The sequence below is a fragment of the Pipistrellus kuhlii genome, unplaced genomic scaffold (genome assembly GCF_014108245.1).
Source record: "Pipistrellus kuhlii isolate mPipKuh1 unplaced genomic scaffold, mPipKuh1.p scaffold_m20_p_12, whole genome shotgun sequence".
In the NCBI taxonomy this organism is placed as follows: Eukaryota; Metazoa; Chordata; class Mammalia; order Chiroptera; family Vespertilionidae; genus Pipistrellus; species Pipistrellus kuhlii.
Window position 1 is genome coordinate 16,966,816 of NW_023425427.1, and position 141,945 is coordinate 17,108,760.

Sequence of the window (141,945 nt, forward strand, 5' to 3'; positions counted from 1 at the left end):
TCTCTCATCGATGTTTCTAACTATCTCCCTTCCTCTCTGTACAAAATCAATAATATATATATATTTTTAAAAATCAATGTAAGACAGAGTGAATGCACCGGAAGAGGCACCAGTCAAGAATGATGACACACTGACTGTCACTGCATGTTCTCATTATTGTCCTTCGGTACCTAGTAAGTACAATAAGAATTGGTTCTGATCATCTCACCTTCCCTTATGGAGACGGACATACTAAGCTACTGGCCAGCTGGTGTCTGATATGTGGAGTCACTGTCCCTGCTAGCAGCACCGGGGGACCCTGTTCCTCAGGATGGCTGCCTGTTTGTGCCTCATAAACATCACAGGGTCTGAACCAAAAGAGCGTGTCTCAAGGACTGCGGTGAGGATCTCCCCCTGTGGCGCCTGCAGACCAGATTGCTCTGACCATCTTCGTTCTGCTGGGGATGGCAGGCTGCCTTCATGTAGGAGTGACCCGGCTAGCTTGTAGCACGGTAAAAGCCCTAGTGCCACCTCCAGGGACCTCCAGGGCTACGAATGGGATAAGTCAAAAGCTGAGCAAGGTCAGGGAGGCAGGTCTAGATAACTGGGCAGCCCCAGATGGTTTGCTGTTGCAGCCTAACCATGGTGGTGAGGGATTTGAAGGAAGTTGCCGTGTTAATCTTTCTGACAAGTCTCAGTTGGTTGAGAACACATCCAAGATCCTGCCTTTGGTGTGTTCCATCCCCAGGAACTGCTTTCAAGGCAGAAGCAGATACCGTCCAGCAGGATGAGACTTTTCATCTAAAACGAATCTCATAGCTGTGAGATGATAGAATAGCAGTGGGGAAATGTTAGGGGCAAAAAAATAGAATGCTAGGGAATTGCTATGGTTATGGGAGATATTAATCATGCTCTGTTAACCATGATTGCCTGTGTTGATTAAAGAAAGGACATTCTGACCTGGAGGGGAGTTGTATGCCCCAGGACCTGGAAGTCAATCTTGGGCGTGGGAGTCAACGTCGAACCTGGAAATTAAGAACTGCCTTTCAAGCCTTAGCTGGCTTGGCTCAGTGGATAGAACATTGGACTGCAGACTGAAAGGTCCAGAGTTTGATTCCAAGGTTATGGGCTTGATCCCCATTAGGGGGCGTACAGGAGGCAGCCAATCAATGAGTCTCTCTCATTGTTGTTTGTTTGTTTGTTTTTTCTCTCTCTCTCTCCCTGTCCCTTCCTCTTTGAATTCAATAACAATTTATTAAAAATAAAAAAGAACTGTCTATCATCGTGAAAGATTAACAACTTTGTTGCCCAAACAATGGAGTCCCAGCTCAAGCTCCTACTTCACCGTGCTTGTAATTCTTACTTCCCCATGTAATCCGCGTCTCACCTTATATAAGCAGCTGGCTTATGGGGGGCTGAATAACAGAATTTTGTGGGTGACCAACTGCTTTCTCATACTCCTGACAGTATTGGAATAAACGCTCACATATGATTTTTTTAAAAAAATTATGACACAAAATAGAAATATTGGGGGGGAAAGAATTATGACAGCACCCCAAACATTGCATTTTATTGCACTTGGTATCAACCTGTTATGCATGTACTAGAGGCCCAGTGCACAAAATTTATGCACTGATGGTGGGGCCAATCCCTCAGCCTACCCTGTGCCCTCTTGCAGTCCAGGAGCCCTTAGGGGATGTCCAACTGATGGCTTAGCCCTGCTTCCTGCAGAGAGTGGCCCTAAGCTGGCAGTTGGACACCCTTAGCACTGCCACAGAGGCGGGAGAGGCTCCTGCCACCACCGCTGCACTTGCCAGCCATGAGCCTGGTTTCTGGCTGAGCAGCACTCCCTCTGTCAGTCCACTCCCACAGGGGGAAGCTCTTCCCCTTGGTGGTCAGTATGTGTCATAGCAACTGGTCATTCCATAGTTTGGTCAATTTGCAGATTAGCCTTTTATTATATAGGATTAGCAAAACCATTTATCTTTCCTCATTACCTCTCTGTTCCTCAAGTTCTCCTTCGACATAGTCCTTTTAAAAACATATATATATCTTTTTATTGATTTCAGAGAGGAAGGGAGAGGGAGTGAGAGAGAGAAACATCAGTGATGAGAGAGAATCATTGATTGGCTGCCTCCTGCACACCCCCTACTGGGGATGGAGACTGCAACCCAAACATGTGCCCTGACAGCGAACTGAACCATCCTTTAATTCCTATATTGTCCATTACTGTGCTGGGTGACTTACATGTATTATCTCAAATCCTCAGAGAATCCTGGACACGGGTGCGATGTATTGTCCTAATTTTGCAGGTGAATAGAGGTACTATTAGAGTAAGTATGGCGACACCCATCCGTGCATCACGCCATATAAGAGGAACATTACAGTAATGATTCACGAGCCACGGTGGTTAAAAGGTCGCACCATAAATTCGGGTGTGCTATTCCATGAGGATGTTAGTGAAATGACAGCCCGCGAGATTACAGTCATAAACAAGAAAAACCGGGCCAACGCTTGGGCAGTCAGAAGGCTTCCTTAGGTCCCCGTTTGTTCAGGCCTCAGTTCACAGCCAGCCTCCCAGCACCCCCTCCCTTCCTGGGCACGAGAGAGGGCATTCAGTATTAAATTCGGTCCCCACCGCTGCCTGCCTTCCCACATCGGGACCTAACACCGGCTCTCAGAGGGGTGCAGGCTCCCGGTGGAGGCAGAGAGTGGGCCCCTCCACAGCATCTGAGGGTCACATTCCGACACCAAGGGCATGATGCCCAAAACTAAACGCTGGGTTGTAGTCTCCGCGATTCTTCCACTATGTTCCATGAGAATGAGTTTATTGTTAAGAAAAAGGAAATAACCGCCAAAACCGGTTTGGCTCAGCGGATAGAGCATCGGCCTGCGGACTGAAAGGTCCCGGGTTCGATTCCGGTCAAGAGCATGTACCTTGGTTGCGGGCACATCCCCCCAGTAGAGGGTGTGCAGGAGGCAGCTGGTCGATGTTTCTCTCTCATCGATGTTTCTAACTTGCTATCCCTCTCTTCCTCTCTGTAAAAAATCAATAAGACATAAAAAAAAAAGGAAAGAAAGGAAGGAAAGAAGAAGGAAGGAAGGAAGGAAAGAAGGAAGAAGGAAGGAAAGAAGGAAGAAGGAAGGAAAGAAGGAAGGAAGGAAGGAAGGAAGGAAGGAAGGAAGGAAGGAAGGAAGGAAGGAAGGAAGAGAAAGAAGGAAGGAAGAGAAAGAAGGAAGGAAGAGAAAGAAGGAAGGAAAGAAGGAAGGAAAGAGGAAAGAAGGAAGGAAAGGAAGAAGGAAGGAAATACCGCCTGGAGGCGAGAGGTTTACACGGCCGCTCTCTAAAGCAGAGAGAGAAGGCAGCCCAGGCAGTGCCAGATCCTCTCCCCCTGCCTCGCCTGGGGTCTCCCCCTGGCCCCGGGCTCCCACACCGGGCTCTTCCCGTCAGCGTCTGGCCTCCCCGGCCTCTTTGTGCCCCACCTGCCCGCACCTCCTCCACTGGGACGCCATCTCTAGGAAAACGCACAGCAGCCATGCAGATGCTGCACATTTTGGCTCTGCTGGCTCTGCCCTCGGCGGTCTCTTCGGGCCTCATTCCCCCTCTGGCTCTCTGGTCCTGGCCCCAGTGCTCACCCCATCCTGCCATCCTGTCTCCACCGCCTCCCTCCGTGTGCGTGCTTCATTTTACTGTTCAGACTCACAAACATGTTCCCCACGGAACACACACACACATGTACACCCGGCCCAGACCCGCCTGTTAGGGCTCTGCAACTTGTTAACCAACATCCATAGGTAAACGCAGAACCTGGGATTCCTGCCTCGCTCTGCGGGGTCCACATGCACCCACTCCACCTGAGAGCAGCGGCTGTGACTGACAGCCAGGCGGTGGCCCACCTGCTGCTCCCTCTCCCCTGCTGCCCCCTCTTCCCCTGCTGCTCCCTCTTCACCTGCTGCTCCTGCCCCCTCTTCCCCTCCTGCCCCCTCTCCCCTGCTGCTCCCTCAGCCCTCTCCTCGCCTGCTGTCCCCTCTTCGCCTGCTGCTCCCTCTTTCCCTGCTGCTCCCTCTCCCCCTGCTGCTCCCTCTTCGTCAGCTGCTTCCTCTGCTCCCTCTTCCCCTGCTGCCCCCTCTTCCCCTGCTGCTCCCTCTCCCCTGCTGCCCCCTCTTCCCCTGCTGCCCCCTCTTCCCCTTTTGCCCCCTCTCCCCTGCTGCTCCCTCTTCACCTGCTGCTCCCTCTCCTTTGCTGCCCCCTCTCCCCTGCTGCTCCCTCTTCCCCTGCTGCTCCCTCTGCCCCCTCCTCGCCTGCTGCCCCCTCTTCCCCTGCTGCCCCCTCTCCCCTGCTGCTCCCTCTTCACCTGCTGCTCCTGCTCCCTCTTCCCCTGCTGCCCCCTCTCTGCCTGCTGCTCCCTCTTCCCCTGCTGCCAGGTCCGCCTGAGTCACAGACCAGCAGCACCCCTCGCTCTCTCCTAGTGCCCCTGTTTTCGGAACCAGGGAGAGCTTCCTGCCGGCTGCAGTCAGACCCACTGGTGTTACTACAGGTTTGGTCTTGCCCCACGAGCAGGACCATCCGGAGGGCCCTCCAGCTCTGCCTGGAGCAGTTTCCGGGCTTTCATCTCCCTCCGCACTATCTGAGGAGCTTCCGTCACTCACCGTGCTTCAAGAGCCCTTCTTTGTTTGCTTTTCAGATTATAAAAGAAAGTCTCAGAGGCAGTAAAGCGAGCAGCTGGGAAACAAGGACAGAAGCAAAGGAAGCGCCTAGCGCTTCAGAGAGGGAGAGGCTTGGGTGAGGTGGTGGTGGTGTGGTGTGTGTGGTGTGTGTGGTGTGTGTGGTGTGTGGTGTGTGTGTGTGGTGTGTGTGGTGTGGTGTGTGTGTGTGTGTGTGTGTGTGGGGGGGGTGTTGTGTGTGTGTGTGTGGTGTGTGTGTGGTGTGTGTGTGTGGGGGTGTGAGTGTGTGTGGTGTGGGGGGTATGGTGTGGGGGGGAAGTGGGGGGGCTGTGTGTGTGTGTATGTGTGTGTGTGGTGTGTGTGTGTGGTGTGTGTGTGTGTGGTGTGTGTGAGCGTGTGAGTGTGTGTGTGTGGTGTGTGTGTGTGTGTGGTGTGTGTGTGTGTGTGTGGTGTGTGTGTGGTGTGTGTGAGCGTGTGAGTGTGTGTGTGTGGTGTGTGTGGTGTGGTGTGGTGTGGGTGTGTGTGTGGGGGGCTGAGTGTGTGTGTGTGTGTGTGTGTGTGTGTGGTGTGTGTGGTGTGGTGTGTGTGGTGTGGTGGTGTGTGTGGGTGTGTGTGTGTGTGTGGTGTGTGTGGTGTGTGTGTGTGGTGTGTGTGTGTGGTGTGTGTGTGTGGTGTGTGTGTGTGTGTGTGTGAGTGTGTGGTGTGGTGTGTGTGGATGTGTGTGTGTGTGTGTGTGTGTGTGTGTGGTGTGTGTGTGAGTGTGTGTGTGTGTGGTGTGTGTGTGTGTGTGTGGTGTGTGTGTGTGTGTGGTGTGTGTGGTGTGGTGTGTGTGTGGTGTGTGTGGGGGGGCTGAGTGTGTGTGTGTGTGTGTGTGTGTGTGTGTGTGGTGTGTGTGTGGTGTGTGTGTGTGGTGTGTGTGTGTGTGGTGTGTGTGTGTGTGAGTGTGTGTGTGGTGTGTGTGTGTGGTGTGTATAGGCTCGTGCACGCTCAAGAGCCGTCCCTTCTCCTTGCGTGCTCTGGGTGAGTGGTTTTACTTCGCTCTCACCTGACCCCCACGGCTCCCGCTTGTCTGTGAGTCTTGGACGCTAAGCTTGAGTGACATCTCTCTGAACCCAGGCCCTGACAGCTGACTGCCCGTACAGCAAGGCGCTGGCCTGTGCCTCACTGTGTGGCTCCTTGTTCTTTTACCGCCTGACGCCGGGGGATCACACTTCCTTTCTGACGCCCCAGCTGTTCCCACTGACCTTCCCGGAGGCCTGGTCATGAGGCCTCTGACGTTTCTGTCTTTAGTTTTAGGCTCCAAAGGAAACGAGAGGGGACCACGCCTGCACCTCGCCCTCTTGCAAAGGCTGAGGTGCCCTCTGTGGGAGGGCGGAAGGTGGCACAGAGGGGCTGCCCGGGACAGGACAGATGCAGGGAGAGAAGGAAAGAGGCCAGAAAGCAGCCCTCCGGGTGCCCTCGTTCTGGGGGGGAGACAGTGAGGCAGGAAAAGCATTGCCAGGAGCCACGGGAGGGTCCCTGCACCATAGGCTGTGAGGGTGTGTGAAGTTCATGGGAAGGTGCCTGCAGACTCAGGACAGCAGTTCCAGGAGGATGGGGGGGGGGAGGGGGGCCTGAAAGCAGAAGGAATGAGTGGGTGAAGACCATAAGCATAACCCATTCTCCCTGTATTATGGAACGAAAGGAAGAGATGGCATTGACACGGAAAGCATATACAGAGGAGGGGTCTGGTGTGGCTTGCCACGGAGGGACATGTCGGTACCCAGAGAGGAAGGCCCTTACCGAAGGGAAGAGACCAGAAAGGCCAAAGACAGAGGCGGTCACTGACAAGGCCACGTCCCCGTGAAGGCGGAGCCTTGGGGATTCACATGGAGGGCGGGAGCCCTCGTATTAATGGAAGCAGCACGCCGTGCCCCTGGTGCAAAGCATGACAACATCGGGAAAACGCGGGTGGGAGCCATCGGCTCAGCCTAAAGGTGGCATCGAAACTATCCCCACATCGGAACCTTGCCAGCTTGGCCTCCGGAGCCCAAAGCAGAGACTTTTTATGAGAAAAAGAAAGAGGATGTGTGTGGTTGGCCTGCCCAGGTGCCGTAGGGCCTGAGACAACTTACTTATAGAGCAGCCTGGCAAGAGGAAGTGAGGGGGGAGAACACACACACACACACACACACACACACACACACCCTGAGAGCAGGCCTTTTCTTTCAGTCACCTCCAAGGACGAATGAGACAGAAAGTAAGAACAGGATGCTTGGGCCTTACAGGTGCTCCCCTCCCCTTCCCCCCTCCCTCCCATCACACACAGGCCAATGCTCCTGCTCCCTCTTCACCTGCTGCTCCCGCTCCTTGACAAACATGTAACAAAGCTTCCTAGCCAGTGCGGCAGGTTATGGATCTCCTCAGCCCCAGGAATGAGTGGGGTCTGGGGTCGGAGCCTAGAACCGTGCCAGGCCACTGTAACGTAAAAAGGCGCTCTGCTGTGTGCTGAACGAACGCCTCCCTGAATGCATTCATTATTATGTACATCAGGACCTGGCCCCTTGGCCCAGGCGGTTAGAGCATCCTCCCGCTGTGCAAAGGTTGCAGTTTTGATCCCTGGTTAGGGCGCATGCAAGAATCCACCAGTGACTGCATAAATACCGTATTTTTTCTGTGTTTAAGACACCCCCCACTCTTCCAACCCAAAATTTAAAAAAAATCAATATTTTAAACATTTTGCTGGTTTTCCTCTTAAGGCCTTTATCTTTTTTGGCATCTTAAGGAGCTGTTCTTCCTGTTTTATATATTTATTTATTTATTTATTTATTTATTTATTTATTTATTTATTTTATAGAGAGGAAGGGAGAGGGAGAGAGAGATTGAAACATCAACGATGAGAGAGAATCATTGATCGGCTGCCTCCTGCACATCTCCTACTTGGGGATCAAGACCACAACCCAGACATGTGCCCTTGACCAGAATCGAACCCAGGACGCTTCAATCCATAGGCTGACGCTTTATCCACTGAGCCAAACCAGCCAGGGCTGTTCTTCCTGTTTCCTCCGCTGTCTGATCACACACTCAGTGGGAGCAGGTCCAAATTGTCTCTCTGCAGCTCTGTGTCCATGCTCTTTTGCATAGCTGATTACATTCAGTTTCAATTTTGCAGAGTAAGACAACTGCTTACAGTACTTATCTTTTTTTTTTTAATATGTTTTATTCATTTTTTACAGAGAGGAAGAGAGAGGGATAAAAAGTTAGAAACATCGATGAGAGAGAAACATTGATTAGCTGCCTCCTGCACACCCGCTACTGGGGATGTGCCTGCAACCAAGGTACATGCCCTTGACCGGAATCGAATCTGGGATCCTTCAGTCTGCAGGCCAATGCTCTATCCACTGAGCCAAACCGGTTTTGGCCTACTCTCTCTTTGCAAGAATTTTCTTGCCTCATCTCCTTGCTGTGGTAGCATTTGACCTTGTCCCTCCTCTGGGGTCACCGTGGGGACGCAGTGAGGGAAGGGAAGGGACAGTGAGTCTGGAGGTGTTGATAGTTTTATTTAATGTGTTGTTGCATTCCTCCTTTGGGAAATCTTGGTATCACACGTTGGCGCTGGCCAGGTGCTCCAGTTTGGGAGGTCGGTTGGGGTGGCAGCAGGTTCTCCCCATTTCCTGGAGGTGTCTCTGCAAGCTTCCTGGGCTTGCCTGGCGGCCTGAACCTGGGGCTGGGGCCGGACCCAGGCAGTGGGAGGGAGGAAGTAGCCAAAGTCCCAGGCCAGCTTCAGGGATACTGGTAACAGTCCATTTCTCTGGTCTGGGCAATGGTTCCTCGGGGTGTTTGCCTTGTAATGATTCATTCATCACCTGATGGTCTGTGCCCTTTTTTTTGTATGTGTGTTATTCTTAAGTAAAAGTAAACTTTAACATTTCCTTTTGTATATTGACAGCACTCCAACCTTAACTGGAAGTTAGTGTCTCAACCTAACAGAATTATATAGCACTTCCACACTCTAAATATTGTGATATTTTCTTTTATTATTTTTAACAGTGTCTGTTATTTTATTATAAAGCTATATGCAAATTATAGGAAATTTAGAAAAGCATAAATGAGAAAATAATAATCTGCAATTTTACTACCCAGACAACTACTATTATTTTTTATTTATTTCTTAGTGTTCCATAGGTATACATTATATATATATATATATATATATATAGCTTGCAATAGTAGAGTCATTTTAAATTTGAAGTCTACTTTTTCCACTTAATATCTTGTGACTATTTTTCCATAATTAACTACACTTTGAAAATAAAAATTTTAATGCCTACAAAACATTTTTATGTTGAGTCATATGGTATTCATCTGCTCATTCATCCAACCATTCTGCAAATATTTGTTGAGCACTCACCATACCCCAGGAACAAAACAGACATGCCTGGCCGTTGTGGCTCGTGAGCAAAGGATGGGCTCATGAACAAGGAGGACGGGGTTCCGTTCCCAGTCAGGCACATGTCCGGGGTGTGGGCTCCATCCACAGTCAGGGGCATGCAGGAGGCAACTGATTGATTTTTCTCTCTTACCAATGTTTCTCTCTCTCTATCCATTTCTCTTCCTCTCTCAGTTTGCAAACTGAGGCGAGCTGCCACTAGTGCCAGGCTTGGGGCTGCTGAGCATGAGATATGGGGCATGCTGAGGCCAGATTCTGCTTGCTTGGGATTTGTGAACCTTGAGAGATTCTAGGTAAGTCCACAGCATGAGCCAAGGCAGGCCATTCGTATAGAAAGGCAGTGGGAAGTGGCTTGGGTGGGTCCAAAAGTTGGGTGGAGCAGAGTCTCAGGGAATCACCAGGGAGAATCAAACGATGTTGGCCAGGTTATAGAGAATCACGCATGGCTCTGGCCTGTGCGTGCAGCTGGAGGGCTTAGCGAGGGAACAGAGGCTTCTGTTAGCACTCTGCCTGGGAGAAAGCTGCCCCTCCAGCCCTTGCCCTAAAGCCAGGCAATTCAGTTCCTTCCATGTGCCCCTGGCACCCTTTGAGCTGCTGCCCCAGCACTGACGCTCAGAGTGAATGGATCCATCAGGAAGTCCATGTGCCAGCCCTTCAAGAGGAGCCCCTGGAACTCCAGCAGCTCTCCTTCTCCCTCAGCCACCACCCTCCCTTCCCCCTGGTGTTAACAGCCAGAAGTTAGGGGACTTCTCTTCCAGGTACTGGGACCCTTGGCTGGGGATCCAGTATGGGGGCTGGGACCCCTTGCTCCTCATGGGGGAACCTTCATGCCGCTGAGATAGCCTCCCCCATTTTTCACTGCCACAGCTGGTGTGGGACCAGCCAGTTGTGTCTCCACCCCTCCCACCAGTCTTGACGTGGCTTCTTCTATACATCCTCAGCTATAGGACTTCTTAGTTTAGCTGGGCTGTAGGCAGTTCTCCATGATGGTTGTTCTGCAGTTTAGCTGCACTTTTGATATGGTGAGAGGAGGTGAGTCCAGTGTTTATCTATCTGCCATCCTGACCAAAAGCCACATTATCAGTTCTCAAAAACTACAGTATAAAGCATTCTCTTCTTAAAAATTGGTTTCTTTTAAAAAACGTATTTTTATTGATTTCAGAGAGGAAGGTGGAGGGAGAGAAAGATAGAATCAATGAGAGAGAATCATTGATCAGCCGCCTCCTGCTCACCCACACTGGGGATCAAACCTGCAACCCGGGAAATATGGCAAGGTCTGTGACTATTAAAGAAACTTGAATCCCTAGTTTCTGTGTCTTTATTTTACTTTTCGGCTCACGGTGGCATGTTAATAAATATTTCGAATGGGTCATGTGTGAAAACAACGCGAAAAGACTATTGAGACTTTGGATGCAGATTTTTGTTTCTCTCTTCATGAAACTCAGAAGAAACGAATTTTCCTAGTGGAAAATAAAATCATCAGGTAGAAATGTCAAAAACAGGGAAGTGCCACCCAGACACTCCATGTCCTCCTCCCCAGCAAGCCCCTGTCCAGGAAGACAGGAAGAATTCAGAGCCACATATTTTCCCTTCCTTTTCAGAGAGGCGGGGCCCAGGATGCAGTCAGAGAATCAGAGCTCTTATTAATGACTGCTCTGTGGCAGCTAAACCAACCGAACAATCAGCTGCGCTGCTTGCTCCTCGACTCAGACAACTCTGGGCACAGAGCGTGTGCGGCGGGATGGAAATCAGCGTGCGTTCTTACCAGGAGCTGTGCTTCCCGGGACCTCACGTGAGTAACTCAGCCGTTTGGGGGAACTTGATCCTGGAAACCGCCGTGGGAAACAAAGAGGGGCATTGCCAGGGAGAAGAGGAGCGCTTGGCTTCTGACCCGATCGCATCCATCATCACTGCTAACTCGGGCTGGTCACTTTATGGCTCCTGCGTGTTTCTGGGTTGCTGTGCTGTAACGCGCGGTCTCCTAGCATTTCTAAGCTGAGCTGAAACCGAACTCTCCTTTACAGTCCTCCTGCTGTCGTCCAAGGAAGTGGATCTGCTCTTACTTTTTGAGCCATCTGCCTCATAAATGTCGTTTATTTCCAAAAGTGAAAGTTTGCTGCGACTCTTTTTATTTGCTCCTTTGCTTTTGAAACGTGGTACGTGGTACGTGGTACGTGGAGCTGCCTGGTTTGTGCTTTTTCTCCCAGTCCTTCAGCTACTAACTAACCATGTTAGGGAGGGGATTGTACTCACTCTGCGCTATATGGCATCCAAATTTCCAAATAAAATGGAAATTACCGTGCTTATCAGTATGTCAGATAATGTGCTATATTATATGGTCATTTACTTAACCCAAATTTTGTTGAAATGTGGAAATTCAGATGTTTTGGGAAATCATCATCACATTTCAATTTAGTGGTTATATGTGTGTGTGTGTGTCTGTGTGTGTGTATTCTATTTAAAAATGATCTATAGTTAAGGAATGTCTTATAAGCAACTTTTCAATCAAATATCATTCTTGCAATTATTTTCAATATGGTCTGCTTCTAGCTATACTGTTAAGCCTAATTTCAATTTGCCTCCTTCAATAAGGATTTATTTTTATTTTTTAGTTGCATTTGAACATACATTTAAATTCAAGGTCTGAACTTTAGGTTGAACTTCTTGTGTTGTTTTTTTTCTCGTCACGTCTTCAATAAAATCTAAAAAAAAAAAAAATGGTTGTTTCTAGTTACAAGGGTAATAGTTGCTCTGACTTCCATTTTTCAAGTGGCTGACTTTTTAAAAATGTGCCTTGAAGTGACCATTTCACCCACCTGCTGATATCTGGTGGTTCGATGCCCACATCAAGTCTGGAATACTGTGCATCGCCTGTAAGCTCTGTTCCGAGGTACCCTGCCACTCAATATATTTCAATATTCCTCTGCAAAACTTTCTTCTTGTCAGGCTAGTCCTCCCCTTTTCAGGATATTCTCGCCCCCTTCTTGTTCTCTTCAATCACACCCTGTTCTCTTCTAGGAAAATGCTCATTTAAAATCTAAAGTTGATAGGATTTTATGACAGACTGATTTGGGAGATAAAGGTGGAAAGGCCAGAATTCCTCCTCTGAGGATGATAACACCATTCACTGAGACTTAGAATGGAAAAAGCCCAAGTTTATGGAGAAGAAAAAAAAACAACTTCATTTTAGCGAGCAGATTGGATCACATCCGCAGGACGCTGCCTGCAAAGGAGTTGGATGTTTGCGTTTGGACGGAGAAGACTGGGCTAGAGGTTCAGATTTAGAAACAAATTTCACTGGTTGTGTTAGGCCATGCAAGTGGATGGGACCACACTAGATGTTCACTAAAATGAGAGGAAAGAAAGGCTAACTAGGCAATCCTAGGAAACATTAATTTTTAAGGAGATGTTTGAGGAAGTATATAGAGATTTGAGGTAGCTGGAAAATCAGGAGGTGTCATGGAAATCCAGGAAAAAGGAAGTTTCAAGAATGAGACGGTGACCAGAAGTGCGAAGAAGGGGTTAAGAGAAGGGAAGCTGGAGCGTAGGAAAGACTGGACATTTGGAAAAAGTGAGCTGGCAAAGAGGGCACATGCCAGGAAAGCACCGCCAGGTGGTACACACAAAGCACCATAAACTGACGTGTGCGGCTTTCCCAGAACTTCTCATCCTGTAAAAGTAAGTTTAATCACGCCCGAGAGGCCAACTGTCTGAGACTGAGATAACCGCTTTGTGTAGAGGATGGTAAAAAGAGCCCTGAACTGGCCAAGAGTAAATGTGTAACAGGCTGGGGGTCAGGGGCCTCAGAAAAGCTGGTGAGACAGGTAGGACAAGGAATGCAGTTGGGTGCCTGGGGCTAGAAGTAGCAATGGGTTTCCAAATAGATAGACAGTTTGGGAGAGGAATTATGCCTGATCACATATCTTTCTCTAGGGCCTCAATCTTGTGAAAATGCCCTTTAGGAGCTGCAGATTCAGTATGTCCCCATCAGAGCTCGTCTTCTGGCTCCTCCAGCCATCCGCACCTGCTTCCCCTTGCTTTCCGTCGAGAGCATTGCCAGTCACCCAGTTTTTTGAAGTAGAAACATCAGTCATTCTCTTCCAGCACCATCCCTTCTGCCATCAAGTTCTGTCCATTCTCTCTTCACTTTCTCATCTTTTGATTCTGTCCTTTCACTCATTCTTCATTTCCATGCCCATCACCTTAATTCAGGTCCTGAAATATCATTCCTAACTGGCCTCCCTTCTTCTTGTCCTTCCTCCTCTTCCCAACTCACCTTCCACAATTCTAATGAATTTAAAAAAATTCATGATTTAAAAAAAAACCTCCCAAATCTAGTGAGGAGAAAGTCTGACCTCTTTAACATGACTTCACTCAGGGACCTCACTGACCTGGCCTTACCCCACATCTTAGCTGCATGACCAGCTGCTTTCTGCCTCCACACATCAGTCTTAAACATCACCAAATTTCTCTTTGTTCCTCAACTCACCACGCTCTCTTACACTTGATTCGCTATAAAGATAAGCAACCTTGTTGTGCTACTAAGATCATTAGCTTCGGTGCTGGAGGAGGGGAGACAGGGGAAGTTGAATGTTAGTGAAATGGACTAGCAAGAGGGAAAAGAATGGTGATGGAAATGATTCTTTGATAAGAGTTGTGATCTCCTCATTTGACTCAATGCTTATGAGACTGTATTTCTTAACTAAGTCATGATTCAAGGATAAGGATATATCAGGGAGACATGTATACCTAACAGAGCTAACTTCACAACAGACATGGGACTTGAAGTCTGAGTAGGGTGTAAACAGCTGGAGGAATCGCCTTCTGATTGTGGGGAATGGCATCAACAGAGGAGGACAGCAACCTATTCAGGGCAGAAGTTCCTGGGGAGGGGAATAATGTTGGTAAGGCCAGGAAGAGGTCAGGGCATGATTGTTGGAGATTTTCAATGCCAAGGTTGACCCCCTAAGCCCATGGTCGGCAAACTGCCACTCGTGAGCTACATGTGGCTCTTTGGCACTTTGAGTGTGGCTCTTCCTGGGTGAGTCTATTTTGAAGAAGTGGCATTAGAAGAAGTTTAAGTTTAAAAAATTTGGCTCTCAAAAGAAATTTCAATCATTGTACTATTGATATTTGGCTCTGTTGACTAAGGAGTTTGCCAACTGCTGACCTAAGTATAGTTTACCCAGCAGGGAATGGAGAGACACGGAAGTTTTTCTTAAGCAAAGCAATGACTTCGTGTAAGCAGGCTTTTAAGTAGATTAATCAGGCAGTAGTGTGCAGGACAGATTAGAAAAGCAGGGAACGCAGGCTGGAAGAGCAAGAAGTATAGTAATCTAGGTCTGAGATGCCATATTTGCTTAGTTAAAAGAAAAAACTCTACATTAAATGTGTCAATGATTAAAAATAAATCTTGAGTTTAGGTATGTAAAATCTCAAAAATATAGACCTCTCAGAATTAAAGAAACAAGAAGATGAAGATCTGAATGAACTAAGGTGGTGATGTTAGAAATGGGAGGGAAGAGTAGAGGCCAAAAACACTCCCACAAAACACATTTTGAAGAATTCGAGAGATTGAATGTTACAATTTAGAGAGAGAAAGAGAGACCAAGAGAGGGAGGAGAGAATATTACAATATGACTCCATGATTTTGAGTTTGAATGAAAGTGGCAAGGGATGCCATTAAGAGAAATGGGGAAGTCAAGAGGAAAAACACCAAACTAAATTTTATATATTGAGTCTGAGGTGAGGAAATGTCTAGCAGGCAATGGAAATGATGGACCCAGAACTAGAATGCGTATACAACCAAGGAAGTATCTACACAGACGTCAAAATGGAAGACTTGAAAGTGAAAGACATTCCAAACGGGTGTATATAGAGGACGAGAGGCAGAGGTGTAATCCTAAGGGACTGGCCACATTTAGGGACAGGAAGCAGGGTAGGGAAGAACAACAGGAGTGATTTGAAAGGCTGAATTAGATTCACTCCAGAGGAGGGAATGAAAGACATGAGAAGAGAGAGGTGGCCCCCTTTTGTTCGTGCTTTGGACGTACGGACATTAATTATGTATCGTTGGCTGTGTCTTGAGCATTCAGAGGTATCAAGAAGCCCGCATCAGCACTCCAAAGGAATGGCATGAGGGACCCCATCTTCACTGTTCGCTGGAGGCCGAATACTAACTGACTGGACCAGCGCCTTGGCTGGCTCCTGGCCTGTGTGAGAAAGCACGAACTTTCCCAAAGGCTACGGCTGGTACTGAATGCTGCGGACCTCAGCCGGATCCTTTGAAGCCCGAAAGAGCATAGTACTTCCTACATAACTCCGCCGCCGCCCCACTTTGTCCTTTCCTCCCCACGTAACTCTTTAATGAGCAGTTATTTTAGAACACAATTTAGTTGACCCAACATTTTATAACAAGAGCCAAAGTTAAAGGCAAACTCGTTTTTAACACTTTTCCTGTTCTGCTGGATTTGCTGGGCCAATTAAACTTTCTGAACTCCTATTAGTCAGGGATGACTGGACACTCTGGCTTACCTCATTTCCTTAGCAGGTAGATAGGTAATACAAGTATTTACCGGTTTAAAATATAATGCTTGCATAACCCATAAAATACACTTAAAAATCCCAACACAGCCATTGCATTTATTTGTACTTTTGTTCTATGACTGGGAAAGCTAGCACAGGGACAGCTCACCACCACAGGTGCTCTGAAAAGCTGATCGGCTGATTTGATAAACTGATTAATAATTGGGGATATGAACAGTGTTGAAATACAAATTTCAAAAAAGGCTTCTCTTCTTGTTATGAGTATCTGTCTGTCTATTTATTTAGCCTCACCAGAGGATACTTTCCTCATCCATCTTTAGAGAGTAGAAAGGAAAGAGGAGGAAGGGGAGAAGGAGATAGATAGAGATAGAGATAGAGATAGAGATAGAGATAGAGATAGAGATAGAGATAGAGATAGATAGAGATCCACCATTTGCCTCCTGCACCCACCCTGATGGGGGGCCAGGATTGAACTTTCAACCCGTTGGTTCATCCGCCGACACTCTAACCCCTGAGAAAACCTGCCAGGGCAGTTTTTATTGTTTTTTAGAGAGAGAGGAAGGAGGAGAGAGAGAAACATTGCTGTAAACGAGAAACATTCATTGTTGCCTTCTCTGCAAGCCCCTACTGAGGATGGAACTGGAAACCTGGATATGTGCCCTGACCAGGAATTGAACCTGCAACCTTTTGATATAAGGACGATGCTCCACATACTGAGCCACCTGGCCAGGGTTGTTTACCTATTATCAAAAGTATTTATAGCCAAAACCGGTTTGGCTCAGTGGTAGAGCGTCGGTCTGCGGACTGACAGGTCCCAGGTTCAATTCCGGTCAAGGGCAAGTACATTGGTTGTGGGCGCATCCCCGGTAGGGGGTGTGCAAGAGGCAGCTGGTCGATGTTTCTCTCTCATTGACGTTTCTAGCTCTCTATCTCTCTCCCTTCCTCTTTGTAAAAAATCAATAAAATATATATTTTTTAAAAAGTATTTATAGCTCTAACCGGTTTGGCTCAGTGGATAGAGCGTCGGTCTGCGGACTCAAAGGTCCCAGGTTTGATTCCGGTCAAGGGCATGTACCTTGGTTGCGGGCCCATCCCCAGTAGGGAATGTGCAGGAGGCAGCTGATCGATGTTTCTAACTCTCTATCCCTCTCCCTTTCTCGCTGTAAAAAATCAATACAATATATATATATATTTAAAAAGTATTTATATTCCTAGTTATAATCTGAAATGTTTTAAAAAATTTGTACTTGTGATATGCCTACAAAAACATACACAGCTTAAATGTACAATTAACATTTTTATAAACCAAACACATTCATTTTATAAACATCCAGATTAAAAAAAAAATACCTGGATATCAACACTGTTTTTGAAATTAATTTTTCTTAACTTCAAGAGAAAAAAAGTGGCATTCTGTTCTGGGTATTTGCTGGTACGGCATGTAACTTTAAAAGTAATGTGCCCAGCCCTGGCCGTTGTGACTCAGTGCCTGAGCATTGTTCCACGAACAGAGAGGTCACCAGCTCCATTTCTGGCCAGGTCACACGCCCGGGCTCAGGCTCCACCCTGAGGGGGCATGAGGAGACAGCAGATCCATGTTTCTCTCCCTCTCTCACTCTTCCTCTCTCTAAAATCAATAAGACATTTTAAAAAATTATATTCCCTCTTGAACATCTCCTGGGAACTTTTAATACCACTTGTGGTAGGCAAAATAATACCTCCCCAAAGATGCCTACATCCTAATCCTCAGAACCTGTGAATATGTTTCCTTATGTAGCAGAAGAGACTTTCCAGATGTGATTAAATTAGGATTTTGAGGGAAGATTATTCTGAACTACCTGAGTGGACCCATTGTAATCATAAGGGTCCTTTTTTGTGTGAACAAGGGAAGCAGGGGTGTCAGAGATGTGGCAAGGGAAGCAGGTCAGAGGGGCCACAAGTCAAGGAATGTGGGCAGCCCCTAAAAACTGCAAAAGATAAGAAAACAGATTCTCCCCCTGCAGCCTAGAAAGGCAGACCTACTGATTCCCTTTTTCTTTTTTAATATATTTTATTGATTTTTTACAGAGAGGAAGGGAGAGGGATAGAGAATTAGAAACATTGATGTGAGAGAGACATCGATCAGCTGCCTCCTGCACATCCCCCACTGGGGATGTGCCTGCAACCAAGGTACATGTCCCTGACTGGAATGCAACCTGGGACTCTTCAGTTCGCAGACCAAAGCTCTATCCACTGAGCCAAACCGGTTTTGGCAGATTCCTTTTTTCTAAAAAAAATAAAATAAAAGAGAGAGAGAGAGAGAGAGAGAGAGAGAGAGAGAGAGAGAGGATTGATTTGGCATACGTTACATCTATTTCTGGTGTACAACATAATAACTCAATATATGTATACAGGCTGGGGCAAAGGTAGGTTTACAAAACAGTTGTGAGTACATGAAACAGTTTATTCCTGTCTTCATTATTTATTGTTTATTGCATTATTTCCCACACATACAACTATAAACCTACTTTTGCCCCACCCTGTATATTGCTAAAGGATCACCACAATAAGTCTAGTTCATCTCCATCACCACACATAGTTACAATTTTTGTGTATGTGATGCCTACACTGCTACCTTGATTTTAGCCCCGTGAAACCCATTTCAGACTCCTAAGTCCCAGAACCATAAGATAAACAATTGTGTTGTTTCAAGCCACTAAGTTTGTTAAACAACAATAGAAAATTTATACATCATCTATGGTCTGGTGAATGGATTCGTATATCTTATTGCTTGTTTGGTAGCTTCCTGTGGCCATCTCATAGGTATCTCCCAAATTAAAACGGCTGTTACCTCCCCACACCTGGCCACACCCCCGGCTTTTTGCATCTTTGTAAATGTCACCAACCACTCAAATACTGACGCCAAACACCTGGGTCGTTCTTGTTTTCTTTTTCTGCCATCCCTCACATCTAACCCCATAATTTTCATCTATTCCACTTCCAAACGCAATCTGATATCCATCCACTTCAATTGAGTTTCTCTGCCACCGTTACTTTTCAGTTAATTTTATTACCTTTCATTCGGATCTGTGCATAGACTACAAAAATACAAAGGATACTATCAATAGGAATTGAGTGAAAAGTCCGACTCCTTCCAGCCCTGTCAGATGCAGCCAGCCCTGTCAGATGCAGCCAGTGATACCACGTTAGTTACGCCTTCTTCCAAAGTGGTATTTCAAAGTGACATTTGAAAAAGAAAGCCAATGGCACTTTCTTGCACAATATCCCTTGTTTGTCCTTTTGTGCCTGATGTGACCTTTTTGTGGCTCCAAGCCAGCTGCCGGAAGCTTCGACATTAATAGGACAATCAAGATGCGAAAGTTTGAACTTTCATTGGTTTGTTAAGACTGTTTAGTTTCACTTGTGGTAAATTGTTGAATTGTTGGAAAGGGGAGTTTTGTAAGCTGTTGTTATCACCACCTCGAAGCTTGTCAGTGGTGAGTCGCGATCATTACAAATGCATCATCAGGAGCTGTGTGAGCCTCTGCCACCAATGTGTCTGCCACAGCTTTGTTCTGCTCGGGATGTGGCTGCAGGCGAGGCGCAGGCGGAGCTTGCTGTGCCCATCGGCTAGTATTTGTCATCAGAGCCTCCAGGCAGGCAGGGTTCCGGACCCGCTGCACGACAGCATTGTGAAGTGACTGAGGGCATGGAAGGCCAAAACAACTACCCGAGCGAGGACTCTGACGCTCAGACGACCGGTGGCCGGCGGGGGGGAGAACAGGGGCTGGCGGCTCCCACAAGGCCACGACCACGGAAGGCAGGCCGCCCCGCCTCCCCAGAAGCCTTTCGCGAAGGAGGTGGGGCGTACAAGGACCCAGCCAATCACGGGGTTGCTCTCAGGTGACGTAAGGGCGCGCTCGCCGACTCGCGTCGGGGTGGGTGTGCAGGGGGGTGCCGGCTGGGGTCCAGCGACGCGTCAGCGACCCGCGGGGCCCCGTAGCGGAAGCCTTCGGCGGGCGCTGCCTCTGGCTCTCCGCCTCGAGGCGTGGCAGCGGCGGCGGCGGCGGCGGCGCGGGAAGGAGCCGCGGACCTGCGACTGGTGAGAGCCACCATCCACCGGGGACGCGGGGCGCGGGAAGAGCATCCTCCCGGCTTCGGGGCCTCCTCCTCCTCCGGTCCCCAGCCCGCGGCTTCGCACCGCTTCCCCCGCTCTCCGGCCCTCAGCGGCCCGGGCTCGCGCCCTCGCCCGCGGGCCTACCGCCCGGGCTCCTCTTTAGTCCCGTTATCGGCCCCCCCCTCCCCCTGGCGGCGGCGGCGGCCGCAGGCAGGTTCAGGGCGCCCGGGCGAGGAGCCGCCGGGAAGCTGTGTGTGCGGGCTGGGGACGGGGCGGAGAGAGGGAGGACTGCCCCGGAGCAGTGCTGCCCAGGAGGAAAACGGGCTGTCCTGGAAGATAATGCCCCGCTAACGGCGTCAGAGGGCGGGGAGCTATTTGATAGGCACGCTGCCCTGGGTGTAAAGGTTGAGGTAAAAGATGACTTGGGGCGTTTGCGCCCAACCCTGACCACATTCTGAGTCTGGGCTTCCTTGGAAGTGTGCTAAGCTTTGTCACACACACCCGTGCACGCACGGACGCGCACCCCGTCCTGAGCACAACTGTTACAGCGCGAACAAGCATGCTTTGCTCCTCTGATAGAGAGAGGCGGGGATTATTGACAACTGATTAACAGGACTGTAGAAGCTCTGGAAGAAGCCAAACAGATTTATAGCTCAGGAATAAGAGTTCTGAATTTCAGAACACTTTTAGATAGACCCGGTTTTTGTTGTTGTTGTTGTTCTGTTTTTTGGTTGTGTGTGTGTGTGTGTGTGTGTGTGTGTGTGTGTGTGTGTGTTTTAATTTCTGTGAGTCTCTGCACTGAGGAAAGAGGAGTCTCCCCCTTCTCCATGGGGGACAGGCTCCAAGATTCTCAGTGGATGCCTGAAACCAGCCGTTAGTACAGAACCCTGTTTTTTCCCCCTCTCTGTATACATATCTATGACGTTTAATGCCTTTACCATTGAACTAAGCACTTACACACTGTGCCTTTACCTTTTAAAGTTTGAAGTGCGACAGCAAAACTAGCACGATTTTTTTCCCCCCTAAACCCATGGAAGATTGATTCTTACTGTAGATTTTAGCAGTTTGTATCTTACTGAGTTGAGAACTTCCATGTTTTCATTTAGAGGAAGCACTTTACTGCTTCTCTTTGGCGTATTTGTACTGCCAGTAGCTCTACTTTTACTATTTGGGACCAGTGTTAAGAAAAATAAAGTTTATTTGAAGAGGAGCATTGTGATACCGTGACAGTCAACTAGATAACCTAGACTGCTATTGGAACAAGTTAATTTTTAGGGGTTGGGTAAAGACAAGCATTAATGTAATTCAAGAAATGAGTTTGCAAGTCTAATCTATTCCCTTTATATGCTAGACATTTCTTGTAGAAACCTTATTGGATTGGCCTAAGTAACTTTGTATTTTTCATAGTTTATTTATATAGCTAGTTTACTTTCAGTTTTGGAAGAATAACCTTTGGGTTACCTAGTAAATACTAAGCATCTTAGTGTTGCCATATATTTACTGTTCTTTTAAAATAAATACAAATTGACCAACCGTGAATGATTTGCTTTGCTTCACCCAGCAAAGTAAATATCCCCAGCAGTGTACTCATCTTAAATGTAACGAATGGAAAAGGATTATGTACAGGAACACTTAAGAAACCAGTTTTAGAAAATATGTTTGTCTCTGAGTATGAGGTAGTGCTTAGATCTTATTAATACGGCAGCATTGTTTTCTTATAATGTTGATGAGATGCCACAGGCCAGTGATTTTCCTCCGTTGTGTTGCAGGAATCTTTAAAACTTGAAATATCTAGCCAAAACCAGTTTGGCTCAGTAGAGTGTCGGCCTGCAGACTGAAAGGTCCCGGGTTCGATTCCGGTCAAGGGAATATACCTTGGTTGCAGGCATATCCCCAGCAGGGGGTGTGCAAGAGGCAGCTGATCAATGTCTCTCTCTCATCGATGTTCCTAACTCTCTATCTCTCTCTCTTCCTCTCTGTAAAAAATCAATAAAATATATATATATTTTTAAATAAAGATTTACTCTAAAAAAAACTTGAAATATCTGAGTAAATAAAAATTATACAATTTTTTTTGTCAAATTGGCAATATATATATATTTTTTTGTTGTGGCGAAGAATTTTAGTAGTTTATGTGTGCCATGAGTTGAAAATTGCTGGCCCAGGGTAAAATTACTTTTGTTTCACTTAGCCACAGAAACTATTGACAATATTAAGTGAGGACTTACTGTATAATTCTTGACAGAATGCTCATTATCTTATAAATGCTTTCTATTAGGTGGAATTAGCTTTTACTGAGATTGTAAATTCAGAATGGCCCAGTAATAGGCAATTTGCGTGATCACAGAAGTTCTAGCCTAAGAGATGAGATACCAACAACAGAGGGCTACTGATAGATTTCCACTGAATTTCAGAGTTTACCCTGATCTGAAGGGAGCTCCCTTAAAAAAATTTTTTCTTTTAATTGGTTTCAGAGAGGAACGGAAAGGGAGATAGAAACATTAATGATAAGAGAAAATCATTGATCAGCTGCCTCCTGCACACTCCTGAGCCCGCAACCCGGGCATGTACCCTGACTAGGAATTGAACTGTGACCTCCTGGTTCATAGGTCGACGCTCAACCACTGAGCCACTCTGGCCAGGCATCTAAAAGGTAGCTCCTTTTTATTGGCATCTTTACTCAAGCTTTTCTGGATTTCTAAGTGCAAATTCTAAACATTGGTACACTTCCTGAAAGATCAACATTGAGATCAGTCTGTGTAGTGAAATTTTATCCCTTGTCTCTAGTTTTTACTTTAAGAATGAAGGGTATAGAGTGGTAGGGAGACAGGAAGGCAGAGGAGTAGAACGATAGTGTGTATCTGTACGGGAGGGCCACAGTGCTCGGAGGCAGGCAGCAACTTAAAGGGCTGGGGTGAGGAGGAATGAGGGGTATGCGAAAGCTTTCCAGAGGAAGTGACACTTAGGCTGTTTTGAGGTCTTAGGAAGTGTTCAGTCAAGAGGGAAAGGAAGTTTTAGGAGAGGTACGTGCTTCTAGAAAAGCACAGACACAGAGGCCCACTGGCTGAACTTCAGGCTCTTCAGCCCAGAGTGAGGGCATTTGAAATGGATGGAGGGATGGGCTAGGTCCAGATTAGAAGTTTGGGCCTTGTCCATAGGTGATGTATCCTGGTTAGCATGATAATCAGATTTATGAACTGTGGAAAGATCACTTGGAAAGTCTGGGAGGCAGGTCAAAGCTAGAGACAGGCAAACTGATAGCTGTTACCCTAGTACAGACCTAAGATGAGGGGTTGGGATGGAGAGGAGAGAGATTTGAAAGATATTCAGGAGGTGTAATTGATTGGGCCTTAGGAGGCACACTGTGACAAACAGGAGACAATATCAAAGCATTTGGATGAATGGAAGGCTCATAACTGAGTGAGAGAACAAGGAAGGAGAACAAGTTTAGGAAAGAAAATGAGTTTGGTTTGTGTCAGTGACTTGAAGGTGTCTGAGGGACAGGAAATTCTGGTGGCATTTGGAGTTGTGAAGTTTGTAATCACTGGCTACAGGTGCTAATGAGGCCCTAAAGGTAGTGTTGTGTTTTAATCTTTGTCTTACTCATCTTTCTATTCCTCAGCACTGATCACAGTGCTTTGTATATCCAGGGGTGTATGGTGTGAAGTTGGATATCATCCTATATAATAAAACCCTAATATGCAAATTGACTGAACAGGAAATGACCAGTCACTATGGTACACACTGACCACCAGGGGGCAGACACTCAACGCAAGAGCTGCCCCCCTGGTGGTCATTGCGCTCCCATAGGTGAGCACAGTGGTGGCAGGAGCCTCTCCTGCCTCTGTGGCAGCACTAAGGACTCACTGGGAGTGCACCTAAGCCCGCAGTCCGACTTCCCCCAAGGGGTCCCGGACTGCGAGAGGGAACAGGCTGGGCTGAGGTCACACGAATGTTGTGCACCGGGCCTCTAGTCCCTTATAAGATGTGATGCTGAATCTTGGGGAAGTAATTTCCCTCTCAAAACCTGTTTTCCTTTTTGTTAATGAAAGAGTTGAACTAGATCAGTAATTCTCAAAGTTTTGCAATAGTCTGGTATATTGGGATTAATTTTGAGGTATGGCAAGTAATTTTTAACTAATAAAGAGCTGAGGTTTGCTTGCCTTTTTAAAAAATATTTTCATTAATTTCAGAGAGTAAGGGAGAAGGAGAAACATCAACAATGAGAGAGAATCACTGATTGGCTGCCTCCTGCGTGCCTCCCACAGGGAATTGAGCCCCAAACTGGGCATGTGCTCTTGACCGGAATCCAACCCGGACCCTTCAGTCCCCAGGCTGACATTCTATCCACTGAGCCAAACAGGCCAGAGCATTTGCTTGCCTTATAAATGTCACTCTTTTTAAATTGCATTCCAGTAATTTTTCTTTTTTTTCTTTTTTTAATCCTCACCGGAAGACATGCTTAGAGGAAGGGGAGGAGGGAGAGAGTAAAGAAAGAGAAACATTGTTGGTTGCCTTCTGTATGCACCCTGACTGAGGATCTGATAGAGCTCCCAACCCAGCTATGTGCCCTGACCGGAAATTGGCTGGCAGTCTTTCAGTGCATGGTGCCCAGGAAGATGCTCAACCTCAACCAACTGAATCACTCCAGCCAGGTGTTTTCCAGTGTATTTCCTTAATTGTAAAAGACAGGGGTGGAGTTATAATTAGTCAGCTGGAATTTCATAACTCTGGATATACCAATGGCTGTGTCACACACAAGTACGGTGGGGGGAAAAGTTAAAAATCACCATGCTGAACGGTGGATAAGGACTTAGAATCGTAAAATTATGTTTATATCTAGGACCTTTCATTCTGATCATAAGTCATTTTTATTTTTGTAACTTTAGGAACTCTATTTTAAGAACCTTTCAAAAAGAAAAAATCAAGTCATGGAGAAGAATGGGAATAATCGGAAGCTGCGAGTTTGTGTTGCTACTTGCAACCGTGCTGATTATTCTAAACTTGCCCCAATCATGTGTGGCATTAAAACGGAACCGGAGTTCTTTGAGCTGGACGTGGTGGTGCTTGGCTCTCACCTGATCGATGACTATGGGTAAGATGAAAGCATTTTCTCATGACACTCTTCATTGCAGCAGCATTGTGTACTGGAGAGAGCTTGGATCCAGGAACTACTCTGTGGATCTAGCTTCAATTCCTAGTTCTACCATTTAGGGTTTTTTTTTTTGTTTTGTTTTGTTCTGTTTTATACTGACCTTCCTGTTGGAAGCACACTATCATTTTGTACACAGTGTTCTTAGAATGGTATCACAATTAATAGCAGCATCTTAGTAACATTTAAAAATATGCCTTATAGGGTTGCAACATTGATTCAAATATTCTTTCCTGAAAATTATCAATGAGGCTTATTTGTCCCCAATTACTCTTTTGTTAAAATGCTTCCCCTGTTTAAAGATTTTTTTCCCATCTTTTATTGATTATTTTTGTCTTGCATGGGTTGAGATGTGAGATTTCAGGTTATGTGAATGGACAAAGCTTCAGTGACAGCCTTCATAGGACACACAAAGCCCTCTCCCCGGTGTGGATGCGCACACATATGTGCAAGTTGGAGGCCAGAGAGAAGCGTCTTCCGCGCCCTTTAAAAGTGCACTGAGAAGGCCGCCTCCAGTTCGGAGCTCTCAGGAAACACCTTCCCGCACGTGGTTGCGGGTGCCATGAACAAGGTGGAGATGCTTTCTCAAGGAATTTCTCGCCTTCAATTCTCTTGCGCATCCACTCTGAGGACAAACAAATTTTTCTGGAGCATCACCTTCTCTATTTTGTTTTGGCTTATTTCTAGCAAATTCTACAATCTGGGTAGGATCTACCAGGCCTAGTGTTGGGTGTTTCTCCAGGAGGAGGCTTCTTGCCTATCATGTGCTCAGAATGCTCAACGAGGGATTTCTCTCCAACACTCTGTTGAGGAAATTCTTTTTTGCCCCTTTTTCCATATAATGCAGGGAACATTCAAAAAGTGAGTTTGCATCATCAAAAACCTGTTGAGAAAACTCCTCCTCTCAGGAAGTTGAAGGACTTAAGAAATATGTCCTCTTCAGGGTGGGTTCATAAAACGCTCCTCGTATGATGTATGATGTAACAGTCAGAGAAGGGATCCTCTTCACCAACCTGATAGCTAATCTCGTGGTCCCCATCTTCATCCCACAGGCCCCTTCACGATGAGGGGCTCCTGCTGGGCAGGCTGGTGTGGCTGGATTTGGCTTATTCCCACCGAGGGCCTTCTGCCCTTGGCCCATGAGTCTTTGCCCTTGTGTTCAGTTGCTGCTCCATGCTGTCCTGTGGTTCCTCCAAGATTTGCACCAGGATATATCAGCCACTTTCGGTAGCAGTGATCTGGGTGAGTCTGTAACAGGCACCTGCAGACTGTCAGAATATGAGAGCAAGGTCCTCTTCTGTCCTATCACAGGTGCCAGCACTCAGGACAGTTGTCCCTTGATATTGTGTCATTCACTCTACTTCCTCTTCCATTTCCTTTCAGAGCGAAGCCGAGGAGGAAGGTGCTTGTGTTCCCAACAGCATTTAAAATCTCTACCACTTAGTTTTTACGTGGTCTTAGAGAAGTATAATAGCTTAGCATCTCTGAGCCTCAGATTCCTCAATTACAAAATGAAGTGAAAACCTGTGATGTAGGTTATTGTGAAGAATGGAGATAGTGATATAGAGAATTCATCACAATGATGCTGCTTAGCCGAAACCGGTTTGGCTCAGTGGTAGAGCGTCGGTCTGCGGACTGAAAGGTCCTGGGTTCGATTCCGGTCAAGGGCATGTACGTTGGCTGTGGGCATATCCCCGGTGGGGCATGTGCAGGAGGCAGCTGGTCGATGTTTCTCTCTCATCGACGTTTCTGGCTCTCTATCTCTCTCCCTTCTTCTCTGTAAAAATCAATAAAATATAAAAAAAACACACAAAACAAACAAACAAACAAAAACAATGATGCTGCTTAATGGATGCTTGATAAATAGCTATTAATATTATTTATTTGTTATTATATTAAGGAGAAATGGCACTTACATGTTGTGTGATATAATAATGTGATTCCATGTTATATGTTTTGTGAGTTCTAATGGTAATTTGACATTAAAACTGGTATATGGATCAATAGCATATAGAGTAGTAGATATGGAACAAGATTTTTAAAAAATCTAATTTATTTACTAGGCTAAGGAAAATGTTATTTTACCATTACCATTGATATTTATTTTGATGACATTAGGTTTGTTATTGATCAGAGGTGAAATATGAAAAGTGAAAATTGGGAAATTTTTGAAGGAGCAGAGTATATAAACCAAAGGTGAACATTCATTTTATTATATGTAACAAAGTAGCAGTTAGTGCGCCCTTGTGGCATGAAACTGTTAATGCAATCTTCAAAGATGGTCAGAAATACAATATTAAGTGTGAAAACAGCTTGTGTTGAAGTAAAATTGTTTGTTTGTCTTTCAGACTGTTCTTTAAAAACAAGATAATCACAATAACAAAACAAACAAATAAAAACCTGCCTCCAAAAACCAATTTAGCAATTTTCTCTAAGAACTTAGAGTAGAACCAAACCAGTTTGGCTCAGTGGATAGAGCGTCAGCCTGCGGACTGAAGGGTCCCGGGTTCGATTCCAGTCAGGGGCATGTGCCTGGATTGCGGGCACATCCCCAGTGAGGGGTGTGCAGGAGGCAGCTGACCGATGTTTCTCTCTAATCAATGTCCCTCTCCCTTCCTCTTTGTAGAAGATCGATGAAATATTTTTTTTAAATAAAATAAAACAAAAATAAAAAGAACTTAGAGAAGAAATTTATGAACAGCCAAAATTTTCATAGCTTTTAAAAATATGAAACTCTGCCTAAGAAAATCCATGTTAGGGTTCAGTTTGGTAGTATAAATTACGTGGGTTTGGACAAATCTATAATGACATGAACCCATTGTTACAGTATCATTCAGAGTTGTTTCACCGCCTTAAAAATCTGCTTTCCGTATCCACCCTTCTCTACCCTCACCCCAGGAAACCACTGACTTTTTCTTTACTGTCGCCATAGATTTACCTTTTCCAGGATGTCATAGAATTGGAACCATACAATATGTAGCCTTTTCAGATTGGCTTCTTTCATTTAGCGATAGCATTTAAGTTTCCTTCATGTATTTTAATAGCTTGATAGTGATTTCTTTTTAGCGCTAAAGAATATTATTATAAACATAAGTATTGCAGCTTTTTGGGTGGATTGTGGACATAAGTTTTCATCTTCTTTGGGTAAACAGAGGAGCACGATTGCTGGATTGTATGACTAGAGTACACTTAGTTTTGTAAGAAACTGCCAAGCTGTCTTCCAAAGTGGCTGTATCATTTTGTTTCCCCCCAACAATGAATGAGAGTTCCTGTTGCTCAAATTCTTCATCAGCATTTGGTGGTGTCAGTGTTCTGGATTTTGGCTAATATAATAGGTGTGTAGTGGTATCTCATTGTTTTAATTTGCATTTTCCTGATGACATAAGGTGTGAAGCATCTTTTCATATGCTTTTTTTTTTTTTTGCCATCTTTATAACATCTTTGGTGAAGGGTCTGTTAAGATCTTTAGCCCATGGTTTAATTGGTTGTATTATTTATGAGTTTAAAGCCATGGGCTAAATAAGAAATCCTAAGGGAAATTAGAAAATATTTTTGCCCTAGCTGGTTTGGCTCAGTGGACACAGTGTCAGCCCTGGGGACTGAAGGGTTCCGGCGATTTTGGCCACGGGTACGTACCTTGGATGCAGGCTTGATCCCCGGCCTGGTCAGGCGCATGTGGGAGGCAACCAATCAATGTTTCTTTCTCTCCGTCTCCCCGCCCCCACCCCACCCCTTCCTCTCTCTTCTAAAAATCAGTGGAAAATTATCCTCGGGTGAGAATTAACAAAAAATAAAAATAAATGTAAAAAAAAAATATTTTGAACTGTGTAATAAATATTACAATATACCAAATCCGTGGTTGTAAATGAAGCAGTGCTTACAGGGAAATTTATAGCTTTAAATACTATATTAAAAAGAAGACAAGTTTAGAGTCAATGATCTGTTTCCACTGTAGTAAACAAGAAGGAAATAATAAAGAGTGGAAATCAGTGAAATATAAAAATAAGTTAAACAATAGAGAAAATTAACAGTCAAAAGTTATTTCTTTCAAAATATTACAGCCTTTAAAAGAATAAAAGAGGGGACATATGTAACACTTCCAACAATAAAGTTTTAAGAAAGAGAATAAAAGGGGAATATTAGGCTAAGAAAATTGACAATCAATTTAGATGGAGTGGCAAAACGATAATATATTACCACCAAGTGGGCTTATCTCAGAAATTTTAACATCTGAAAATCAATTATAATTCACATCTCAACAGAATAAAGGGGAAAACCCATACAATCATATCAATACATATTAAAAATATTTGATGAAATTAAACAGCTAGTTATGATAAAAACTTGTAGTAAGCTTGGATAGAATGGATAAAGGACATCTGTGAAAAACCTACAGCTAACATAAAATTTATGCTTTCCTCCTAAAATTGGGAACAAGGTAAGGGCTCCCACTTTTACCACTTCTCTTCAATTGTACTAGATATAACAGCCAGTACAATGAAGCAAGGTGTATAAAGACATAAAGATTGTCTTTATTTACAGGCAACATAGCTTGTATAGGAAAATCCAAAGGAATCTGTGGAATGACTAATAGAAGTCCATATAATATACAGTGATGTATGTAAAGAAGCTGTCATGATCTGAAGAAATTAGTGTTACGTGAATGCAAAATTGTATGTAATCTCAACCAGATTAAAATATTATGCATAAAATGGCTAGAAAGGAAATCAAAATGATAACACTGAGTGTAGGTTTATGAATGATAATTTTTAGTATTTTCCAATTTTTAAATAATAAATATATATTTAGAAAAAAAAAAGCCATATCTTTTAGAATCTTATAACAGACAGGAAACTTTAAGGCATTGAGAATTACTGTTGTTACTAAAGCCTGAAACGGCATTTCACAGCCAATTTAATGCTGTGAAAGTTACAGTCAGAACTCTGCTGCATTAATAGTACCATACAAGGAAAATTCAAGTGATGATTTCCATCATTCAAAAATTGGTATTGTTGTGATATGGTTGGTGTCCTGGTTCCCTACTATATTTTTAAAATGAGCTTTGCTTTTATAAATAACATTTTTTCCTATTAAGTAGCATATTTGTTTTTAAACATTTATAAATATAGAAAAAAAGAGAGAAAATGTCATGACTAGTGTAAATTTCGGTCTCTTTTTTTCCTAATAAAAACCCTCCCCCTCAGATAGTTTTCTCTCCAGGTACTCACTGGGAGGGGCACAAGTGAGATTCCAAGATGTTGGATGGTTATGTCTTAATCTGGGTGGTAGCTACAGGTTAATGCAGGTAGAAAAATTAATCGGGTGATATAATGCATTTATGGTCTGTTTTTAATTTTTTTGTAAGTTATACTTCAATTTGTTTAACAAGGAAATTTTATAAAATATTTCTCCTTTCAGAGTTGATTTTAGATAGCTTTTCTCATGTTTTTGTCATCATTTCTCTCTTGCTTCAGAAATACATACCGCATGATTGAACAAGATGACTTTGACATTAACACCAGGCTACACACGATTGTTAGAGGGGAAGATGAGGCAGCCATGGTTGAGTCAGTAGGCCTGGCCCTAGTGAAGCTACCAGATGTCCTTAATCGCCTGAAGCCTGATATCATGATTGTCCATGGAGACAGGTTTGATGCCCTGGCGCTGGCAACATCTGCTGCCTTGATGAACATCCGAATCCTTCACATTGAAGGCGGGGAAGTCAGTGGGACCATTGACGATTCCATTAGACATGCCATAACAAAACTGGCTCACTATCATGTGTGCTGCACACGAAGCGCAGAGCAACATCTGATATCCATGTGTGAGGACCATGACCGCATCCTTCTGGCAGGCTGTCCTTCCTATGACAAACTTCTCTGTGCCAAGAACAAAGACTACATGAGCATCATTCGCATGTGGTTAGGTATGTATCAGACTTTATTCAGTCTTAATGGTTGTATTTGTCAGTATTGGGTATGTTTTAGCCCTTCCAGAAACCATCGTGGATGGAATATTCCATTAGCAATCAGAAGGCTAAGGTTTTAGTTCATAGCTCTTACTCTATGATATGACTTCACCTCTAGAGACTCACCTTTTCTGTAAAATAGGCTTAATGGATTGAATCTATGATGTGTTTATACAATGGAATGCTTTTAATCCATTAAGTATAATGTGATGGGTGAATATTTAGTTACAGAGATAGATCCTGACATAGCAAAAGGGGGGGGAAGCAAGCTAAAAAAGTTATGTATAATATGCCATTTTTATGAAAACAGTAACATAATGGAAAGTTCAAGGAAGTATGTACACCAAGTCACTTATAACATTTATTTTTGGTTAGTAGAATTATGGGCGTTTTTATTTTTGTTTTCCTTTCATTTGTTTTTTAGTACAGTGAAAAATGTTATTTTTATTTCTAATGTCTTTGTTACATGATTGTTGGAATACTCATATGAGATAATGAATGCTGAAAGCAGTTAGTAAGCCATAGTCCTTATGAAAAAAAGATTATGATGATTATTAAAAGCAAAAGTCATAGTTGTACCACCAGTTTGTTATATCTATAGATAAGTATTAAGGTCTGAAGTCTTCAATGTTCATTGATCTAGCCTCCTGGAAATTACCTTTTGCTAATCAGAGCCAAAGAAAATAGGGTTACAAACAGAATTTTATTTGGTTATTTATAGAGTACTATCTAGAGAACAAATCAGGATTAATTATCTGTTGAGATACTTAGGGCTCTCCTTTTTAAAGAGGTAGAACTATTTAAAAATGAAGTTGATGAATAATAGGTGATTGTATACTTAAAGTGATTATGTATATTTTAAATCATATCACATTAAAACAGGAAAAGGATCAGGCTTTCCTTTTTAGAAGTTAATCCATTCTACATATTTTTTATTCTTGGACAGATTTGTAGTTATTAAGGAACATTTCTAGATAATGCTAGTGGAAGAAACTTGTCTCTTTAGTCTATCCTTTTTATATGCTTCTAAGCAAACATTCTTTCATTCTGATTACATTGTTAGCTCTTATATGTATTCTGACAAACTGGATTTTTGAAAAACTTATAATGAATGGAAAATAATCCTTATACAGCAGAATGTAGCAAGCTTGTACTTGTAAGGCTAAGGGTCTATTTGGAACCACTTGAGCAGTTTATGAAAAGAAAGATGACAAAGGAGCCAAAAAGATTAAAAAACAACAGTGTGTGTTTTGGGATGGAGGTGAGTGGTAACAAGACAGTGAGCCCAAGCTACCTGTCCCTAGCAATGATACCTTGTGCAGTGTCTGTACCTGCTTTTTCTGATGTCTATCACCTTACTTACAGGAAAAAATAGTGTTGTAACTTTGTAACCAGAACATTAATAAATAGCAGTCCTAATAAAAATTTAGCAAAGTTAAAAAGACTTATTAAATTCCCAATATAGAAAGAAATGCCACAAAACAAATGATGGTACCTTAATGGAAAGGGTTGTGCGGGAGGATTGAAGCTGCTGACTGAGTTCTGGGAATAAAGGCAGAGAGAGAATGTCGGAAGTTGTGTGGAGAAGCTTTGCACAAAATGTTTTATTGCCAGAGATGGGCAGCTCCAGCTTATTGTCCTGTTTTCTTTTTCACTAGTTTTTGCTCTGTAGCTATCCTTTCTTTTATAAATAAACTAGCTCCAGATAGAGCCTGGAGTTACAAAGTGCAATTTCGCATTATATGGTTATGTAGTACAGATGTTTCTTAGTCACACTAGTAAATGAGAAATGGAAGCTCTCCTGGGTTAACTGCTGGAATTTTTCTTCATCTCCCACTTGCCCCTTAGCAGTAAGTTGTAGCCATAAGTGATATAGAATGATCCTCTGCATGGGGCTACAGGACCTCTCTAACATCTTCACTCTCAAAGCAAAATTGCCCTTCCCTCCCCACAATACACACACAGCCATGGTCAGAGACACATGTCCCAAAAGTGTTCTCAAGACAGAGTACCTGGGTACACTGAACCAAGAGAAAGAAGTGGAGTGACAGTTGCCTAACAAAAATATGTTAGACAGTTGCCTAACAAAAATATGAGCAATATTGTGTACATTTACATTAAGGTTCTTTGTATCCAGCCATGGGGAATCATGTATGAATAACTAAACTGTACATTAAAGATGTCATTCCTTTATTTACCAACCACAGATGAACTAATTCACATTTTAGAAATGTGCATTATAGCGGGACCAACTTGTACTATATCTTTCATCTTTCATTGCTGTTTCTCTCCCCATAGTTTTTTGGTTTTTAAAAAATATATATTTTATTGATTTTTTACAGAGAGGAAGAGAGAGGGATAGTTAGAAACATCGATGAGATAGAATCATCGATCAGCTGGGGATGTGCCCGCAACCAAGGTACATGCCCTTGACCGGAATCGAACCCGGGACCCTTCAGTCCCCAGGCCGACGCTCTATCCACTGAGCCAAACCGGTTTCTGCCCTATAGTTTGTTTTTTATTTATTTATTTTTTTAATTGATTTCAGAGAGAAAGGGAGAGGGAGAAAAAGATAAACATCAGTGATGAGAGAGAATTGATTGGCTGCCTCATGCATGCCTCCCACTGGGGATTGAACTTGCAACTTAGGCATGTGATCTGACCAAGAATTGAACCATGACCTTCTGGTTCATAGGTTGACGCTCAACCACTGAACCACACTGGTCCAGTTCTCCCCATAGTTTCTAAAGGCCCTGATCTATAGCTAGCAAATTACTTAAATTTATGTTGACCTCATCTTCCTGGACTTGATTCTGATAGATTCTCTTAGACCTTTGCACAAAAAAATTTCTACTTGCACAAAAATTGAATAATTATATCACCCTAACCCTATTTTGGAACACAATATAGGATCAATAATTTTTTTAATATAATTTGGGAACCTAACTTTTTTAAATCAGTTACTACTGAAAATTCTTAGTAAAAATTCTGTTACCATTAAATAATAAAAATAACTGCTATTTGAATTTGATAATTAATAATAAATATATGATGCATTATAAAATTGATCATTAAAATTACATAATATCACAAAGAAATATACTCTCATTAAAAAATAAGTGATTGGAGCTCATTTTATGGGTTAATATAAGCCCTATTGATAAATGTTCTGTGTTCTTTGGTATAGCACTATCCATCTGACCCATTTACATTTTTATTCTTATTATTTTTTATGTAGATAATGTTAATTTATTGTTTACATATTAGGCAGTTTAAAAAAGAAAAATCCTACTCTCTAGAACATGACCCATTTACATTTTTAAATCTTTGCTGAGGAACTGTCCTTTATGATCCCAGCCTTAGGATAAGTAAAGCCATTCTAGTCCTTTGAACAGAGTTAGAAATATTTGCCATTTGTTGAATGGTAATGGTATAAGGAAGCTCCTATGTATTATATGAAATATATTTAATGCTCATCCAAACTCTGAATGTCCTGATTTGCAACATATTGTTATTCATTGATATTACTGATAATTCATTAAAAACACTAGTTTGAAATTGGGAAAATTCACAGTTTTCTAATGCTTTGGAATATTTAGACTTGAAACAATGAATTCTAGTTAGTATCTTCTATTTAAAGTCATATATTTTGTTTGTGGTAGCAAGTACCTTTATAAAATGTTAAGTTTGTCAAATCCTTGGACTTTTTGCTATAAGTTTTTATCATTTGAACCCAATTTGGATGACTGGGTTAAAATATAACAAACTTTTTTCTTTCTCATTTGTAAAAGCACAAACTGGGATCTGCCTTTTGGAATTTTCTTCTTCCTCCTTTGAGATTCTTAACTAATGAAGCAATGTGGTTTGGTTTTGCAGGTGATGATGTAAAACCTAAAGATTACATTGTTGCTCTTCAACACCCAGTGACCACTGACATTAAGCATTCCATTAAGATGTTTGAATTAACACTGGATGCACTCATCTCATTTAACAAGCGGACCCTCGTTCTGTTTCCAAATATTGATGCAGGTAATTGGACTTAAAAATGAAAGTATGCCACCTAGCTTTCCAGTTGAATGTTTCTGTTATGCCTTCTTTTGACTGCCCTTCGTATCTTGCCCATTTTATATTGAAGGCTGCTGTATTCTGAAATGCGTTCCAGTTTTCAAAGGATCACCAATTTTATAGTAGATTGAAGAGATTGTGATGCTTTTGTAAAGTCTAATAGAAACTGAATAATAATAAATCTCTCTAATCTTCATTCTAGTTTTATATTAAATATCTTCCCTCCAGTTTATACCAGTGAAAAAACTTCTAAGGTTTGTCTCATGCAATAGCAAAGAGACAAACCTTAGAAGTTGAGTGTCTTTATTAAAGTAATGATTCCACTGACTACAGTAAAATAGCCATATTATTATTTCTTCTCTTCTTTATATTAACTGTACCTTAAAGTAATCTTGAGCTTCAACAGTTTAGAGCTAGAGTCCCCAGTTGACCCTCAAGCCTGACCTGATGGATCACCTACCAGTGGATGGTTCTGTAGGCTTTGGTGCTGTTGATACCTTAACCATGTTAATGGGGATATGAGATATGAATGAGAAGTGCTAGAGCGGGGCCTGACACTAAGGAATTTTCAAATATTCATTATTAGTTGACACCACTCATTGCTGAGCTCTGTGGCACTTTGTGGAAAAGGAGGCAGGATTGTTTTCTGCAATGTCAAGCTGTCATCATCTTTCTCTGAAAGAATCCTTGTCTTAGTGTTAATTGGGGGAGAAAAGTTAACCCACAGCCATGATTTTGTCCAGGTAATTTAACAATATTTCAAAAACCTTAATATTTCTTCTATTATAATCCTTTAGACTTTTGTATAAATATCTGTAATTATAGATCTCTCTTGTTTAATACTTATTGCCAATTGTGTTTTGTTTGTAATATACTTTCCTGATTGTATACCTTAAATTAGAAATATTTTTCCCCTCTGAAAGTAAAGGATCCCAGGAATGCCTAAATCATGCTTACCACCCCCTTTCCTTCTCACAGAGTTTTTGATAAAATATACACAAGGAACAATAGGGAAATAAGAATCAAGGCATCACTTTCTCATTATCTGTTTAGTGCCCAGTTCCCTAATATAGAACCCTCTGGAAAACAGGATTAGTACCTGTAATCCAGGCCAAAAACAAGCCACACCACATTTGAATCTTGGAATAATAGCACCTTCTGGCGTTCTATAATGACTATAGACGTAGCTAGGCCTGTGTTAAAAAGTAGACCCTCACTCTATTATCTCACCACACAGAGAAAGTTAAAATGAGAGAGAACATTATATTATATTCCCAGCTTTTGTTAAATCAGTGGAGAATGCAGAGTGGTTGCTGTCCTGCCTTCTAACCAACCAAATTAGCAACTTTGCCTCCCTTGGTAGCTAGGAAAGGATGACTAGAGAGGGAAGCAGAGAGGCTTCTCCCTCATATATCGAACATTTTTTTAAATCACACACACATTTAAAATAAGATATCAGCCCAGTATCAGAATCTATCTGTATTTTGTTGGAGCTTAGTCCACATAAGTGGGAGTGCTATCCCATTGAGCTATTGTCAGCTAGCTGGGTGGAGCCAGCTTCAGAGATAGAGACTAGTGGCCTGTCTTGAGCCTTTTAATTGTTGTTTAAGGTAAAGACTTTTACTGGGGCATTTATAAAAGGTATTTGCTTTGCTGAGTGCTGTTTGAAATGTCCCAACTATTTAAAGTTCCTAGATGAGTTGAAGTAGAAAGCTAATAAGACAGCTAGTTAGTCATCACTAATGAAAAGATCAACAATTACAATTAAAATGACTATTTCCTGAATAACTGTTATGAGTATTTATGGAAAGATTTCTTTAAGTGGGGTTTTACTTGACAATGAAAACTGTTTCTTCCATAAACCATGTAACAGTTGGTTCTTTTCATTTTCACAGGGAGCAAAGAGATGGTTCGAGTGATGCGGAAGAAGGGCATCGAGCATCATCCTAATTTTCGGGCAGTTAAACATGTGCCGTTTGAACAGTTTATACAGCTGGTTGCTCATGCTGGTTGTGTGATTGGAAACAGCAGTTGTGGGGTACGAGAGGTTGGAGCTTTTGGAACACCAGTGATCAATCTAGGAACACGGCAGATTGGAAGAGAAACAGGTATCTACCTTTGCTTTTACTTCAGCTGACTAGGCTTAATAGATATGTATGAGTTATTATAAAATGTGTGATGACATACATTTTTATCAAGTGAATGAAGTTAATGACCAACTGTAGCTTAAAGTTTACATAAAGCACACGGAGATTACCAAACTTTTTAAGGCTCTACTTAACATTTTTATTGTCTTTGTCTTTTTAATATATATATATATATTTATTTTTAATAGATTTTTATTGACTTCAGAGAGGTAGGGTGAGAGAGGGATATATATACATATAAATATACATATACATATACATATACATATACATATACATATACATATACATACATACATATATATATGCACCTAAGTGACTGTTAAGACCAAACGACCTGAATGACCAATCGCCATGACATGCACTGACCACCAGGGGACAGATGCTCAATGCAAGAGCTGCCTCCTGGTGGTCAGTGTGCTCCCACAGCCAACTTCCTGCAGCTCCTTCCCCAACTGGCCAACCTCCTCTGGCCTCCCCACACTCCCCCATCAACTGGCCCCCCAATAGGCCTCAATCGCTGGCCATGCACGAATTTGTGCACTGGGCCTCTAGTAGAAATATAAACATCAATGATGAGAGAGTATCGTTGGTCAGATGCCTCCTGCACACCCCACACTGGGGGGTCGAGCCTGCAACCTGAGCATGTGCCCTGTCTTGGAATCGAACCATGATCTCTTGGTTCATAGGTCAACACTCAACCACTGGCCACACTGGCTTGACTTTATTGTCTTTGTAATATCAGTTAGAGCTAAGAGTTTCCTAGTTAATTGTGGTCTTCGATGGCTGTGTAGAAGGGAGAATGTGATATTAGTATATGAATGCTAGTCTTTCATCTTCTGGGTCTAGTAGAGTCCCTTTAGTCAGTACTTCAGACTAAATGGCAATTCTAAATAAGATGCCTCCTTAATAACTAAAGTATAAGTAGGATTATTAATGAATTTGCTAATTGGGCTTATCCTATCATTAATCATTTGTACGCCATAAGCATCTATTGATGCAAGCCGCAGACCTTTTTAAATTAAATTCAAAATATCGTGGCAGTTAACTGATTAACATTAGTCTGAGTTCTAATACTGTCAATATGCAAATATATTTCTATAGCTAATGGAAAAAATATATGTAGTTCATAGAAAAAGACTTAGACTAGAATCAAGGGCGTTAGTTCCAGCTCTTTTCCCCATTCTTTGTACCGTATTTTTCGGACCATAAGACGCACTTTTTTTCCCCCAGAAGTGGGGGGAAAAGTCCCTGCGTCTTATGGTCCAAATATAGCCCACACATATACTTTAAAAAAAAAGTTTTTTTACTTGCCCGGCTCTGGGTGGTCTCTGTGTGCTTGCCCGGCTCTGTGTGCTTGCTGCAGCCACTGTCCATTCCTCCGTGCTCAGAGTGTCTGCCCCGCTCTGTAAACCCCGAGTGGTAGAGGAGTTCCCATGGATGGTAGTCAGCCTCCATGCCCTCGCTGCAGCCACATCTCCATGTCAGCCCAGGTGCGGTGTACGGTAACTGCATAATCCAAACCGTAATCATTGCCTGTACCCCTTGCTGGCCCGTACTCCGTGCTCAGAAGAATGCTGCGTCTAGTATTACTGAAGTCTCTCGTTATTGTGTTTTACAGAACATTTTGTCTTTTGCTGACTGTATTTGTTAATAATGGTTCTAAATGGTTCTAAATGCTGCTGTTTACTTTACAGGGTTGATTACATGTATTTATGGCTGTGATGTTGGGTTTTAATGCACATAAAATATTTTAGGATACTATTTGTTTCAGAATCTTTTTTTCTTCATTTCCCTTCTCTAAAAACTGGTGCGTCTTATGGTCCGGTGCATCTTATGGTCCGAAAAATATGGTAATTACCACCCTAACTGCATTATCTTCATCTTTTTATTTTTATATTTTGGCCTTTTTTGGTATATTTATTTGTAAAGCACCTTGACCTATACTTAGTAGTAGTTTTTTGTTTTTTTTTAATTTTTAAAATTTTATTTTAATTTAAATTCTTTATTGTTTAAAGCATTATTCTGAATTATCTTTTGACCTTATTTCTTTTCATTCCCAAAGTATTATTTTGCTCCCTACTACACAGAGAAAATTGAAGCCACAAGATGAAAATTCTTTCAACTTCATTCATTCATTCATTAAGAAAACATTTAATAAGCACCTACTATGTGTTGGGCATTAGGATTCAGTAGTAAACTAGTCTAAATTGGGTTGAGCTCTCATGTAACTTTCATTCTAGTGGGAGGAGAGATGATAGACCAAAAAATAAATTCAGCTGTGTGCTGTCCAGACTAGAACAAAGGTAATGTGTGGGCTACATTAGATTAGGTAAGGGAAATCCTTGTTTAGGAAATGATGCTAAGCTGAGATATGAATGACAAAGAATTAGCTATGTGAGGATCAGGGAGAAGACTAGGAAAACCCTACTATGAAGACCCTAAGATAGGAATAAGCTTAATGTCCAGTTATCCTTTTCTCTTTCATGTATCATTAGCTTCCTCATCATCTAAACATGCCTAAGCCTCAAATATCTTAAAACAAAACAGTAAAAATACCGCTTCCTTGACCCCATACCTCTTCCAGCCACCACCCTTCTGCTCTTCTCTTCTTACCCAAGTTTATTGAAAAACATGACATTTTCATTATATTTACTCCTTCATGTTGGTCAGAAACTACGTGGAGAGAAGGTGACTGCAGGAACAGCTAATGGCTAACTGACTAACGGACCACCTTGTCCTGACCAGCTGATTGAACAACTGGCTAAGTAGATAGGGAGGGCAGTCTGAAAGACTGGACATGCTAGATGACTAGATAAATGACTTGTGGATTCTAGGTCAATCTACCTTATTTATTTCAAGAAACATACAAAAATTTAATTAATTTTATTTGGGAATGAAGGATGCTAGTATTTGATATATGTATACTTTTGCTGAGAGAGCTTTAAAAGATAAACAGTAGAAAAGTTGATGTTTTTCTAAAGGAAGACTTATTTGAGACCTCTGGGTTTCAGGGATAATTATGATAACATACTGCTAATTTTTTTATTCTTTGGCTATTCCTGCTTCTGAATCATTGTATTGTGTCACTGGACTTTCCTAGGGGAGAATGTTCTTCATGTCCGGGATGCTGATACCCAAGACAAAATATTGCAAGCACTGCACCTTCAGTTTGGTAAACAGTACCCTTGGTGAGTACATACCCTCTTTTCTAAAAGTGATTTAAAAGAGGAGATGCCTCACAAATTTTTTTTTTAAAATATATATTAAAAGAGGAGATGCCTTGGGCACCATTTCTAAGCTGTGGTCACTGTTGAATCATCCAAACAGAGCTCTCATTCTCCATCCCTAGGATCCCTAGCTGGTGATAAAACAGAGCTTGGTAATATATACCCCTATTACTGTACCAAGGATTCTGATGAAGAATAATTTTTTTATTTGTCTCAGTTAACATAGCTAGGAAATGCTTCTTTAGCTTACTTTGAATTTTCATAAGTATTATATAGCAATATAACTGATTTTCTTCTAAAATAGTCTAGTTTAGCCTGTCCAGTGTGGCTCAGCAGTTGAGTGTCAATCAAGAGATCCTTGGTTCGATTCAGTTCTATTCCAGGTCAGGACACATGGTGGGTTTTGATCCCTAGTAGGGGCATGCAGTAAGGCCAATCGATGATGTTTCTCTCTCGTAGATGTTTCTATCTATTTCCCTTTCTCTCTTCCTAAAAATCAATAAAAACATATTTAAAGTAAAAATAATTTAGTTCTGCCTAGCTGGTTTGGCTCAGTGGATAGAGCATCAGCCTGTGGACTGAAGGGTCCCAGGTTCAGTTCTGGCCAAGGGCACATGCCTGGGTTGTGGGCTCAATCCCCAGTAGGGGGTGTGCAGAAGGCAGCCAATCAATGATTTTCTCTCATCATTGATGTTTTTATTTCTCTTTCCTTCTCCCTTCCTCTCTGAAATCAATAAAAATATATATATATTTTAAAGTAAAAAAAAAAAATCTAGCTCACCCTGAAGGTACAAGTAAAAAAAAAAAAAAGAAAGAAGAAAGGTCTGGTTTAGCATTTTAATTTAGACTGCCCTCCTTTCTATTTTAAATTAATGAGTGGTCTCATGTATTTGAATGTTTTTTTTTCCTGAAAATAACTTTTCCCCACGAAGGTAAAGACAAAAACTAAAAACTAAAAAATTCGTTGTCACAAACTGTTATATTCTGATATAGGCTTAACAAAACTAATTTTTCTTTGATAATATAGGTATTTTTTAATGGTACCTCAGGATGAAAATAATTGTATTTCAATCAACAATGGAATTCAACATTGCATAGGTGACATGTGCTTACTTACTGTGTTGCTAAAGAGATCCATATGTTGTTATTTTCAAAGGAAAAAAGACAAATTTTGTTACCTCAAGTCTGAGATTCCATTAATATGTCTTCAATATAATTTAGCATGTATGAGAGAAGCATTTAATTGGACTTTTTGGATATTGCAGCTCAAAGATATATGGGGATGGAAATGCTGTTCCAAGGATTTTGAAGTTTCTCAAATCTATCGATCTGCAAGAGCCACTACAAAAGAAATTCTGCTTTCCTCCTGTGAAGGACAATATCTCTCAAGACATTGACCATATTCTTGAAACTCTGAGTGCCTTGGCTGTTGATCTCGGTGGGACAAACCTCCGAGTTGCAATAGTCAGCATGAAGGTAAAAGAACTCCTAAGGTCTTAAATTTATATCTCATATGAGTAATTGATTTTTAAAAAGCATGGTTGGAAGGTAAGACTAGTAGCATACATGAAAGCTTGTAATCATTTGCCCACAGTATTGACTTTTTGGATCCATTTCAGTATTTGTCATTATTTTACTAATCATTAACATTCAAAGAAGTAAAATTCTTGGGGAAGCCAAGTTAGGAGACTTAGGTTGACAATGGGAGACGATTTCAGCCCTAGACAGGTCTTTTGCCACCCAGGAGACCTGAAATTCTGTATTTGGTTAATAGCTTAGCCTGTGGAGTATGCTGACTACTTACCTAAGGAGGGTGTCTGCAGATGTGACGGGAATGGTATCTCCTCTAGAATATGATTTTGGTTGAGTACAGCATACCTCACTCCCTTAACCAAACCATCACCACAGTGTTGACAGAGGTTGAGCGAGCCTTCATAAAAACACTAAATTGTCTGAGTTAAAATGATTTAACAAGGAAGAATAAACCTACCAGAAAAATATTTGAAATATTGTTGCTACATAAAGTTTCAGGAGTTTATTAGAAATGGCAAAGATTTTTTTTTTTCCCCTTTGGAAATAGCAAAGATTTTAAACATAAAGTTGTTTAGGTCAGTAGAGAAAAACAAAATATAATTTTCTCAAAAGAAGCCAAAGGCCTCTTTTATTACAAAATTCTAATAAGAGAATATTTTCTTAACATGACTATAATATATTCTACATCAGTGGCCAATACCCTTTGTCATGGTGAAATTCTAGAGGCATTCTTACTGCAATTAAGAGGAAAAGAAGGATGTTTTCTATAACATCACTGAACATAATTCTGGGAATTATGAAGGGAATAAAATATGGAACAAACTGCAAAAATGGAGAATGTGGACAGGATAAAACAAAAATATTTGGCTCAGTGAATCAAGTGTTGAATTCCTCTCTAAAATTAATTAAAAAAAATTTTTTTTTAAAGAGAGAGATGGGGGTGAGGAGGAGGGTGTCATCTGGCTGGCTCTGGAGTTGTCATCACTCCAACAGTCATATCCCAGGCTGACTTCCCAGGAAACAACTTTGGCATATCCAAGGGCTGGCCCAAGCCAGACTGACTCCCTTCTAAAGCAGACATCGGGATCTGTAGAACTGTCCCATGGCGGAGTCTGATACATCGTGAAAAGGATAAAAGATTCACTGTGTATGCTCAGCGAATGAAGGTTTTGTTTTTTCTCTTTTAGGGTGAAATAGTTAAGAAGTATACTCAGTTCAATCCTAAAACCTATGAAGAGAGGATTAATTTAATCTTACAGATGTGTGTAGAAGCTGCAGCAGAAGCTGTAAAACTTAACTGCAGAATTTTGGGCGTAGGTAAGATTGTGGATTATGTGTCCGAAATGTTCATTTTGATGTACAAACTTACTGAAGTCCTGCTGCATGACCGAACAGCAAGTGCCTGTCTCCAGACGGCTCCCCCCCGGTCTGTGGCCACCAGCCAGCGTAATGGGAAAAGCATTGTTAGTGCTGTATATCTGGGAACTAGATATTTAGCTCAGGACTGTTTGTCATTTCTTTGCAATCCTTGGTAATGTTTGTCTTAGGATATGTTGGGTGAATTAATTTGTGTGTTAAGCCCTGGAAGTCGGCACACTTTTCTAAGATTGCTAATTAGTTATTTTGCCTGTTTGTGTTTGTGGTGGAGCTCAGGTATTTCCACAGGTGGCCGCGTAAATCCTCGGGAAGGAGTTGTGCTGCATTCAACCAAACTGATCCAAGAATGGAACTCTGTGGACCTCAGGACTCCCCTGTCTGATACTTTGCATCTCCCCGTGTGGGTAGACAATGATGGCAACTGTGCCGCCATGGCAGAAAGGAAATTTGGCCAAGGAAAGGGCCTGGAAAACTTTGTGACATTTATTACAGGCACAGGTAAGAGTAGGGGACGGTTGCTTCAGGAGCTGGAGTGTGTGCTGGGCACACCTTTAACTCTTGGGCAGTTTGCAACTTGCTATAGCCTGCTTGAGTAGGGCCTGAAAGTGAGCCACACGGGAGAGCTGAGGGTCTGCTCAGGTCATTACTGAGCATGTGTGTGGCCTTCTAAAATCTCAGGAGCTTGTCAGAGCTATTCAAACCCCTTACTCCCCAAAGCTTCTCATTCCCCAGCTTTTCCTCCTAGTGTGTTTGGTTAGTATATTGTTTGACCCGTTTCCCAGTTCCCTGAGCAGCAAAGACCTAGTATATTTTGCCTTTAAATGCCCCTTGCACAGCCCGCTGGGCCCTGGGAGAGTTTTGAGGTACTAGGTGAGGTAAAGGCAAGCCCTTTGAGCTGGTCAGAACAAACCACCACAATTCTATAAAAATAACGTTTGTTCAGCTCCCTCCAGTACTGCCATCTGTACTGGGAACGTGGGCTGCTATTCAGGGCCACTGCCAATTTGTGGGTGTGTGTGTCAGGGGGGAGGGAGGGGTGGTGGAGGCTGAGGGATTAATGGGACCAGGAAATGCCAGGAAGCTCTTACTAATATTCAGATAAAGCATTCCCCTGGTTGTTGCAAACTTTTCTTTAGTTTCCAGAGTTCCAAAAACGTTGCCAGTTTAGTCATTGCGTTAGTGGAGGGATGCACTTTGGAGTTGCCTACTCTGCCACTTTTGCTGAGTCCCAGTGTGTTTTTTAAATGAGAAGCCTCAGTATTACATGGTCTAGCCAGCATTTGGTCCTAGATATGCTCAACTTCAACACTGTGTGCTCTTAAACTTACCTTTTACTGCCTCCCCGTTAAGCTGTTACACTTCTTCTCTTTGTCTTGAACACAGTTTCACAAGTCTGGCTATCATTTCCTAGCACAGAGCAGTTAATAAGCTGCAAATGAGAGGGGTGGGAGTTGAAGAATAGGTGCCACCAGAAGTAATAGATGGCGGGAAAACTAAAACGCAGAGCCTGTAAGGCAGAATGGCTTTACTCCTCAGTAACTCCTAAACTCCATAACAAGAGTCATGGATAGTCATACTTCCTGAATCAAAATATTTTAGATACGGTATTAAGAAGAGGCAAAATCATATTCATATGTTTAAGAAAGCAGGAGTTACTCCATACCTTAGAAAGATTGTCCCCAAAGTAGGGTCTGAGACTAGGATTTAGGCGTGGGTTTTATTTTGGCCGTGATCCTTAGAAGCAGGAGTGAGGGAGTGGGAAGGGAGTACGAGGAGCGTCATTAGAGGAGACATGTCAAAGTTGTCTTGAGGGCAGTGGGGGCTGAAATCTACTGGAACCTCCCCGAAAGCCTGCAGAATACCGCCTAGAATTGTCCACTTGGATCTGCTGGCTCCTGTCTTGCCTTGGTTGAGGGTTGCCTGTGGGCACTATGCCTACGTGGTTCATTGAGCTCTTCAGTGTTGGAGAAGCCTTGGGGAGAACAGTGGACAGTGTGTACTTGAAGTGGTCTGTCATCACAAGAGGCTGAGCTTGCACAGAAATGTCCACTACAGCTATGGTTGAAATCATGGTGTGTCAAGTAGATGCAACACAGGGTATCAGAGGATCTGCTAAAATTACTCCAAATAAAGTTTTGGTACTTAGTAAGTTTCAGCTCCTAGAAAAGTAGGCACTGTATAGAACCTCACATTCCAAAGCTTTCCTTAACAGATGAGGCATTGCCGCATCAGTATTCTGTCTCAAATGAAGAGCCACCTCATCGATTGCTGTCTCTCTATAGGAATTGGCGGAGGAATCATCCATCAGCATGAACTGATCCATGGAAGTTCCTTCTGTGCTGCAGAACTTGGCCACCTGGTTGTGTCTCTAGATGGGCCTGACTGTTCCTGTGGAAGCCATGGGTGCATTGAAGCTTATGCCTCTGGAATGGCCTTACAGAAGGAAGCAAAAAAGCTACATGATGGTTGGTTTCTTTCTTCTGAGGGATTAAAAATGGTAGAAAAACGCTTCAGAGTAGGCATTCCACAGAGGCTGAACACTGACAGCAGAGCTCTTACCGTTTTCCCTTCCTAGAAGACAAGTGGAGCTCTCTCACACTGAAGCTCCACAGCCTCCTTAGTCCTGACCCATGTCAATACTCTCCTTCTGCGGGGTGGAGGTGGACAGGGTCCTGAGCTCCAGGGGAGTGGGGAAGATGTCTTTCATTAATGTGTGTGTGTGTGTGTGTGTGTGTGTGTGTGTGTGTGTGTGTGTGTGCGCGCGTGCGCACGCGCGTTTTCATTGATTTCAGAGAGGGAGAGGGAGAGGGAGAAATAGAAACATCAGTGATGAGAGAGAATCATTGATTGGCTGCCTCCTGCATACCCCCTACTGGGGATTGAGTCCATAACAGTGGCATGTTCCCTTGATCAGAATCGAACCTGGGACTCTTCAGTCCTCAGGCCAATGCTCTACCCACTGAGCCAAACCAGCTAGGGATATCTTTCATTTTTGTTTTCTCAGCCCCTAGCACAGGGGTTAATACATATCAATACACATTTTAATGAAGAATTAAGTGGAGGAACATATTTTAGTTCTTGAATTATAAAAGGTCTATTTGAACTAATACTGTTTCTGGCTGTTATTAAAAGAAAATGGTTTCCATTCTAATGCAAGAGGGATTTAATATAGTATCTCAGGTGCAGAGAGAATGATGGCCAAGAAATATAGATGCATATATAAAGACACCAGTGTTCCCTCCCACTTTCTCCGTACAGTGAAGGGAGTGTTAGGTACTGTCCTGAGAGGTCGAGAATTGGAGGGTAAAAAGCACTCGGAGGCAAGTTTGAATGGGCACGGGAACATTTCCAAGCTTGGAAAACTGGTGTTGGTGCATAAAGGCAGAGTATCATGTATTGTAGTAAGAGGTAAGCCAGAACTAGCAGCTAATGGAGAAGCCACTGAAAAATTTTAGGGAAAGATACAGTCAGATCTGAATTTTAGATTCTTCACTGAGTTGTAAATTTTTGTTTCCTGGAGGAAATGGTCGTTGAATAGAGGATAGCTTTAAATGGGGCAGTTCTATAGAGTGACTTCAGTTTTCTGGTTGGACAAGCTGTGGTCGTGGATATAAGACAAGGAACAGGTTTTGAAGGAAGGCAATGGTTGGGTACAGGTGGGACATCCATATGCAGGTGGAAATGCATAGGAGGCAGCAGCTACAGGGGCCTGATGCTCAAGAGAGAGGACTAGACTAGAGGTAGGGATCAGCATGGAGGTGATAGTTAAACCTCTGAAAGGGAACTGAATGATGCAAGAGTCAAGAATGGAATCCTGCTAAACAGCATTGCGAATAGGAGGAAACCCAGGAATGGGTCAAGTCATAAAGCCAAAAGGGAGTGTTTCAGGGAGGTAGTCTGTAGTGTCAAATGCTGCTCATGAGTCAGAGGAAATCAGAAACGTTCTTTGGTTTTGGTCATGAGGACATCGCTTGAAGCCCTGAGATATTTTTTTCAACCTTGTTTTTATCACCCTGACAGGGAACCTGCTTAGATGTTTTTCCTAATCACCTCACCCCATGACACTGTAAAACCACAGATATATTTTTTGTTTATGTACTCTCTGTTTAAAAAGATTCTTTGCGCCCAAGAATCAATTTCTGCCCCCTCTTCCCCCAGGGGCAAATGCCTGTCTTGAAGTTCAGTCAGATAGTGGAGGCAGAAGCCTAACTGCACCGAGGAAGAGGGAGGAAGTGGGATCTGTTAGCACGAGACAGGGAATGGACGCAGCAGTTGGGAGTGCAGGGGAGAAAGGGTGGTCCCTACAGGACGGCCCTGGAAGACGGGGGGAGAGATGAGTGCAGAGCCGGGCGGAGGACCCGAAGAGAGGGAACGAAGGAATGAAGGTGTGCATGTACTGCCTGCTTGTAGTTGGGGGCTGAAAAGTAAAGGAATTCCTGCCCGTCCTTTATTTATCCAAGAGGTCAGAAGTATGGGAATGTCTTGGTGAGAGTAAGGGGTGAGCCGGGAAAGGCCTGAGGAGGTGAAGCCTTCGAAGAGGCAGCTGTGAGCCCCCAGGTGATCTTTAGTAAGCCTTCAGCAGGTGATCTTTAGTAAGCCTTCAGCGTGGTTTAGCTCTTCTCTCATCAGAGCCCGAGGATAATAGAGAAGGAGGCAGGGTGATCTGAGTTGGTGACTGGTAGAGTGAGGAGCAGAAAAACAACTATAGATAACAGAAACATCTACTGTTGATTTAGCTTTTAGTCTGGCCCCCATTTAACTAAAACTACTTTATGGTCCATTATGTCATTTAATCCCTACCATAATCCTGCTAGGATAGGTATTATTATATTACCCGGTCTCACAGAGAAGAGAAACATAAGGAGGTAACATGAAGTGGACAGGGTTGTGCAGCTCGTAATGACAGAGCTGGCAGCTGAAGCAGGTGTGTGCTATTTCTCAGGTGCTGCGCCTTCCCACCTTGGAAAGCAGGCACTGGCCCGTTATGCCACATTGCATCTGGGCTGCATAAGAAGGGAGAGGAGTGCAGGGAGTCTGATGAATCTGCTTCATATGGAAGTGAGAAGTGGGAATGCTAGAGCAGGGGTGGAGGGTGGGGGGTGTTCTGGTCAGAACTGAGGGTTTTACAGTGAGGGACATTTCAGGCAGTGTATAAGCGGGCCATGAGAGGGCAGCAGAGGCCTCTGGGGAGTGCATATGGATGTTTATGAATGATGAGCTCTGCAAATGTGAAAACATTGTCTTCTCACTTGGGGGCTCGCTGCCCACTGGAACCAATGTAATCTTGGCCTCCCACTGGGCTGCCACAGCTCATTATTGACTGTCTGTCCTCCTCACCTCTGCCCAAACAGAAGACCTGCTCTTGGTAGAAGGGATGTCAGTGCCAAAAGACGAAGCTGTGGGTGCACTTCATCTTATCCAAGCTGCGAAACTTGGCAACGTGAAAGCCCAGAGCATCTTGAGAACAGGTGAGTGTCAGCTCCTGGCAGCTCTGCCAAAGGGGACGCCCCTGAAACCACCCAGAGGCTCAACTTCCCTCAGGCCTGGGCTCGGAGTGTTCATTCAGAGGTGTTTTTCCTGTTTACTGAGAGAGGAAGGGACTTGCTTCAAGATATTTGGCAGCATTGTCTTTTTAAGTGGGTTTTTTTGTTTCTTAGTTTAGTTTTACAACTATGAAGAAACAACTTGTTCATGTTATAGGAAATTTAGAGAAATAAGAGTAAGGAAAAGTGTCACTTTCAGTTTCACTGTTTCAGAGATATCAACTATTAACATTTCCTACCAGTATTTCTATTTTATTTTTAATAGTTGAGACTATAAAGTGCAGTACGTATACCATTTTATACCCAGCTTTTTTCCAAAGTATCCCATGATTATTTTCTCATAATTAGAATAAATCATGAGCTTGGCCAGTATGGCTCAGTGGTTGAGCATCAACCCATGAACCAGGAAGTCTCAGTTCAACTCCTGTTCAGGGCATGTGCCTGGGGTATGTATGGGGGCATGGGGGGAAGTGGGGGTGCGGGGCTGCAGGAGGCAGCTGACCAATGAATCTCTTTCATCATTGATGTTTCTATCCCTCTACCTCTCCCTTCCTCTCCCTGAAATTAAAAAAAAAAAAAAAAGAGAAGAAGAAGAAATAGTAGTCATGAATACCTTTATAAAAGTACGGCTTCAGCCCCAGCTGGCTTGGCTCAGTGGTTAGAGCATCAGTCTGCGGACTGAAGAGTCCCAGGTTCGATTCTGGCCAAGGGAACATGCCTGGGTTGCAGGCTCGATCCCCAGTGGGGGGCATGCAGGAGGCAGCCAATCAACGATTCTCTCTCATCATGGATGTTTCTCTCTCCTTCTTCCTTCCTCTCTGAAATCAATAAATAAATATATAAAGAAAAGATTGTACTTTTCTGTAAAAATAAAAAACAAAAAACTACAGCTTCAGGTACTTATTACATAGTGTGGATGTTCTTGGCTGCTGGCTCTTTTCCATCTTCCTCTGGGGCATTTTTAACTTTGTTCTCTTCCTGAAACTTATTTTTTATTTTTCTGTAGCTGGAAAGGCTTTGGGCCTTGGGGTTGTGAACATCCTCCACACTGTGAACCCTTCCCTTGTGATCCTCTCTGGAGTCCTAGCCAGCCACTATATCCACACCGTCAAGGACGTCATCCGCCAGCAAGCCTTGTCCTCGGTTCAGAATGTGGACGTGGTGGTCTCAGATTTGGTGGACCCTGCCCTGCTTGGTGCCGCCAGCATGGTTCTGGACTACACAACGCGCAGGATCTACTAGGCTTCCAGGAGTGCTCCCGACAGACGCTCAGGTTGTCTTTTAGACGTGCATTTCTTAAAAAGCAAATCTGAGGTTTAAATTTGGTAGTTGACAGGCGACTTTGCAGAGAAGTTTGTGCTTTTAGTCTCCTCTTCCAAAGTCACCTTTCCAACCTCCATTTTTGTAGATGCTGCTCTTCCCGGGGTCATTTCAGCTCACACCCTACAAATATCACTCAGTTTTCTGTGTCACAAGGAGCTGCAATAGCCTTAGACCTTTGCTTTCTAGATGTGCCGCTCAGACCGACAGGTGTTGCTTGGGAATGTGACTTTGATGCTAGAGTTTGGATGATTAATCCTTCCTCCCTAAATTTAATGATTGAAAGGGATCTAGTCAGCACAGAAAAAAATCTTACTGTGAATGGTTTAAGTGAACTTTTTAAGTTTTCTTGAGGTGTTTTTAAGTGCCCAGTTTGATAAGCTTCAGTATATGTATGCACCTGTGAAACCATTACCACCATCATGACACTGGACATACTTGTCACCCCCCAAAATTATTTGTTACTACTCACAGGACCTTGAGCAGCTCAGACCAGGGATCTAAACTACAGTGGCCTTCGTGACCTTGTCTTCTTAAGGACAGCTGAGAAACCGCTAGGATTTAGTCTCTGAGGGAGATTAACCATCTCTAAAGGATTGTTGCTACTGACGAGCAGACACCTCTCCCTTCAGTAGCCTTTCATACTACATTGAATATGACCCTGGAGTGTCTTATCATGGCAGGGTTTGCATCAGACCTAGAGCTGACGCCTGTGAATCTGGATTCTAGCTAAATAAGATTCTGTGCTTTCAAAATACACAGGCCACAGTTCTTGCTGTCAATTACATCCTGGAAGAAAAACTAATAGCCACCACTTATTAAGTGCCTACTGTATGCCAGGCTCTGAACTAGGTGTGCCTCAAATACATTATTCTAAATTCTTGCAGCCTGTAACATAGGTGTTTTAATTCCCATTTTAATAGAACTTCAAATTGTCTTAATGTTTAAACATACCTAAAACCATGTGGCTAGTGAGTCTGAAGAGACAGGGTTTGATCTCAGATCCCCTGTGCTTTTTCTGCGAAACTATATAACCTCTCATATAAAAAAGCTTTCAAAATGAATATATTCTAATTTACTGCAGGCTATCAAAAGTTTTATTTAATAAGAATATTAAATGTGGGTACTTTTAGATGAGCTAGAAAAGCATATAAATGTGTTTTTCAGATTGTTGAAACATTCCCAATGATTCCTGGGAGGGAAGTAGTCTTCTCAGCCATCAGTGTCTGAATCTAAAACCAAATCTTAGTTTTTAATAAATTTATTAAAATTTATTAAATTCAATATAAATATATTCCAGCATAATTATTACATATGGTTAATAATCATATCTTAATTTATTTTAATGTAAATATTTGCTACTGAGCCAAATTCTAAAGAAAAAATAAATACACGTCATTGTGAAAATCCTAGCACTTTTATTGTTTTGTTCTTAAATTAGCTCACTACCTAAAAGCACTTCCCTTCCCAGAAGAGATTTACATATTTGTATCGCTTACTTTCTGAAGGTCATGTAACTTCTTTCAGTCATCTAATATGGATTTCCTAACCAAAAGAAAAATAACTTTGATAATAGAAAGCATTATTAGGTAACATTTTAAAAATATATTGTGAAATGATCACAGTCTGTCTCCATATATAGTTATAGCATTTTTCTCCCCTTGGGAAGGACTTTTAAGATCTACTCAGAAACTTTCAAATATCTGATACAGTAATTACAGTTGCCATATTGAATATTACATCCCCAACGAATTATTTATTTTGTAACTGGAAACTTGTAACTTTTGACTCTCTTCACCTATTTCACCCACCATCAATCTACCCCCACCCCTGGCAACCACCAATCTGTTCTCTAAACTTATGAGGTTGGTTTGTTATTTTTTAGATTCCACATGTGAGATCAGATAGTATTTTTCTTCTCAGTCTGATTTATTTCACTTAGCATAATACCTTTAAGGTTCATTCATGTTGTTGCAAATGGCAAGATTTAATTTTTTATGGCCTAATAGGAATCCTATATAATAAAAGCCTAATATGCAAATTGTCCTCTTGGGCGGTCATTTGACCTGACGAGAATGGGACTGCGATGGGATGGTGGAGGTGAGCGGGCAGCACCAGGCCAACACAGGTGCGAGCAGGGGCTGATAACTCTGCTGATCACTCCACAGATGGTGACCAGTGGCAGTGGTGGGGGTTGTGGGCCAGCTCCCCGGTGCTGAGGGAGCTGGGCTGGGGGCCCGGCCCTGAGGAATTGCACTGCAGGCAGGATGGTGAAGCAGGTGATGGGCAACACCAGGCCAAGGCAGAGTGCCAGGCGGGGCTACAAGGTTGGGGGCACAAGCTGGGGCCTGATCTTTACAGGCTAGTCCAAGGGACCCCACCCGTGCACAAATTTGTACACTGGGCCTCTAGTATGTATTTATGTGTGTGTATACTGAGTGGCCAGATTATGCGTTCAGAGATCATAAAAATCTGGCCACTCAGTGTGTGTGTGTGTGTGTGTGTGTGTGTGTGTGTGTGTATTAGGCCTGGTGTATGGATTTGTGCATGGGTGGGGTCCAGCTAGCCTGACCAGGGAGAGGGGACATGGGTGGTTGGCTGGCCTGCCTGCTGGTTGAACTCCTGGTTAAGGAGACAATTTGCATATTAGTCTTTATTATGTAGGATATACACTGAGTGGCCAGATTATTACCAGTTCAGAGATCATCATAATCTGGCCACTCAGTGTATATTCAGCACAATTTCTTTATCCATTCATCTGTCAATGCACACTTGGGTTATTTCCATACTTTGGCTATCTATAATAATAAAAGGGTAATGTGCTAATTAGACTGACCATCCTTCTGTATGTCCTTCCTGACGAAGCCAGGGTGGGAGGGAAGCCAGCCCTGGTCCCGGTTGCCCACAGGCAGCCTGAGGAAGGAAGCTGGGTGCCGGTAGCCGGGGGAAGGAAGGCCTACTCTTGCATGAATTTTTGTGCATCTGGGCTCTAGTAAATGATGATGCAATGGACACAGGCCGCCTGTATCTTTTTGAGTTAGTTTTCTTTGGACACTCAAAAGTGGAATTGCTGTTTTATGATTGTTCTATTTTTAATGTTTTGAGGAATCTCTTACTGTTTTCCAAGTGGCTGCACCAACAGTGCACAAGGGTTCTTTGCTTTATATCCTCTCCAACACTCAGTATTTCTCTTTTTGATAATTGCCATTCTAATAGGTAGGTAGAAGGTGGTATCTCATTATGGGTTTAATTTGTATTTCTCATCTTTTCATGTACCTGTCGGCTATCTGTATGTTTTCTTTGGAAAAATATTTATTCAGATCCTCTTCCCGTTTTTTTAATCAGATTGGCATTGTTTGTTTTTTTGCTATGGTATTCTATGAGTTTTTTAAACTCAGTTTTGGATATTAACACTATCTTATGTGATTGGTAAATATTTTCTACCGCTCAGTAGGATGCCTTTTTATTTTGTTGGTGGTTTCCTTTGTTGTGTGGAAGCTTTTCAATTTGATGTAGTCCCACATGTTTAGTTTTGCTTTCGTGACCTCTGATTTTGGTGTCAAATCCAAAAAAAAATCATCACTCACTAAAACAGATGTCAAGGAACTTAACTGCATATGCTTCCTAGGAGTTCTGTGGTTTCAGGTCTTACATTCAAGTCAATCCATTTTGAGTTAATTATTGTGGTGTATGGTTTAAGATAGTGGTCTAGTTTGTGAAAACAATTTATGAGAGACTGTCCTTTATTGAATATTGTTGGCTCCTTTGATGTAGGTTAATTGACCATACATGTGTAGGTTTATTTCTGGGCTTTCTATTCTGTTCCATTGATGTGTCTGGGTTTTTTTTGCTAGTACCATACTGTTTTGATTATATTTAATAGCTTTGTAATATAGTTTGAAATCAGGGAGCTTGATGTCTCCAGCTTTGTTCTTTGAATTCAAGCTCCCTGACTTCAAACTATAGTACAAAGCTATTATGAACAAAACAGTATGTTCAGGATCTTTTGTAGCTCCATGTAAATGTTAGGGTTGTCTTATTTCTGTAAAAAATGCCAGAGTAATTTTGATAGGGATTGCACTGAATCTGTAGAATGCATTGGGTTAATGTTATTATCTTTCCTCCCTAGCTGGTTTGCTCAGTGGTTAGGTTAGCCCACAGACTGAAGGGTCTCTGGTTTGATTCCTGGCACCAGTTGGGGCGCGTGTGGTAGATAATCAACCGAAGAGTCTCTATCCCATTAATGTTTCTCTCTCTCTTCCTTTCCACTCTCTCTTAAAATCATTGGGAAAACTAACTTCTGGTGAGGATTAACAAAAAGAGTTCTTTCCATTTATTTGTGTCTTCAATTTCTTTCACCAGTGTCTGATAATTTTCAACGTACAGGTCTTTTACTTCCTTGATTAAATGCTTAGGTATTTTATTATTTTTAATATTGTAAATGGGATTGTTTTCTTCTCTGGTAATTTATTAGTATATAGAAACAAATTTCTGTATATTGATTTTGTATCCTACAATTTTACTGAACTCATTTATTGTAACAGTTTTTTGGTGGACTCTTTAGGGTTTTCTATATATATATCATTTACAAATAGTGAGTTTTAGTTTTTCCTTTCCAATTTGGATGATGCCTTTTCATTTTCTTGCCTAATCGTTCTAGCTATGACTTTCAGTACTATGTTGAATAACATTTAAAATTTGACATAAAAAGCAAAGTGGCCCCAAGAAAGTGGTTTGAAACTAAATGCTGAGCACTTGATGAGACCATGGGAACTTCTTCCTTTTTATGTAGCCCAATGAGGGTAATATAGGCTTTAGAAGCAATCTCAAATTACTATTGATTGCTGTGTCAACTTAAAGAGGCTTAAACAATAATCACTCTGCCATGGTTTCTAAGGGTCAGGAATTTGGGAAAGGCTCTACTTGGCAATTTTAATGTAGGGTATCTGGTGCACTTAGTACCTGGAGCTGGAATAGCAGGATGCTGGAATACTAGCCACTGGCCAGGCACCTCTCTCTGCTTGTAGTTTAAGGGCTGCTCCATGTAGGTTGATTTGGGCTTCCTCACAGCATGGCAGCCTCGGGATGCTCAAGGACTACCAGAGCTTGTGTGTTCCAACAAAGCAGCTAGCTGGCAAGCTGCATGCCTATTATGACCTAGCCTTGGAAGTCACATGCCATTACTTTTGTCATATTATCCAGTCACCTCTTGATCTGAAGAATGTTAGAGACTTTACTGACATTTTACAATTGTCACATCCACCTTAAGAAGCTCATTTGGTATGGAAGGCAAGACCAGTCTAGAATGCACCACCAGAATAACACCAAAGGTAAGCTGTGGGCATAGAGGGCCATGGGAGCTCAGGGGAAGGAGAAAGGGAAGGCACTGTAGAGGTGTCCTTTTACTAATTCTTAACCTGGATTATTACCTGTTGGATGGCATTAACAAGGCCCGGAAATAACTAATGGTTGGTGGACAACAGTGAGTGCTCGATTGCAATCCAGGGTGGCTAATGGGAAGAAATGAGTCAAGAGGCCAGGTGGGCAAGATCAAGAATGCCCAACTAAGAAGCTTGGGAAGGGAGAGGTAAGCAGAAAAGTAATGATGGTTCCTCTCCCCTTCAGACATAATTACAATAGGAGTGATGGTGGACTTTCCTTCTTGGCAATGGCAAGACTGAGTGTGGTAGTAACAGGAGTTCATGTCAATCTCCAACTTGGAAATAATTTCAGGTAAATAAGCAGATTTCTGTCATATGGCTTTGTTATTTGAATCACCACCTAAAACAGGGGTGGGGAACCTTTTTTCTGCCAAGGGTCATTGAGATATTTACAACATCATCCACAGGCCATGCAGAATTATTGGCTGCTGTGGCTCAGTTGGTTGAGCATCGCCCCATGCAGGGCACATGCCCAGATTGCAAGCCTGATTCCCAGTGTGGGGATCTTCCCTCGCCCTTCCTCTCGCTCTAAAATAAAAAATATATACATTTAAAAAATTAGCTTGTTATATTTGATCAAACATTTAATTAACTCACCCCTAACTAATGCCTTGGCAGGGCCAGACCAAATGACTTCTCGGGCCAGCCTGCAGGCTGGACATTCTCCCACCCCTGACCTAAAATGTGACAGATTCTGAGGGCACATAACAAATGTGTTGATGCCTGAATAGAACATAGTCTCCTAGAGGCACCTGTTGTGTTGATCAGTATGGTCTAGAACTTTCTGTGCTGGAAATATTCTATAATCTGTGCTGTGCCATACAGATAATACCTAAGCACTTGTGCCCCTGAGCAAAGAAATATACTAGGACTAGAATGTGTTTTTAATTGACTCTAGTCACATTATCTACTGTATTAGCCAGCAATTAGGTAAATATTTGACACTAGGGATATGAGCAAAGTGTTAGGGGGATCCAGAGTAATGGGGCTAGTCACACACTAACACCATCCTGACTCGGGTTTACTGGCTGGATCCAGAGGAGTAAAAGGTCTCACTGTAGTCTGTGTACCCCCAGAGACATCGCCACTGACATAGCCATCTGGGAGAATATGTATAGATTGGGGAGGGGTTAACTTTTAGCCCTGGAACTCCCTTTCCAAGTGGAAACTTCCAAAGACAATGGAAAGTTGGAGCTATGTTAGTTGAAAGCAGGGCTGAAGGCCAATGACTGTGCTGCCTCAGCCCTAGAAGTGACTAAAGTAAATTCCTCATTCCTTTGAACTTCACTCCAAACTGCAGCCACCTTGCGATCAATAATGAGGCTCCACGTTTATTGTTTGAAACAGAAATTTATTCCCAGAATAATGCACAAAAAGCACAGGCCGAGGCTCCCGTGGGAGGCTTCCCTCTCCTGCTCTCTGCCCGGGAGAACACCGGCGAAGGAAGAAACATGCAATCACAAACAATGAGTAACCCTAAAGACAGAAGGTTTGGTCCAAAAGAACTCAACATGATTAATCCAATTAGGTGAAGAGCTTCACTGAGAGGATTAAGATATTGCAGGTGTAGTGTTCCACAGCGTGGCTCTTCAGTGCACCAGGGGGGCCTGCTTGAGGGAGATGAGGACAGAGCGCATGCGGGAGACGTCCTTGGCCTGCTTGCTGGACTTAGGGTTAAAGTCACACAGCCGGGCCACCCGCTCCCACTCAGTGCCTGGGGAGGACTCGTCAATGTCATTTACAAAGGCTTCTTCTGCTGCCCTGGAAGCAACAACAAAATATGTTGGTTTAATGCAGAACCCCCTGTGAGCTACCTGGTGGCTGCCTTGTTCTAGAAGCGTCTGCATCTTCATGCCTGACTTAACAGCATTCTTGTTTTCTAAAGAATCACAGCCTTTGGCCCCGGTCAGAGTCAAGAGCAGACATGTGGCCAGCTCTCCTAGGCACAGGGTGCCTGGACTCTGTGTAAAATGTTGGAATACAGGTGTTTGGTTTCAGGGCGCGCGCGCGCGCTCTCTCTCTCTCTGCTGATGCAGAGCATTAAAAAAGCAAGTCCTGAGCCAGCTACACAATGCCTTCTTTAACAAAAGCAAAGCAGCAGGCTTGTCAAGAACTTGAACAGTAGTTTATGTTGGGCTGTGCTAAGTTTCAAGTAAATTTAGACTTCTAAAAAGCCCACAACTGATTTGTGCTACAGCTTCTGGATTTATTCCTAAGGCTGGAGAGAAACAGGGTAGATCAGAGGGAATTCAAAACAAGCTCCCATGCTAGCAGGCATTAGAGACTAGAGCTGTTCTGGAAGGGGTTTAGTTAGGACATTCTCCAGTTCAGCCATTTCCCCTCCAGCCAGCTACCTGGGGCCACACCTCGGGCACACGTGGCAGGGGTGGGCACCCAGGGGCTGGAAAGCCAATCAATGTTAGGTGCTTTTTGGTAGGATGCTGCTCCAACACTCTTTCAGTCGAGGTCAGCCCACCCCACTGGGGAGCCTGCTGGTGGGAGCTGTCGCCCAAAAGGACAGTGGTTAAGAAGAAGGAAGACACACTATATCCATCTACTTCAACAAGCATCACGGGCAAAGCAAAAGCAATGGAGATGACTGGTCTGTGGCGACAAAGGGTTGCACTCACAGGGATGGCCGTGGCACACACTGCTGAAGCCAGAGCCACTACAAGACTGCGACTGCAGAGCACACACAGTTAGGGGCAGTGAGAAAGGTTTACTTAACTGTTCTAGGCTGTAGCAAGGATGGCTTATGTTTGTGCTTAAAAGTGAAGAGAAGAAAAGAAACAAGGAGAGAAACTTTAGGTCAGATATAGGAAATGAGAATGAGCTCAATGCAGATGGTCAGTAAGCTAGACATGCCCTTGCCACTATGATTGGGAACGTGCAGCTGGCTTTGCTGGGCCACCCTGCTGCCCAGCAAACCCAGATTCAACCTTTCTAGTCTCCATTTCTACTCCAGAGAGAATGTGCAAAAACCAAATCCAACACCACCTGTAAGTCCAGCATTTCACACGTCTCAGTGCAGATACATCTGGGCCGGGAAACCCAGTTCTGTTTTCTACCAGGATGGACATCTCAAGGCTCTGGGCCTCTCCGCCTGCTGTCCACCCTTCCCACAGAGTTCTCTCCCTCCATTTCACTTCCACGTTTCTTCACTCAAAATACAGTCCCAATATTTAAGGAGGAAACAGCAAGAACAGTTTTCAAGTCTTCAGCAACACTGCTTTGATAACATGAACCCCTAAAAAAAAAAACACTTCCAGAGAAGATGCAATTTTCTTTGGGGAGAAAAGCCAAAGTGGCTCTTATCAGACAGCTTTGGCTATCTTGATCTCAAAGCTGGGGCCTCTCTGTGCAAGGGTGAAGGAACAGGGCACTAAACAATTTGACATATGACCATAGAGAAACAATTACAGGCCCCCATCAGAGACAACCCCCTCTGCCCAAGGGAGAGGCAACCAACTCCACATTCTTCAAAGAAACCAAGTGTAGAAAAGCTGCCCCGACTGGTTCCTAACCAGGACATCCACCCCTCCTTCCCACAAAGGGTAGGGGCATAGTGGTGGCAGCAAGAGGTCAGAGCCCTCCAGTCCCAAAGCCTTCCCAGACAAGAACACAAATGACCCACATTTTGAAAGGGAGTCAGTTTCCTTTCGTCCAAAACCCCGGATATGAAAAATGGCAATCATAGTTGTAGGAAGTCATGATTCTGCAAGACAATCAATGGATCATACCCCCAGGTTATCACCTATTAGCCCCCAAAGTGCCAGTTTGAAGTAATTTAAAAAGCAAAGCAACTTGTGGCATAAAAGGTGCATTAACTCTAAATGAGAAGTAGAATCAAAAAAAGAAAAGGAATTAGTTTTGCAACATACACATAACCAATCACGTCAGCGAAGGGTTGTTTGTAGAAAGCTTCATCTGCCACCCTAGACAGCAAGAGATCCAAAAGGCAGGCAAGCAGGCAGGAAAAAAGAGAGAACGTTGAGAAGCAGAAACATCTCAAATCCACAATAGAGGCACAAGTTCTCTGGGAAAGCTGTTCCCAAGGCTCCATCCTAACCCAGCAAGGGCTCCAGCACTGGAGGTTCCAGCAGGCCCTGTTTTCTGCTGGCCTGCTCCACGGGGATTCTCCCCTGGCCTTACCTCAGCCACAGCGAGCGTTTCTTAATCTGCTTATGGGCTAAGCCCTTTTCCAGGCACTATGCTGGTTCAGTTCTCAACCCCAGCAACCTGAACAAGCTAGGTGTTCTCACCTCCCTTTACAGACGAGGTGACGGGAGCCTACAGATGAAGCGACTTATTCAGCAGTAAGAGGCAAGGGCAGAACCCCAACCAAAGCTGCCTGGCTCTTCACCCATATTAATACTTTCCAGCTGATGTGAGCCACGTCACCTCCTGCCAGCCTCAGTAACTCACTGGGTGTACTAGACAAGCTAGGCCAAAAGCCAGTTTTTTCTTGGATCATCCAATTACTGCTTCCCCACACTGGCTGGGTGGAATCAACTTCCAGTGTCCTAGGAACTCATATGGCCACTTCAAAATTCCCACCTTGAGAGAAAAAAGCAGCTGGAGGCAAGTGGCCTGGTGGAAAGAACTGCAGACTAGGGTTCTGGCTCTGGGTTACTGTGTCCCTGAACAGACTGCCTGCCTGTTCAGTCCATGCCAGACGTGACCACTTTAACAAGGTGAGGCCAGAAGCCAGCACTTCATTCTTGCTTAACTCTCACATCAGGAATGTATCAGAGCCGGCAGGGCTCCGGAACAAAAGGGAAAGGCAGGATGCTGAGTGGAGTGTACACCAGAGGACAGGCTGGCCTTCGATCCTGTTGTCCCAGGCTGCCCACTTCGTCCACTGAGGGTGGGCAGGGAACCTCTCCCTTGAGGAGCCTGACCCTGTCCTTTGCCTGGTCAGTTTGGGACACAGGAGTGGAAGGGAGTTTTTTGTTTTTTTTTAAAGGACAGCCATGCCTGGTTATTAACAAACTCTCGTATTTATTTGAAGGGAAATGCTAGTGATTTAATTTGTTTATTTTTAATCTCACACATACCCTTTCTCACCATTTTGGTTTATGCACAGGTAGTGTTCTGTGGAAATGTAAAGAAAGCAAAAATATCAACCTGATTGTCACTCCCAGTGAGTCAGTAGGAAAACAGCGTATTGTTTATGGGCAAAATGAGTGGGAGGGAAAGGAAAGGCAGACTAGCTTGTAAACCCATAATCCTTTTAGTTTACACAAGGACTAAACCTAATCAATTTCAACTTGTGTTCTGCTTATGCTGGAAGAAAAAGATTTAATGACTCCTGTCAAAGCATCACTAAGATAACAAAAGGCTGAAAGGCGCTCCTTTGCAGCTAGCCCCAAAGAGCTCGTCTGTGACAGCACTGCTCCATCATGATTACAGACCCAGGACAAAGGGAAAATCTCATACAGCAAACACAGCCGGCCCTCCACCCGTTTGTTCACCCCCCAGATGGAGGGGCCTGAGAGCGGCAATCCCCAGGCAGGAAGGGGCTCAGGGAGCCTGGGAGAGGGGAGGAGGGATTCTTTCAGGCACCTTATGAGGCGGATACACACCAGGGCATGGAAACAAAATGTTTGTAAGCCTTGAGGAAAATGAAAAGTCGTTACAAAGCTACCTGTAAAAGGGGAAATGTTTCTGTGATGGTTTAAGAAGGGACATGGTCTGGGGTGGTTCTATAGGAATCAACTCCTCTGACTGGCTCCTATGAAAAGAGAATTCTTTTCCATGTGTTGTCCCTTAATTCATGGCTCTTGTGCAGTGACATTCAGGCCCCAACTCAGGATCTCCCTTTGAGGGAGATACAGTCTGAGGACTGACAGACTAGAGATGCGGTGACAGGTCTGTTGACTGTTGTCTGCCCCAGCACAGTGCCTGGCACAGCTGTGCTCTGAAGGCATCTGGAAGCAGAAAGCCTGAGATACTCATTAAAATAGGCCCTTGCTGTCCCCAAGTCTCCTCTTTTAACCTTCCCTGCCTTATCTTTGTGGTCCCCCTTAAAACATCCAGTTGCTGCAAGAATCACCCAGTAAGAAGGACATTGCTTGAATTGAGCACCCTCATTTTCTTTCCTCAAAATATTCACTATTTATACAGACAATGAGAAATATAAGACATTTTAAATAGATAATTGGGACTCTAATGTTTAAGTCAAACTTAAACGGGAGAGGGAGAACTATCGTATAAGCAATGTTGAATCTCCAGGGGAGGGTGTAGGCCATTGGAAGAAGTCCTCAAAGTGGTTCTACAATGGCTTCCCCCTCAGCCACTGAAGAACTGGCATGAAGTTGGTGACAGTGGTGAGTGTGGCACTAGCTTTACACACTCAGTGGTCAGCCCTGTCTGTGCTGCAAGGTTTCTACAAGGCAAGTGATCTGCTTTCTAAACAGTTCTACATTTTCAGTGAGTGGTAAGTTTAACTCTCTTCTCCTCTCCAGTACTTGAGGTTCATCTCTGACTATCCAAACCAACATCCTCAAATTCTACATAAAGAAAAGTACACCAAGCCCTAACGAACTAAACCTGTAAGACTCAACTCCTAAAAACAGGGATTCAGTTTAGCAAAGCTGGCTTGAAAAAATTTCTGCAATGGGAAACCTATATCCCCAACATAATATTTTAAGTATGAGAACCTGAATGTCAACTTGCTTAAGCCTCAGGGACCACGGGTAAACAGCGTTTTATACAAAGCATCCACTCATCTTTCTTTAGAGCGTGACTCACAGCTGGGGAAACCATCTTAAATAAGCAAAAGATAAGCTCAGCAGAAGCCCCGGACCCGAGAGCAGCCCCACCATACTTATCCTAGAACTTTAAGTGGAACCAGTCAGCACAGAGAATGCGTCCACCACAGCAAACCGGCCAGAACAGGCTCAAACCTGGCATCTGAGGGGCAGCTGGCAGAACCAAGGATGGCCAACAGGAAGACTGCTGTATAAACAGTCCATCTCTTCTACCAGGGTTGCCCCACAATGGCACAGGCTGGCTGGCAAAGCCATCAGCTCCCTCTTTTCTGTCAAATTTCCATATAATAGAGCTGACAGAGAGAAGGGCACTTACACCCATTTCTGCCTCTGAGGACAGAAGCCTAAGGTTCTTCACCCTGAAAATTAAAACTATCCTCAAGAGCCCTAACTGGTTTGACTCAGTGGATAGAGCGTTGGCCTGTGGACTGAAGGGTCCCAGGTTCGATTCCGCTCAAGGGCATGTACCTTGGTTGCGGGCACATCAACAGTGGGAGGTGTGCAAGCAGCAGCTGATCGATGTTTCTCTCATTGATGTTTTTAACTCTCTATCCCTCTCTCGTCCACTCTGTAAAAAAATCAATAAAATTAAAAAGAAAGAAAGAAAACTATCCCCAAGACCTGTCTATAGTGAAGTGAGTAAAGTCAATCCAGCAGGGAAAGCAAGCCCACAGACACCGCGGCAAGCAGCGCTGCCTCTGCCTCTCAGAGCTAATTCCACATGGACGCCAGGCACGCAGCATAAGGAACACAGCTACTGACACAAGATGTTTCCTGTCACATCTCACCTTCAGAAAGTGAGTAAATTCTGAAAAGAGCATTTTTTTAAAATCAACCCAAGATCTTTTTAGACACAGATACATACCCAGAGAACCCTTAATTCTGGTGTCTGTGTTGGACGACTTCTTTGGCTACCTAATTGCAAATCGCATTTCCCTGCTAACGGACCCCTCTTGTGAAGCAGCTTTCAGAGGGCAGGGTTGTAGTTAGGGGATACAACATGACGAACTTTATAATCACTTCCAGTGGACTAAGATCCTGGTATTATAGTCATGAAACAGCCTTTCATGTCAGGGTTACATCTTATACATGGACTTGGTCCATGAAATAATTTTTCCTTTGCTGTATCATACTGTAATAGGTGGTACATATGAATCAAACTCTTGGTTAAAGACCTAAACTCACTCTAACTGGGAAAGCTAACAGGCTTTAAATTACGTTCACATGAACCAAGAGATTTGCAACCCTTGTTTCAAGCACATTTTCGAAAACCTGCAAACACATTTCACACTGAAGGAGTTAGCAGCTGAGAACCTATCCTGGCTGTTGGAAGTGGATGACTCAATCTTGGAATACAAGCTGTGCCAAGAAGCACCAGGGACTGACCTGTTGTTTGCTTTTGTTTTCTGTAGCTGCTCATCCTGCCTCGCATACCACTCTTCCAGCTCCTTTATTGCCTTTTCTTTCCACTCTGCTTCTTGCTTCCGAGAGTTGGCATCTGAAGAAAGGAAAAACTATACAAATGAAACAAAACCTGTGCAAATGAATATTGGGAGAATAGTCAGGAGGAAAGAAAAATTTGTTTTTCCTTGTTTGTACATCCAGCTCTTGACCTCAGCGATTCTATCCAAGGTGTTTCCCACATTTTATCCCAATCCACTGACACTTTTGTGATCGCTAGTTGGTAGTCTGTTTTTCTTTAGGAGGGCGGGCGTGCCAATACTGACTTTTAATAGAAACAAGCCTTTGGGGGCTCCAACTAGGGAAACAGCAATTACAAAAATTTTGTTGTTGTTGTTTATCCTCATGGAGGATTTTCCAGTGATTTTTGTGAGAGAGGGAGGGGGACTGAGAAAGAGAGAAACATTGCTGAGAGAAAGACACATCAGTTGGTTGCCTCCCACAGAAGCCCTAAAACTAGGATTGGGGATCGAAACCAGCGTATCCAACCCACGACCCTCTGGTGTGCAGACTGACACTGTAACCACTGGGGCAAACTGGCCAGGCTACAGATGATTCTTTAACAATGTTGCCAATATCAATTTAGGTTGGCTATTCATATTAGATAATCATTTTTTTTTTTTTTTTACAATATATTTTTTATTTCAGAGAAGGGGGGAGAGAAAGAGAAATCAATGAGAGAATCCTTGCTTGGTTGCCTCCTGCACGCCCCACACTGGGGAACGAGCCTGCAACCCAGCATGTGCCCTGACCAGGAATTGAGGCATGCCCTCCCAGTTCACAGGTTAACGCTCAATCACTGAGCCATGCCAGCTGGGCCATATTAGATAACCTTTTAACAAATCTCATATTTATAGTCTACACCTCAGGTTGACAATTAATGGTTCTGTAAAACATAAGATGACACTCTTTAGCTAAATATGGTAGAAGCACCTCTATGAAGCAAGATGCTATTGGGAAAATTACCAGAGGTAGGGAAGATTCAGGAACCAGGGAACAGAATATAGATGTTCGAGTTAGGAGGACTGCAAATATTTATCCCTGCTTAGACTGCACAGTGAGTTTGTGACAGAGCTAAAGAGACTCCAGTGGAGGAAACTGCAGGGCATTGGGGTCATTATTGGCAGTTATTCACAAAGGTTCCAGAAATTAGAGAAAATGCACATCCAGCAGGAAGATTTTCGGGTTTAAATATGGGTTTCCCTAAGATATTTAACTAAAATAGACACATGTCAGTAAATAGTGGGAGAAAAGGCAGCATGTCCCAGCCACTGCTGCAGTTGACACCTCAAGTTACCCTGACACTTTACTTGAAATATGCTCTTAAGGACATCCGTTCGGGTATTCTTTCTCACTTAATCTTTACAACAACCCCAAGAAGGTAAACTGTGGTCTCCTAGCAGTGAGAAAAACTACAGCTCAGGAAGTGAGACATCTTTATAAAGGTTACAGTGAGTGACAGAACAAGACTCAAGCCCAGGTCTGGCTGTAAACCTCACATATTCTTACTTTACTAGAGGTCTGGCACACGAAATTTGTGCATGGGGGTGTGTGTCCCTCAGCCCAGCCTGCACCCTTCCCAATCTGGGACCCTTCAACGGATGTCCGACTGCCTCTTTATTAAATGTCGGACATCCTTCTCACAATCCAGGATTGCTAACTGCTCACCTGCCTGCCTTCCCAGTTGCTCCTAACCACTTCTACCTACCAGCCTGATTGATGCCTAACTGTTCCCCTGCCAGACTGATTGCCCCTAACTGCCCTCCCCTGCAGGCCTGGTCCCCCCCTTCCAACTGCCCTTCCCTGCAGACCCGGTCGCCCCAACTGCCCTCCCTTGTAGGCCTGGACCCTCTCAACTGTCCTCCCCTTCTGGCCATCTTATGTGTGGAGTGATGGTCAATTTGCATATTACTTTTTGATTAGATAAGATTATGCTGCCTCCAAGGGCAGGGCAGAAAGGGAAGCAAGCCTACAATTAATCCTAAGATGTGACTGAAGGTGGTAGCCATTAGTCCAGACTAGAGTTTGGGCAGTGTAGAGCCAGAGCCCACCCTGTAATTAGTATCCTCAAGGGGGAGAGTATAAAGCAGTGGTGACGACAACCATTCAAAGGAAGAAATGAAGCATTTGAGGGACTTTGCAAAAAAAAAATTGTCTTGCAGAAAAAATCTGCAGAAAGCAGTGTGTAAGTGCTAGAAACAGACTTAAGAACATCTAAAAACTCCAACACATTATAAAAGAACTTTTACCCCGTTATCTAACTTATCAGAAGGTGACCTATTGCTCAGAGGATAATTATTTTACTCAGATTACCCACTGATGACTCAAGTACATAGAGTAAATTTCTGGTGCCTATCTGTGTTTGCGGAATGGAGGGTGTACGATGCAATGGGAGAGGCTGAGGGCTGCCAGTGCCATGTGGACAAGAAACTGGAAAATTATATTTTAAAAATGTAAGGTCCCCTGTTAAGATTGGTGAAATTACTTCAAAAAAATTACCCTTTGATTGAAGAGTATTTTCTTTCTGTGTAGCCTGATAATTTAAATGTTATCATATAGTAGGAACAAAATATCATGGAAATTTACTCAAATTTTTGTCTAAATAAAAATTGTTACCATCTGTACAAACTAGGTTCTGCATAAAACAGTCCGTTTAAATTGTCTTATTTTACAGATTTATGAAGTGACACTGGGAATACGAATTTAGAATTCTTAAACGTTTAACTTAACTATCCAAGCCATAATACAATCTCTTTGATTGGGGGGGGGGGGGGGGGAGAAAAGGGATAAAGAGTCCCCTTAGAAAGCAGGGCACACTGACAGCTGTCTCCTCTGGCCATCCACATTATTGTTCACAGAAAAGCAAATTATTTAAGAACAGCCAGTAGTTAAGCTGCAAATCACTGACTCCGGTTCTCTATTCTTAGCATTTTGTGCCTTCTCACAGTTCTTGCAAAGAAAAAAAGTGAAACTGAAGAAACACCTAGATCGGGACCAATTTAATTCCATTCTGTTAGAATGTAAGGTCAAATGTTTGACTTCCCTCAGGAAGATATCTTGAGTTAAGAGGCAATACTTCTTGGAATATTTCCCAAATGTGCAGTTTGATAAATGAAGAAGAAAATGCAATTTTCACAGATACTAAAGTGAACTCTCTCCATGAACAGGACAACTTTGCTAAACATTGGGAAAAGAGAAAGAGAAAGTTGCGTTCTGTAACATGAAAAATACCTAGTAGCAGCAATACCAGTTAAGTCCTGCCTCTAAGCCTCCTAAGAAGACATACACAAAGAATAAGCAAGGTCTGAGGCTGCTGGCACATGAAGACCTATTTTCATCTATCTAAAGCTATACTCTCCAGCAGAGTAGCTACTAGCCACATGTGGCTATGTAAATTTATTAAAATTAAATGAAATTTAAAATTCAGTTTTCCAGTCATACAAGCCACCTTTAGAGTGCTCTCTAGCCACATTGGACAGCACAGATACAGAATGTTTCCATCACCGCAGAAATAACTATGGATAGTTCTGAAAAGATTCAAACCCAAGTGTGCCCAGTATTTTGAAAGTCATAAATTGGGCTGGAGAGGCAACAGATTTTACATTAATTGGCTGTGTTATCAGGGTCATGTCCCTCCCTATTTCTAGGTGTCAGTCACCCTATCTGAAAAATGAGAGTCATATTTTTACTAGGTCAGTGTTATCTAAGAAGGAATAATGCTGACACTGTGGTTATAGAGAAGAATGTTATATTTCTATGTTTACAATAAAATATTTAGGCATGAAGTATATGATGTCTGTCTCTTAAAATGGACCAAAAAAGTATGTGATTGTATATTTACAACACATGTATCTTCTTTCAACTATGCTGTTTGAAATTTTAAAAGCCGAGAAAAAATAAATGCCCACACTCTGCCATACCTCTCTAACCCGCATACACAGATACCAAGTCTCTCCTGATCTTGCCCAACAGCTGACACTTATGTACACAGACAGCTCGTCACGTAAGGCCAGGCTGGCCGGCCCAAAGGAGTATACTAAATGCAATGTGGATGGAACGATGGGTATGGACTCTGGAGCAGGACCAACTTAAGCTGAAATTCGGACTCTACTTCTTAGCTGTGATTAGAAACCTTATTACTCTACCTATGCTTTTCACTTTCCTTACCCATAAAAGTGTGAAAACTTACCTTTCAAGGGTATCAGGGTAAGAAAAACAAATTGTATGTTTTCCAACAGCTCACATTTCCCTCTTAAGCACTACTTCAAGTTTACAAAGCTCCCTAAAGACCATCACAGAATTCCCGGGGGGTTGGTAACACTGATCTTCTCCTCTCAGATGAAGAAACAGACTCCGCAAGGTTTGTGCAAGCAAGTGTGCACAGTTGGTAAGGGCCAAGGGCGGAGCCTTGAACCCAGTCTTCTCACTCCAAGTCCACGGCTCCTTTCCATAGCACCACCCTGCTCTTCTTGAGAGGAGAGGATACAGTTGGTGGCTTTCTGGGCTGCCCTGATCCTTACACAATGGCCTGTGATTAAGTATCTCCTCATTAGTAGCCTGTGACCTTCAGGCTGAGAAAGATTATTGTCCCAAACGCCAAACAAAGGGCATAATGGCTAATTCAAGTGAAAAAGGAATAAAAGGAGAGACAAGGTCAACTATTCCACTGAAAACCGATACCCAAGACAGAAAGGGATTCCTTACCCAGGGCTTCCAAGCGTTCCGTTTGCTCTTCTCTCCATTTACGGATACTTTCAGGCTCTGATTGCAATCGATCCACTTGTGAAATAGCTGCATAACTGTCTGTTGGGCCATTACTCTCCTTAGTTAACACAAAACACAATTGTATTCTATCAGTACCAAAAACCCCTTCCTGAAATGCACTGCATTCAAGTTAGAACCCCCGGGTATGCACAGCACTGAAGATGGTTAAAATGTTGAAGGATGACCTTAATAGCAATGACACAACCTGATAGGGAGCTTTCAGCATTACCTCACTTAATCCTTACAGCCGAGGAAGAGGCAGAGAAGTTGTTACCCTATCTGTTAATAAATGGGACAGGAGTGGGAGATAGGAAAGTCAGGGAGGTGAGTAATGGAGTTACTGGGAAACAGTGTTATCAGTTTTGGTTTCCTCACTTGACAAAGAGATTATGTGATATTTTCAAAGTAACAAAGGTGAGTGTACACAGTAGAGCAAGGCTTAGAACTTAAGACCTAAATGTTATTATATAATGCAGGAAGTAGGTCACTTAATACCACCTCATCAAAATATAGTGAATTTGAGGAAAGTCCAAAAAAAAAATGTATACCTAGTTACACATCAAGGAAAAAAATGAGGCATGCATATGTGTGTGTGTGTGTGTGCAGACTGCTCTTTATATAGTGGGTTAGATTTGGGAACTAACAAACTGACAAAGACTCAAACAGAACTTAACCTTTAGAGTTATTTCATGGTTTGAACTAGGGATTACCAGTTTAACCTAACTAGACTATCTACAAAGGTAGAAAAAAATATTTAAATTATTAGTAACTAACTTTCTAGCGTTTTTTATGTATCAGGCACATAAAAGCTCTTTCTGCCAAACACCTTGCAAAGCAAGTTTTTATTCCCATTTCACAGCTAGGGAATTAAACTGAAGCACAGAGAAGTGACAGGCCCAAATTCATAGCTAGAAAAGCAGGGGTGGGGAATGTTTTTTCCCCCAAAGGCCATTCGATATTTACAACATCATTCACAGGCCATACAGAATTATCAACTTAAAAATTAGCCTGCTGCCTGGCTGGTGTGGCTCAGTTGGTTGAACACTGCCCCATGCACCAAGAGGCCACAGGTTCCATTCCTAGTTGGGGCACATGCTCAGACTGCCAGTCTGATCCCCAGTAGGGGGAGTACATGAGGCAGCCCATCAACGTTTCTCTCTCTCCGGCTCCCTTCCTCTCCTTCTAAAATAAAAACATTTAAAAATTAGCCAGCTATATTTGGTCAAACATTTAATTAGCTCACCCCTAAAGCTTTGGTAGTGCCAGTTCGGGCCTTATATGGCCCACCGGCTGGATGTTCCCCATACCCAGTAAGGATAAAGCCAGGATCTAAACCCCGTTCTGTTTCATTCTAAAGGCCAATCTTAAACCAGGGATTGGAAACTACCCATCAGGAAGCCTGCCACCTGCTTTGTAATTAAATTTTACTAAAACACAACTAAGTCCGTTCATTTATGTACTGTCTACGGATGCTTTCAGACCTTATAACTCACAAGGCTTAGTATCTTTACTATGTGGCCTTTTATAGAAAAAGTAAAAGTTAGTTCATCCTCGGGCCCACCACATACTCACTGCCTGTTACTTTAGACCAGCAGTCGCCAACCTTTCAGACCTCAAGGACCACCAGTTGGCGACCGCTGCTTTAAGCTACTGATTTAACCTGTGTGCCTCAATTTACTTCAACTTATTCATCTGTAACACAGGAATAACAACAGTACAGATACCCCAGGTTGTTGTGAGAATTAAATAAGTATAAACAGTGTTTCACAGCACAGAGAGTGTTTAAATTCGCCGCCATCATCATCGCCATCGCCATCACCATCATCAGTCATTTCTTGAGAATAAAGCTCGTTCACACTAGGTCTGGTCAATAACATTTTAAAAGAAAGCTCTATAAGTGCCATTTCTTTTCCAAACCTTCTACTTTGTTAGGTAACATACCAGGTACTAATCTATCCAGGAAAAATCAAGGGAGCGGGGTCCTTCCTAAATCAGTCCATTCAAATCACAGGAAAGGAAGACTCTGACCACTATCATTCAACATAATTAAGAGTATTCTGTACCTGGTAGTACTCGCCATTCATCACTCCATCAACAGCATCTGCAAGACATAAGATTGCAATTTGTCAATTAGGGCTGATCAAATGCTGAGACAAAAGGGTTACAGAGTAAAATATAGTATTGTATGCAGTAGGTATTGTAAGTTACTCAACATTATATACAATTTCAGAGAAGTAGGGAGAGGAAGGGAGAGAAACAGCAATGATGAGAATGGTTGATTAGCTGCTTCCTGCACTCCCCACACTTGGGATCCAGCTTGCAACCAAGGCATGTGCCCTGACCAAGAATCAAACCATGACCTCCTAATTCATAGGATGATGCTCAGCCACTGAGCCACAAGGGCCAGGGCTACAACCCAGTCTTACTGACATAATTATTCATAACCAAATGAGAAAGTTTACCTCAGCAATATGAAAAATGCCTAAGTAAGACCTAGAGACTATCAATCCACATAGTACAAATTGGTGGCCCACATGCTGAGCATATTTTACTTAAAATATAAAGAACTGCCGAGACTGGTTTGGCTCAATGGATAGAGCGTCGGCTTGGGGACTGAAGGGTGCCGGGTTCGATTCCGGTCAAGGGCATGTACCTTGGTGGCTTGCATATCTCCAGTAGGGGGTGTGCAAGAGGCAGCTGATCGATGACTCTCTCTCATCGATCAATGTTTCTAATTCTCTATCTCTCTCCCTTCTTCTCTGTACAAAATCAATAAAATATATTTTAATAAATAAATAAATAAATAAATATAAAATATAAAGAACTAAGTTAAAAAATTCCTCAAAATCAGGTTTCCATGTTTGTGAGAGGGGGCAGAGAGACAGAAGATATGCCAATAATGGGTCTGCATTCCTGAACTGGCAACAGTGTTGGAAATGAGGGTAGCCTTCATATGGAGCATGCTCTGAACAATTTGCCAGTCCTCCCTAGCCCCAATTTTTTTAAAAAAGATATCCAAATTGATTTTTGAGAGAAAGGGAGAGGGAGAAACACTGATGTAATAGTGAAACATAAATCAGCTGCCTCCTGCATGCCTCCTACTGGGGATGGAGCCCAGGATCAAACAGACAACCTTCAGGTGCATGGGGAGGTTCCCAACCAACTGAACCATATTGGCAGGGAAAGCCCCCAAAACCGATTCTGTTTCACTAATTTAATTACCTGATAGTCTGATAAGCATGTGTTCCTAACCTAACCACGAGGCAGTCTCTACAGGGCTGCACACCATTACTCTGGAGTAGCTGCTCTAATTAACTTCAAAAGCCTCAAAAAAAATTAGCTTGCACCTCCATAATCTGTATTCTGTATCTGTTGGTTGACCCATGTTTACTAGTGCACCGGTGGGGTCCAATCAGGCTGGGCAAGCTGAGGGGAGGGGCTGCAAGAGGTTGGCCCTCTGGCCCTGCCCCCGATTGGGCAGGTTGATTGGCTGCAGTGCAAGTCATAGTGACTGGTTGCTTGGCTTTTATATATATAGATTATGTAGAACTTCCATTATCTTGACCAATTTTTTTCAAATTGCAATGACATTTTATTGCATGGAGTAGGAGAGGAAAGCTGAAAGAGATGAACCTAAATGACTTAAGAATTCAAGTAATGAAAGGAATGCCAAACACTCAGGATGGGCCACCATCAGGAGCCCTCAGAGGGCAATATATGAAAATATTTGCACAGCTTTCCTCTGGGGGCAGGTGCTCTCAGCCTCATTTTTTCCTTTAACAGGCAAAGATTTCATCAAACCACTCCTCTGGTCTTGGTTCCTAACTAATTACAGGCATACCTCTTTTTTATTGCGCTTCACAAATAGTGTTTTTTACAAATTGAAGGCAAGACCCTCAACCATAATAAAAAAGATTATGACTCTCTTTATTGTAATACTTGCTTTATTGCAGTAGTATGGAATGGAACTAATAATATCTTCGGGGAATGCCCATTTTCCAAATCAACACTAACATTTTATCCATTCTTTTAGTTTTTTTGCTTCTCCCAATTACCATCCCCTTGGCTTTCAGAGTACTGAAAACTTTTATAGATCATTTCCCCAGCATGTCTTCCTGATACCAAAGCATTCTCTTTTTTAAAAAAGGAAAATGGAGAAAGAAAATACCATGTCATTTCATCACTCAAACCCCCCCTTGGTTTCTATCCTGTTAGTTTATCTAATGTATATAGATGAAATTTTTCAGGAAAACTGGACTTCTAAAACATAACCTGGCGAAACCGTTTGGCTCAGTGGATACAGCATCAGCCTGTGACTGAAGGGTTCCAGGTTCGATTCCGGTCAAGGGCACATCCCCAGTAGGGGGCATGCAAGAGGCGGCTGATCTATGACTCTCTCATCGATGTTTCTAACTATCTCTTAAAATCAATAAAATATATTTTAAAAAATAAATAAGACATAATTTTTTCTTTCTTTTTTTACTAATCCATTCTTCTATATCATTAAATTCTCAACTTTATTAGGAAGAAGACACCTACTACTTATCACTTCCAATGTGCCAGGCACAGTATTAAACCTTTATATACATTAAGTTTTAATCCTCACACAAACTTATATGTATCAGCACTTTACAAATGACCTTAGAATATGCATAGGGTTCCTTGAAGTGAATAAGGTATTCTTGAAGGGCCAGATAATTGATGACACTATTTTCTCTTAAATTTATTTTTTATGTTTAAAAATGTAAGAAGAATATTAAATACATGTATTATGAAATAAGCAGCCTTTAAAAAGTGGTGCAATATTTAAGCAAGCCAGGAAGTCAGAGGAAATATCATCTGATAATTTGATACATGAACACAAACTGCAGGATCTAAGCATTTACCAACACACTTCAGCTTTACTCTGTTTCAGCTGCTGGCTATGAATCTGTAGGAGGAGGGCGAGGGAGACATTGATGTGAGAGAAACATCCATCCTCTGTAAACGCCCTGACCAGGAATCGAACCAGTAACCTAATTCTTTTGTTCCTATGCTTTATTTATGATAGTACAAAATAAAGTTTCTCATAGTTTTTATCATGGCTTTTTATGCTCCAAGCTGTCTGTGCGTCCACCTACCCATATAATTTTTAAAAATACTCTATAACGCAGGCAGCATGGCTTGCTCAGTGGTTGAGCATCGACCTATGAACCAGGAGGTCACGGTTGTGGGACGATCTCCAGAGTGGGGTGTGCAGGAGGCAGCTGATCAATGGTTCTCTCTCATCGTTGATGTTTTTCTCTCTCCCTCTCCCTTCCTCTTTGAAATCAATAAATAATAATAATGATAATGATAAATAAAAGTACTCTATAAACTTTTGGAAATATAAACTTCACTAAAAAAACTAATCAAAGTATTTGGGAAGGGTGGGAGGATATTAAACTAAACCTCAGTAATAAATTTATTGATGTAGAATTGCTGGGATACAGGACATACATTTAAATTTTTTAAAGTTTCTAAACACCAATCCGGTACTCCATTTTTCTCAGGCCTTCACTGAGACAGTTTTATAATGTTTTAAAATTTTTGTTAATTTGATAGCAAACAACAACAACAAAAAAAAACTTAAGGTGGCTTTGTTGTGCCAATCGTATTTCCTATGAGGTAATTAAAAATCTGACACTTGATTTTCTTCTTTACTGATCTGTCTGTTTTGCCCATTTTTATCTCTAAATATTCTCTCTGTATGAATTATTCCTCTCATACTACAAAGTGTTTTCCCCATTTACTTTTATATGGTTTATGATATTTAACACCAAAAACTTAACATGTAGACAATATCAATTTTCCCTTTATGATTTCTATATCTGCTTTTATGCTAAAGGCCTTTCCTATTCCAAGACAAATATTCACTTTTCTCCTGGTACTTGGGGGGGTGGGGGATGGGGGGATCCTCTCTTTAATCCACCCAGAATTTATTTTTGTGTAAGACAGAAAAGAGATAATTTAAAAATATATTTTATTAATTTTTTACAGAGAGGAAGGGAGAGAGAGCGAGCTAGAAACGTCGATGAGAGAGAAACATGGATCAGCTGCCTCTTGCACACCCCCTACCTGGGATGTGCTGCAACCAACGTACATGCCCTTGACCAGAATCGAACCTGGGACCTTTCAGTCCGCAGACCAATGCTCTACCACTGAGCCAAACCGGTTTCGGCAGAAAAGAGATAATTTTAAATCCTAGAGCCTACAAGCCAGATGGACATTCTGGTTAATAAATTACAACTAACATACCAACTATATTCTAGCCCAGGGCCACCCCCAATAGGAAAGTCTTTGATCACTATTCCATCACAAAACTAGAGCAGTTCTCATCCCATACCTCCTAAGTCACATGCTATCTGTCCTTTGGGTCTGAAGATTCTTCGAGACCCACTGGAAAACACTTTGAACTCTGATACCTTCCCAGAGAATCGTCTGTTGCTACAGAAACATGCAGAAAGGACATTAGGGCGCCTTGACTTATTAGGACAACTAAGCTAAGCAACCTGATGCCTCAGAAGGAAACTGTCTAGGGCAGCGGTCACCAACCTTTCGGACCTCATGGACCACCACTGGGCTAGGTCATCCAAACAGAAACAAGGGTCAGAATATGATTCCAGAAATAAAGACTTTTTGTCTCAAACCCACCTTCAAACTCCCCAACCTTTGAAGTCAAGCAGACCAGGGTTTGATTCCAGTGGAGCTACCCTGTTTCTCCGAAAATAAGACAGTGTCTCATATTAATTTCCCCCCCCCAAAGTTGCGCTAGGTCTTATTTTCAGGGGATGTCTTATCTTTCCATGCTCTAGGTCTTATTTTCAGAGGATGTCTTATTTTCGGGGAAACACGGTATGTATTAGCTTAAATGCTAATAGGATGATTGTTTAAATTCCATCATAAGTTTTCATCTGAAATAGGATGACACTACCACTTCGAACCTGGCATACAGTAAATGGGTAGTACTACTAAATACCATGCATGAGGTTTCCTTGAACTTAGCTTCACCACTACCAAGAAAATTATTCTCCCTTCTATGTCATTAAATTATCAACTTTATTAGGAAGAAAACACCTACTACTTCTCCCCCAAGGAAGAACCTGACAGAAACATAACAAATAGTGCCTCACTGCCATACTCCTTTAGTAGTTCCTTAATCACCTCTTATTTTCCTCCCTCCTGACTGCAGGTTTTCAACAGCTCTAGAATCAGGCTGCCTCTTTCCTAACCACTTGTTCTTCATCAATATCCCTGGAGCCACTTTACCAGGCTGGTTACCTCCCATCTTTAAATCTATGTATCTTTCCCACCTCTCCTAATAACAGGGATCATCCAGGGTTCAAGCCTGATCTCCACCCTCCCTGGGCCTCTCCCCCACCCTCCCTGGGCCTCTCCCCCACCCTCCCTGGGCCTCTCCCCCACGGCTGGGAGGAGTTTAGGTAGCTCCTCTGTTAAGAGCCTCCTGCCTTTAGGTTTAGGGGGGATACAGAGCTCCCTCCTAAAATCTGTTTCCTCCACACACTCCCTGAAAGCCCACAGGCCTGTAATACCCTCCTCTCCCTACTCCCCAAAAATAACAGTAGCAAGGGGCTGCGTGTGGTAATAACATACTGTGTGTAAGCACCTTACAGGTGCTTGCTAATGTAATCCTAGCAACCCTATGTGGCGTAGTTTTACACCTTTTACAGGAGAAAAAACTCAGGCAAGGCAGTGGCGGCTACATAAGCTGCCAGAAAAGCTATATTCACACAAGCAGTCCAGGGCAGCACAGACAGAGAGAGACAGTGGGAGAGGAAAGGAGGAGGTAGAGAGGGAAAAGAGGGGTGAAGAGAGAGGAAAAGAAAGGGGAAAAGAGGGTGAGGAAGAGAGAGAGGAAAGGGGAAAAAAAGTCTAACTAGTTCTCAAATCCCACAAGGAAGTGCTGACAGCGGCACTATTACCAACTCCGACTACGCTGTCAGAGATCAGGCTTTCCATCACTAAATGCTTAGTTCACTAAGAAAGGCCTTCCTAGGAACCAAGTCAGCAATCATCCATGACTTCCTTCCCTTTGCTGAAGGCTTAATGCACAAAAGACCCACGAGTCTAGCTCTGTTTTCTCCCTTTTTACCTTTCACACTGCCAATCACCCAGAATGGACATTTTTGCCCGTTTTTCTGTGAGTATCTATGCCCAGATGCCTGCCAGGCATTGTGGATACAACAGTGAGCAACACTGTCCTTGAATCAGGACAGTCTTCTGACTATGGGTCCTAATTCTCCCAACAGTGTCCTACCCAGGGCAGCCACAGCTGCTTTTCAGAAATGACAATCTCTTATCCCAGTACAGCCCTGATGAAACTGCAACGGAATATGATACAGTGGGAGAGTGGGCAAAGGGCTCGGCTATTGCCCTTAAGCAAGTAATTTCTCTGTAGGACTCATTTTCTCTTCTATTAAATGAGGGAGGGAGGTAAACTAAGGACCTTAAAAAAAGTACATTTTATGATTCTTAGGCAAATGTTAAAGACCACACAATAACAACGAAAGAACACCTACCTGTATCACACAAAGACAGCTTCACCTCCCAGCCACAATCAAGTTCAGTCTAACTGCTAGCTATAAATTGCATTTCCAGGTATATTACACATTATCACATACGGGGGACAGATCCCAGAGGCAGATCTCCCCACGACCACTCCCCCCAAAAGATTCTGCCTGGCTGGCATAGTATTTTGAGGCTTCTGAGTCTGAAGGCTTTTCTGAAAAGCACCATTCTAACGCACCAAAGCCTGTCTCCAACACTCATTATCTCACACCAGCATGTTTTTCTCATTCATGCTAACTGCTTGCCCCTTAACTCCCATTTGCCCCGCGAGTGCCTTATTCTCCTTCAATTAAGAATTTTAAAAGAGTCAATGAAAGCCCTGATCATGTAGTTCAGTTGGTTTGTGTCCGCCTGATATATCAAGGCTGCAGGTTCGATCCCCGCTCAGGACAAATACAAGGATCAACCAATGAACGTATAAATGGAACAACCATCAATGTTTCTTTCTCTAAAACCAATCAATTAAAACGTAAAGGAAAAGCCACGTTTCACTTCTAGCTAATTTCCTCCTTCCCTAAATAACTGAGATTTCGGCCACTCTTCCTTTCCTCCCACCAAGACAATCCTAAACATCACACAGGTACGACATTAAATAAAAAGGTCAAATTGGCATACCGCTTTTTGCTTGTTTTTCCTCCCGCTTGACCTCCTCCTAATCTTTCGTTCTGCTTAGACAACACTGGCTATCAAAGCCATTTCCAGAGGAAGCCGAGTTCCTGCAGTCCCACCGTAATAACACGTTCGAAAAAATGGCAAAACTCTCACCCCTCTTTGGCCGGCTTCTTTCTCCAAGGCTAGGTCATCTTCCTCGAGTTTCCTATCCACTCCTCCTCTCCTCCCCACAACCCAACACTCTGTACACCTTCAGCGCTGACATGCATCACTGCCATTTCTGTCTGGATGTGTCTAAAACGAACTATTTTTTTTTCTTCCCGCCCTCCTTTCCTAATGACGGGCCCCGTGCTGGGCTCAGAGCTGCCTGGAAGTCTGGCCAAACTGCGCCAATGCGGCGGTGCTTCCGAGGCCAGGCTCAGGGCAGGACTTTTTCCATGAAAAGTCCCGGAACTGAACGAGCTTCTCCGGGCTCCTCGGCGGGACTGTCCCCCTATTTGCTTCGCTCTGCTCCCTCCCCAGCTCGCGCCCCGGAGCGCTCACACACACCCACAGAGGAAAAGCCACGGAGTCAGCGTCTCAGGCCCAGGTTCCTTGCATGACCCTGCCGGGGTCCCGTTTCCTCTCCGCACTCAGCCTCCCGGTTCAGCAAAGAACAAGTGACACGGAGCTCTCGGAGCCACGGAGGGCCGAGCTCCCAGACAAGCCCCCCCGCCCCACACGCGCCGCACTCTCACCCGGACTCCCCGGCGGCTCGCCGTGCGGCTGGGGTCCAGGGGCGCCGCCGTCCAGGATGGCGAAGGCCTCGTCGTTCTCGATGCCCGCAATCTCGCTCTCCTGCTGCGCCAGGAAGGCCGCGGCCGGGTCTTCTTCGCCGGCCACCCCGTTCCCCAGAGCGGGGCCGCCGGGAGTGCCGGCAGGGGCGCCGAACGGGTCTGCGTCAGCCATGGCGGGCAGTTCAACGGCACCGGCACCGACGCGGAGAGACACACCAACAAGCCCACCGACACCCTTCCCGGCAGCGGCCTCGGTGGCGGCTCTACGCTCGGAGGGCAAGCTGGAGTGAGAAAGCGGAAGCGGAAATCCTACCCCCACATCAGGTTGGTCTAGACGAGATTGGAGGGCCGGAAAGGGAACAACCAATCAGAGGACGGAAAGCGCTCAAGAGCTACCCAATCAGCGGAGGGAGGGGCGGGCCTCCGAGGGAAACTCGTGACTTGAGGTGGCCCGGGGCGGGGTTTGTGAGTGTGTAAGCCCCGGGGGCTCCAGAAAGGCGGAAGTGGCGCTTGACCTGGTGCCTACACCTCTGAGGGGACGCTAGTGCTGAGCCCGACGTGGGGTGAAGTTAGGACAGCGATGATATTAGACAGACCTTCCTGGAGATGTTAAATTCTGTAGCGATCATCTGGTTCTTAAGGAGACTGAGGCCCCTGTGTGGGAAGTGAAACCCAGAGCTCCTGGCTCCTCCCTAATGGTACTAGCCACAACTCTTTTTTTTTTTTTTTTTTTAATATATTTTTATTGATTTTTTTTTTTTTTTTTTTTTTTTTTTTTTTTACAGAGAGGAATAGAGAGTTAGAAACATCGATCAGCTGCCTCTTGCACACCCCTTACTGGGGATGTCCTGCAACCAAGGTACATGCTCTTGACCAGAATCGAACCTCTGACCTTTCAGTCGGCAGGTGGATGCGCTATCCACTGAGCCAAACCTGTTTTGGCTAGTCACAACTCTTACATGCACACACCTTTCCCAGCTGGGGACTTGTTTTAGACGTCCCTTCCGTATTTTAAACCAGGGACATGTTTATAACATGGTTAGTTCATCTTGTCCTCACTCCGCCACCACCACCACCACCACCCTAGAGGAGGAAAATCGAACACCAACCACAGAGGCCAAAGATGTCTCCAGAAGTAGTCAGCAAGGGACATGAAACTGGCTTTTAAAAATCTACATGCATTTTTTGTTTTTACCTAAAGGTAGCAAAGCTATTATGGTTATTATACACCAAGAAGCTAAATTACAGATAATAGTCATGTGCCTCTGTGAGAGATGAGATGGAGGGAGAGAGGGGCAGAGGGTGGTGCTGTGTTCGGGGAAGTGATTTGGCTTCAGAATGGAAGAATCAGAAAAAGCACATGCACATATTAGCAGGTGAAGAAAGTGAGGTGTAGTCAAATCATGGAGGGCTTGAGTGCCCAGGTGAGGATTATTCCTTCATTGCAGAGGCTTTGAGGAGCCTTTGAATGACCTGAAGCAGGCAATGATTTGATGAACCTTGTTCTGGAAGAATCTCCTGGCAGTAAAGAAGGTTCTGATCAGAGGAAGGACAGAAAAGACACGGACACAGTCATTCAGGAGGGAGATGGGGTAAGGGAACAAGGATACTATTCTAGGGCAGAGAGCATTGGGCTCAGGTGGAAGGAAAATAATGGAGGGAATGAACACAGTACTTGGTAAGTGATAGCATTTAGGAGGCAGAGAGAGAGAGGAGTTACAGATAACATTTATAGGTTGGAAAACCCTGGACAGAAATAGCTACAACAGTAAAAGCAGGAGATGAGAGAAAGGAAGAATTCCTGTGGACACATTGAACCCAGGGGCCTGTGGGATAGTCAGAAGACACTCAACAGGCTATTGGAAATCTAAGTCTGAAGTTCAGGAGAGAGGTTTTCTAATCCCACCAATGGTGGACAAATTGTGTAGAGCCGACTGTTTGCTGAAAACAAGTCGAAGAGCTGGGAGAAAAAAGTTTTTAAAATCTTTGAAGGCATCAGAGGATGAACAAAGCAGTGAGAAACTATGGGCCCACGTTCTAGGAGAGGAGGGAAGCCAAGACCAATGAGCCTACTATTTGGAGCCACTTTTCCTCTCAAAGTGATTAGTATTCCTAAAAGCAGAATCTGAGCCCTAGCCAGTTTGGCTCAGTTTGGAGCGCTGGCTTGGGGATTGAAGGGTCCTGAGTTTGATTCTGGCGCAGGACACATGCCTGGATCTTGGGCTTGATCCCCAGTGTGGGATGTGCAGGAGGTAGCCAATCAATGATTCTCTCTCTCTCCATTTCCCTTCCTCTCTGGAATCAATCAATCAATAAAATAAAAAGCAGAATCTGAGAAGCTGAGTAGAGAATTCAATAAACAAGGCTGGGGAGAATAAAATAGTTGAGGACCTGCCAAGGAGGGGCCCTGATAAAATACCAGGCTTTTTGTTGGAACCCTGAAGGCTACTGCACACTAGGAATAAAGGTGAAAATAGACTAAAGCCCAGTTTTAACTAATATAGATCCTTGATCAAGTGATTCTGGCTTTTCAGTGTTCTTAGCCTAGCACTGCCTGCCAAAAGCAAAGATAAGTTCTCTCTGATGGAAAAAAAAAAATGTCATGCAAAAAATAGCCAAGCATGAAAAGACAAAACATACTCAGAAACATTCTCAGGGACATAGACTAGAAATCCCAGGGGATTCAGATAATGGAGTTACCCGACCTAGACTTTAAAATAGTTATGATTAATGAGTTCAATTAAAAGCAAATAAGGATTTCAGCAGCTTGAAATTTTGAGAACTAAAATTTACAGTAGCTCATATTAAGAATTCAGTGGATGAATTTTAATAATGGATTAGACATAGCCGAAAAGAGAATTAGTGAACCAGGAGGTAGAGCAGAAAAATATCCAGGTTGAAACACAGACTCAAAAGGCTGAAAAACACAGAAAAGAGCATAAAAAAAACATATGGGATATGAAGAATATGATTTATAAACATGTAATTTTAGCTAGGAGAGGAGAAAGAGAATAAAGCAATGTTAGGAGAGAAAATAGCTAAGAACTTCCCAAAATTGATTAAATAAATCAAGCTTAATATTGTAGAATCACCATAAATTCCAAGCAATATAAAACATACCCTTTCTAAATGAATATTTTAAAAATCTGTCTCTTGTGCACTTTTATATTAGCATCTAAAATTTTTAATAATAATTAGTTGCCAGGGATGTAATTTCTAGTATATTGTAAATATTGATCCTTTTAAATAAAATTGTTTCATTGCTCTTTTCAATGTATCCAATAGTTTCAAAAACAGTGATTTGATACTATCCATTTAAAAACTATACAACAGCCAAAACCGGTTTGGCTCAGTGGATAGAGTGTTGGCCTGTGGACTGAAAGGTCCCAGGTTCGATTCCGGTTAAGGGCATGTACATTGGTTGCGGGCACCTCCCCAGTGAGTGGTGTGCAGGAGGCAGCTGGTTGATGATTCTCTCTCATTGATGTTTCTAGCTCTCTATCCCTCTCCCTTCCTCTCTGTGAAAAATCAATAAAATATTTAAAAAAAAATACACAATAGCTTTTCATTAACCTTAAGAAATTTGAGATTCTTACTTGCTCCATGAATCTATACTACCATTCCAATACTTGCCCCCTAAGTTCTATCATTTTAGAAATTTTGTACTTGAAAGATTTTTTTCTTTTTTTTGTTTTTATTTAATTTACAATAATTTTTTAATATGGTAAAACGTATCTAACAAAAATTCACCATGAGTAACATTTTGTACATCCATTACCACTAATTACAGAATATGTTCATCACCTCAGAGAGAAACCTCATACACTTAAATAATTATTCTCTATTCCTCTCTCATACCAGCTTGTGGCAACAATTCATTTTTTCTCTCTATGTTTGAAAGACTTCTTGATCGCCATAATATAATAGCATCAACAAAAATCACTGATATAAAATCCATAGGGAGAATGTGTATATTTCTAGGGCTGAAATTCATGAATTTCAAAAGCAATTCTGTTGGAGTGTATATATAAACTTTTGTAATAATCAAGTGTTTTCAATTATAATTTACAGAATGCTATAATTAAATTTTTTATTTCAATATGTGAAAAAGAGACAATTTATACTTCTTTGTAGCAAAAATATGTAATATAAAATATAATTGACTTTTTAAAAATATCCCATGATCATACAATTCTGAATGTTAAAATTTTGTGTTGGCTTGGCATTATTGTAATTATTAACAGTATGAGCAACAAAAATACACCTGGACACTTTATAATTATTAAATATAAAAGGTAAAATTTTATTAGAAATTCCTGTCTTAATGAGATAGACTTGTATTATCTACTGCTGTGTAATAAATTATCTTGAACTTAGCATCTTAAAATAACAGGCATTTATTATTTCACAGTTTCTGAAAGTCAGGAATCTGGAAGGGCTTAACTGGATGTTCCTCCCTGTATTTTTAAAAATATATATTTTATTAATTTTTTACAGAGAGGAAGGGAGAGAGATAGAGAGTTAGAAACATCGATAATAGAGAAAATCCATCAACTGCTTCCTGCACACCCCCTACCAGATATGTGCCCGCAACCAGTGTACATGCCCTTGACCCGAATTGAACCTGGGACCTTTTAGTCTGAAGGCCGATGCTCTACCACTGAGCCAAACTGGTTAGGGCTGGAGCATCTTTTTATATGATTTTTGATTATGTGTGTCTTGTCTCAGATCCTTTGCCCATTTTTTAATTGTCAGGGGTTTTATTTTGCCTTTAATTGTTGAGTTGTAAAAGTTCTTTATATATTCTAATACAAGTATCATTTCAAAAATGTGGTTTTCAAATATTTCCTCAATTTGTGACATTTCACTTTAATGGTGTCCTTTGAAGAAAAGTTTTAAATTTGAATGATGGTTACTTATGTTTTTGGAATAATATCTAAGGAACTATTGCCTATTTGGAGTCATAAAGACACTTGTGTGAGACTGATCAAAGTTTTCTAAAAATTCAAAATCAGAAATAAAAATGGGCCGAAACCGGTTTGGCTCAATGGATAGAGCGTCGGCTTGGGGACTGAAGGGTCCCGGTTTGGATTCTGGTCAAGAGCATGTATTAATACCTTGGTTGTGGGCATATCCCCAGTAGGGGGTGTGCAAGAGGCAGCTGATCGATGTCTCTCTCTCATTGATGTTTCTAACTCTGTATCTCTCTCCCTTCCTCTCTGTACAAAATCAATAAAATATATTTTTTAAAAAGACTTCTCAATATTTATCAACCAAAAATAAAAATAAATATATTTCTTGATTGAAGTCATAGATATATTTTTTTAAAAAAAGAAAGAAAGAAAAATGGGATCACTGAAAAATTTAAAGACATTATAAAGATTATAAGAGAATATATGTTAATGACCAAACATTTTAATGAAACAGAGAAATTTCTAGAAAAAGACAACTTAAAAATAGCAGGAGACATAGAATTGAATATTCCTGAGTAGTAAAAACAATTTAATAAGTTAAAATCTTCCTACAGCCCTTGCTGGTGTGGCTCAGTTGGATGAAGTGCTGTCTGGTACACCAAAAGGTGTTTTTATTCATGGTCAGGGCACCTACCCACATTGTGGGTTTGATTTCTGGTCGAGATGCGTGCTGGAGGCAACCAATCAATGTTTCTCTGTCACATCCATGTCTTTCTCTTCTTCTCCCTCCCCCTCTCTCTTCCTTCCCCCCTCTGAAATCAATTAAAAACAAAAACAAAACACCTACCCCCCCTCACACACACACACACACACTCCATTTGGTTTCATTAGTGAAAATTCCAGTCTTACAGATTCTTCCAGAGCATTTTAAAAAGGAGGACATACTCCTCAACTCATTTCATAAAACTTCACAAAAACAACAAGAGAAAGGAAAGTTATTGGCGAGCTTATTCGTGAGAAGGGGTGTAACCGCTGGGTGGGAGTGGGACGGGGAAGCACCTTCCCCCTGCCTTTCCCAGTGAGAGCAGCATTGAAGCCCAGCCAGAACGCAGGAAGCAGGAGCTTCTGAGAACTTTGAAAAGTGCACAGTGGCAGGTGAATTGGGGAAGAACCCCAAATTATGAAGCTCTGAACTGGTAATGAGTTCACCATATTTTTATCCTCCTGCCACTTGGCGTCGGACACCGGCAAGGTTCTGGAAGTGCATGGCAGAGTGGGCTAAGTAAAGCTCTAGCTTTCTGGCTAGAGAGCTAAGAAGAGGAACCCCAGGGAACGGAATAAATAAGGGAGATCATAGAATGAATCACATAATATTATTTATAAACTCCTTTAGAACTTGACACCTTTAGGTTGATCTGGTCTTCATCAGCATATAAAAGACTTGGAGACGTCATTCAGGTCCCAGACTAGCCACTGGGGGGCGCACACATGGGACAGGTCAGAACCCCGTTGCAAAGTCTTTGAAAACTGAAACGAAATTCTAATCACAGTTCCAAGTCAGTTGGAACTACAGTAATGTCCTGAGCCTAATTAGGTCAGTTTCATGCTAATACAAAAATATCAACATTCTTCATTGGATTTAAATAAGACCCAAAGTCTCAGGTCATAATGTTCAAAATGTTCAAGATGCAACCTAGAATTACCTGGCATATGAATAACCAGGAAAACTTCCATTCACAAATAAAGAGACAACACATGTCAATGCCAAGATGACTTATATATTGGAATTACCTGACAAAGACCTTTATGCAGCCATTATAAAAAAAAAATGCTCTAACAAATAATTGCAAATACCCTTGGAATAGATGGAAAACCAAAAGGTTTCAGCAAATAAATAGGAAATATTTTCTATGGAAATGTTAGAACTAGAAAATAAATAAATAAATAAATTCCTGGATAGACCCCCAGGAAAATGGAGATGTCAGCTAAGCTTGGAGAGCTGGGGACTGGGGCAGTTGGGAGGAAGAGGAGGTGTGTGTGTGGGGGGGGGAGTGGGAGGAGAAGGAGGAGGAGGAGGAGGGAAAAAAATAAGTGGCAAAACAAATAATAAACTAGAAGACTTAAATCCAAATATATCGATAATTGCATTAAATGTAACTATTTTAAACATACCAATAAAAAAACAGAGGTAGTTAGAATGAATAACAAAACAAACAATTATATTCTGCCTACAAGAAACTCACTTCCAATGTAATGCTACTAGTATTGATAGGGTAAAAGTAAAAGAATAGAAACATTAATACCAGACAAAGTAGACTCAAAGCAAGGAAAATTACAAGGGATAAAGGGACATATTACATAATAATTAAACAATCAATTCACCAAGAAGACATTACAATCCTGAACGTAAATGTAAGTAGCAACAATGACCTCAAAATACATGAAGCAAAAGCTGACAGAACTTAAAAGAGAAACACACAAATCCACAATTATAGTTGGGGACTTGACCTCTCCTGTGACAAAAATCTACAGAACCAGCCCTGGCCGGGTAGCTCAATGAGTTGGAAAAGAAGGAAGAAGGAATGACTACATTGGTAAATATATCAAATTATCATTCCAGCCCTAACTGGTTTGGCTCAGTGGATAGAGCATCGGCCTGTGGACTCAAGGGTCCCGGGTTTGATTCTGGTCAAGGGCATGTACCTTGGTTCATGTACCTTGGGCACATAACCAGTGGGGAGTGTGCAGGAGGCAGCTGATGGATGTTTCTCTCTATCCTTCTCCCTTCCTCTCTGTAAAAAAAAAAAAAAAAAAAAAAAAAAAAAAAAAAAATCAATAAAATATATATATTTAAAAAATTATAATTCCACAGTGCTAAAGATCTATTTTAGCAAGCACCCCAGTGGTTCTGCTGCAGATGAGCATGGTCAGTACTGCCTAGTATGGCAAGGAAAAGAACTAATACTGAGAAAAAGGCCAAACAGCACAGTGTCATCATCAGGCAATCTGGTGGCATGGTGGGAACAGAAGCCAGCCTGAGTGGTTTAGAGTCCGATCAGGAGCCAGAGAGCATAGACAACATTAGGAAGCGCAACCGAGGAAAGAAATGGGCAAATAGCTAAAGGTAGACCGTAGAGCTGAAGCGGGTTTGTTGTCAGGATCAGAGAAACTCGAGAAGAGGTATGGGACGGAGAGAAGAAAGCAGGAAGGGGGTGTAGGGAGGGAACTGGGAGCCTGAGAAGTTGTGAGGAGCAGGAAGGATCCACATGGAACTGAGGAAGGGCACCTCTTTCTCTGAGGCTCAGAGAAGAAGCCAACGCCCTGGAGAGATGTATGGTGCACACGGGACTGTTTATGGAGATCGAGTCTCTCTGGAGGTCTGGGGGCAGGATGAGAGATAAGTGGCTGAGAAGGAAGAGAGGGAAGCCGTGGGACTCCAGGACACCGGAGGGTTGGAGAGTCAGCTGTGGGGAATGGCATCCAGAGTCAGGCAGAGGTGACTCCATGGTCAGCGAAGCCCAGTGGGCTGGGGACCGGGGCAGCTGGGCTTAGTTGCATGGATCTATAAGACCCATTCCTCTAGCTGGGGGGATGCAGTGAGGCGAGAAGAGGTGGGGGCTTCCCAGGATTGGAGAACTGAGAAATGGGAGGCAAGTTCCAGGGGAGAAGGGGTCAGCAGTGAAGTCCAAGGTTCTGGCCTAGAGAGAGGACTCACTGAGTGAGTGTGTGTGTGTGTGTGTGTGTGTGCGTGCGCGTGCGTGTGTGTGTGTGTGTGTGTGTGTGTGTGTGTGTTGAGAGGTTAAGTAAATTCATGAATGAATGAGGTGAATGGATGAATGAGGATTGCATTTGGTATTCAAAGACTTGGTCTGTTTCTTCTAAATTGTTGAGGATTCTATGTAAGTACATAAATGAATGAAAAAAGGGAAACAGAGGTAGTTAGAATGGAAGGAAGTTCACCAAGGCTTTGAGGTAGGAAGTTTCAAAAAGCATCTTATGGAACCTAACGTAATAGAAGGGCCCAAGAACCTGGACCCTTGTCTCATCCTTTGTAGAAGCAGGAAACAGACTGACAAATCTCAGAAGGAAGGTTGCAATGGGGTGGGGATAGGGGAAGATTAACCAAAGAATTATTTGCATATATGAACATATATGCATAACTTATGGACATAGACAATAGTGGTGGTGAAGGCCTGGTGGGGGCAGGAGTGTGGTGGAGGGGGTCAATGGAGGGAAAAGGGGACTGTAATACTTTCAACAATAAAGACAATTTTCTTAAAGTCCTGCTGTAGCAACTTTTTAATATTTGCCAGGGACTGTCCTAAGCATTCTGCATGTTGTAACTCACTTAAACTTCACATCATCCTGTGAAGCTGGCACTCCTATCATCTGCCTGGTGCAGGCAAGGAAATGAAGGCATAGTGATGTTTAGTAACTTGCCCAGGATTACCCAGTAAGTGATGGAACTGGTATTTGAGCTAGCCCATCTGTCCCCAGCGACCATAACCAATGACTATACCATCCCGTCTCGCTCAGCCTGTCACTTCGCCTCTTCCCCAAGCTTTTCTCCAAAAGATAGGTTTCTTTCTCCTCCCTTTACTGGCTTCTCTTCCCAGTCCCTCAGGCCTCATATTTCTGGAGAAAGTTTTCAATAAGCCTTGCTTATTGAACATAATTGTATTTTTCCCCCAAATGATACCCAGACACACCATAACTTCCTGGTGAAAAACAAACAAACAAAAAACACCCTGCTTTCCCCTCCCTCATCTTCTACATTCATCTGCCCCCCCCCACCCATTCCCTATGCCCCACCCCCACCCCCGCCCCAAGCAAGGCCCATATCTATGGCCTTCCTCCTCCCTACCCAGGAGGCATTTCTCCCTGAGCTGGGGTTGGACCTCCCCTGCCTTCTGGACTGACTCCAAAGAAGTGAGTGTTGGAGGAGTCTTAGACCTCCCAACGAAACCAATGCTTTACCTGTCAGTCTAGCCCAGAGGTCGCCCACCTTTCAGACCTCACGGACCGTCATTGGTCCTCGGACCACCCGTCAGTGACCGCTGGTCTAGCAGATGCCTGCAAGTTGACTACAGGGTTATAGAACAGGGGGCTTTCCAGCTATCATCTTGGCCAGTTCCCAGGACACATTCTCACCCCCCGCCCCCCACCCCTTCCGCCTCAGGTTGGAAACCCCCAGTGACACAGTGACTCCGAATTTCCACCCACTGGGAGCGGGTGCCCGGGACATGCCTCCGTGCTACCCGCCAGGGACTCCTCAGCCTCAGCTTGCATCCCTCCAGGGACAGAGCGGCCCTGGATTTCCACCCACGGGAGGCCCAGAACCTCCGCCTTCAGGGTGAACACAGACTGGAACACAAAGAAGGAACCAACAAGACCATCTTCCTTTCTTTCCCTCTCTCATTAAATGGCGAATAATAATGCATTTACGTATTTCTCCCACTTAGAAAGTGGCTTAAATCCTTTGAAGAATCTTGCAAGGTAGCTTGGCTAGACAGCAGGCAGGACAGTCCAGCGCCTCGGGCGGGGGGGCCACGATCTTCCACTCGCCCGTCTTTTGGTCCAGCAAGTAGGCATTGGGGTTGATGGTGTAGTCCTTGGTCTGGACGTCGCTGGCCGTGGTGATGCCCCCGCAGACGAAGACCTTGCTGTCCCCAATGGAGCAGATAGCGTGGGACACGTCCAAGGGACAGCAGTTGGGCAGGAGGGGCACCGTGGTGGTGGTCTTGTTGGCTTTGATCTTCTGCAGGTTGATCTCCACGCTCTGCCGGTGGCTGTGCACGCAGAGGTTGTTGTCCTGGTCGAAGGAGAGCAGGGGCCGGTGGTTGAACTCGATGGGGAAGGTGATGCACTGGACGACGTCCCCCGTGTTGGTGTCAAAGCAGTCCACCACCCCGACCCGGGAAATGTAGCCCTTCACCAGGCACCGCCCCGTGACGATGTACAGGTTCCGGTCGCCCTTGGTGATCACGGCCGTCCCGTCCATGGGGATGCTCATCTTTCCCGCCAGGTACCAGGCCTCCTTGCGCTCGTCGTAGCGGTAGATGTTGGAGACGTACCGCCGCGGGGCGATGCTCCCGCCCACGGAGTACACCGTCCCCCCGCAGGTCACCATGGTGTGGAACACCAGCCCGATGGGGAGGTCGGGCAGCTTGGTCCAGGAGTTGTCATCCATGTCATACCGCCACGCCGTCTTCAGCCCCGAAATCTGCTCCGTGGTGCCGCCGGAGATGTAGATGTAGCGGCCGGCAGAGGTGGCGCTCAGTGCCGCCGCCCGGTAGGGCATCTCGGAGAGCTTCAGCCACAGGTTCTCCTGTATGATGTAGGCAAAGACGCCGTCGTTGAACTTGCCCTGGGCCTTCTGGCCGCCGAGGATGACCACGGAGTCCAGCAGGGCCCCTTTCCGCTGGTAGCTCAGCAGGCTGCACGGCTTCTCCTGCTTGCGGTCCACCAGGACGCTCTCGATCATGGTGGCGTGAGCCGAGCTGTTCTCCATCCCCATGAGCTTGTTGCAGGCGAAGGTCAGCGTCTTGTTGGAGACGGCGTTGAGGTTGATGTACATGAAGAACTTCTTGAAGTACTTCTCCCGCTCATCCTTCCGGAAGTACACCCAGCTGATGAGCGCGCTGAGGGCCTGGTCCTCGTTGAGCACGTGCAGGTTCTCGTCCCGCAGGAGGCGGCCGAAGATGGCCGGCGGGCAGCGCATGAAGTGCGCGCAGCCCTCGGGGCTGACCCAGTAGTGGAAGTTGTCACGGATGCCGGAGTAGGCCAAGTCCGACACCTCCTTGAGCTCGAACAGCTCGGCCAGGAAGAGGTAGTGCAAGCAGTTGGCTCGCCGGATGGACTTGATCAGAAAGTCGCTGCAGTGGATCCGGAGGCGCGGGGTGCTGAAGTACTGGGCCCCGCGCAGGAGCTCCTCCACGTTCTGCTCGGAGATGACCACCTTGCCGCTGTAGAAGTAGTCCAGCAGCTGCTCCACCGTGGCTGGGCTCAGGTAGTTGGGGTCGATGGTGATGAAGAGCTCGTTGGTGGTCTTCATGTCGTTGCTGGAGATGAGGCTCTTCACCAGCGGGGAGACGGCGGCCAGCACGTTCTGGTGGGCGAAGAAGACGTGGTGGTCCACGGTCAGGGCCATGTCCCAGTACTCTTTGCGCTTCCTCTGTTTGTTCAGGTTCTGCAGCACAAAGCTGTTGTAGTTTTTCTCCGTGAATTCCAATTTCATGGTGCGTCCTGCGGTCTGAGGCAGGAGAGCAGCAGCAGGTACTGGAGAACAGACTTTCTCAGGCCTTTGGGATTCAAATTGATGGCTGTTTGCAGAGCAGCTGACCAGGGAGGAGTGGGTGTGGGAGAGGGGATGATGTCATAGAGTGCACGAGGTCATCACAATGCAGGTCCCCCCTGAGGCCTTTCTCCCCTCTTACGGCTCCAACCTGCCAAGAGCAAATACCCTGCTAGGTCCTGGTGCCGCTGAGGGCCCGGTGTTCAGAAGGAAACCAGGGTTGCAACTCCGACCTGGAACCTTCAAACTTCAATTGAAGGCTGCTTCTGGAATGTCAGAGCCACCCTGGATGGGGTGGTGTAGGGAGGGGTAAGGGAAGTTGGGGGAAGGAAAAGGATTATTAGATCGTCTAGAGCAGTGGTTCTCAACCTCTCTAATGCCGAGACTCTTTAATTCAGTTCCTCATGTTGTGGTGACCCCCAACCATAAAATTATTTTCGTTGCTACTTCATAACTGTCATTTTGCTAGTGTTAATGAATCGTAAATATGTAAATATCGGTGTTTTCCGGTGGTCTTAGGCTCTACAGCAGCGGTTCTCAACCTGCGGGTCCTGATGCACAGGTTGAGAACTACTAGCAGGGTCGTCTGAGACAGTGGTCGGCAAACTGCGGCTCGTGAGCTGCGGTTTGCCGCTCTGTTGACTAATGAATTTGCCCACCCCTGGCCTAAGACCATCAGAAAACAGACATTTACATTATGATTCATAACAGTGGCAACATTACAGTTATGAAATAGCAGTGAAAATAATTTATGTTGGGGGTCACCACAACATGAGGAACTGCATTAAAAAGTTCGAGGCATTAGGAAGGTGGAGAACCACTGGTCTAGAGGAATGCTCCCATTGCACAGAGGGAAACGGGCCCAGGGGAGAGAGGGGACTTGCCCAAGATTCATAGCGAGTTGGAAGCAGAGCAGGACCCAGAACCCACCCTCTGTAACCTGGGACTCTTTCCACTCTCCCAGGCAGCTCCCAACTCCTCAGCTTTCCCTGTCTCTGGTTCTTAGGCCTTCAAGTGTCTTTCTTGGGCAAGGCTCCCAGGCAGCAGAGAAGACCAGCGCTGACGTCTGTGGCCAGAGATGCCATTCCTTCTCACAGAGGGAGAGACGGGGGCCGCTTACTGGATGCGGAGCTGGCCAGGTACTAGGGATGAAGGGGGGGGGGGGCGACGATGACGACGACGACGATGACGACGACAGACGGGACTCTGAAGCTCTGATGACCTCAGCTCCACAGCAGACTGGGACACTCACCCCACATTTCCAAGTCTCTAGTTGCAAAACGTTGGGGTCTGTCATGGGTCAGCTCTTTCCGAGTTGCCCATTCATGTGAGATGGGGCTAAGAGTATTGAGTGAAAATGAGAAACTCGTTTAAATGAGAATATTAGGCACGGTGTGTGGCTGGTAGCAAACGTTCAATGAATGCTAAATGCTAGCCGTCCTTATTTTGTTAAGATGATGTTAGTCCAGCCAAGCACGGCACTCCTGGCTCCTTCCTGCGTGAATACCGTTAGAAAGTCTGGAAAGTGCCCATCCTTTAGGGCAGGCTCCCTGAGCCGCCGGCGGCCACACGGGGGCGCCGGAGGGCCATCTCCGGCCTGTGTGGGCTCCGCTGCACCCCGCTCCGGGATGCGAAAAGCCGTGGGGGTTCCCCTCTTCCGCTGGGCTGCCGGATGGGAATGCCGGGGCCTCCTCCGCTCACCGTACACAGACCCGTGTCCGCGTTACAGACGGGGTACCCAGCCCCGGGCGGTGCGCAGGACCCCGAGGCCGGGGGCAGCCGTCTCAGGGGGAGGCGTCCACCCTCCACACCCCGCCCCGCGCGCGTGTTGAGCTGGGGACCCCCCCAGGGCTGGCCTGGGTGCGGCCCTCGGAAGGTTCGGCTGACATGGATCCCTCCTCGGTATAGACCAGTGGTCGGCAAACTCATTAGTCAACAGAGCCAAATATCAACAGTACAACGACGGACATTTCTTTCGAGAGCCGAAAACCGACGTCTGCCCATGGGCCACGAAGTTTCAATTTCGCTGTCCGTGATATTTTGTGGAAGAGCCAGGCTCAAGGGGCCAAAGAGCCGCACGTGGCTCGCGAGCCGCGGTTTGCTGATCCCTGGTAGAGACGCTGCGGGAACTCGGGGAGCCCCCACTGCAGCCCGGAGGGAGGCGGGTGCGGAGCTGGCTGAGGCTGCAGGAGCAGAGCGGACCGGGGCCGCCCCGATCTCCGCCCACCGCCCGGAGCCCCCCTCCCGGCCCTCCGCGCGGCCTCAGCGCCCCGCTGGGGAGCCTTGGGGGTGGGAGCAGGCCTGCAGCTCTCCCTTGGCCGGGGCAGCCCAGTTCTCATTATCCACGGCCTCTCCCCCAGCCTCTCTTTCCGGACCGGGCCTCTTCTTCGTTTTGGCACTGGATAATTTGAAAGTCACTGAAAAGTGCCTACCTTTTCATGCCGAATTCTTTCGCCTGGGTCCCAGGTGGGGACAGAGGCGCGCGGTCTCCAGAGGTACCCGTCTGCACCAGGCTAGCGCCTCTTTTCCCAGGGGAAGGCGGCTGGGACTTCAGGTTCCGCCTGTGAGAATAATTGAGCTCTAATTGTTTCTCCAGCCCTGATCTCGCAAGACTTGGGCGGAGGATGAGGCCTCTTGGTGTTAATGCCAAACACCTTTGCATGCCCATTGGCCCCCCCAGGCCTGCCCTTACCTCCTGGGGTCACCATGGTCGGCAAACTGAAGCTCTTTGGCCTCTTCCACAAAATACCACGGCCTGGGAGAGTCTATTTTGAAGAAGTGGCGTTAGAAGAAGTTTAAGTTATGCCGAAACCGGTTTGGCTCAATGGATAGAGCGTCGGCCTGCGGACTGAAAGGTCCCGGGTTCGATTCCGGTCAAGGGCATGTGCCTTGGTTGCGGGCATATCCCCAGTAGGGGGTGTGCAAGAGGCAGCTGATCGATGATTCTCTCTCATCGATGTTTCTAACTATCTCTCCCTTCCTCTCTGTACAAAATCAATAAAATATATATATTTTTTAAAAGAAGTTTAAGTTAAAAAAAATTGGCTCTCCCCGAAACCGGTTTTGCTCAGTGGATAGAGCGTTGGCCTGCAGACTGAAAGGTTCCGGGTTCGATTCCGGTCAAGGGCATGTACATTGGCTGCGGGCACATGCCCGGTGGGGGATGTTCAGGAGGCAGCTGGTCAATGTTTCTCTCTCATCAATGTTTCTAGCTTTCTATCCCTCTCTCTTCCTCTCTGTAAAAACTCAATAAAAATAAATAAATAAATAAATAAATGAATAGGCTCTCAAAAGAAATTTCTATCATTGCACTGTTGTTATTTGGCTCTGCTGACTAATGAGTTCGCTGACCACTGTCCTGGGGCATTTGTACCCAAGAGCAGGGGTTGGGAGGGTCAGGTCCTACTGCTTCACCTGCTGCTTCCCCCCCCCCCCCCCCCCGCCCCCCATACCCTGCAGCCTTGGGGGCATTTTGGTGGAGGTGGTGGTTCCCCTTTGCTTTTGTTACAGGGCAGGTAGGTCTCCCATCAAATGCTTCCCTCCATTAAAGAAAGCGGGGCCTAGGAATGCGTCATGGAGACACCCATCCATGTTCCAGACGCCAGACAGCTGGACAGACTGGGCCCAGAGAGGACAAGGACCTTGGTCACCTCGGACCGCACAGCGCTGGCTGGGAGCCAGGGTTCCTGCCTCCTCCGGCTGCCCTCTGGCCGCAAAGGAGACCTGGAACCTGGCTCTCTTCCACGGTTATTGAACTTGTGGGCGTTGTCATCTTTAAGAAACCCAATAAAAGGCGTGAGGTCAGCGCCCATCCGCTCAGTCAGCTCTTTTGTCTGCTTTTCTTCGCTCTGGAAAGCGCCTCTGATCAGCTGTTTCCTGGCTCCAGCCAGCGGAGGGCGGGGGGCCGGCGGGGGCTGGCCTCGGGCCACGGCCATGCCGGTTCCAGATGTGTGTGTGCTGGGCGGAGGGTGTTTCTTAGGAAGTTCAATAACTGTCTCAGCGAGTCCCAGCCCCTGCCCACTGGGAGCCAGGCCAGCACATCATTCCCATCTCACTGGCCTTCCCTCCCCTGGGATGGGGCAGAGCTGGAGGGGAATCAGGACGGTCTCTGCAGCGGATGTGCGTGGTCCCCATGTTCACCAGCCCAGGAGGCTCCGGGGCCCTCTGTGCATCTGTGACTGTGGCTGTATTACCAGAGATCTCTTCGGGGCACAAGCCGGGACCTGATGGCTGGGACCTGTGCGCAGCCTCTAGGACCGGAGTCCTCTACTCTGTCCTCCACACACTGCGGGGACACCCTGCTGGGCACTTCACTCAGAAGAGGGTGCCTTGCCTCCAAAGGGGCAAGCGACTCAGGCCCTCAGCCATGGAGACGGCCTCTGAGCCGGCTCCCGATGGGATGGGATGAGGCAGCGGGTGCTGGAGCCCAGGCTCAAATGGAGGCAGCCGGCAGGGAGTGAGCTTGGCGGTGCCATCTCCCTGGGCCCGGAGCTACAGGGGAGAGGGGACTCTGGTGCCGGCTCCCAGGCGCCCTCCACATGCACCCCTTTGCCCCACACAGCCTAGTTCCCATCTGTCTTATGTCACGGCCATCAGGGAAGGCACTGTTTGCAGAAAGTACTCACTGTGGAAGCCCTCTGAAGTCCCCCGCTCAAGGCCAGCCCTCAGGCCCTCGCGCGCATGCACAGTCACAGTCCTGGGTGGGAGAATGGAGGCCTCTCTCCCAATCCCCCCAAACGCACCGAGCTCCTTAGGAAGTCACGGGCACGTCTGCCTCCCGGGGTGATTACCTTGCCTCCACACGGACAGCGGACTCAGGCCTGTGGGTACAGAGAGGCCCCCTGAGCCGGCTGCAAGTGGCATGAGGCAGAAGGTGCTGGAGTCCAGCCTCCGGAGGAGGTGCAGGCAGGGAGCGGGCTTTGCTCCGTGCCCGGGCCTGTGCCAGGCGCTCACGGTTCAGATGGTCTCCAATCCTAAGAGATTGCCTCCTTCCCTTCCTTCTGGCTTTACTGAGCCAGGCGCAGGGCTACAAAGACAAAGCTAGCATCCCAAGACCTCACCGCCCCGTGAGAGCACCATCGAGAACATGGCTGTGACCGCGGTGGGCACAGGGTGCAGGGGCAGCCCCAAGGGACTCGGGGAAGGTCCTCCAGGGGAGAGAAAGCCGGCTGGGACCGGAAGGCCGAGGAAGGGCAGTCCAGACGGAGGGAACTGCATGTGCGAAGGCAGGGAGGCAGGAGAGAGCCTGCCTGCCTGGGAACGGTAGGAGGGCGATGGAGCCCGGGTCCAGGAAATGTGCCGGGTGAGGTTGGGGTCCCAGAACCCCCTCTCCGGACCCTCTGCCTCCTTGGCCCGCTTTGCTCCCGCCGAGGGGCAGGCCCCGGCCCAGCTGCAGACACGGATGCTCTGACATCAGAGAGAAGGAATGAGGGTTGTGAAAAGTGCCTCTGAATGAGCGGCATGAAGACGGAGGCCTCAGGGACAAGAGAATGCTGGTCTTCAGAACCAAACTGTCGACCTTAAGCCCCGCGTGGGAGATCTCCTGGGAGCATTGGGGCCCGTCACACATTCCAGGACCGAGCGGCAGCCACAGCTGCAGCCGCAGCTGCCAGAACAGCCTGGCTCCCGCCCTGTGTGCGGGGAGGGCAGCGGCCGGAGGGCTTCCTCTGGGGCCTGAGTGACGTCACCCTCCCTGAGCGCGGACCTCATCCATCCGAGGCTGCCTGGCTGAGGGCCCAGGCCATGGCGGGGCTCTCTCCCATGATAGGCCCCGGGCCACCTGGCAGATTGGGGGTGGGGAGTGGAGGAGCGGGGGGGTGGGGGGGTGGGGTGGGGTGGGTGTGTGTGTGTTTCAGGCCTAACCCAGCTCCCCAGAAATCGGGATGCATAGGGAGCTATGAAATGTCAGGGGGCTTTAAGAAAAAAAGATGGGGGGAGGGGGCATCCAGGGAGTGGTAGTGGTGGGGAGGAGAACACTGTTTTTTTTAAGGTAGAAAAATGCAAGGAAGTGGAGCTTTTTTTCTCCATTTGTTCTCTGGCAATCCCACCCGAGAACTTCAGGGGTCATGCCGATGACATCATGTCTTGTAACAAAGAACGCTCAGTCGTTCTGTGACATGGAACCCCTGCCTGCACCATGTTTCTGACGGGAGCTGCTTTACTATCTGTGTGTGGAAAGCCGTGTTTTATTGTCACATTTAAATGAGGGTTTAATAGTCTTCAATATCTACCACCAGTGGATTCCAAGGCGGGAAGATCACAGGCAGTGAACTTCGCTTCTCCGTATCACAGACATTTGGAGTACAAAAAAGTCCGGGGGTGGAGAGGACACGTAAGAAAGGTACGAAAGAAGTTGGCTTTAAAAAATAACCCCCAAAAAGTGTAAAACTTGATTTCCCCCCAAAGTACAAATAACTGTGGTCTAACCATCGGAGTAAAGGCTTCCTTGGCTCAGTCCTTGGATAGGAATTAGTTCGTGCACAACTGTCTATCCCAGGGCGTGTGTGTGCAAGAGACACGCACAAACACGCATCACACACACACACACACACACACACACATGCAAGCATGCACACACCCCCACAGAGACAGACACACAGCTGAGGTTTTGATGTCCTAGGCACTTCAGATCCCTGTTCTTAAGTCTGACGCCTGCCCACTGTGTGTGGCACGTTACTTCTTGGGAGGCAGGACGTTTTCCTCAAAGAAGCCCTGGTTGACGACGTTCCCCGCCGGGAAGTATCGAGCCACCACGAAGGAGGACCCGTCACTGGCAGAGGCCTTTCCCACGCCCATCTTCTTTGTGTTCTTCCATACCATGGCCGTGAAGTGCCCTGCAGGGGAGCGGACAGGGGGAGAGGGACACAGGTCAGTTAGAAGCGTCTGGAGAAGGATGTTGCAAGAGATTCTTCGGCTCCTGCATCATCTCGCCAGGCTCAGGGAAGCCTGATCTTCACGGACGCCAATCAGAGACACGAGACACAAAACAGACCGACTGCCTGATTTCCTACAGCATCAGGTCCTCTCTGCCCGCCTCACCACGTACTGACCCCCAAAGGTGTCGTGACCTCCCAGAGACGGTGACAAACCCAAGTTACCCCAACCGTTAGGATGCCACCCCACCTCGAACCTGCCCTCAACCCTCCCCGGAACGGCACTCCTCAAAGTCACCATCTCCACGTTCCTCTCCAAGGGTCCTTTCTTGTCTTCATCTTCCTTAGTGTCTCAGGAACCAGTTAAACACTAACTCCCATGAGGGTGACTCCTCTCCTTTTCAAAGCACTCCCCTCAGGGGGTTCCATGATGCCACCTCTTGCCAATACCCCCTCTCACTGCCTCTTCCTCCTCCTCTTGGTCTCACTTGTAAAAGCTGGAGGGCTTGCACTTCCCTAGACTCAAACCTGGGCTCGCTGTTCTTGCTGCACGTCTTAGGCAATTCCATCTCTCCCTGGCTCCCAGATTTGTTTCTCCAGCCCAAACCTCTCCTCCGTGTTCCAAACACAACCACTTACTGGACATTTCCACTTGGATGACTCACAGACATCTCAAGTTTAACCTCACTCTTGATTTCGGTCCGCCCAGAGTTACCCTTCTCCCTGCCCTCCCACTTCCTTTCACGACAATGCTATGCACGCAACCCTGGGGATAGGTCTGTGTTCCTCACCCTCCTTCATTTCCCCACAACAACCCGATCCTGACAAACCTCACTGTAAAAGACATCTCAAATCCATTCACTCCCTATCCACAAAAATATGGTCCCTATCCACAAACTTTTCTCACTTGGACCATTGCAATAGTCCCCTGGCTGGCTCCCCAGCTTCCACCTGTCTTCTCCAATTCACTTGTTGCTTAAGTAATCAGAGGGATCATGTTGTGACTAAGTCGGATCTGTTCCTCCCCTGCCTAACAATCCTCTGAGTGCTTCCAATTGCTCCTAGAACGAGAGAGAGTGCTTTGGATCAGCGGCCTCTCTGCCACTCCTTGAACCCCCAGGTTACTTCCCCCCACGGAGCCCTGGCACGCACACTGGTGTGGAATATGCTTCTGACGACTAATGCTTCCTTGTCCCGTAGGCCTCCGTCTTTTTCTTTTTAAAAAAATATATTTTATTGATTTTTTTACAGAGAGAAAGAGAGAGAGACAGAGAGTGAGAAACATCAATGAGAGAGAAACATCGACCAGCTGCTTCCTGCACACCCCCTACTGGAGATGTGCCCACAACCAAGGTACATGCCCTTGACCAGAATCGAACCTGGGACCTTTCAGTCTGCAGGCTGACACTCTGTCCACTGAGCCAAACCGGTTTCGGCTAGGACTCAGTCTTAATGACACTGGTTCAGAGAAACCTTTCACAATCACTTTCATTTCCTGAACATCTCCCTCCCAGTCTTAACACACCTGTGTTTTCTCTTCCTAACATTCTTACCATTTGCAATGTTAGATTTGATTACTGGCTTATTGCTTGGCTTCCTCATGAGGCTAGAGGGCCCCACATGGATAGGCAACAAATTGTTTTATTCATCAAAGTATCCCCAGGACCCTGGCACAGCCTGCACATGCCACTTTTACTGAGTGAGTGAATGGAGTGAGTAAGGGAATGGGTGAATGAATGGATGAATGAAAGGCATGGGAAAGAATCCTCCTGGACTCAGGCTCTGCTTTCACCAGAGGGCAGGCCTGCTATGAACTCTTTGAGACCTTTACAAGGTAGAGCCTCCTTCAATTCCCTCTGCTCTCAGTCACCAGACCAGATCTTTCTCAAGGACTGAATAGTGAATTGGGGGGGAGAGAGGGGGGGAGAGACACCAAATGTCCATCAATAAATGAATAGATAAGTAAAATGTTGCATATACATACAATGGAATATTATTCAGCCTTAAAAAGAAATGAAATTCTAACCTGTGTTACAACCTGGATGAACTTGAGGACATGATGCTAAGTGAAATAAGCCACACAAAAGAACATATACTGAAGGATTCCCTTATATAAGGTTCCTAGAATAGTCAAATTCATAAAGACAGAAAACAAAATGGTTGAAATGATAACCGAAACCGGTTTGGCTCAGTGGATAGAGCGTCGGCCTGCGGACTGAAAGGTCCCAGGTTTGATTCCGGTCAAGGGCATGTATGTTGGTTGCGGGCACATCCCCAGTAGGGGGTGTGCAGGAGGCAGCTAATCAATGTTTCTTTCTCATTAATGTTTCTAACTCTCTCTGTCTCTCTCTTCCTCTCTGTAAAAAATCAATAAAATATATTTTAAAAATAAATAAATAAATAAAATTAGGTATACTAGTAGTTTATTTATTTGTCTACATACAAAAAAAAAAAAAGATTTCCTTTCTGAAAATAACCAAACATAAACACCAATCAATAGCGTTGATGTGATATAGTCCACGCAGGAATGAAAGAGCGCAGACCTTAAGGACCACTATGCATCTTTTCTGCTAATCCCTCCACTTGTACTAACCGTCACCCAACAGAACTCCGATTTCCACCTCAGAGCAGAGAGGCACGTCTGGCCGAGGCACCCTGGTCCTGAGGGCTGTGAGCCGCAGCTCCAGGCTGTTGGCAGCTCTGCCACGAGCCACCGCTTCTGTGTGCTGTCTCTCCCTCGAGGCCCAGGTCCTTCCCCACCCCGGCCTTTTCTCTCCACAGACCACATGCTGTGGCCACCGACCCACCCGCGCCCTGGCACCCAGGAAAGGAAGAGAGAGCTGCTGTGTACCCACTGGTTGCCAAGAATCTGCTTACAGACACAACAGGAGCCTCAGCAGCCTGAATGCCTGCGACAGCCTTTTGCCAACAGATGAGTCTAAGTTATCTTCTCTCTGGCCTGCGACAGCCTTTTGCCAACAGATGAGACTAAGCTATCTTCTGGCGGGGAGGTTTCTGTCCACACGGAGATAACGGAGGATGGCATTCAGAGACCAATTAAAGGACACGACTTCCTTAGCAACCATCAGATACACACTGGTTTCTAACCCTAAACAACCAACAGCTTGCTGTTTCTCTCTCTCTCAGTGGAGCACATCCTCCTTCCTGCTCCGGCCCAGGCTTCCCGGTCAGCACCCTTGGAAAACACACGGAGTGACGGTGCGGCTCTGCGAGGGGATCGTGTGCAACGTGAGGAAGGAGGAGAAAGCTCTTTCTGTGTCCACAGGGAGCCGTCTCTGCCGACCTGCTGCGTGAAGAAAGGCGGTGCAAACCGGATCACGTATCCGAGCACGTGAAACAAAAGAAGAAACACAGCCACACATCTACGCAGAGGCCGGCATACGCTCCGAGCAGCTCCGAGCGATGCCCAGGAGACTGGCACACGGGTTGGCCAGGGATGGCCGGAGGGCTTTCCCCTCAGACGGCTCACACACATGCCATGTGGGAGCATCACTAGCTCAGGACGCACAAACAGACACACCTGCTCGTGAAAACAGAATGTAACCAAGGAACTGCAAGAAACCATTTCCCTCCGCTCAGCCCTGGGCTTAGAACTGTGTTCTTTCTTCTTCTTTCTTTTTTTTTTTTTTTTTTTTTTTTTTTTTTTTTTTTTTTTTTTTACTGTTTTAAGTATTACTAATAGGAGTCCATATGTCTCCTTTCTTTGTGTTCTTTACCACAAGATGCTGACAGGGGTGGGGTGGCTGGGGAGAGATGATAGAATTTCGCAGGCCCTTTCACCTGCACCGGGAACTTAGGCCAGGGGATCCCAGAGCACTGGCGGCTCTGGGGGTGGGAGACGGGCCCGCAGAGCGTTAAGGGGCTTGCGAGCCCTGATTATAACTCCCCCTCAAACCCCAAACCTGTGTCCCTGCCCTAGGTCAGGCTCCGTCTATCCCCAGCACTGCCCGCGGACACCTGGGGTGACACAGGGACTGGTTCTGCCGGGGCTTTCCTCTTTAGGGGGGAGTATGGAGCTACGGGTGGGACGGGTGGTCAGTGGTCACAGAGCCGAGTCCGTTCCTGGCTCATCTTCTGTGTTCTGTATAGATACAAAAAGAGCTTCCGCCGAGACCGGTTTGGCTCAGTGGTACAGCGTCGGTCTGCGGACTGAAGGATCCCGGGTTCGATTCTGGTCAAGGGCATGTACCTTGGTTGCCGGCACATCCCCATTAGGGGGTGTGCAAGAGGCAGCTGGTCAATGATTCTCTCTCATCAATGTTTCTAACTCTCTATCCCTCTCTCTTCCTCTCTGTAAAGAATCAATAAAATATATATTAAAAAAAAGAGCTTTCCCCTTCTTCCTTCCTGTGGTTCGTTACTCCCTTGCAGAGATCTATTGTACTAGATCCGTGCGCGGTTCCTGCGTGGAGCAGGGCGGTGGACAGAGCGTCGGGCTGAGGACGGACGGGGTAAAGAGGTCTCTCCCCGTTCCTGGGGCTCCGTGGCAGAAGCCCCACCTCCACACGGTGTGGCAAGGCCCCCGAGGCCGAGGGGCCGGGAGCAGAGCGCACCGCTGGCTCTGACGCGTGTCCCATTCCCCGCGCACCCTGCTCCCGGCGGAAGCGGATCCAGACGCCGTGAAACCAAACGGCTCCCAGACACGGGTCTTGGTGAAAAGGACCCCAACACCTTCAGTCACCGGGAGGAGGTGGGGGCTCCTGCCGCCTCCCTCAGGGGGGGAACGGGGGCACAGAGCCATCGCTTCCCCTGCGGGCCCAGGGGAGAGGCACCAGCAGATGTTGATTCCTGCCCACAAGGTTGCAAGAACTCCCGCCCGAAAGGGCGAGCAGAAAACCACAGGAAACAGTGACGGGTTCCGAGAACATGTCACTTCCTGCTTCTGAAGAAGCTCCAGAGGGTAGGAGGCCGTGAGCGCTCCACCCATGGGTCGGGTGGGAGGAGGAGAGGGATAGAGTGGGTAGAGCACATGTGTCAAACACAAGGCCCGCGGGCCAAATCCGTCCCGCCAGGCCTTGCAATGTGGCCCGCACCGCGCTGTCATCACTGCACTCCGCTGCGTTTCCATCACAATGACAGTTTATGACTGTTCTGTAAACCATTCGGCCCTCGATTTAGGCTGGATTTTAGATTTGGGCCCCTTCTCTGATTGAGTTCGACACCCCTAGGGTAGAGGATTCCTTTTCCCGTTTTTCTGATGCCTCTGGTCAGGGAGACTCACAGCCCCTTCCAACTCATCCTGGGCCTGGGGGGGGGGGGGGGGGGAGGAGGACTGGGGGACCCGGAGCTCAGGGATGCTGACAGGTGGAGTGGGTGAGTTAAATGTTTGCCGCTCACAGTGGAGGCCTACGAGAAGAAAGTCGGCTCCTCCTGCATCTAAACTCCAACTGGAGTGTCCTGTGGAGACCCCACCTCCTCCCTCTCCCTCTAAGGCGGGAAGGACGGGGGACGTGGACCCACCTTCACCCACACAGCAGTGCCAGGGCGGAGACTAGCTCCAGGGGTTCTGCGCCCCGAGCTCACCGGCCCCTCAAACTGCAGCTGAAGGTGAAGGAGGAGGAATGCCCGGGAGGCCCTGAGGCCGGGGGGCCGGGCAGGAGAAAGCAGTTAAAGGGGGGTAAAGGGTTAAAACCGAGAGACAGTGGGCTGGCCCTTTCCCCCGAGGCCCCGGGAAGCCACTGGCCGTCACTCAGGAGAGCAACCGGGCAGAGAGGGCCTGGGAACACTCGGGGCGGAGCAGGCTGGCTGCAGGAGCAGGCAGCAGGGGGACCGGGTACAAGGGCTGAGGCCCCACTTCTGGAAAGAAGCACTCGGCAGCCTTCAGTATGCTCAGCCCCTAGGACACAGGCCAGTCATCCGAGAACATGGAGCTGGCGGGGCGGACAGCATCCGCCTGGGAGCTTAGCTGGAGGGTGTGTGTGTGTGTGAGTGTGTATGTATGTGAGTGTGTGTGTGTGTGTATGTGTGTGTATGTGTGTGTGAGAGTGTGTGTGTGTGTGAGTGTGTGTATGTGAGTGTGTATGTGTATGTGTGTGTGTATGTGTGTGAGTGTGTGTGTGTATGTGTGTGTGAGAGTGTGTGTGTGTGTGAGTGTGTGTATGTGAGTGTGTATGTGTATGTGTGTGTATGTGTGTGTGAGTGTGTATGTGTATGTGTGTGTGTGTATGTGTGTGTGAGAGAGTGTGTGTGTGTGTGAGTGTGTATGTGTGTGAGTGTGTGAGTGTGTATATATGTGTGTGTGAGTGTGTGTGTATGTGTGAGTGTGTGTATGTGTGTGTGAGTGTGTGTGTGAGAGTGTGTATGTATGTGAGTGTGTATGTGTGTGTGAGAGAGTGTGTGTGTGTGAGTGTGTGTGTGTGTGAGTGTGTATGTATGTGAGTGTGTATGTGTATGTGTGTGTGTGTATGTGTGTGTGTGTATGTGTGTGTGAGAGTGTGAGTGTGTGAGTGTGTGTATGTGAGTGTGTATGTGTATGTGTGTGTGAGAGAGAGTGTGTGTGTGAGTGTGTGAGTGTGTGTGAGAGTGTGTATGTGAATGTGTGTGTATATGTGTGTGAGTGTGTGAATGTGTGTGTGTATGTGTGTGAGTGTGTATGTGTATGTGTGTGTGTATGAGTGTGAGAGAGAGTGTGTGTGTGTATGAGTGTGTGTATGTGAATGTGTGTGAATGTGTATGTGTGTGTATGTGTGTGTGTGAGTGTGTGTATGTGAATGTGTGTGTATATGTGTGAGTGTGTGAATGTGTGTGTATGTGTATGTGTGTGTATGTGTGTGTGAGTGTGTGTGAGTGTGTGAATGTGTGTGTGTATGTGTGTGTGTGTGTGTGTGTGTCTGTGTTGGGGAAACAGGGTTCTACCCTCTGGGCAACGTGAAATCCGAGAACGATGGGAGAGGTAAGACCGGAGGGAAAGGGTCGGCTTTCCGAGGTTGGTTCCTCTGACACCAGCCGTCCCGGGCGAGGCCGTGGTGCCCCAGTCACTCACCCGTCCCGGAGGTGAAGCCAGGCTGCTGGAAGTTGTAGTTCTTAATCTCATCGTACCACCTGTCCGCCACCTCCTGTCCTGCGTGGGAGAGACACCGAGACTCAACAGCAAAGCCAACCCACTGCCTGCTCCTCCGTCCGCTGAGAGAGCGCAGGAGCTGGAACGGGACGCCTGCTGTGGGCCCGGCCACGCCGAGAGGCGGCCTGGGGCAAGGGGACCAGATGTCCCGATTTTTAACAACTTGTCCCGAGTCACAAATTGTTAAGAATTGGAGCTGTCCCGCCCAAAGCGGGACCTCTGGTCACCTCAGCCTTGGGGGTGGAGGAGCCCTGGCCTGGGGTCACCCCCATCTGTTCCCCGCCCGCCTCGCACTGGCTGTGGGATCCCAAGCAAGGCCTTCCCCGCCCTGGCCCCGTAAGGAGGGTGAAGGGCAGTGTACCCCACGGGCCTCTGATGGTGCTCCCGGTCCTCCAGAGCCCCCTCAGCCCGCCCCAGCCTGGCCCCTGGAGCAGCCGCAGGAGGGAAGGCAGGGCTGCGGGGCGGGGTCTCCGGCTGCAGGGGGTCCTCAGGGGAGCACCCGGGCCTGCCTGGGCCCATGGGAGGGAGCGCAGAGCGCTGCCGGGGGAGCTGCAGTCTCAGGGCGGGAGCCAGAGGAGCCTGGGCGCTCAGAGCAGAGGCGAGAGCTCGGACGTGTGCCCGAGTCACCCGGGCTCTGGCTAAAAGGCGGGGGGAGGGGCCGGCCACCATCGGACAGGCACGTATCTCTGGAGGAGGCCCCGCTGGAGTGTCTGAAAAGCACCACACGATCCCAACGTGCAGCCAGCGGGGGAACCGCGGCCTTAGCGGCCCCTTGCCCAGCCCCTCTCCGCAGAGAGGGAAACTGAGGCCAGAGAGGGGAAGGCCTTGCTCACGGCTCCCCAGGGAGCCAGTTCAGGGCCAGGAGGGAACCGGCTCTCCTACTGGCTCCTCCCCATCCCTCTCCCTCCTCCCGGCCTGGGGGGCGGCGGCAGGCTGTGGACTCTGCCTTCCGGCGGGGGATGGGGATGGGGGGGACACCACCCCCTCTCCTGGAAGGCGGGAGCTGGGGAAACCAGGAGGACCGTGGCCTCCCCGGGGAGCTGGGGAATGCAAGGCCGCAGGGAGGAGCCTCTCCCACGGGCCTGGAGGGGCTGCAGGGGCAGGCGGTGCCGCCAGCACTTTCCCTGGAAAGCCGGGCCGGGCTGTGGGCAGGAGGCTCAGGCCCTCTGGTCAGTGCGGCCGGCGGCCACGCAGGCTGCGCCCTCACGAAGGGCTGTCTTGCCTGTGATTGTGATTTTCTCTCTGACATGTGGAAAGCTCTGTGCGCTTTTCTGGCGGGAAAGTTAATACACCAGCCGGGTCACACACACCCGCCCTGTACACAGCTGTCTGAGGGGAGTGTGACAGGAGCGAAGTCCTGTAGCCGGGGGTCGGGGTGAGGGTGGGGGTGCGGGGGGGTGCAGGGTGAGGCCGGGTCTGCACAGAGGCCTGTGCCCGCACCCTGCTCCCGGGCTGGGAGCTCCTCCGAAAGGGGGTCCGGGCAGTCCGACCCCTCTGTCCCTGGCAGTAGACTGGCCCCTCGGGCGCTGCGGTGGCTGACCCCCCACCCTCACCCTCTGCCCCGGAGCCCGGAGCTCTGGGTTCCCCTCGGCGCTGCTCTGCGCCTGTGGCTGCCCCATCGCCTGGCTCCACACGGGGGGCGGAGGGCGGGCAGGGCCCAGGAGGGGCTGGAATGTAGCTGCGGAGGGAGGGGGGGGCAGGCGGAGGGCAGGGGTGGCCGTGTAGAGGGAGGGGGGGCGGGCGGAGGGGGGGCCGGGCCGAGGCCGGGCGGCGGAGCAAGCACCCACCTGGCTGATCGTAGGACGCCCAGGCCAGGTTCTCCCCGCACTGGCCGCGGCTGGACTCGGGGCTGTGCTTGAGGATCCTGGTGCTGGCCAGCGCCTCCGAGTACCTGCGGGCACGGGGTTTGCTCAGGGCCGCCCGGGAGGCCCCGAGCAGGAGCCCTAAACCCCTAAACTGGCGTGGCCACGCGTCCTTCCGGGCTCCCGGGCAAACGGGAGCCTCACGCCGAGCCCGAACAGCCCATTCACAGGGGCCCGCTGAGGCTCAGGGGAGCAAAGGGCCTGCAGGGCGTCATTCTAGGCTGACCGATTCTACTCCCCCCATCCCCCCGCCCCGCGGCCCCCTGACTGCACCCACCCTCCACCCCCAACCCTCCCAGGGCCGGCCGGCGCACTCACTGCTGCGCCTCCCGGTTGAGCTTCTTGCACAGCTTCAGCGGGGGGACGCCATGCCGCTGCCGGTACTCGTTGTGGGCCCGCAGGACCTCGTTGTTAAACTGTTTGGAAGCTGCAACGATTCCAAAACGGAGCAGGTCTCAGTGCAGGGAGAGGCCCCCCAGACCTGTCAGTGCCCCCGGCAAACGGACAGGGGACAGAGTGCTCCCCACCCCTGCCCACCCCGTCCCAGCCCTCACTCCTCTGCCCACCTGTCTTCCTCTGCCCACGTCTCCTTCTGCCCGCCTGTCCCTGTCCCTCATCCCTCTGCCCACCCTCACCGTTCTGCCCACCCCGTCTCCACCCCTCACCCCTCTGCCCACCTGTCCCCGTCCCTCACCCCTCTGCCCACCTGTCCCCGTCCCTCATCCCTCTGCCCACCTGTCCCCGTCCCCATCCCTCACCCCTCTGCACCATGGATCACACAGGGCCCTATGCAGGGATCTGGGTCTTTACCCAAAGCTACGGGAAGCAACTGATTGGGGGCAGAGAGAGCTGGTGAGATGGGTGTTTCCGAAAGACCCTGCTGGCTGCTGAGTGGAGGGAGGGCCGGGGGTGCAGAGCAGATGGGGTGGGGGCGGGGGTGCTGGGCGGTGAGCAATGGGACTTCTGAAAGAACGTGTTTGCGGGAGACTGGGCATCTCAGACCGGACCTGTGGTGCCTGGTGGGGACTGGGCCGGACTGGAGGTGGGCTGGGAGGAGGGGTCCCCTTGCTGGGCTGGAAAAATCAGGAAGTCAGAGGGACAGAAGAAAAGGGACCAGGAAGGACAGCATGGGGCGGTGAATGGAGAGGGGGGAAAGAATGTGGTGGTGCTGGGTTCAGAGATGCCCTGAGGGATGGAACGGAGCCTGTGCTCAGTGGGGTCATGACCTTGGAGAGGGCGGTCCGGGGGGCGAGGATACGGAAAGAATAAGTGGGTGAGGCCAGGTCGGCAAGGTCAATAGTGGACAGAAGTCACATCAATCTGGATCTGGAATGGAACCCCATCCACCCAACACCCCTGACAATTTCTCATCCACCCTTCCACCCATCCATCCATCCATCCATCCATCCACCCATCCATCCATCCACCAATCCATCCATCCATCCATCCATCCATCCACCTACCCACCCATCCATCCACCCACCCATCCACCCACCCATCCATCCACCCATCCATCCACCCATCCACCCACCCATCCACCCACCCATCCACCCACCCACCCACCACCCACCCATCCACCCATCCACCACCCACCCACCCATCCACCCACCCATCCATCCACCCATCCATCCACCCATCCACCCACCCATCCACCCACCCACCCATCCACCCACCCATCCACCCACCCACCCACCCACCCACCCACCCACCCATCCACCCACCCACCCATCCACCCACCCACCCACCCATCCACCCATCCACCCACCCATCCACCCATCCACCCATCCATCCACCCACCCATCCATCCACCCACCCATCCATCCACCCACCCATCCACCCATCCATCCACCCACCCACCCATCCACCCATCCATCCATCGCTCTGTCTCTCTGCAGCAGCAGCATCCTCCCAGCCCCGCCTGTCCCCGTGCCCTCCGAGTCCTCCTGTGCCAGGTCCCCGTGGTGTGCGAGGGGCCGGGGACAGAGCAGCCACGTCCTGCCCCGAAGAGCTCACCCACAGAGGGGAGAGCGCCTGCCGCAGGTGCTGGGGCCCCGGGCAGAGGAGCACGGGCGCCAGAGGAACAGAAAAGCAGCCTCGCAGGGTCTGGGGTCTCAGGAGGGAGGTGGCCCCAGGCAGGAGGCTGTGCTTGGGTGGGGAAGGCCCCGAGTGACGGCTGCCGGAATCCGGGAGTGCCCCTCCCTCCGTGGAAATGGGGGACCTGGGGGAGTTAGGAGTGAGGGCTACAGAGAACCCTCAAACTGAGCTCCCCAAGGCCCGGCTGAGGGCAGGAAGGGAGTAAACTGGAGGATGAAAGAAGCATCAAGAAGCAACTGTTAGCCCTAACCGGTGTGGCTCCGTGGATAGAGCGTTGGCCTGCGGACTGAAAGATCCCGGGTTTGATTCCGGCCAAGGGCGCGTGCCTGGCTGTGGGCTTGAACCTCAGTGTGGGGCATGCAGGAGGCAACCGATCAATGACTCTCTCTCATCATTGATGTTTCTGTCTCTCTATCCCTCTCCCTTACTCTATGAAATCAATAAAGAAATATATATATATATATATATATATATATATATATATATATATATATATATTTTTTATTTTTTTTTTTAAAGAAAAAAAGCATCATCGGTTATTCCTGCCATTACCCCAGGTCACATTCACCCTCTGTCCTCCTCCTCGCTGTCTCTTCGCCCCAGGCCCGGGGCAGGTAAGCCACCAGGAGCCCCTTTCCCTCTCTCAGCCAGACCCTTGTGTCTCCTGGGCCTTCAAATCCAACTCTCAGGCCCGGAAGCGGACTTGGGGGGAAGGAGCCAGAACTTGCCCTCGGAGCCTTTGGCCAGATGCCACCCCGGCGGTGGGGGCAGAGCTGTCCGAGGGGCTTTGTGTGGGCTGAAGAAGGACGGAGGCGCCCACAGGGCGGTCCAGTGAGGTCCGGCCCAGGCCGCGGGCAGGACAGGGACGCGGAGCCATGGACAGGCAGCCCGGAGAGCCGGGCCGCAGGCTGTGGGCCCGCAGTCCCCTTGGCAGAGGGGAATTGACAGGCTGCTGAAAACTAGGTCACTGCTCTCCCAGAACATAGGAAGTCAAGAGAAATAAAAGTGAAAGTTCCTGTGCTCACTGTAAGCTCCCACCCAGTCCCACCAGGGCCAGTCCCCGGGGGCAGGGCTCCCAGGAAGGGGGTCAGGAGAACTTCCTGGAAATCAGGGCGGGAGCCCTCCCTCCCCACCCTCTGGGAGGCACCCCCACCCCCGCCCAGGAGTCCCTCCCAGCACCCAGCACCCAGCCAGGCCCAGCCCAGGTGGCTCCTCACGGCGGCCTCGGGCCCAGGGAGGCCAGATAGACCGGTGTCCACACCCAGCCAGAGGCACACCCCGCTTCGGTGGAAAAGCCAGAGGACAAAGAAAAACATGAGGAGAAAAAGGTCAGAGGGAGCCTACCCTTCCCCGCCTCACAGGGAGAGCCTCACAGCCAGGCCAGCCCACAGGGGAGAGGGATCCTGTCCTCACAGGAGGGCCCAGGGAGGAGGCTTTCGGGGTGCCGCCCGGAACAAGGGAGCCAACCACGGCTGGGGGCTGGGCTGTGCGCCCGCCCCTTTACTGCTCCCCACCACGTGTGGGAGCTGCCCATTGATTAAAATGGGGAAACTGAGGCTCGGGACGGGAGGTGACCCGGACACATTCCCACAACTGGTTCTTCACCCCATGCCCCCTCCAAGGGATGCAAGTCAAAGGAAGTCACTGAGACAGCGGGATGGACCAGCCCCGGAGGCGGGCCGGGCTCAGAGAGGCGGGCAGCGGCCTGCAGATGAGAAAAGAACTGAGGCTCCAGACCTGCCTACGGGGCCCCAGAGGAGCTGCAGGGGGAGAAGCTCCTGGGGCAGGTCTGGGGCTCGCGGTCAGAGCCGCTGGGAGGTGGAGGGGCTGTCTGGGGCTGAGGGGAGGGAAGGGGCAGGGCTGAGCTGCCTGCGGGAGTGGAGGGCACAGGCCTCTCCCATGGGGCTGACCTGGGGGCGCTGGAAGGTCCTTTGGGGTCTGGGCTTCTAAATGCCAAAGCCTCTAGGACACATGTGTCAAACACAAGGCCCGAGGGCCAAATCCGTCCTGCCAGGCCTTGCAATGTGGCCCGCACCGTGCTGTCATCACTGCACTCCGCTGCGTTTCCATCACAATGACAGTTTATGACTGTTCAGTAAACCATTCGGCCCTCGATTTAGGCTGGATTTTAGATTTTGGCCCCTTCTCTGATTGAATTTGACACCCCTACTCTAGGAGGTCTGTGCCCCTCCTTCCCTCCCGCCTCACTGCTGGCTAGCACAGGCTCCTCCCTCAGCATCTGTCCTCACCGGAGGCCGCCCAGGGCCCAGCCTGGCTCATCTCTCTCCCCGCTCCCCACCAGGGGCCCAGGATGTCAGAGGCCAGGGCAGGGATTGTAGGCAGGCCCCTCTGCCCCTTGGCAAGAAGCTGGGATAAACACTTTGCCACCTCCCCTCACCAAACCAAAACTAAAAGACTAGCCCCACTGCAGTGGCAGCCTCTCCCAGGAGTGGAATTTAAAACCCATGAGTCTCCAATTTCCGGATCCCTAATGAGGCGAACCGCCTGATAAGACCTGCTGCTTCCCTCAGGGGAGATGACCTGCCTAAAATAACCCGCCTTTTAACTTCTTAGCCTCACCCTCCTCATGCCTAGAAAAACCTTCCCATTGCTAGAAAGCCCCATGAACTGCTGAGCCCCATGAACTGCTGACTGAAGCCCGTTAGATCTTCAAAGGTTCTCGGACGGATATTGTTCTTTAACACTGGAAAGGGCCCTGGTCCCACCTCTGGGATAAAACTGGTTTATCGGTAAGAAAGAATAAAAAGTTGAGGTGTGTGTGTGTGTGGGAGAAAGAGCAGTTTCTGTTCCAGGGTTCCAGGAAATTCAAGAAGCAAATACCAGCTCTGCCTCTGACTGGCTGTGTGATTTTGATCAAGTTGCTTAATCCCTCTATGCCTCATCCCCCCACCACCACCCTCACCCCCATCGCCTCCCCCCCACACACAGAAAAACGGAGATAGCAGTGTCTACCTCACAGGGCTTCGGTGAGAATGAAAAGAATTAATCTACGTCATCGCTTTAGGAGAGTTCTGGAACGCAGTGAACAGCTATGCGGTATCGATTATAATTACTATATCATTACCAACAAAGCCTCATCTTTGGGAGACGCTGTCCCATCGGATCCCATCTGCTGGTATTTGTGTCAAACTTTTTTTTTTTTTTTTAAACAAACTGTATTTTTATTGATTTCAGAGAGGAAAGGAAAAGGAGAGAAAGACAGAAAACATCAATGATGAGAGAGAATCCTTGCTCGGCTGCCTCCTGCACGCCCCACACTGAGTCTCTACCTTGCCACCTGGGCACCTGCCCTGACCAGGAACTGAACCGTGACCTCCTGGTTCCTAGTTTGACGCTCAACCACCCAGCTGGGCCAGCCGGGCCAGCCGGGCTCTCTCAATCTCCAATGCCTCTTTCCACACCTCCGAGCTCAGATGTTGGTGGAGTGGATGAGTAAGCAAGCGAACTGGACCACAGTCTTCTCTCCACAGATGAGGAAGCTACCGACTCTGGGAGCACATGTGAGTTTTGCAATTTCGCACAGTGAGTCCACGTTCAAGCCAGACCCAAGAGCAGCCTCCTGTTTCAAATCTCTCATCCTTTCCTCTTTACGTGTACTTCCCTTTCCCCAAGCAAGATGGCGGTGAGTGGTTCCGGCTGCTCCTTGGCAGATAACTGGCACCGAGGGACTGAGGGAGCCAGGGCAGCCCGTGTCCGTCCTCCAGCCCTGCCCATGGCCGGCCACGCAGGCTGCCAGGAGCGCCGGGCAAGTCCCTGCCTCTCTGGGTTCCACATCCCATCTGTGTGGGAAGGAAGTATGACATCTGTGGGGTTTTTTTGTTTGTTTTTTTCAAAAACGCAGGGAAACCCTTTCTTTGAACTCCCCCCCCACCCCCAGCAAAATCAACAGATGAAAATGGAACAGCTGGAACTGATGTGGCCCCCACAGCCACACCCTGCAGAGGCGTCAGGCCCCGCTCAGTAGGAAATTCCTGGGCTAGCTGGTCCCTAAGTGCTTTCTGCTCTGATGGCAGAGGCGGGTGGAGGGGACACAGATTTTCAGAGGTAATCAGAGGGGTGCAGAAGTCCCTACTGAGCCAGAGCCAGGGCTGAGGAGGAGGCAGGGAGCAGGCGGCAAGAGATCAGGTGGCAGGGGAGAAAGCCCACATTTGGGAAGTCAGGGAGCTGGCTTCAAATACCAGTTTGGCCGAGACCGGTTTGGCTCAATGGATAGAGCGTCGGCTTGGGGACTGAAGGGTCCCGGGTTCGATTCCGGTCAAGGGCATGTACCTTGGTTGCGGGCATATCCCCAGTAGGGGGTATGCAAGAGGCAGCTGATCGATGACTCTAACGCTCTATCTCTCTCCCTTCCTTTCTATACAAAACCAATAAAATATATTTAAAAAATAAATAAATAAATAAAAAATAAAAATCCCAGTTTGTCCACTTACTGGTCAAGGTCTGAGTGTGGGCATGGTACTCAACCTCTAAAAATCTTTACAATTGATAGAGTAGCTCCAAGCCTGGCGTGCACCAGGAGCTTAACAATTGGTAAGTCACTATATTAGGGACTAGATGTTTCCACGGAGCCCAGGGCCTGCGCGGAAGGCCACGGTCTTTCTCTGCCCCCAGCACAGCTGCTGCAAACTGAGCCCAGCAAGGTGGGCGACGGACCTGAGGTCTCCTCCTGGGAGGAAAGCTGTGCCAGCTCAGTCCCAGTTTCCCAGCAATGCCTACCAACCCCAAGTGGCTCTGTGGTTTCTCCGAGATTTAAGATTAAAAGGAGTCAAGCTCCTATGAGGAAACGAAGGCACAGAAGAGGCAGGGACTAGCTCCTTACAACGGTCTCTATGAAACCACACCAAGCCCCTTATGGCTACACGCGTGTGAGCGCTACGGGCCTGCAGCCTCAGGGTGGGGCCTGCCCTGAAGGCCCGTTGGGCCTGGGCTACCCGGAAAGGTCACTTCCTCTTGGAGACCCTTAGTGGAGCCAGCACTGTCCTGGGGGCTGCCAGCCTTTGGGAGAGACAAATACAACGCATGTGGCTATGAGGGCCAGCATCCTGGAAGGTCCCTGGTTGTGTGTGTGTGTGTGGGGGCGGGGGCGCATGGGAGGGGGTGGTACCTGCCTGAACCAGCTCTAACCTGCCCTCTGCCACTGCTCCCTTCCTCGGAAACCTGCTTGATTCTGCATCTTCAGTCTGAGAAGGTGTCACCACCATCCTGCACCCAGGCATCCCCGTGGCACTTGGCTCTCATTTACAAGTCCGTCACCAAAACTGGATTGAGGGTGCCGCCTCCCAAACCCATCCTTCCCCCTCTCCAGTTGCTTAGAGCCTCTGTCATCGGTTAACTGAGTAACTGCAGCACCCTCTTCCTGCCCCCACCTCTGCCCTAAGCACCCTCTTCCTGCCCCCCGCCTCTGCCCTCTTCCCCCCTGACCCACCCCCTGCCACTTTGGGTTAACTCCTCTCTCTGGCACTCCAGGCCTCAGGGGTAAAGTCCGAATTCCCAAGACGCTCTGGGACCTGAGCGCCTCCTCCAGCAGCCCCTTGGCAGCGGGGATCTCTCCTTCCCCTGAGCTCCCACTGCTCCCGCCTCCCCTGTCTACTGGTTTCCCGGCTCTGACTGAAGCACGTGAGGGCTGTCTCTCCTTCCCCGATGATTAGACTCATTGATTCATTTCACAATCCAAACACACACTCCTGCGGACCAGGCTGATGCCCTCCGCGGCACTGAGTCCACAGTACACAGCTGACAGACGGTGGATGGATGGGGAAAAGGGCGGGACAGAGGGAGCAGGAAGGCAGGCAGAGATGGATAGATGAGTAATGAACAGACAGAAGAACGAGCACTCCGCCGCTGGCAGGGCAGGAGAATTGCTCCTCAGGGGAGGAGCTAGCAACCACTGATTGAAACGCGGCTTTAGAGAGTTTGTGGTTTCTCCCTCAATCTGCAGAGAAAGGAGTGGACTCCTTAAAGTGCTTGCTCACATCTGCCACGCTCTTGCCCCATCACCACCTACCGTCATGTCAGCCTCCTGACAACCCCTCCGTCACCTTCCCACACTGGGCCACCTCACGGGCCAGGTGGGGGAAGCCTTGCTCAAGATCACACCGCAGGTGGGGGGCACAGCCAGGCCTCAAGGCCAGACCTGTCCCCACGGCGGGCGAAGGCAGTGTGAGACCAAAGCCAGGGGAGGCATGGGCCTCCTGGGAGGCAGTAGCCAGGCCCAGATCGTCAGGGCCCCCATCCGGGTGGCGGCCAGGAGTGCGGTGTCTGTGGGAAGCAGGTCTATAGCTGGGCAGTGGCCCACGCTGACTGTTCAGGGGGAGGGGGCTGCAGCCAAGAAGAGGCCTGTCCTCCTTTGGGGGGTGTTGTGGAGGAGGGGAAGCCAGGGGCGGCCTCTCAGCCCAGAAGTTGAGTCTACAAGGCTGGGGAAGATTTCAAACCTCAGAGAAGTGGAAGGGGCAGTGATGGTGGTGGTGCCGGGAAAGGGAGCGGGGGGATGGGACCAGCGTGCTCGCCTCCCGATGGCTGAGTGGAGGAAGTAAGAGCTGAAGAACACGCACTCCCTGGGGACCCCAAGTTGGGGCTGGAGAAGGTACTCCCTCACCTGCAGGCAATGGGGGGGGGGGGTGTTGGGCGTGGCAGGCAGGGTAGGACCTGTATTGTAGAAAGTTCACTGGGGCAGCCACAGGGCTGAGCAGGGGCCACCACCAGGTCGGAGAAAAAGAGGAAGCAGGAGTCTGTGCCCTGGTGGGGCCCGGCACCCACAGCCTGGCACAGAGGGGGCCTCAGGGAGGAGGGGCAGCGGCAGAAGGATGCTCTAGCTGTCTGTCCCTCCGAGGGCTGGCTGGCGCCGCTCCGCGGGGAGAGATGCTGTCACATTTTGGCTTTTCCCAGCTCCTAGCTCCGTCCGCCAGACACAAAGCAGCAGCCACGCCTCGGCCGGACCCTGGGCGCCTGGAAGCCCTCCCTCCCGGCCGCCGTCTCTGACTCCCGGGCAGGGGGTCCCTCCCTTCACCCCCCTCCCCTCCCTCCTTCTTCGGGGGCTCCACGGCCACCCCGGCCTCCTGCTGCCCCGGAAACTGCCCCCGATGCGCCTCCGGGCGCTTCTCCCCCTCCCTCCCCCCGCGCCCTCCATCCCGCCCGGTCCCCGCCTGCAGCCCGCGCCCCGGCGGCCCGGCCCGGGAGCTCCCGCCGCGGGGAGGAGGCGGCGAGCATCCCGGAGCCCCGACTCCGGCTCCGGAGCCTCACCTGACTTGCCCATGGCCGGCTCGGCTCGCTCCGGGGCTCCCGCTGCCTCTGCGGTCCGGGCCGGAGCCGCTGGGGTAGCCCCGGGGGAGGGGGGGCCTCCGAGCCCCGCCCCGGCCCGCCCGCCGCCTTATAAGGAGCCGCCGCTGCCGCCCGGCGCCCGGGGCCACCGCCCGCCCCGGGGCGGCGCTGCGCCCCAGCCTCCCGGGCCCCGGAGGCCCTGCCCGCGGGGCTGCAGGCACAGCCCGGGGCTCCCCGGGTGCGGGGCCCGGGCCTCAGCCTGACCCTCACGGACCCGCATCACGCGCCGTCCAGCCCCGCAGCTCAGTATCCGCCGCGGTGCGCACGCCGGGGCGCTGGAGGCCGATCTGGCGGACCCGGAGCTCTCCCGCCGCCCGGCCCGGCCCAGTGGCACCGGGCAGGGCCGTCCTCCGCCCGGGACATTCCCTCTGGTGCGAACCCGGGTGGAGTTGGAGTGCGGGCTCACCTCTGCGGGTCCGAGTCCCCCCCATCCCTTAGGGCCTTGGGTCCCTTCGCCTTCCTGGCCTTGGGGGCAGCGGCGGGCACTCGCCGGGCACTGGGAAGCCTGGGTCCCAGTGACGGCCCCGCCCTGGGTGAGAGGGGCGCCAGCCTGAGGGCCCAGGCGAGGGGGACTCCCCGGAGTGACTGCTCCTGGGCAGGGAGCTCGGCCCATGCTAACAGAAGGACGCTCATTGACAAACCTTCCAGTCCATGGGCATATTTAGCTTTAGCTTGATGATTATAGGCGTACGGTGACCAGACGGCTGGCTTTTGGCAGGACAGTCCCAATTTTTAACAATTTTTCTCGCGTCCCGATTTTTGGGGACATCTGGTCACCTTACTATGGGACGACAGTAAGGCCGGGTGCTGCCCTGTTCACTCCCTCACCCTGTTATCAGGCAAATGCCTACTAGTTTGAGTACTTCCAGTGCCAGAGTGCTGGGAAGCATGCCTCATTCTGAGTCCAAAGGGACTTCTGGTGCTAGGCGGGCATCTGGCCGTTTATATTCAGTTCTGGTTCCCATTTGCCAACAAATCCCCACGGACCTGGCCAGATGAAGCCGGTATGTCACCTCTAGCACCTCTAGAAGGCTGCTTCCCTCCTAATCAAAACAGGCCACAGTGGGGAGACAGCCGAGCTCTCAGTGCACACAGAGGGAACCAATGAGGTCCACTCACATCTCCTTGGACAGAGGAGGAGGCTGAGGCTAGGGAGTGGGTGTAGGGAGTGGGTGTAGGGAGTGGGTGGGGGACAAAATCTGAGCTTGGTGACATCTTCGGAGTCTATAGGCCTTGGAGCCGGCCTTAGCAGCAGGCAGGTGGAAGGGACAGAGTGCAGAACAGAGTTAGGGCAGTGCCAAAGCTGTCCCCTACCAAGAGCCCTGGGCAGAGTGGAGGGGAGTCACTGCCCAGTGGGTCCTGGCTGGTACCCAGGCAGCAGAGACAAGAGGAATGGCAACAAAGAGCGTGTTTGACCCAAGTTATCATTTCTTTTTGGTTTAATGTCCTATTTAAAGACTCCTTACCTATTCTAAGATCATTAAAAGTTTGTTTTCTTCTAGAAGTTTCACAGTTTTAGCTTTTATATTTGAAAGTAGTTTTAGCTCCTACATGCATTTTGATTCTGATGGCATGTGGTATGAAGTCAGGGTTGTAATTCTCTCTCTCTTATGTGGCATATGAATATCCAGTTGCTCCAGTGCCAGTTCTTGAAAAGATAATTCTCTCCCAATTGGCCAGATGTATGTGGCTCTCCATTCCATTCCACTGATCTATGCATTTTTACACTAATACACACAGTCTAAATTACTGCAGTTTTATGTGAGTCTGGAAATCAGGTAGTGTAAATCCTCAGTTTTTCTTTTCCAAGTTGTTTTATCCATTTTAGGCCCTTTGCATTTTCATATAAATTTTAGAATCAGCTTGTAAATTACTGAAAAACAAACAAACAAAAAAAGCCTGCTGGGATGTTGATTGGTATTGCCTGAGTGTATCCATAAACTTGGGGAAAACTGACCTCTTCCTAATGTTGAGCTTGTCTATTTATCTTCTTTAATCTCAATTGTTCTTGGGGATGTTGCTCTCCATTGAGTTTTCTATTCTTGCGGTGTCTTTTTTAGATTTAGAAATCAGGGCAATGCTAATCTTAGAGAAGAAGTTGAAGAGGGTTCTCTCTTCCATTTTCTGGAAGAGTTTGTAAAGAATTAGTATTATGTCTTCTATGAACATCTGCTAAATCTTCAATGAAGCCATTTAGGTATGGAGGTGTTTTTCTTTTTCACTTTTTTTTTGGGGGGGGGATGGGAAGTTTTAAATAATAAATGTAGCTTCATTAATAGACACAGAACCACTTAGACAATCTATTTCTTTGAGGGAGCGTTGGTAACTTGTATCTTAAAAGGAATTAGTCCATTTCATTGGTCATGGGATTTACAGGCATAAAGGTGTTGATAGTGCGTTGTTATCCTTTTGCTGTCTGTGTGCTGTGTGGCGGTGCCCTGGATCTTTTCTGATATTGGTAACTTGTGTCTTCTAGAGGTTGATCAGGGTAGCCAACCTCATTTACTTGTAGATTCTGTGTTTGTGAGAGTGCCTACGTGCTCGGAGTTATCTGTAAGTCTAACGTTAGTGCTGTCAGTGCTGTGCCGGTCACCTGAGGGCGTGCAGAGCCGCGGGAAATTTGAATTGCCCGACACACGTTCCCGGTGATGTTGGGAAGGAGATGCTTGTCTATTTTCGGCTCCCATACTGTCAACAAGCGACCTCTTCCCAGTCTATTCAGTGCTAGGGTTTTGAGTGTTGTCTTTTTGTGTTGGCGTTTTACTGTTTAAAATGCCCACACGTGGGGTGTGAGGTGCTGTATGTGGTGTCCCTCATGCCTGCGACGTGCCTGCGGGAGAAAGTGTGTGTGTGCCAGATAAGCTTCGTTCGGGCCTGAGTCACCGCACTGCTGGCCTCACGTGAGTCCAGTGTTCACGTGAGTCCAGTGTTCATGAATCAGCCACAGAAATGAGGCAAAATCAAAACAGATGTGCAGAGATGAGTGACAATTAGAATACTTAGTTAGGAACGTGGGGCAAGACTGGAAGTCTGTGGCCCAAGTCCAAGTTCTGTGTCTGCTGCCCAACAACTGATTCTGATCCAGGAGCTTGAAATGAAGACAGTAATACCTATTGTAGAGGATATATATATATATTTAAAGATTGCAATGACAACACATTGTGGATGGATCATGAGAATTCTCCTGTTTTCTGTCCTAAGGCTTATGGCCAGTCATACTTTAAAAAGATATTAGTTTGTAAGAACAGGTAATAAATGACTTCAAAATGCCATGGGTATTTAATTTTAAAGCATGCCTTTAACATTTATGTAAAACGTTTTATGTACTCATTCCATGGAAACTTATCTGGCCACTGGGTGAAGCTAGCAATAAAATTATTGGCCCGCTATGTGTTAAAAACCACTCTTTCAATGTCACATATTTTTGTCTGTGTAGTATTTCACGGTCACAGTTTTTATATGTAAAAATGTACTGTTGTTTCTCTGTAGAGACCAAGGCAAAATTCTGCTGATGAGAGAAAACTTAAACTTGCACATTTCAGGAAACTTGGCCACATCTACTCTCATCTCTTGGGGATAAATATTGAAGCGTTCTAGAATCTTTCCCAACTACCCTCCACACCTCTGGGTCGGCCCCTCCAGAGCCAGGTTCTTGGACAGAGCATCTGATTGGCTGAGCCTGGGTCACATGCCTTCACGCTAGAAAGAGAACATAGGAATGTCTGCCCCCCTTCCCCTGTGCACAGTTTGGTACAAGGTCTTCTGTATCAAATGGAGAGTTCTCTGCACTCCGAGCAGCTTCACCCAGCAGATGTCTCCCATCCCTCCCTGTTGGGGGGTGGGGGATGTTGTTTCTGTCCTCCATGGTTCCCCAGAATGTTCCACACTCCATGGCTCAGCCCTTCTCAGTGTCTCAGCTCTGACATCATTATGAATTCCTCCCCAGAGTACGGTTTAAGGCAGCGGTCGCCAACCAGTGATCCGTGAGGTTGGAAGGTTGGTGACCGCTGGTTTAAGGGACAAACTAAGCTTTAATCCCTTCAGGCTTTGGCTCTTGACCTGCAGAGGTTTTTGGAATAAAAATTAGTTGTAATAGCTCAATGGGTGGAAGGCCGTGGAAACTAGAAAAGCAGAGGAAAGAAAAACCTTGGCAGAAAATCTCCTTATTTTACTAGGTTATGCTCTCTTTTTAAAAATATTTTTATTGATTTCAGAGAGGAAGGGAGAGGGATAGAGAGTTAGAAACGTTGATGAGAGAGAATCATCAACCAGCTGCCTCCTGCACAGCCCCCTTCCCCCCCACTGGGGATGTGCCCACAACCAATGTACATGCCCTTGACCGGAATCGAACCCGGGACCCTTCAGTCCACAGACCAAAGCTCTATCCACTGAGCCAAACCGGTTTCGGCCTGCTCTCTTTCTTATTGCTGTTGGAAAATATACGGAATGGGACGAAGCCAAAGCTGAATTGAGAGGCAAATACACTGTATAATACATATAAACATGAGCTTTGAGTTAGACCTGGGTTCAAACTATCCCTGCTCTGCTTCTTACCAACCATGTGACCTTAGAGAAATTATTTAATCTCCCAAGCCTTGGTTGCATCAGCTGTGAACAGTGATAATAATACTATTTGTCTCGATAGAGAGATTGTGAGCATTGCATGAGGCAATTCATTTAGAGCACTTGGTCGTATGCTTATATGAAAGGAATTCTTGCACAATTTTTGGTAGGTGGTCCAGGAAGCTCCTTGGCCATTTGTCACATGACAGTTCTTCCCTTGGGGACGGACTGTCGGTAGTAGAGCATGACACACTGGCTCAGGCTGCTCTGGTCCCATGAGATCATCGATGTGAGATAGAACTGAACATGGAGCATTTGGAAGAGTTCGCATTTTGCTGATATGGTGTCTAGCATTCCTGTCAGAGTCCAAATGAAAAAGAAAAGCTGTAAATAGATGAATCACTGCCAATGTTGGCTAAGGAAGAGGGAAGTAGGAAGCTGGAGGGGAGAGGGCCTGTCACCAGGTCACTTCCAAGGAATTAAATTAAATTTACTGTCCCTCCTTTGTAAGGGAGGGCTTCTCTGACTCTGCCCCGAGCTTAGAAACCAGGAAGGAGAGACGATCACTGTCACAGGCCTGAGAAAATGTGCAGACAGTGACTTATTATTACTTAGTGCTTCCTTGATTTGAAAGTAAAGCACTTTAATGAAAATTCCTCCTACTCGGTGTCTGTATTGCTATGGATGGAATGTTTGTGTTCCCCTAAAATTCTTACGTTGAAACAATCCCCAATGTGATGGTATTTGGATGAGGGCCTTTGGGAGGTGGTTAGGTCACGAGGTTGGAGCCCTCATGAATGGGATTAGTGTTTTTATAAAAGAACCCCAGTCTGGCCATCGTGGCTCAGTGGTTGGGCATCAATCAGGGGGTCACAGTTCAAGTCCCAGTCAGGGCATATGCTTGGATTGCAGGCTCAATCCCCAATGGAGGACGTGCAGAAGGCAGCTGATCAATGATTCTCTCTCATCATTGATGCTTCCATATCTTTGTTCCTCTCCCTTCCTCTCTCTGAAATCAATAATAATAATTTAAAAAAAAAACTTATTTATTTATTTATTTATTTATTTATTTATTTATTTATTTTTTAAGAAATCCTAGAGAGCGCCCTCTCCCTCTCCACCGAGTGGGGATACAGCTAGAAATGAGCAGTCCGCAACCCAGAGAAGGGCTCTCACAGAACCCGGCCATGCAGGCATCCTGACCCGAAATCTAGGACTGTGAGAAACAAGCTTCTGTTGTTTATAAGCCACCAGCCTATGCTACTTTGTTATAGCAACTGGAGCTAAGACGGGTATCTTAGAATTCCAAACCTCACATATACTGACTTATAACAAAAATAATCTATTACCCAATTTGGAGCCTGGAGCGAGAAGACACTCTCTTGATGTTTGATTTAAAAACTAAAATGAACCCTAGCCCATTTGGCCTGCACATGCCTAGGTTGCAGGCTCAATCCCCAGTAGGGGCATGCATCAATGATTCTTTCTCATCACTGACGTTTTTATCATTGCCTTAAAAAAAAGGAAAATGTCACTGCTTATCTAAGCATAGCTTGACCCAGCTAGGTTTGCAAGCAAGTTCTATCAAACTTTTGAGAGAGATGATTCTGATACCATTTCCATGTTCTAAAGCAGTAATTTCCCACCTGGGTGCCATAAATATTTTTTTTTTCATTTTTTGTCATGAATATTTTTATTTTAAAAAAATATATTCTATTGATTTTTTACAGAGAGGAAAGGAGAGAGTTAGAAACATCAATGAGAGAGAAACATCGATTAGCTGCCTCCTGCATGCCCCCTACTGGGGATGTGCAAGGTACATGCCCTTGACAGGAATCAAATCTTTCAGTCCACAGGCTGACACTCTATCCATTGAGCCAAACTGGTTTTGGCACCATGAATATTTTTAAAACATGCAATATTTGACTACTCAGGGGCACTGGCCTCTTTTTCCTCAGATTGTCAAATTAAAAAAAAAATGACAGCAGCTAACAGAACAATAACCCTCTGCTTTGAATGAATCAAAATTATACCTTTTGTTGTTGCTGTTGTTATATTGGCAAAAATAAAACACATTTTTTGGTGTGCTGCAGAATTTTAGTAGTTAGTTTATGTGTGCCAGAGATGAAAAAGGTTGACTATCACTGTTCTAAAACATAGAAAACCTCCCCTGTTCAATTCATGAAGCTAGAATTATCCTGATTCCAAACCTGAAAACTATAGCAAGTTCAAAAAATCATAGTGAATATAAATACCAAATCCTAGGTAAAATATCAACAAGTTGAATTTAGCAGTATACATCATGGCCAAATAAAGTTTATTTTAAGGGTAAAGGGATGGCTTAATATTAAGAAATATATCCAGAACTTATAATAAGACAAAGAAAAAAATATAATGTAAATGCATGCTGAAAATATCTTTGATACAATTCAATATCCATAACTGAGTTCAAAAATTTTTTTTTTACTTTCCCTTGGCAGAATACAAAGAAGCTTCCTGAAACAAACAAGAAAACATATCAGACTGTTTAACAGTAAAACAATGGGGCATGCCCATTAAAATCAAGAGCATGACAAAGTTTCTTGCTGTCACCACTATTATTCAACATTGTTCTGCGAGTTTTAGCCAATACCAGGACAACAAAAAGAGAGAAGAGTAAATATTGGAAAAGGAAGAGCATAGTTTTCATTATGACTCCTCCCTGGAAAAACCTAAGAAAATCTATTAAAATAATATTTTAAAAAATTTAATGATAGCCAGACCCAAGAAAAATAGTTAAAAAATCAATAGCTTTCCCCACATAGCATCAACAACCAGTTAGACTATACTATTGGGGAAATACTGACAATAGCTACAACAACCCATTTTAAAAGCAACCAAGTACAGACATGTAGCCAAATGTACTCTGTTCTAAGCATGATGTCCTGTCTTTGCCTGTCAGCCTGGGCTGGTTTAGGAAGAAGGGGAGCACTCACCGCAACGGGGTGCTGTCCTCCTGATGGGGAAGGCGGTCTGGATCCGCAGCGCCCGCCTTGCCCACCCTTGGGCCAGAGGCTGGTCCTGCATTCCAGAGCCAGCAAAGCCTGAAGGAAGAGGCTCCTGCCACAGCCTCAGGGGCAGCCCGGAGTTCTGCTCGGGTCTGAAGCACTGGCCACGTCTGTGTGGCTCAAACGGGAGGGCTCCCTCTCTGGGTCTGGAGGGTGAGGATCAGGGAGCTGGGGGGAGACTGGGAATGTGGGCCTGGAGAAGGCCTGGCAGAGAAGATGGGGAGGACCTAAGGGCTGGGTGAGGGCCGGAAGGACGGTGTGTTCAGTGGAGCATCTCCTAAAGCAAGAGGCCTTTCCCGCCAGGGGCCGAGCACGGGGATGACTGACACACATACCTTCCTCTCCTGGCCTCTTACTTGGCGCTGCCCTGGCCTGCTGTGCTGGCATCTTCCTTTTGCTCCACTTCCTTCCCTAAACTGACTCTCCACCCTGCTCTCTGCCCACAAGGCTGACCTGCAAGGTTACTGCAACAGGTTCCCTTTTCCTCTGCTTTCCGACTGGCTTCAGCGGAGGGAGGAGACGGAGGGGGAAGAGGGAAGACATGCCGGCTCCATGCAGCGCCTCACCCCACCCCTTTGGACTTGGGCAGTGGTCGGCAAACCCATGAGTCCACAGAGCCAAACATCAACAGGACGACGATTGAAATGTCTTTAGGGAGCCACATGTTTTAAACTTAAACTTCTTCTAACGCCACTTCTTCAAAATAGACTCGCCCAGGCAGAGGTATTTTGTGGAAGAGCCACACTCAAGGGGCCAAAGAGCCGCATGTGGCTCACGAGCTGCAGTTTGCCGACCACGGGGCTTAGGCGAGCTCAAGACGGCACACTCCTTGTGCTTCCTTACACCTGCTCACACCGTGTAATTAGTCTCCTTAGTAAGCCGTCCTCGAATCATCCCACCTATGTCCCTGTCAGACCCTGACTGAGATAAACACTCCCCTGACTGCTCCCGTCTCCAGCGGGACTGGGGGAGGGCCGTCTGGGGCTGACAGGTGAGGCTGTGCTTCGCCCGATTACCTGGTGAGAGTCTGCCAAGATGGGGCTTCCACCTGTGCGTCATTAGGCGGGCACGTGCCAGGCAGCAGAGGCCGCCCCAAACATGGAACCGTGTTCCCGAACGCCCCTCACAGGGCTGAGTGACTCCCGCTTCCCCGGGACAGAGGGGCCCTGTCCCATGGATGCGGAGATGACTGCCCAGGGACGGCTCCCGGGACTCCGCACCCCCTGGTAGAGTCAGGTGCACGTGGTGACTATTCTTTGCTGTGTTTCCAGGTATTTTGGGGAATGCACATGGTATTTTAATAATGAGAAAACAATAGTTTTGGGAAAAAGGAGAGAAGGTGGAGGCGTGGCGAGGGCGTTAACACACTTGCCGTGTGAAAGATTCCTGCCTTCTCCTTACCCTCCCCAGCCCGCCTTCCTGAGAACTCAGCTCGCCTTCCTGAGAACTCAGCTCAGCCTTAGACGTGGCCCGTGTTCTCTCTGGGCCAGTGAGAGGACAAGGTGAATGCGCTGTGTAAACCGAAGTGCCGGAGAGCTGACCAGTGACTTTTATGGTTCCCTTTGCTCTTTGGTCCTGCTGATAGTCAGACCCCACCCAGCAAGCCTGCCCGGCCTGTCTGCTGAGCCTGTTCCCCGGGCCTAGGCTGCCCCCTGGGCTGTGGCAGGGCTGGCTCCTCCCGGGGAAGCACTCGCCCTGCCGGCTGCCCTGCCGGGGAGAGTCCGGCCCTGGCTGCAGGCGTTGGCTCTGCCCACTCACCGCGGGAACCGGAACCAGGGCTTCTGCTCCCTGGGCCTGGCTCCCTCTGGGGATGAAGTGGAGCCTAGCCCTCCAGCCTCAGCACTGTGGGGTGTTGGGGAAAGGAATTTCCCTCTGTTTCCCCTTCCCCTACCCACCAGCCCCTTCAGCAGCTGAGAGGGGGAAGGCTCGGGCCAGAGCCTCAGGTCCCTTTGAGAAATAGAGCGCCCCCTGTGGGAGTGTGGGAGGGTGACCCAGGAGCCTTTGGCTGAAGGAAAATCGTATGTTTTCTATGGACTTTGTCTCACGGTCATTAGTGCTGCTGGCAGGTGTGACTTTCTCCCCGCAGGGGAGCTGACACAGCCCAGGGAGCCCAGCACCAGCCTGGCTCAGTGACGTGTCCTCAGTAGAGTCCAGAGCAAACGACACAGCTCACCCACGAGTGGGAAATGGCTTCACTTTAAATGCCCACATTGCCTGAAGTACACACAGAACCATATAAAATCATTTTTAATTAAAATATAAAAGTTTTCCAATATATTGCATTGAAGACATTTATGTAGAAAAAGCAATTGCAACGAACATGCTACATTGGCATTGAGATATCCTGAAAGCTTAAGTGCCCACTTTTAAACAACATTTTGGTATAATAAGCATATCCTCATATATTTCAGAGGGTACATATAATACTGAAAAATACTTCATGTAAAATCTAAGTTTATGTGCATACAAAAAAGTATTACACTGAATAGCTTATTTCAAACTGTGAAACACATTCAAAGTATTCACCTTATTAGACAACATGCAAACATTTTAACATTTAGATTGACATTTTAAATATATAAACCATAATTCTTTATAACTTTATATCAGAAAAGAAAGTCAGACAGAACACATATCTACATTGTGCATGCCACAAACGCAAACGTGTCTTCAAAACGGAAAGTACTGGGTCAATACACATGATTGTCACTTTACAAATATGGCTATTCACCTTCTTCATAATAAAATAGGAAGATCATGTATTATTTACATGAACTACTAATTATTTCATTTTTGGCAATCACTCAAGTAGCAGCAATTGGTTTAAAGGTCGATGTTTAAAAACTCTAAACTTACCTCGATGAATACTGAAGAACATACATCTGGTTAACATGAAGATGCACAATGCAAGATGCTTTGATGCAATAGAACTTCTCCCTTTCATCAAAGTCACAGACTCACGCTTGTAACCACTGAGACGGTGAGTTCTATTGTAGTTAGTTAGCTTGCTTTCGCTTATTGCAATAGAGGGGTTCCTAAGTTAAAGCTGGAAATAAGGCTGCCTGATGACCTACACGATAGTTCCAAAGATGCTTCATCTCCATTTCATACTGTAATGTAAGGGCTCTTCACTGAGCAGGGAATTGTCTGTAAACACACACACAAACACTGGGGGCCCCTTAACACTCACAGGAACTCTAAAATGAAGTTCCTGCGACACAAAGCCCACAGCCGAGTGAGTTATCTTTCTAAAAAGTGATCATCTCATTCATCAGTGACATGGAACATGTTTTAGAGGGAGGGACCCACCTAAGGAGCAACCTGTGAACTGGCAGGCAGTGACCCCCCAGAAGAAACATCCTCTTTTCATTAGTATTTGGAGGGAAATTTTTAACATTTATAAAAACAAAACAAAACCCCTACTAATGTTGGCAGATTAAAAAAAAATACTGTGTGGTGAACAGAGGTGACGAATGCTTTGACCTGGCCACTCTCCAGCTTCGAAGCTGCATTAGGAAGGCAGACTGAGGAACATTCTGCACGTCCCATGGGCGGTCAGCTATGGGCCTAGACTACGTGCCGGGCGAAGCCCAGGGTGAGGAGGAAGAGGCAGGAGTGGCAGGGGGCTCCGGCCTGGACGCCCGCCGATGGCAGGCTGCTGGAGACCTGCACCTGGGAAATGATGAGGGCAGAGAGGGGGACGTGGGAGGCCAGCGTAGGGCTGTCGGAGTTGATCAGGGATTCGATCTTCTCGGCTTCTTTATTGCAGGCCTCAATCTGGGAGAGGAAAGCATATTCTCTTAATATAAAACGATAGAACCCATGAAAAGGTGAAGTCAAATTCCACATCTACTCCCACATGGGGAATATGCTTTCACTTTGTCTTTTTCTTAGCCAAAGTGGCCTTTAATTATGGTCTTAATGTATTACATAAATAATAACAGCATCAACGGAAATCAAATCAGAAATGAAAGGATCCACAATGCCACTGTCCTTTCTTATCCACTGTCACTGCTTATCCACATTCAGACATTAGCTTCTCATGGTTAGACAGTCATAGGGAATGGACTTTCAGGCCTGTTCACACATCCATTAGACGGAAGGAGCAATTAGAGGCAAGCAATTAGACTGAATGAGCTTTCTAATGATGGCGGTTCAGAGGCCGCTTGCATTCTCCTTCGCTTGGGCCCTCACTATTTGGTGCTGAAACTTGGGGGTCTATGTGAGTGAGGTTCACATATTGTGGGGAAGAAGGACTGGGGCTCACAAGACCAGCTCAGCGGGCTCCTCCCCCCCCAGCGGGAGCACGGACTCAGGAGACAGGCGTCTGTTCTGCTTTGTCATCGTGTGACCTGTCACTCCCTCGCCTCCCTGGCCCAGCTGCCTGGTCTGTAGGATGAGCAGATGCATTCCGTCTGCCCACACTCAGAGAGACAGCATCTCAACCTCCCCCTCCCACTCAGCATCCTGCTGTCACATGTGCACCTGGCCCCTCGCCTGGCAGAGCGCTCGCGGCGCAGCGCTGTCCCTCAGGAGGGAGACGCCCAGCTGCTCCCTCCGGCCCTGCCGAAAGACCATGTCCTCACCCCGGTCCTCCCCCATCTGGCCCGTGCCCACCCGCTGCCAAGGCCACCACACTGAAGGTGACAAGATGCTGCACAACTGGGCGCTGGAGCCCACCTGCAGAGCTTTTGGAGAATGATCGACAGGAATGATCAGGATCACTATTTCGGATTCGATGCTGAAGTACCCAAATACGTCACACTGTGGGACGGACACATGCATGCGGATTTTCTCAAGTATGTCCAGAACGGTTATCGGCTTTTTGTTCGTTACCTAGAAAGAGAAGATAAATTCCTATGATCAGAAAAAAAAAAAAATTCCTCATTACTGCCTAAGCCAAGGAGGCTGTTTTGGCCAAGGAACCTGTAAGGGCAGGGCCCTGCCAGCTGGATTTAAAGTGGCTGCCAGTGGGGTTCTGCCTGACATGGAGCTCTACAGCTGAAACAAGCTCTCTCAGCAGACGCACTGTTTAAACGTGACCGTTCCGAGGATAAGGGGGACCTGGGGGTGATTTTTCGAGGCAGCGACAGGTACTGGCTGCTACGTGTCTGGGAGCCCTGTCTCCACAACAGTGGGCGGTAAAAGTGATGACACAGGAAAGGAAAAGAGGCAAAACTCTCCTGGGCGGTGGCTGGCTCTGAGGAATGGGCTGAGGGAGGGCAGGCAGCCCTGAAACCCTCTGGCGCCTCCCAGTCTCTGGCCCTCACCCGCTTCCTGTGCCAGGAGGGCCCTTTCCTAGAAAGGCTTGGGCTGTGCTGCTGGTCACCACCAGCCAGGGGTGAGGAAAGGAGCCCAGGATCGGGAGCCAGACGGCTGGGGTTCAAACCCTCCTTCTACCGCTGTGAGCCAAATGGCCTCGGGCACGCTGCTTCTCTGCAGTCAGTCTCTCCATCTATAAATAGGACCACACTCTCTACTCTGTAGGATTACTGCGGTTTACCGATAAGGTTTCCACCTAGCATCTAAAGCAATTTACCTTGGCAATTGTATCCAGTTTTTCTTTGTCAAACAAAACTCTTAGCATCCCAGCACACAGTGGGCAACAAGCACCTGTGCAACAGAAACCGCATCGTATGTGGTCAGAATTAGAAACAAGGACACAAAACAGCTGACATGCCCAACCCTTCGCTCTGTGCTAGGAGAGGTACAGCTGGCCTCCCTGGTGACTGCCCGTTATGCCCCTGACCAGCCCGGGGTCTCACAATCTATACATTGACCACATCCTTCCTCCATCGGCTTCCCCCTCCGCCGCTTCTCAGGGTGAGGAGCCATGCTGTGAGGCAGCCAGAGACACGCAGCCTAGACCTGCCCCGCCTCAGCCTCACTATGGCCCTGGGCTTTTGATCTCTACCGGCAAAGCAAGGAGCAGGTACTTCAGGGATTCCATGGGTGTTTAACGCTAATATAACTTTAAAAATTATTTTAAACTGTTAAAAAAAACAACCAAATATCAGAACAAGGTCTCCAGGAGGAAGGGGGCTTTGGCTTCCTCACTGCTGAGCCCCCGGTGACACATAGTGGAAGCTCAAAAAAACAATTGATGAATTCATGGGTGGAGGAGTGGACTTGCTGGTCTCCACACTAATCTGTTCTGACCTGGGATAAAGTCTCTTCTGCCTGCTCTGTTTAACTGAGGAGTAAGAGACTGCACGGTAAGCTATTTAAGAAAGACGGTTATCACTTATAATAGTCCTTTTACAAGACTTCCTCCAGTATGTGCAACTAACACAACTAAACTGGATGCTAAAGCCAATCGGAGACAACAACTCTCTTCTGTCTTTATCTTGAATCACGTGGGCTAGGCCTTCATCAAAACTACTTCAGTTATTCATTTGTTAATTACTAATTCTTTGTTCATTAACTTTTTAGTAATATACAATTTTAAAAGTAAACATACATTTGAACTAATAATCATAATTTTAGTAATTAAAAACTGCTTTATCTGTTTACATATAGGTGTTAGTATAAGATTTCGCTTGAAAAAAGTTTGCCATATTGTTTTAAAACCACTGGACCAGATGGTGTCTAAGGTAGAGTAAAGATTTTTTGAACATTTTAAATAAGCCAGTGACTCTCTCCTCAGGGACTCACTGGAGGCAGATAATTAAGGCTTCCCAATCCGTCACACACACACACACACACACACACACCCGCCCCCGACGTACCGGGTGGGACGATGGGTTTGCACTCAGCTGCGGAGAGCGAAGGACACCTCACGGCAGCACACTCGGTGGCAGAACCGTGCTCGGAGAGGACGCCGACGGCCTGGCAGGGCCCGTGGTAGTCCACAGCCACGCGGTCCGAGTAGGCTGCGCACACGCTGCGGTAGGTCTCCCCGTTGTGCCCGCAGACGGGCTCCGTGGCTCTGCAGAAGGGCTGAGGGCACATAAGTCACACTGAGCCCGGACACCTGTATGGCGCACTTTTCCCGACCAAGACCACAGAGTAGGTCTCCCCACTTTCAGGAAGGAGGAAAGATGCAGGTAAAGTTCTGGGGACCCTCTTATCAAGCTCCTGAGGTGGGCTACCCAGGGTGGAGGGGACAGGCGGGCTGTCCCAAAACAAACTGGAGCGATGACTGTTCTCAGCTGCTCTGGGGCTTGGTGCTCACTCATGTGAACCAATGTGAGGTAAAACTCCCCCTCCCTCAGACTCCTATCATTCCAGAAGTGCCTGCTTGGAGAAAACAAAATCCATCTTCATGTAAATATGGAGGCTTTATCACTTCACGCTTGGGAAAGGGGTAGGGAGAAGGAAGAGTGCAGCGATCCATGGGGCAGAGAGACTCGAGACCCCCCAGCAGGTGAGGACTCTGTGAGAGAGAGCCAGGAAGAGGGCACGGAGGAGAGAAGACTGGGAATTCAACCGCAGGTGTCAGAACACAAGCTCCGGGGAGACAAACGGAGGAAGGGATCTTCCTGACAATGAGGAGAGGAGTGAGGAGCAATCAGGCCAGGCGTTAGCTGGCTGCGGGCGGAGGACTCCCGGGGAGAGGGGCCAGCACCCAGATCGGTGGTGTGTGGGGGAAGCCTCAGCGGGGTTGGCCTTGAGGTTATTCTTAAAACATGAATACAGATCCCACAACCTTACAAGACACAAAGATACCCTGATACAAAAAGACACTGTCTCCGAGAAATTTTTGATTAATCTCAGTGATGTGATAGGGACTTCACCGCAGAGTGTTTGGAAAAGGACTCCTTTCTTGGTTGTTCTGATGCCCGTTCTTCCTGATTTGTTTTCGAGCGAGGCCCACAGAGCTACGGAAAGGGAAATGGTGTGGACTCGTGCCGGGGGTGTGAAACTTTAAATTCTTTTCCTATAAGAAGCCACTCTCTTTTCTCGCTTGTACACCAGATGGGCAAAGGCACACACACTAGCAAGGAGGTCCTCGGAGTTGGGCCGAGTTCTCTGGATGGGACAGGGTTCACAGACGACCCCCGAGCGGTCCTCCTGCTGATCCTCCTGTAGAAGACCTTAAGCCAGTTCAGTGCTCTGACACGCGGGCTCGCCAGCCATCCACCTGTACCTGGCACGGGCCTTTGTACAAGAGGCTCTTCCCTCGCTGGTACAAAGTGCAGAGATTGCTGTGCTCCATGTGGTTTGTGTCACAAACAGGATCTCGGACCTGGTCGCAGGTGAGCTGTCGTGGCAAACACTCGAACTGGCTGCACCCAAATTTGTCAAAAGTCGTCAGGCAGACTTGTGGCTTGGGTATGCATCTGAGAAACACAAATGTGCACCAGGAGTCAGGAAGGATCATGGGGAGGGGGCGGCAGAGCACTGACAAGGCACAGGAGGTCAAGCAGGAGAGAAACTGAAAACACTTCCTATCCCCAAGGAGAGCAGCAGTCAGGCACTCACAGAGTAGCTCTCAGGGAGAAAATCCCACACCAGTGCTATGGGAATCAGTCATCGTGGGCGGGGGGAGCCTGCAGAAAGCACGGAGGATAAGCAGGGCTGCAGTGGCCTGAAGGCTGAGGAAGCAGCATATGCAAAGGTGTGATGCTAAGACTGTGGTGCTGAGGAAGGAGGCGATCCTGAGGGCAGGAGCAGAGAATGCACAGGTAGGAATCCTGACCTGAGGCCATCAAGTGGGGCTGCTGCTAGCAGCCTTGAACTCACTAATGAAGCATTTTCAGGGACTTAATTTGTAGCCTGGCTAATATCAGTCTGTCTTAGAGAAGGCTTCACAATGTATGCTGAAAAATCCAGGTTTCTGTGCTTACGAGCCGAGGACCTGATGCTGGCTGGTTGCGAGTCACTGAGAGAACATCACTCCATGAGCTGGGTTTTCCTGAAAACATCTGGACCTTGCTTCATTCTCAATTCCTGAACTAAGAAGGATTAGGGATGATGATTCTTTTCTTCTTTAGACTTTTCTGCTTCCCTCATTTCTATAAAGAGTATTTATAATTTTCTAAAGGAAGATAAAATGTTTAGCTCTCACTGGGTCTTTGAAATAACAGGACATACAAATATTAGTCTGTAAAACAAGGAAGATTATAGTAGCCTGCATTATTTAATTTCAAAGGAAATTACTTCTATCCTTTTTAGGAATGAGCCTCTTGCACTGAAACCACCACCACCACCATCGCTACTACTATTTATGGTTGTCTTTTTTCATCTAAAATTAGATTGTGTGCAGTTATGGAAATTTAAGATATTTGAAGGGAAATAATAGACTGCATTTGAACTTCTGTCATGTTAAAGTAATAATAGTTAGGGGTTTGTATACAGTAGCTAGAGTTACTCACCCTAACTATTAAAAGCACCCTTTCTCTTCTTTTTATTTTTTTATTTGAGAGAGGAAGAGAGGAGAGAGAGATAGATTTGTTGTTCCCCTTATTTACGCACTCATTGGTTGATTCTTGTATGCCCTGACCGGCGATCAAACCTTGGTTTACCAGGACATGCTGATTCAAAGAGCATGTGAATTTCAAACTTTGGACAAACAATAACCAACTGAGCTACCTGACATTTTTTCAAGTGTTTAAGAATTATCTGTTATTTCTTTTTCTATGTTTATGTCCTTGGTCCATTTTTCTATTAGGTTATCACTCTTTGCCAGTTTTTATATTAGACTGTTGATCTCTTTTAGATTGATTTTAGATTTTTATATTAGACTGTTGATCTCTTTTAGATTGATGTCCTTGTAATGTCCTTACATTACAAGGACATCAGCCTTTCTCTGTGATATTCTTCCCAGTTTGTTATTTGTCTGTGACCAGGAAGAACATTCTCATTTTCATATAGCTGCATTTTTTCAATCTTTTATGCTGATTTTGTATTATACTCAGAAAGGACATCCCACTTTTGAGATTTTATGCATTTTTTAAATTATAAAACCAAGACTATCTATTAGAAAGATTAGCAAGTAGAGAAAAACAAATAAGCAAATACAAAACAACCCTCAAGTCTGTCTCCTAATACAACTATATTATCCTTTTGGCTTATTTCTTTATGTGTTTTTTTGTTTGTTTTTGTTTTTGTTTTTTTAGCACCCTGTCTTCATTCCATAGGAACTTTATTGCCTTAGTTTTCATGGTATAAACTTTGCCAGATGGGTAACCAATTCTCCTTGCTATTTCTTTTAACATATCATAAAATCTTCCTCTTCCTCCATACTGCACAGAGTTTTAAGGATGGAGAGAGCCAATTGCTTATTTCCACAAAATCCTTCGTCAGGAAAGACTGTGGCCCTGGGATGGGCCTGCCCAGGCCCACGGGCTGGCCAGGGAGACCCCATTCTAGAAGGCGGCAATCTCAGAGTCAGCAGGACACTTGCCCTGTGGCCACCACATACAGAAATCCATGAAGGATGGGTCAACTACACCCTGAACTCACGAGAAGACTGCAGAGAAAGGGGCCCCTAAACAAATAATTTCCAATAATAATGAAGTTGATTTCTCACATTCAGTTCTTAAAATGGAGGGAGGTAAGCAAAAGAAAATTTCCCATTATTGTCGGGCATAAATAGCTAACACTTAGAATACATTCATTTCTCTAGTCTCATGTTACCCCTCCTTGCCTCACACTTTCTGTTTCAGTGTTTACAAAGCTGTTGCTATAGCTCCCAGCATACACTGTGCTATCTCCTCATTTCCAGCAGCCAGGATCTTTGCTCTCTGCCTTCACCACCAACACTGTAAACCTTGCCCGTGATGTCCCCCTCACCTTTCCAGATGAATGTCACCTCATTCAGGCTTTCTTGCCCCCCCACCCCCCAGGCTGTCCCAGCTGCTCCCCTCCCCTCCCAGGCCCCCGGCACACACATGCTACCAACCAGCTGCTGTCCCATGACTCCAACAGGGCAGAGACCCTCTGAGTTCCCCTTGGTACTTTCACTGTCTGTACAAACTAGATGCTTAGTAAGTGCTCGTCTTCAGTTAAAAGGATGAGGAGCCATCTGACTTACCTTTGGTTTTTGGGGCAGGGGTTAGGATTACAGGGGTCCTTTGAGATGCATGACCCGAACTCAAACTGCTGGTCTTGGAGGCCCACACAGCGAGCAATGCAGGCACTGGGGTAGGTGCGTCCATTCTGCCCACACACAGGGACGAACTGGTCGGCGCAATTACAGGGCAGTCCTGAAGAAAGGAAACAGTCTCAAGATGTATACTTGTCTTTTCCCCTTTCCCTATTTCCTCAGGAAGACAAACCACTAACAATCATGCAGAGGTCTCACGTGAAGACAGATAGAAAATTAAGTTAAAAAAAAAAAATCCCTACAATCTCTGAAAGGCAGCAGGCTCTGAGAAGCCATTTGCTGAATAATGGCTTTCCTTTGTACCATTTATTGCCAGGCAATTGAGGGCCCCCAGACTTGGATGCCAAGGTTAGAGACCCTATAAACAAAGTATAAGTTGAAAAAGTAAAGAATGTTCCTCCCAATCTGGAGTATAAAATCTAGAATTTAGAAGTTTAAAGGCTTGGTTGGGAGATTTCTAGAATGTACCCACCTTAGATTTTAGGTAAGCAGAATATGGACCAACAAGTACAAAAAACAAGATGAAGTAGAAAAGGTTATAACTCATCACATAGGTTCTTCCCATCTCCTTCCGGAAGGAAGAGAACAAGGTAAGTAGGAAAATTATTGTAGTAGTTTTGAGGCTTAAGAATTTTTTTAAAAAATATATTTTTATTAGTTTTGTACAGAGAGGAAGGGAGAGAGATAGAGAGTCAGAAACATCAATGAGAGAGAGTCATCGATCAGCTGCCTCTTGCACCACCCCCACCGGGGATATGCCCGAAACCAAGGTAAATGCCCTTGACCAGAATCGAATCGAACCCGGGGACCTTTCAGTCCCCAAGCCGACGCTCTATCCATTGAGCCAAACTTGTTTTGGCGAGGCTTAAGAATTTTTATGAATCAATCTCAATCTCTCTCTCTCTCTCTCTCTCTCTCTCTCTCTCTCTCTCTCTCTCTCTCTTAGTGATGTTTGGACTGGAACACTATCTGGGCACCAAACAATATACATTTTTGGGGCCAGTAAAACCTCCTCCTGAGAGTATGCTAGCTGAATAGTGATTAACTTAATTTATCCCAGGACATGAGGGGCTGCAGGGAAAGGGGTCCTCCTAATTGTAAAGTCCATCTTTCAAAATCATTTAAATATAAGTAAATAAATAAAAGTCTTCCGGCTACATCCTTAGTTCACTCTTCATTCTTATGGAAGTTTCATGGTTTTTCTAAGCAGAATTATCATCCTCAGTAGAGCAGAGCAGATAAAGGATATTAAGTAAAGAACAACAATTAGCAGTGAGGGCTGGTGCTTATTAGGATTGATAGAAGATGGGCCGGAGTTCATCTTGCCCATACTTCCCCATCAGCCTCCTGTTCACTTCTCATTTCCAATGTGCTGGAGACACAGTGTAGGTATACCCTCTCCTGTTCTCCCCGACCCCATGCCAGGGAAAGAAAGATCAAACTGCTGTAGCAGAATGAAACCAGACCAGGGCAACCACCTGGTTCCTCTTCACCCAGAACCAGCGGTATTTCAGGCCTGGGAAAGAGCAGAGGCCAATAGGCACCAGCAGACCGTGCTGCTGCTGTTGACAACTGCAGCCTCATCTCAAGAAAAGAGCATCTCATCTCACCAACATTTTCACCAACTGTAGCTGGCGTGAGCATTCCAGTAGCAGAAAGCATGGGAAAGTCAAGAAAATAGTATTCTTAATTAATTGTTCAGAAAAATTCTTATCTCAAAATTAAAATAATTTTCTTGAGAAATCCCTAAGGAAACAAGTGGAAAGAACCCATGTGAGGAGTTTACAGCCTTCTGTCTTGTTTTTGGAATTACCCTTTAACTCGCCAGAAATCCCCCAAGCCAGACTTCAAACATCCTAATTCCAGATTCTATACACCAGACTGGGAGAAACAGTCTTTCATTTTCATACTTAAAGCTTGGTTTATAGGGGTCTCTACCTATAATGAAATGAAGCAGCGGGCTGAACTAAGATAGGTCATGGAATAAAGAGGTGAGCCTGGCTGGTGTGGCTCAGTAGTTGAACAACAACCTATGAACAGGAAGTCATGGTTTGATTCCTGGTCAGGGTACATGCCCGGGTTTCAGGCTCGGTCCCCAGTGGGAGGCAGCTGATCAACGATTCTCTCTCCTAATCGATGTTTCTATTTCTTCCTCTCCCTTATTCTCTGAAATCAATACAAATATATTTTTTTAAAAAGGAGGGTGAGAAAAGCATCTCTCTATATATAAAAGTTAAACGACCAGAACAACCGAAACAACTAGTTGCTATGACATGGACTACAGTGTCCAACCATCTTGATCGGAGCCCCGATCAGCCCCCCAAATCTCCATTGGCCCCTCCCCCGGCCTGGCCCTGCCCCAAATTGCCCCCTGGCTAGCCAAGCCCCAATCGGGGGCAGGGCCAGTCGGCCAACCTCCTGCATCCCCTTCCTCTCTCCCCCCACCAGGCTGGCCCCAATGGCCTGCATCAGGGCAGGCCAACTGGACCCCACCCATACACAAATTTGTGCACTGGGCCTCTAGTGAGAACAGAAACAAACAGAAAATACACAGGCATTTTAGATCATGACCATACTTGCAGGGGTAAATGGGGTATTTTAGCAGGTAGAAAAGTTCCATTTAACTAAAACCATCCCAATCACTGACCCTGTTCTTTTTGCATGAAATTCCAGAATATTAGTGTTGGAGGGGCCCTAAGAAACCATTTCGTTCAATGCCTTTAATCCATAAGGAGGAAACAGATCCAGAGAGGGAAAGTATCTTGCTCTTATATATAAAGATTATGCACTCATTTCACTGTGTATTTTTGCAATTAAGGCAAGACCAGAGAAGCTGCCGGAAGGAAAAATGGGTACAAAGGGATGCTGGCCTGCGGGGGTCAGCGCGAGTGATCACGGTTACCTGTGAAGGTGCGGCGGTCATCTTCTGAACTGTGCTCACTGAGGCACAGGCGGGTAGAGCACACCAAATTGCCAGCGAAACAAGAACAAACATTGCAGTCGATATTAAAGGATGTCCCATGACCTGAGATAAATAAAATGTTGTTCCATATCATGCATTTATAAATAATCATAAATCTAAAGTTTAATAGTTTTAAAATAGAAGTTCTTGAATTGACTTCTGAATATACAATTAGGGAATTAGTTAATCTGTATATTTATATTTGTGTATTTCTCCCCCACCCTCTCCCGCAAAGCCCTAACGGGCTGGCCTCACCAGACTGCTCCCTATTCTCTGAGAATGTTTCTGGCTGCTCTTCTGCCTCAAATGCTCTCCTCCTTCTGGGACTTCACTCATCTCCCCAGGACCAGCCCTGATGCCACCTCTGGACCACAGATTCTCCAGTGCCCTGGCAGAAATGACTAGCTTCTTCAAGAGTGCTTGGTTTGCTACTTTTTGTGGCTCAAATTCTCTCCCCTCTTATCATAGAAAGCGTGACCTCGATCCCTCCTAAGTCTCAGCTCCACAGGCACTGGCATGCTCTTTTGTACAGAATAGGTATTAGTAATCAGAGAACGTTTATGAGAGGAATGAGTTTGTTTATCATTAGATATTTTCTGTGATACAAAGTACCACTTGACTTTTTTTTTAGCTAAGTAGAATATGGACTAAAAACGAATACCTGAATTGCTTGAGGGCCAAGAGCCAAGAGCACGCTTTTTTCAAATAAGGTCTCACACATAAAACTTAGCGTAGTGCATGGCATACAGTTAAAAGTTGACTAAGTGTTAATTATTATTAGCTTTTAGTCCTTTCTTGAGGAGGCTTTAAGAGAATTCCTCAGAAGTCCTAGTGTCCTTGTATAGTTTGAAAAATACTGCTCTGGAGTATCTGATTTGTAGACTTTGGTGAGAATCCATTCAATGTTCTTCCTACAAAGTTAAGATAACTAATCTCATATTAAAAACAGAAAACAAATAAATGCAGTTCAAGACTCACTTTTTCTTTTTCCTCCAACAATACAAGACTTCTGAAGGTCTATACAGTGCATCTCCATGCAGTTTTCTAAGAGCCCAGTATGTCCACAGGAGCAAATTTTATAACAGCCAACTTCTGAGCCTGCAGACGATGGCACCTGGATTAGTGTCCCTTGACGGACGATGAAATCAGAGGCTTCTCCCAATTTGCAACCTGTGCAAACAAACATTAGCTGAGAGAGATGGTCTTGTTCTGCGACACTATTTTATGCATAGATATACTTCATATAAGTCTTATAGGTTCTGTGTGTCTATTAAAGATTAAGAGACTTTTTCACCAAAGTAAGTAATTGTTTTGATTCACTGGCCAAAAACATATTCTTGCAAACAAAAATTCCATGTTTTGTGAGATGGTGGTGATTAAGGACTTATATCCCAAAGTTAGCTATATTTCATTTAAAATTGCTAAAAGATATGCAGTTGTTTTTTTGGGGGGGGAGGCTTATCAAAGATATTTTAAAATCATAGATATTTTTAAAATAGAGTATAAAAACTGATACCATTTTTAGGATAATTTTGGTCAGAAAACTTTTAGTGATACAATGTTAAGTATACCTTAAATTCTTTTAAAAAAATAAATATTTTATTGATTTTTTTTTTACAGAGAGGAAGGGAGAGGGACAAAGAGTCAGAAACATCTATGAGAGAGAAACATTGATCAGCTGTCTCCTGCACACCTCCCACTGAGAAAGTGCCCGCAACCAAGGCACATGCCCCTGACTGGAATCAAACCCGGGACCCTTCAGTTCGCAGGCCGACACTCTATCCACTAAGCCAAACCAGTCAGGGCAGTATACCTTAAATTCTCTAAAAAATTGAATATCTGATTGGGCTTAAGGAAAAACCATTAATTTAAAATTTTAACAAGATTTGTTATGACTCTATAGCTGGTATATTATGGTATTATATTATACAAATATTATAGATGATCCTTTAAGACATCATGCTGATTTAATTTTATCTTTTGTTCCTTTTTACTTTACACACATTTAAAAAGTTAAGCCTAACATGATATAGAAACATTTTCAACTGGGATATAAATAAAAGAAGGCACAATGTTGCCCCAACTATATTTTAAAGGAACTGACAAAGAGCTAAAGACTACAAAAATTCTATGGGCTAAAAATTTTTCAGCCTTAAAGTCATATACATTTCTATACAACATTAAATCTGTGGAGTTGTCCTAGCCGGTTTGGCTTAGTGGATAGGACATCGGCCCATGGATCCAAGGGTCCCGGGTTTGATTCCGGTCAAGGGCATTTATCTCAGGCTCCTCCCTGGCCCAGGTCCTGGTGCAGAAGGCAACCAATTAATGTGTTTTTCTCATAACGATATTTCTCTCTGTCTTTCCCTCTCTCTTCCACTCTCTCTAAAAAATCAATGGAAAAATATCCTCAGGTGAGGATTAAAAAAATAAATAAAAATTTGTGGAGTAATTACACATCCCACTTGAGAATGCCTTTTCTCTAAATATTACAAAAAGGAAAACCACAAACAACATGCAGTACATATTCTCAAACATTACAACACGAAGCACAAAGTACAAAAAGCTGGTCCAAAGTTCTTTTTCCGTCTGTTGTCCAGAACCATATAACCTTTATGAGAGCCTGGTTTTGGGTCAATATTAATTTATAATCTAAATGACTATTGAAAATTACATTTGTCTTTGTCATTTTCTGCTTACATAAATAACGTTTACTAGGAAAACCACAAACATTATAGACAAACAATTTAGAAAATAAAGTTCCTTGTAATCTTCTAGGATAACTCCTATAAAGAAATGCCAGCAACATACCCATAGTCATTACACTCCCACCCCCATCCACCTCTTACCTTGAACACAAGAGTATGGGAGGCAGGGATCTCCAGATGGACACCCTTTCCGGTTCACCTCACAGAGCTCATTAGCAGGGCAAGGATTGGGGTTACAGGGATGAGTCACCTCTTCTACAATGTTACCTAAAGTGCTTGGCCCTGAAAACAAAAACACACATCAGTTTAACATAAACAAAAGAGTAGCAGAGGTCTGTAATTTACCTGAATTAATTATGTATGAAATAAATGGACAGCTGATAAGCATAAAGCAAGGCCCTATTCTAGTAACTATTAAAACATCCAGATTTTCTGGCCATTTGTGAATTTAATACAGACATACATTCATTCGTTCACTTGGGTATATACCGTGTTTCCCCGAAAATAAGACATCCTCCGAAAATAAGACCTAGTGCGTGGAAAGATAAGACATCCCCTGAAAATAAGACCTAGCGCAACTTTGGGAGAAAAAATTAATATAAGACACTGTCTTATTTTCAGGGAAACAGGGTAGAATACTAGAGGCCAGGTTCAATTTGTACATTTAGGGCAGGGGGAGGAGGGGAGGGAGTAGGAGGGATCCCTCCGCCCAGCCCGTGCCCTCTCCCTGAAGCCCTCAGGGATGTCCGACTGCCAGCTTAGGCCTGCTCTCCGCAAGGGACATCCTTAGCGCTGCTGTGGAGGTTGGAGAGGCTCCCGCCACCACCACTGCGCTCGCCAGCCGTCAGCCTGGCTTCTGGCTGAGTGGCATTCCCCCTGTGGGAGCGCTCTGACCACCGGGAGGCAGCTCCTACATTGAGCATCTGCCCCCTGGTGGCCAGTGCGTGTTATAGTGACTGGTCATTCCACTGATTGGTCAATTTGCATACTAGCCTTTTATTATATAGGATGCCTGCCAAGGTTCTAGGCACTGGAGATATAGCAGTGAATAAAACAGACACACCTGAACAGTTTATATTTTGGTCTGGTCAGGAAATAGATAATAGAGAGAGAGGGAGGGAGGGAGAGAATTTTGTGAATACATTCATTTTGCTTACTTGATTTTAGGCCAGACTCAGACTTTAAGGCTGATAGAGGTAGAAGGGCTACTGGAGTTTCTCATCCAGTCCAATCATTTATAAATATGGAAGCTGAGGTTCAAAGGTGTGGTCTGCTCAAAATCACAGAGGCCTATGATTCAGTCTAATGCTTTCATTTTTTGTTATACTAGTCACAAAAGCTAAGGGAAATAGTTTTGGTCTTGAGAAAATATGGCAGATATTTCATTAGAACTCCAATTTTACTGAGGATGGCAATGGGCCCACAGCTAAAAAGGTAACCTTACCCGCATTACCACCATCCAGAACTGAAATATCATCGCTGACATGTACACATAAGGAACTGTTTGACATTGAAATTGGGTCTCAAAAGAACTGGTGGCCCAGAAAGAAGCTCACTAAAGACTGATTCATATGCCTTTCAGCATAATGATTATTGCTTGTCTCATTTTTTATTCTTATAAGTATATTTCCAGTAGGACATGATCTCACTCATCTAGGGGAAATGATGAACAACACA

General features: G+C 46.4%; 5 protein-coding genes across 16 annotated transcripts in view; 1 reads left to right on the forward strand and 4 right to left on the reverse strand.

Annotated features, from left to right (window-relative positions):
• The first annotated feature begins 10,534 nt into the window (after window positions 1-10,534).
• On the forward strand, window positions 10,535-50,498 carry GNE (glucosamine (UDP-N-acetyl)-2-epimerase/N-acetylmannosamine kinase). 4 transcript variants are annotated; one of them, XM_045580007.1, is made up of 13 exons: window positions 10,536-10,865; window positions 24,605-24,810; window positions 26,031-26,109; window positions 30,342-30,793; window positions 34,712-34,864; window positions 36,796-37,008; window positions 40,151-40,238; window positions 41,543-41,753; window positions 42,998-43,127; window positions 43,464-43,685; window positions 45,470-45,652; window positions 48,539-48,655; window positions 49,737-50,498. In XM_045580007.1, the coding sequence occupies exons 4-13, from the start codon at window positions 30,355-30,357 to the stop codon at window positions 49,970-49,972; spliced, it is 1,992 nt and encodes a 663-aa protein (XP_045435963.1). In that variant the 5' UTR covers window positions 10,536-10,865; window positions 24,605-24,810; window positions 26,031-26,109; window positions 30,342-30,354; the 3' UTR covers window positions 49,973-50,498. The 4 variants fall into 4 exon arrangements, with proteins under 4 accessions (XP_036289261.2, XP_045435963.1, XP_036289260.2 ...); XM_036433368.2 differs by lacking the exon at window positions 26,031-26,109 and having other exon boundaries at window positions 10,535-10,865; window positions 43,476-43,685; XM_036433367.2 differs by lacking the exon at window positions 26,031-26,109 and having other exon boundaries at window positions 10,537-10,865.
• CLTA (clathrin light chain A) lies at window positions 42,162-78,789 on the reverse strand. Of its 6 annotated transcripts, XM_036433404.2 has the most exons (7): window positions 78,446-78,788; window positions 70,553-70,590; window positions 68,430-68,547; window positions 63,651-63,762; window positions 59,373-59,426; window positions 58,220-58,255; window positions 56,822-57,252 (listed from the first exon to the last, which is right to left on the reverse strand). In XM_036433404.2, exons 1-7 carry the CDS (start codon window positions 78,654-78,656, stop codon window positions 57,081-57,083), a joined length of 741 nt encoding a protein of 246 aa, XP_036289297.1. In that variant the 5' UTR covers window positions 78,657-78,788; the 3' UTR covers window positions 56,822-57,080. The 6 variants fall into 6 exon arrangements, with proteins under 6 accessions (XP_036289303.1, XP_036289302.1, XP_036289297.1 ...); XM_036433406.2 differs by lacking the exon at window positions 59,373-59,426; XM_036433405.2 differs by lacking the exon at window positions 58,220-58,255.
• Window positions 78,790-88,794: 10,005 nt separating this feature from the next.
• Window positions 88,795-90,749, reverse strand: CCIN (calicin). Its single transcript, XM_036433373.2, has one exon. It carries the CDS (start codon window positions 90,632-90,634, stop codon window positions 88,868-88,870), a length of 1,767 nt encoding a protein of 588 aa, XP_036289266.1. The 5' UTR covers window positions 90,635-90,749; the 3' UTR covers window positions 88,795-88,867.
• Window positions 90,750-97,043: 6,294 nt separating this feature from the next.
• GLIPR2 (GLI pathogenesis related 2) lies at window positions 97,044-115,999 on the reverse strand. 2 transcript variants are annotated; one of them, XM_036433414.2, is made up of 5 exons: window positions 115,861-115,999; window positions 106,825-106,933; window positions 106,432-106,535; window positions 104,567-104,644; window positions 97,044-97,524 (listed from the first exon to the last, which is right to left on the reverse strand). In XM_036433414.2, exons 1-5 carry the CDS (start codon window positions 115,871-115,873, stop codon window positions 97,364-97,366), a joined length of 465 nt encoding a protein of 154 aa, XP_036289307.1. In that variant the 5' UTR covers window positions 115,874-115,999; the 3' UTR covers window positions 97,044-97,363. The 2 variants fall into 2 exon arrangements, with proteins under 2 accessions (XP_036289307.1, XP_036289308.1); XM_036433415.2 differs by lacking the exons at window positions 104,567-104,644; window positions 106,432-106,535 and having other exon boundaries at window positions 97,458-97,524.
• Window positions 116,000-125,777: 9,778 nt separating this feature from the next.
• RECK (reversion inducing cysteine rich protein with kazal motifs) overlaps window positions 125,778-141,945 on the reverse strand; it is a 54,166-nt gene continuing 37,998 nt past the window's right edge. For 2 of the 3 annotated variants that reach the window (XM_036433362.2, XM_036433365.2), the window contains 9 exons: window positions 140,410-140,550; window positions 138,539-138,730; window positions 137,501-137,623; window positions 134,527-134,698; window positions 131,638-131,830; window positions 130,277-130,487; window positions 129,088-129,161; window positions 128,229-128,384; window positions 125,778-127,325 (listed from right to left, as the gene is read on the reverse strand). In XM_036433362.2, the coding sequence (XP_036289255.1) occupies window positions 127,116-127,325; window positions 128,229-128,384; window positions 129,088-129,161; window positions 130,277-130,487; window positions 131,638-131,830; window positions 134,527-134,698; window positions 137,501-137,623; window positions 138,539-138,730; window positions 140,410-140,550 (1,472 nt within the window). In that variant the 3' untranslated portion in view covers window positions 125,778-127,115. The remainder of the gene's footprint in view (window positions 127,326-128,228; window positions 128,385-129,087; window positions 129,162-130,276; window positions 130,488-131,637; window positions 131,831-134,526; window positions 134,699-137,500; window positions 137,624-138,538; window positions 138,731-140,409; window positions 140,551-141,945) is intronic. The other variant, XM_036433364.2, reaches the window with a different exon arrangement.

Bases quoted from the DNA above. Each gene is read 5' to 3' on its own strand.
- CLTA (XM_036433404.2), bottom strand. From the start codon at position 78,656: ATGGCTGACGCAGACCCGTTCGGCGCCCCTGCCGGCACTCCCGGCGGC. The intron at 63,763-68,429 runs GTAAGGAATCCC...TCCTTTCTTCAG, and splicing joins GGAACGCTTGGAAGCCCTGG to ATGCCAACTCTCGGAAGCAA. The intron at 57,253-58,219 runs GTTAAGTAAACC...TGTTGCTTCCAG, and splicing joins CCTTGCTACAGCCTAGAACA to GGCAGCAGAAGAAGCCTTTG.
- GNE (XM_036433367.2), top strand. From the start codon at position 10,563: ATGTCAAAAACAGGGAAGTGCCACCCAGACACTCCATGTCCTCCTCCC. The intron at 43,128-43,463 runs GTAAGATTGTGG...GGTGGAGCTCAG, and splicing joins CTGCAGAATTTTGGGCGTAG to GTATTTCCACAGGTGGCCGC. The intron at 48,656-49,736 runs GTGAGTGTCAGC...ATTTTTCTGTAG, and splicing joins CCAGAGCATCTTGAGAACAG to CTGGAAAGGCTTTGGGCCTT.
- GLIPR2 (XM_036433414.2), bottom strand. The intron at 106,536-106,824 runs GTGAGTGCGCCG...CCGTGCCCGCAG, and splicing joins CTCAACCGGGAGGCGCAGCA to GTACTCGGAGGCGCTGGCCA. The intron at 97,525-104,566 runs GTGAGTGACTGG...GCTCCCCTGCAG, and splicing joins TGGCTTCACCTCCGGGACGG to GGCACTTCACGGCCATGGTA.
- CCIN (XM_036433373.2), bottom strand. From the start codon at position 90,634: ATGAAATTGGAATTCACGGAGAAAAACTACAACAGCTTTGTGCTGCAG.